Consider the following 124,532-nt stretch of genomic DNA (forward strand, 5'->3'; position numbering starts at 1 on the left):
AGACACACACACACACACATGAACACACAAACACACATAGATTCATGAAGGCTCCACAGGCAGCTAATTACCAAGCCTTCCACACTAACAAAGCAAAGAGACTCTCTTCATTCATATTAATCCTTCCATTTAGAGGCTGCAGCAGAGACGACTGCAGAGAGAATGAGCAGGAGTTTGTTTATGCTGCTGCAAGTACATGGAAGAGAGAGATTTAGAGAGAAAGTGTGGGGTTCTTGCTGATGTGAAGTGATGTGGGTTTAAGTATTTTAAATATATATATAAATATAATGATTCGAAATGTAATTATTTTTAGCTGGGTACAAATTCATACCCTGTTGCTATGTAGAGTAAAGATATGTGAATGTGAATATATAAGAATAAGTGAATGCTTCTCACTCGTTGAGAACGAAGTCTAATTGATGGTTTATTAAGTTTCATCCCTGTAAAGCATGTAGAATCTTTCAAAGTAGAGCTCAGACACAATTACAGCTGAGTTTATTAGCTGATATTGGCCTTTCATAGATGTACCACAGTAGCATTGTTTTTGGCCTATGTTTTTTTTTTTTTTGAAAAAAATACCAGATATGTTAAACATTTTGATTGGTGGCTATTATACATTCTGAATGTATATTTTACTGTCAATTAACATATAAACTCAGTTAAGTGACAATCTTTCTTTCTGAATACATCCAAATAGATTAACTTCTTTCCTAATCAATAAGCTTAAACTCTGTTTTCAATATATATATATATATATATCATAATATATATATCTGATGCGGGCCGGTGAACCTGTCAAGGACAGATCAGTCAAGTGAAACTGAGAAAGGAAAACCCCTATCTAGGTGCTGGAGGGTGCGGTCACATATTTTTTGCTTGATATAGCAATAATGAGAATAATGAGTGCACTGCTACACCCCTTGTAAGATGAAATCAACTTAACCATGACTGCACTAAAATATGGCTCCTGTTTCCATGTACATTCAGACCTTCAACCAGCGCATAGTAGCCAGCACACTCTTCTTTGGTATAATGTGCTGGTGGGGCGGTGCCAGGACTGCTGGAGATCAATCGGCTCAATAAGATGGTGAGGAAAGCCCGCTCGGTGGTGGGACTGAACCTGGACCATCTTCAATCGGTGGCAGTGGGGAGGTTGAAGGACAAACCGGGAGCTATCCTGGACAATCCTTTCCATCCCCTGCACGACGAGCTGAGGCTGATGTGCAGCTCCGTCAGCCAACGGTTCATCCCACCCCAGTGCAGAACTGAATGCTTCAGACGCTCCTTTGTGCCCACGGCCATCAGACTGTATAACAGCAGTCTAGACGCCACGCAACTCTGACCGGCCTGAGTGCACCTGTACTGCTTCCACAATTCCACAATCTCAAGTCACTACCCTGCCCCATTCACTATCTCAACCATTCACATGTTATGCCCTAACTCTGCTGTCTCTCCTATCCTTGTTTGCCCCAGCCCGCACACATCCTGCCCATTTTTGTTTATCTATTTTATTCATTGCTATTTATTTTTGTCACTGTTTATATTGTTGTATAGTTCTGGCTGTGTATTTTTACCCTCACTGTTCCTTGATGTTGCCCATTGTTAACCCTGATGTTGCTGTTGTTGTTGTTGTTGTCTGCTGTCTATTTATCTGCTGTCTTGGTATCTTCTGTCTTTCTATTTATATTTATATTTATTCTCTTTTATTTTTAACATTATAACTGTTATGCTGCTGTGACAAAGCAATTTCCCCTATGGTGATTGATAAAGTTTATCTTATCTTATCTTATCTTATCTTATAATCACTAATGTATATGATATTTTTAAAGCATCAAATTTCCTTAACAGTACTTGAAAGAAAAAATATCTGAAAATGACTGCATAATGATGATTCCATAATTGTGTTGAGGATATACTCATTTCACCTGCATATTGGAGTGTATATGTGCACGCAGTATATAACAATGCCTTTTTGTATATAAAGCATTTAGGAATATCTAAATTCCTGTAATTCTCCATTTGCAGTCATTGTTTATAGTGACCTTTACCAAAGGCTTGCCAACAGAATCACACCATGCTTATTCAACAGAGCTCCCCGTGCTTTCCCCTCTGCGCAGATTGAATCCTGTTCTTTTCACAACATTGTATCCCCTTGTCCCTGTTTGACATTTGGAGTAAGTGAATTGGCTAAAGTTATTTTTAGTGCCACCTACTGAAATGCGTAGCTGTAGTACAACAGAGCAGAAACAGGAATACAGTGCTGCACAAGTGTGGCATGTGTACACTCATATAACAGCTCTCTAGGTAGGTTAGCAGGATAAAAAGCCATTCACTCGACTCCCTCCACTCCCACTGAAAATGGAGAGAAAAGCTACAGAGCAGTACCTGTTTGAAGAGACGAGAGGGAGAGGAGGCATGTGTGTGCGTCCTGCTGGCGTCAGACTGCATGACGACCACAAAGAAATCTGTTTTGACTAGATTCCACAACCCTTAGTCCTTCAGACCTGTGACATTTAATCTCACTAAGACCTCATTTACTCTGTTCACTGGGCAACAACATTCCTCAGATTAACAACAATCCTGCTCCACAAACCCTGCGCAAACTAGACCAACATGTACCCATCCAAGCACACAAACAACTCAAAGGAGGTGAGAGCAAAGGAAGTCAGTGTTCTATTACTTTATGCTGTATTCTGATATTGTGCCCAGGTACAGCTGTGTAGTTGGTTGGTGGGATGGAGGGATGTCCATTGTTTGTGCGTGCAGTCAGGCCCTCCTCACCAGGACAGATTTCATTACAGTGATATTTGCCATGCAAATTTGATGGAACAGTGTGCGCACCTTCCTGCTAGCTAGTATTTTATTTCCTGGCATCAGGGCCAAACAAGTGTCAAATGTTTGCACTGTCCAGTGAGCATTTGTTTAGTCCACAATTTGACTGACCATTGAAATGCAAAAAAGAACGTCTGCAAGGAGTGTAAAATGAGCTCATATAGCCACAGGCTATCAAAGAATGTCTTTCTTTCTTGACATTGTGCTAATCTCTTTTTAGCAGCAGTTGTATACAACTGCTGGCTTCAATCGTTGAGCCTTTCATCGTTGGGATTGACAATCCTTAAAGATATCTGAAACCATGATGTGAGTCAAACAATTGATTTGAAAATGTATATATATATATATATATATATATATATATATAGGCACAACCAGGGTGTTGTGAAGATCAAGTTTAGTGGCCTCAGGATTGGCTCTCTGCCTTTTTGAAGATGATGTGGTTCTGTTTGCTACATCCGACCATGATCTTCTGCTCTTGCTGAAGCGGTTCTCATTCAAATGTGAATTGGCTGGAATGAGAATCAACATCTCCAAATCCAAGGCCTTGATCCTAAGCTGGAAAAAGGCGGACTTCCATCTCCAGCACGAGGATGAGATGCTGCCCCAAGTGGAAGAGTTCAAGCGGGAGATCGACAGGTGGACTGGTGTGGCGTTAGCAGTATTATGGGCTCTGTATTGGTCTGTCGGGTTAATAATGAGCTGAACTGAAAGGTGAAGCTTTTGATTTACCGGTCAATCTACGTTCCTAACCTCACCTATGATCACGGATGCAGGCGGCTGAAATTAAGAGTCCTCCGCGGGGTGCCTGGGCTCTCCTTTCTGATATAGGGGAAAAAGCTTGTTCATCCAGGGGGAGCTCAGAGTACAAACGCTGCTCTTCTGACACAGAGGAGCCAGATGAAATGGTTCTTGGTCGCTGGACACCTCCCCACCTGGAGGAGGCCTCGAGACACGTTGGGATTCCCCCAGAAGGGCTGGACAAAATGGCCAAAGAGAATGGCCGAGAAGTCATGGCCTCTACTTAAGTTACTATCCCCGTGTGGTGACCCAGGATAAGTGGAAGAAGATGGCTGGCTGGCTGGATGGATGGATGGATGGATGGATGGATGGATGGATGGATATATATTTATTCAGATACACATCAGTTTACAAAATTTTGAGACTGGTTTTACCGATCCTTGGTTTCCAACAAGGGGTCAGACAGAACATGTAGTATGGTTGTGATGATCCTGTGAAACCTAGAAAAAGTTGGAAAGCTTACATGACACCATTGATCAAGTTCAGACTCAGACGCTTACCACTGGGTCTGATCTGTTTGCTTTCAGGGGCACGAACTCGTCATTGGACAGGTACACAAGTCTATGCCCTGTTTTGATTGATTGTTTTTAAGTAATCTTTTAGTCGTGAAATTGAAAAAAAAACAACCTGCAACTAATCTATTCACATATATACCTATATATAGGGTTAATGTTTATGTATTTTGTTGTCCATATCAACTGTTGAAGTACGCAAACAGAAAGGAAATTCCATATGAAAGTTAACTTTGCTCAACCGCCTGTCATTGAATATTAAAGTCTCCCTGAAGTTATGTGTTTTTCCCTCTTCCTACGGTTAAACGTCTGAGCTCCTCCACGCACGGTGATATACGAGGGAGACGGCTTTCACATTCGGTGATGAGGTCAATCTTCTCTGAGCTCATTGAAAATATCGTTTTAAGAGGGCAGTCCTGGAGCTTGATTTGTGACATCATAAATATTTTGAAGCCAGGCCGGATCCAACATCTGTCAGACACACTAGTGTAGTGAGGAAACTTGAAACCTCCAGCACAAAATAAACTTTAAGAGAAGTCCTCCGGTTCAACTTGAAGGGGAAAACAAGACATTTATACTTTTTCCTTGGATGTTTAATGAGGAATATAATAGCTGCAGCCCGCCTGGTTTTAGTGGGGTGCAAAGGAGATAATGTAAACTTTTTTCCTCAACTTGTGTTCCCCATGCATGTGAGAATCCACGCCAGTGATAACGCTGTTTTTTTTTTTACGTCTTAACGCACTCTGGTGCGTAAAAGCCCCCCGTGTGTGTTTACCTTCCGCCGGACAAAGAGTACCCTCCGCAGACAGCTCCGGATCCGGTGCGTGGACCCGCATCTTCGGGATCCGCTCCGTGGTTTGCGGCGGACCATGTGCGGCCCAGCTGAGGGTGACTGGCAGGACTTGTTTACTGGCGGAGAGACTCGCAGAAAGAGAGAGACGGAAAGAGGGGGGAACCTGAGGGAGAGCAGTCGCTAAACGGAACGGGAAGTTTACACACTTGACCCGTTTTTTTGTGTTCGCTTATCGAATTATTTTCTATTTCGGACCGTCGGGGACGGGTCGACTACTTTTGTGAGCGAGCTGCCCCCCGACGTTCCCTCCGGTGTAACTTCCATCGCCGACGCCGAACCGGGTTTGTTTTGGACTAGCTAGCTAACGCTAGCTGCCCCCCTTCCCCCGTCGGCTAACGCTCGTCTGAGAAAAAGAAACGGGCGGCGTGGTGGAGACCCCCCACCGCCGACACGCACACTTCGGACCAACGTGCGGTCGAAAAGCGGCCGTTTTGTTTTTTAATTATCGAGAGAACTGGCCGCCTCACCTCAAGTTGACCGTCTTTGTTTCCTCTCTGCCGCTTCACCGTTTTATGGGTGTTCGTCCGCTAGCGGCGCGCTGGTGGTCGAAGGGGGTGAAGGAGTTCACGGGAAGGTCGTAGTGGGGAAAGCCGTGTAGCCGCACGTTTTTTCCGGCTTCGTAGGGGTTCCCTGTGATGCGCTCCGGTTCGTCTTGAAAAAAAAAAGGAGGGAGGGGTGAGCTTTTCGAGAAGATACGAACGAACCGGGGTGGGTGGTGGAGAATTGGAAAAAAAGACCTGTGGACTTGTGGAGAAGAGAGCGCAGACCCCTCGGCTCCGCATCGGGCGGCATCCACAACTTCAGCTCCAAGGAGACGCGATAACAAGCGATCTCGAATCTCTACGTCTTTACAGAGAAATGAACCCGGAGCCAGTGGATCCGAACTAGCCGGATATCAACAATTATGAAATTGTAATTACATTTTTTTTTCCTCGTCCTTGGGTTGAGAGAGAGACACCAAAATCTTAACGGATGAACATGAACTGTCGCCTGCGCTTATGGAAAATGAGGATTTTTACGCGCACATGTGTCGCCACAACCCAAGATCACGTTGTTTAGTGGTCTGCATCTTTCTCTAGCTCTCCCATCGATCACAAACTTGGCTGGGAATACGCGTCTATCTCTGCACCCCCTTCCCCTCCCAAGCGGACGGGGGCAAACCTTCCAAGTTTGAAGAACTTCTTCAATATTAACCCCCCCCCTTCAAGATTTGGATTTTTTCTTCATTATTACTGTTTAGAAAAGCTCGTCCTCAAGTCAAAATGAGGCGGTGGACGCTAAAATTGCGAGCACAGTTTGTGTTTTTCGTCGTTTGCTCCTGTGTTATCTGCCAGTGTGGGCTCATCAATGGAGAAAGTAAGTACTATTCGCTCTATTATTTTTATTCATGCTTGCTTATTATTAGTATGAACCGGTTTTTACCGTGCTGTGAACAATCTGGTGAACGCTTCATTTTAAATGTATGAAAGATTGCAATCACATTTTGTTAGGGTAAACTTCCCATGGAGTGTGAGAAATGACAAGAATTGATCGCAGAGCACGAAATGCTCTGAAATGTAGCATTCGTTCATTTTTCCTTGTCGGGATACCGTTATTTTTAGGGGATGTTGTCATTATTAAATAATTCAGGACGGTCATTTCACACAGAGGTCCCTTTTATTACCGCGCATGCGTATTGGTAGTACGGGTCTTATTGACGGTCTGGGGTTTTCGGGCTCGCGTCCGCGTAGCTGCGCACCCATAATTAATTCAAAGTTTAAAAAAAAAAAACGACCGGGAAAAAGTCCCGATCCCGTCGCGATGTGGTCGCGGCAGCCCCGGGGCTGGATTAGGCGGCGCGGCAAGGCGAAGGTGGACGAAGGTGGGCGAGGTTGGGCTGCTCCGGCGCGGCTAAACTGGGAGCAGCGGGATGGGCCCTGCGCGAGCGCAAGCTAGGCCTTACATGGCGCGCGAGCGAGAAACACGCGCCCCCACCCACCCACCCAACCAACCCCCCGCGCGCACACGCACGCACGCACTCCGCTGCAGCTCCAACGTAAACAAATTAGCCGCCAACGCTTAAGAAGCCTCTTTATAGGCGGTGGATTATCCTCTGTCGCTGTTCAGCGCCAGTTCAGACCAGAATGTGATCGTCTTTGTTGAGGGGGGGGGGGGGATTTCGTATTATCGAAATCATTGAATCAGGGTTCGGATCGCAGCGGAACGGCGTGCAATTCAAACCGTACACGCAGATAACGATCGCGCCGTAAACTGCCTAATGACCCCGTTTTAATAATAATGTGCATCGGGGATTTTTGTTACGCGATCGCTGCTACTGGTGCTGCTGTTGCACCAAACCACAAATGAACTGGCGTAGAAATCAAGCTGTATATGTCGATATGGAGCTTAGGATCACTACAGCCGCTCCGCTGTCATTGTGTATTTTATACTTAATCCACCACATATCCTTGGAAATTCTTACGGAGGGCTAAATAGACAGCCGTATTGAAACACAAAAATGCAAACTTAAATCGACCCCGTTGAGGAATGTCCTATGACCAGAACATCCCATACATTTTCTCCTGATGAATGGAGCACATTTAAGTTTAAACTTGAACTTTTGCATAGTTGTAATGTCTTTGGTCCACTTTCCCCGTACACTTACTAAAAGGCCCTTAATTAGATGCATAAAATCGATTGAGTGAGGTAAAACATGTTAATTCATAACAATAAAGCACATTCAGCCATTCTGTCAGCTTCTTATTCATCTTACATCTGTTTGAAGGAATTTATGGATAAAAGAAATAAGTCCTTGTGTAAACTAGCAGCAGTGCTGTTACATCATTTTCAGTGCTCTTGTAATTTATGTGCTTAATTTTCATCTATGTCTCCTTTTTTTTTACTAACTTAACCGTTGGTTAATGTCTGTCCCTGTGGATTTTGCACTGTAATGCCGTGTCGCACAAGTCTGGTATTCGGACATGAACACGAAAGGTATGGATTATGAACTGTTCGTGTTGATCAGTTGTCAAAAGAAATAAGATCAATAAAATTAAAGTTTAGCGTGGGTTCACTAGAGTAACATTGGCGCTCTTTTGACTGAGCTGCACTTCTTAAAATGGCTCCCAGGTTCAAAGGAAATGTTCTGGACACTTTACACAGGTCATGTATGCAGACAGAACAGAGGCCCCAGAAAGGGGTCTTACGAGACTGGGCTGCTTTTCCCCTGCTTCCTCCTCCTTTTTCTTTCTCTCTTTCCTTTTCTTTCTCTGTCTCTCTGGTGAATTGGGGTACATGCTATTGGCTTTTCTGGTCCTTTATTTACTGAAATCTTTGCTTAGGGACCATATTTGGCACTGTTGAGATGTTTACATTTGAGGGCGAGGGGGGTCAACAACCAAAATAGTTAGAATATTTCATCCACAATGCATGTTGCCTTATATCTTCACCTCCGTCATGGGAAAGGAGAATCGCGATTGATATGTATACCCAACTGTGTCCGTGATCTATCGGTGGTTCTATAAAGAATATCGAAAAATGTGTTTTACGGGCTGATGTTTCTTAATTTAAATGGGTCTGTTTGTCGTAGTTATCAGCAAATGGTTTTCTGGAGGAATCGCTGAGCTGTCTCCTGGTCTAACTTGTGAAAAACAAGTTGTGCAACTGGGAGCGTGGCCCCCTTCTTGTTCCTCTCAGGCTTGTAAGCACAGCTCTGTTGGAACGGGGATGTGTGTATGTGTACGGTTGCATGTGATGTTATGTATGCTCTCCCTATATCTAGTAAGCTTCTGTAAGCAGCTGTGATGATCAGGCTGCATCATAGCATTTTGCGGGCCAAATGCTAACATTCTATAAGTCCTCAATTTTGCGTCAATTCAGGACGAATAATCTAATTATTTCTTTCAGCCACCCGATCGAGTCATTTGGTGGGTACATAATTGAATTGGATTCCAAGGAGTGTTTAAGTCTTTAAAAAAAACTTAAACTAAAACTGGCCCATCTCGGTCGTGGAAAGGCACACATATTGTTAGAATTCCTGCTGCATGGTGACCAGAAAAAGAAAGAGGCATGGTGTTTCTTTTTGCTCAGAAGTAGACAACCTACAACATCCACAATGCAATGGGCTTGTTGCCTTCCAAGGCCACTCCCAGGCCCCTGTGATGTTGCCATGTTAGTAACAAAACACTGTTGTTATTGCATGTCCTCTAAACACAGATGTCCAAGGTGCCCCACTGGCTTACCATCATAGTAGACAGCCTGACTTTCGAAGGGACGATCAGACTATCCTTTGGGGGAATAATACAGAAAAAAAAACAAAATATTGACAGCCTGTAAGGTTGTTAAATTTGTGTCATGACTTAAGGCGGGTTGAAAGTCTGAAAGTCCATTTGGATATACTCTTGGTCCCATCACATAAGTGCATAGTTGCATTTTCTGAAAGCATATTGCGTGCCGTGGAATGTGTTTGAAGTGGTCCACCATGAAAGTGGCTGTGCCTGTGCCACTGTATTGTGTCCATGTACTGTATATCAGTATGCACCTCAGTCACCCGTGCTGTCTGCAGGCTTTCATCTCTGTTCTTCCAACTGGGCCTGCTTCTGAGCAATTTATGTTTTCTGCATCTGTTCACAGGAGATGCATGAGAACAGTGTGTACTAAAGCAGCCAGCTGAAGAAAAGGCTGCATGTTAGCACTAGCCCCGGTGCCCCAAGTGGCCCCTTGACCCCCACCCCCACTCCCTCAACTGGTGTGCAGTGTAAACACACTTCGTAATCAAATTGGTTAAACGTTAATGTGTATTGTCATGAAACAAGGATTGCATCATTTATTCATTACGCGTTGTCCTAATGGATGAAAACATTAGAGGCAATAGTTTTGTAATGCTGAGCAGTACAATATTTTTCCTTGGTTTTTCCCCTGCTTGTCTATCCACTCGGACCCAGGAAGGGACACACTAAACTACTGAATATATTATTTCATAGCAAGTCACTGCGAAGCATGGTGACATAGTGCCTGCAGCGTTTAAGGATGGATTCATTTAGAACTCTGATTTATTTGGTCAACTGTGGCATGCATCATTTTCTTCCATTAAATGTTTTACCTTTTTTGATATAAAATTAATTTAAGAATTAGTAAGATGCTAAGTACGCTGCAAACTAAATATGTGGTTATCGACAAATTACCTGTATCAGATCCATTACGGCCAACAAACATGTTGGGATAACACTGGAGGCAGTGAAGATATTTCTAAAAGATAAACTCCATAGGTCATTTCTTAGAAATAGGCTTAATGTGGCATCAATTGTTAATATTTGATAATTTAACTATCAGATCTGAGGACACTTAATACACCACGCCTCTCCTGTTTTTAAAATTGGCATCTTGGGCTTCATGTGACGGGAAATTGTCATTAGTTTTTTTCAGTGTTACAAATGATTTCTTTCCTACTGCATTGCTGTGGTTGGTCACTGCATATTTGTTTCAATTACAGCTTTTTTTTCTGCTGGTCTCCTGCCTTGCCATTAGAACAGTCAGTACTGTACGTTTAATGGGTTAAATGCATTCTTGTGGCTTTCACAATCCGGCCCCGCTGCTGATTGCAGATTGCCAATGTGTGTTTGGGTAGTCGATGTTCAGAGGCAGCAGACAATGGAGGTCATGAACTGAGGCTGCACCAGCTGTGTGTCACATTTTGACTGTTAGCCAGGAAGGCAATATGTACTGCAAAAGGAAATTAACTGTTGTGGAGTTTCCTCCTCCTCTCTTATCTTTCCAAGTATTCCTTTCAACTTCCACTTACTTACCAATGCGTTGTTTCTGTTGCGTGTGTGCGCGCATGCACGAGTGTCTGTGTCTGTATATGCGCCTGTGTGCGCATGCTTGGATTTGTGTTAAAATGTGCACTCGCAGACAGCGTTTTCCAACATAACTTGACCTTTGTCTCCCACAAGTCATACTTTAATGGCTGTCAAGTCAGTGCATTCCTTTTCTTGCGTGATCAGATTTGTTTGTTTTCTCTTGATACTTCCAGCAGTTGTTATTAGCAGTTGTAAAGCCCCAAAAACATTTTGAATGCATCCTTTAAAAAAAAATGAAACACCAGCATGGAAAATGAGTTTCTTCAGGTCCATCTGAATTGATGGAATAACATAATTTAATTGCTCATGTAATACATTTAATAAATGTATATGCTGTATATCTATACCCATAGTTTTTGTCATATTGCCCAAATAGGCTGTAAACTCAATATTGCAAGTGGACATCTGACTTTTTTAACTTTCAAGCTGTTTTCAGAAACTTCTGGCCTCTTGTGCAAGTTCTAGTCTGAAGCCAAGTTCATGGCAAAGTTATTAAAAAAGGTAAGCTGTGAGAATAATTCAGAACAAACTAACAATTCAACTATTTTACATTACCATCTACAACTGTTAGCTTTCATTTGGTTTTGGAGACAAATGGATAAAAATTCAAAGAAATTAATTGTACATTACCATTGAAAATCACTTAGTGTCACTGTAATCATTCATATTGAGACCCTTTTCTTAACTAATTCATAATCTCAAACAAGTGGGAATCCCTTTGATGTTTGTTCTTTCTTAGGATTGTAGTCAGGGTTGGAACCCATTTAAAAACTGCACACATGAAAAGATAGAAAAATGAAAAGTAGAATGGTGTGGTTGCTCAGAGAGAGTTTCTGGTTGTCTGTCACATATTAGGGGTAGCCATGCCTACTCAATTTTTACTGAGACAGTGACAACTCCAGTGCAAACCAGTTGTTTATGTCAGTGGTATTTGTTGAGAAAAGATTACCCTTGAAAACAGTGGCACCTTTTTGCATTTTTTTAAATGGTACATGGATGGATTACTAAATCAGTCAGATTGCCATTGAAAAGGACAATACTGCTTTGTTTTTTGTTCTCCTTTTTCATTTTTGAATGACAAATTCAGACAGTCCAATCTGCTGTTAAGCACTTTTTTTCCTCTCATGCAGGCTCACGGCTAGCACAGCCATCAACTTCAGGCTTTGCTGTGTATTCAAGTGCAACTTTGGCCTAGAAGTAGGCGCCTCAACAGTTGGGCTTGAGTGGTTCTAGTTCTGGATGTCATTTCGGTGTGTGTTTACCCTCAGGTCATTGGTCTCTTAAAGAAATATTGGGCCAGCACTGTTTGAAGTGCCCTCTCGCAACCATGCTTCAAACCATTGTCTGGCCACATTTTTTTCCACATCTTTCATGTAGAGTCTAGCTGATTCCACACCTGCTGTATAAAATCTGCCAAAAAAACTGCATTTATCATGTGCAACTGCTAAGTAAATTGGACCTTACTCTGCTGGGCTGTAAAAAGTTGACAAAGGGTCCCTAAAATTGAAAATAGAAATGCCATAAATCCAGTCTTAAGTTTTGAGCCTAGAATCTGAGTTTTGAATTTCTATGAAAGGTGTTTTCTCAACCAACACCATGATAGACAGAGAACTGAGTATTAAAAGACATCTGTCTGTCTTTACACTGCAGAGTTTATCTGATGCCGTCTTTTCTTACTCTCATTCCTAGATAGAGAACTCTGGCTGTTTATGTAAACTTTTGCTCACTGCACAGAAATGTGTTCTTGTTGGGAGGGGTTTTGGTACACACACATACACGCAGACAAACACACACTGCAATGTTACGCCATGCTACAACAATCTGATTTGATTGTCCTTGTTGCTGTTTTGAATTGCCCCTGCCCTATGTTAGCTGTTGGTGACTTTACACTGAGCCCACCCTGTTACATATGCATCTGTACAGGACTGTTTTGATACCCTTGTGGCGGACAAGACAATGTCCACGTTCTAATAAGAGAGTGAATTCAGAATTCCTTTATTCAGCCTTTTTTAAACACAACAAATACCAGCAGCATCAGGGTTTTTATGACCATCAACATGTACTCCATTTCTGACCGAGACCCTGACCACAGATGATCAAGTTGAAAATTGATGTCTTATGGCTCATTTAAGAGTGATGGGAAAATGATACATTTCGGAAATGTTACCATAAATATTGGTTCCCATAAATCCGGTTCAGTGCAGTGAACCAAAGGACCCGATTTGTCCGGCTTAGTGAAATAACCCGTGTTGACCTTTTCTTCTTTGACTTCCAGACTGTGGTTAGGGGATACTTTGGTTTTTTTATCTGGGGCCAAAGTTGGTGCTACCTCTGAGGTTAATGTAACCACCTTAACCTTGCTGTGCAGTTGGGAAAGGAAATGCAAAGACACAGCGTGGGCTGGGTGTCTTATTTATTTTCCTACAAGTACATGTGTAACTGTATGTTCAGTGTTACGTTTACCACCTCTTCGTTCCGAGTTTGTCCTTCTCCACAGACGAGCTATTGTGTGCAATTGTAACGCAAATCTGTAATTAATGTTAGTTGACATTTGCCTCTCTTTTGGATGTCATGTAAAATGTTGTTCAAAGTTTTGCTTCGAATAATGAGACGGCTCAGTGGTGCAGTGGTTAGCACTCCTGCCGCACTACGAGAAAGTTCCTGGTTCAGTTCCGACCGGGGCCTTTATGTGTGGAGATTGCGTGTTCTTCCCCCTGCCTGAACGGGTTTTCTTCAAGTTCCCCTGCTTCCCTCTACATACCAAAAACATGCACGTTATTAAATGAAAAATAAATGGTCTATCTTTGTGAATGAAAGAGTGACAATTTGCATGTCTACATGTGGCGACCCAGGTAGTACCTGGGCAGCACCACCATTGAAAGGGATTGGCAATGTTTCTCGTTTGTTTGAATAAGGACGTAATACTTTATATACTTTAGATTCTTTGTCTCATCACAACAGCATATTGTTGAAAAACATACCAGTCTTAATGAAACCCTGGCTTGGGGGGGCTTTTATTAAGGGCTGAATTAGAGCACATTATATTTTTGCAAATCCACTTAAATTTGATAAAGAGTGTGTTTTGGTGCTAGCGGTGGTGCCCTTGCAGCTTCCTGTGGAGTAATTTGATACAGATGGTCTAATACATTTAGTTTTTTTTCACATCACAACTCCTTCCTCTAAATGTGTTTTTCAGTCTTTTTCTCGCTGTCTATCTCTCATCTCACAACTGCTCATACTGTTGCTCTATCAATCACCTTGTTCTTGGATGAGTGGGTTCCCTCTGATATGTTTTTCTTTTGCTCTACAGATGCGTAGGGCCTGTAGACATATAAAGATGCATTGCCATTATCATTGCACTCCAGACCCACCCCTGTAGGTCTGGGGTCGTAAAGCCTGTCCTTTCAAATCTCTAAAAGGTGTGATCACCATCTATTTGAATGGTGGGTTGTCTCTATTTGTGATCCTGTGATCCACAGGTGACTGGTCTGGGTTAAACCTCCCTATCGCCCCAATACCAACCCCACCTCAACCCAAAATGTATGCAGGATAAGTATTATAGACAATTAAATGAATGAACGGATGAATGAGTTGTGTATCCAGTCTTGAAATATTGGCTAAAAAATTGTCATGAAAATGATATTGATTGTAAAAGAACATATTTTTTAATTTTTAAACCACAGAAAATGTCTTTTAATGTTTTTGAAATTTGCCTCAATCACATTTTAGGTTTTCATTTGTATTTCAGGTTAAACTGGTCAAATAGAACAAAAATATTTTTCGAAAGTCGCAGGGAAATGTTTGAGCAGAATAGTACATGGAGTTTTGTAGTATTTGAAAAACCCTCAAATAAATAGCTTGTCTGCAGATTATTGTCTTCAAACTTGACCTTGGTTTTATTTAAGCATCAGGACTCTTCTTCCTATTCTCTGTTACAAAAAAAAAACCCAACATGTGCCAGTTAGAAAAGATAAACACACTACTATATACCCCTACATTGTCTTCTCAGAGCAGAGAGCACTTTAAACCACACAAATTAAACATAATTTATAGCAAAGTATATATCTGCAAGGCATTCAGGTCAGCCCTATGGAGATTTTTTCCAACGTCACTGGATAGTTGTTGACGTGTGTTTGCTCGTCTGCATTTGTGTATCACATGCTCTTTGCTATTGCCTCTAGGCATGAGCCTCTTGACCTGCTTGAGTTAAAAAAAAAGAGCTATATCCAGTCAAGTACAGTAAAGAAGAAGTGTGGCAGAGTTGATACTGTAGGCCTGTCTGTGAGAAAGGAAGCAATGGATAAATGCCAAGACTAAGTGGTAGGGGGGAATGAAAAGTGTGCACCTAGTTTATGGGCTTGTATCAAGCATTTCTAATTCACTTAGAGTTTAGGGAGCCCAAATCGAATCACACTTTGCTGTTAAATGACAGCATAATGAATATAAGTCATTTTACAATACTGCTGTGGGCACAAACCGTCCACTCAAGGGACTAATCTGTCAGAAGCTAGGTAACAGCGGATGATTTGTGAGACGAGTGGCCTTTGAACGTGAGCATGATGTCAGCGTTCTGTCCATACCATACCTTCATGCTCATGGGTAGCCCAACAGGGGAGGCCTGCATGCAAAAGTCATTTTAAATATCTAATGGTCATTTTGGAGAAGAGCAGGAAATGTTATTTTGGCTACTCCGCCTCATAAAGTACAAATTAACAATAACTGATCTAAACACTTATGGATAACATTTTCAGTATACACTACGGTCGTGTATATAGTAATATACAGTTAAAAATGACAATGACACAAAAAGTCAAGTAGTCATAAAAATTGATTTCTGTGGAGATTTGTTACATGTTTGCACTTTTGTAAATGGAAGGAAGCACTGAAGCTGTGTGCACAGGCCTAGGCCTGAGCAATGGAAAAGGTAGAGGGAGGGAGAGATATGGAAAGAGCAGGAGAGTGTGTGTGTGTGTGTGTGTGTGTGTGTGTGTGTGTGTGTGTGTGTGTGTGTGTGTGTGTGTGTGTGTGTGTGTGTGTGTGTGTGTGTGTGTGTGTGTGTGTGTGTGTGTGTGTGTGTGTGTGTGTGAGGTTTTTCTGCTGTAGCCAGTGAGAGTTGGTGGTCTAACAGCACAGACAAACGGGCCATTAAACTGACCTGGCCCCTCTACTCTCCATCCCTCCACCCTCCCCTCTGCTGCTCCCTCTTTTCCGTCTTGGTTTGTCAACTCTCCCAGCATCACCCCCCCAATCTCTCTGTTTGCTCCTTCACCACTTTGCTTTCCCCCTCGCTCAAATTCTGTTTTTTTTCCCCTTCTGTCTTTTTCTGCGAGCTCTCATGCTTGTCAACTTGTCTCATCAGTCTTACAGTTGAACTTACCCACACTTGTATGCATACAATAGGAACCTTATTTGAGGTCAGTTTGAGTCATAGTGTTACCCACTCACTGTTTTTTTTTTTTTGTCTTGCATGCGACACATTTTGGATTCATTTGTAGCTCCAGGCTGGCAATGTTGCAGCAATCCAATCGAATCAATAGGATTTATAATGCATTGGATGACCTCACTTGTCCAATCACAGCATAGGGAATCCTTCTCCCAGACCGTCAAAGTTTGTAGCAGAAGGCCAAAACTATAAAGTGTCAAAATTTAATGTCGGCAACTTCAGTAAGTCTGGGAAACTGTCCTATCGCATTTGTAGATGTTTTTTCGATTTTTCGACGTATTCATGTCAGCGTCTGTCAGGTTTTTAATGCTAAGAAGATAAAGTACAATGGTCTTGCACAGGTTAGAAATAAGAAACAGTCCTAGACCATGATTTAAATGGTGAAGTAATAAGTAAGCAGACAGACAGGTTTAGGGACCATTAAAAGCCAAGAGGAATGGAAGAAGCTGATATGGCAAAGCCATCATGCAGGCGTAGCTCATCCAACCTAATGTGTTGCTCTGGTTTGTGGGCCGAAGCACTGGTGGTGCCTGACCCTGCAGCTGCAGCCATGTGGCTGAAAGTCAAGCAGGGCAACAGAGCCCCGACGGCCTCCCTCTCAGGCCGAGGCTCACCACACCAAGATTCTGCACCACGTTCCACTCGCTAACGTGGGAAGATGAAAAGGAACATCAGATGTTTTCTGCATTACTCACTCTGTGTGAGTAATACACACATGCGTGTCATTTTGTGTGTGTGTGCGCGTGTGTGTGTGTGTGTGTGTGTGTGTGTGTGCGTGCTCGCGCTGTCTGATCTTCACTGTAAGTTAAGCACAATCCCGTCTGCAGTTGATTACCTGCTCCTGTTTCATAGTCTTCTGTCTATGTGATGACTATGTCAGGAATGCTGCTCCCCCCAACATGCCCTTTTATTTGTTTGGAGCACCACCTGGTTTAGCTGTTTTGTATAGCCTAGCTAGATTTTTGAGATTTAATAATTGCATACAGTGTTTTTGGGGGTGGATATGTCACCCATGAGCACCAGATTCCAAATACGCTGTATGTTGCATGAATTACAAATTGTATATTGTTACATTTATCCAAGGACAGTCGGAGGATATTTTGCAATTTCAGACTTATTTTTATGATAGTTCCAAGTTATGCACTTGCATGCTGTAGGACATTCATATGTGGCAGGTGAAAGTTGAAAGAGGAAGGCCTGAAGATGAATAAGGACGTGGGCAGGGAGGAGAACACCTTGTGTATACACACACACACACACACACACACACACACACACACACACAGCAATCATCCCAGACATGCTGTACATAGCAAACCAGGACAACTTAGCTGATTCACAGTCTGATAACTACCTGTCATCCAAGTATGTAATGAAATGAACTGATCACTGTTTTGGACATTGTTTCCTTGAAGTGGTACATTGTCTTCTACTATGCAGTAGGACATTGTTTTATAGACTCAGCCTTGATTCTCAGTGAACTGGATATTTTATTCATTTAGTGAACATTGTAGGTCTGGGAAATGAGAAGAAATGAATATGCTAGCCTGCCTGCTAATACTCTGTGCATGTTCAAACAAATTAAGGAGGCTTACTTGATCATTGAAAGACCATTGCAGTTCTTTTTTATGTTGGTGAGCAAACCTCGTTATAGTTCTTTAGAGCCCAAACTGGGATGTCGTGTAAGCCATTTCTTTGTATTGTCTTGATCCGGTATTACTTTGTGAATACTCAGTCAGAAATTGAATGCAACAATTGTATTGTTTTCCTTGAGCTATAAGAACACAAACAAGCTGTAATTGTCAAATTCAGCTGTCTTTTACTATTCCAATTTTCACTTTTTTTTTCCTGCTCTTGAGCACATTAAAAATATAACTTTTTATGTGCAATTGTGTAACCCCATCCCTTATTTCTTGTCAAATGGGATGGGACTTACATATAAGGGTCAGACCCCTACTTTCCAATGGCTTCACTTTCTTCTGCATTGCCTGGGATTTCTGTACATTTTAAGATCAAAAGTCATGAAATCCACAGGTTACATGGGAAAGAACAGCTTTGGCTCTCAGTGTGCCCTTAATGAAAAACATTTTCTCTTAATTTGGATAAAAAATGTATAAGAAAACTTTGAAGTGTCCCCTACTGGGTTGTTTGTTTTGTGTTTTAAATGAGTTGACAATGATTTAGCCCCTAACCAACCACCTAACTTCTTATTTTCCTTAGAGATTTATTTTCTTTCGGGTCTCTTTGTCTCCCTCTGCCTGTACTGGTCATTCCCTTCTTTCCCCCCATTCAGTGCCAGAAGATGGAGAGAAAGCGAGCCAAAGTCACCAGTGTGATTTGATTTATTCCTCTTTCTTCTTTTGGCCAGCCATCTGACAGTGCAGGGCCTGCGTGTTGCTCTTTTCTACCCACTTCAATCTGCCACAGCCTGGCCCTTTGCCACAGCTGTAACGGGACCCAGTGTTGTATATAAATAGGCCAGGCTCGCTCCCCTTGCCATGCTTCTCAATAGGCGAGTGAGGCAAAGGAGGAACAGGTGCTCCAACCCAATCTCTTGCTGTCTCTTTCTCTATCGCTCTCCTTTCTGTCACTCTATCTGTCTCTCTCTCTCTTTCAAGCCCCCACCTTTATTTGATTTCCTCAAATGTGGAAGTGCAGATTCGGACATGATGCATATCAGCTACACTTGCTTGTTGTGGATTGGTTATTCTTTATTTTTAGTGAGGTTTTTTTCCCCTGCCCTGTGTGTTTTATGTAATAAACTTGAGCCCTTTCCTCTTTGCTGCCCCACTTTCTTTCACTGGCACGCGTTCTCTGTTTTTTTTTTTTAGTCCCTAACTCTCTTTGTTTTGGAAGTACAAGTTGGTGCGTGTTGCTCAAAATGCCGCTCAGCATCATTTTTCACTGTAGAAGCTGCAGCTTGGCAGTGGGCACATAGGGAGCTGGCTTTACGTCTCAGGACTTTCCACAGCTATATTAACAAACAAATGCATTTTTCCACTGGCAGTCCTCTTGGCACAGGGGCCACATATTCTCTCTCCTGGGGTTTGTTCAGCAACTGCGCTGTTGACAAATCTATAATCAGCAGATCACCTCATCAGGGGCAACATGTGCCTAAGCTGCCAGAGAGAGGAAACTTCTCACAGTCCAGAGTTAGCTGCCACCTGGTTTCATGCTATACAGGTCTGGTTTCACGCTAAGCTAACATGTGGGTGCCCTGCGCTACAGCAAGGGCCAGAGAGGCAGGCCAGTCCTTGGGCAACAGAGGGCTCCACTCTTACCCTATAAAACCCCAGAGCTATATTGTATCACTGGCTACTGGCACAAGGCGAGCCATACGGTTACAGGTTTGTTTGATGCATATTAAATTCTCTGCAGGGAGCACGACTCTAAAAATAAGAGAAGAATCTGTCTGAAACTGTAGCTACACTATAACGGAGGTTGCAGCTGTGAGTGCTCACTGAAAAGTAGAGATGCTTGGTTCTATCAGTCATATCTGTTACATTGCTATGACCTCAGTTCCACAGTTTGAGCTGTAAATACACAGAGAATATTCTCTGAGGTAAGACCACATTATAACCGATTTGCAGAGATGGCAGAGTAATGGATGGACATTCTGAAATTGCAGGCTTTCTTAAGTGAATGTTTTCAGAACGCTGTTAATAAGTTTGCTGTTTAAGAGGAGTCTGTGGAACCTCAAATTCCATAGTGTGGAAATCATACTCATAAAATCAAGACTAATGTTGAGGTGGCATCCTGGCAAATATTCATGGATCCAAACACATTATTTAAGGAAAAACAGGCTTTTTTTTTGCACACAGGTGCTTCGTGAACCTCTGTCTTCATGACCATAAATAAATAATTCTGTTAATAAGTCTATTCCTGTTGCTGGTTTGTCTACCACATCCCCTTTTCCTGTGTCAATATAAGAGTTGGCACACTGCTATTAAAAAGACCTATTAACGTCTGTATCTTTTGTTAGAGTATCAACTTAAAATCAAAATCTTTTCAGCAGCTAAATATGTTTCATGTGTTTAGTTTAGGATACACTTGATATATTGTATCCCCATCAGTATGTTAAAAAGCAGGAAACCATTGGGTTACAAAGACTGCATTTTTACATACATTAAATCATCAGTCCTCTCATAATTTCACATGAGGGAGTTTCTATAGATTTATAGAATATTTAGTTGTGATGCTTTTGCATGAACAAGTATTCTATTATCAAAACATTGCATGTAATTCAAACACAAAACTGGACATAATTTGAAACTTTGGTGCAGAAAAAACATGTTTTATCTGAAGACCTGACTCCTATTCTCCTCAGATTGAAATTAAAATTGGAAAAAAATGTTTAAAGAATTCAAAATGTTAACATTTTAAATGTAAAATATATAAGAAATACTTCAAGGTAAAAATCTCCAGGGTCATATAGTAAAATCAAGGGATTCAATGAAAATTGACCATAATAATATATTTTGTGTTTATATCCTTTTTTAAATGGGTTTAAGGGGAAATCCGAGCAAAATGAGATTGACTTAATTGATTATTTACTACTCTTATTTGAGGAAGATCAAAAGAGATTTATGGATGTAGTAAAAGAGGACATGAAGTTAGTTTGTGTGAGAGGATGCAGTGGAAAAGGTTAGATGGAGGCAGATTATTCACGGTGACAGCCGAAAGGAAAAGAATATTGACTTATTTGAACGCAACTATGTGAGTGATAATTGATGTAGGCAGCTGTCCTTTTGAAGTGATTCAATGTGTATTAATGGCCAATTTCTCATTCTGCTTATGGAAGGTGATGGCAAATTAATTATTCTCTTGTAATAATATGTTCTGTATGAAATAATGTCAGAATTTCTCTTGTGAACAACAAAAGCGACTGCCTTGTCTCGAGTAGCAATTGAATCGAAAGTTTAATGTGAAGATGTGTGAATACCTTATGATTATTAAGACAGCAAACTGTATCAGATGTCTCGACAGTGACATTTATTTCTCCTCACTTAGACAAAAACAAAAGTTTCATAGAAGCAGTTCCATGTCCACTTTATTCAGATATGAATATATATGTTAACATTTTAAAAGGGAGGCCCTAGTTTTTTAGTCTCACTTTGCAACTTAATATTTCTGTATTTCCAATCTTTTTACTTTGCTGTTTCTGTTTGTCTGACACCCCTTGTACCTCCCTCCTCCTCCTTTTCTCATTCCTGCTGCCAAATTAAGTGTCAAGCAGACCAGGGGGGCGGGTAGATGGCCCACATTTCTCCTATAGAGATCCTCAGTATGGTACAGTAAGTTCCAGGCTGTGCTCTGTTATTCCATTCTTTGCTCAGCTCCAATACCCCCCCACCCCCTGGCTCATTAGAGGATGATTGGGTTGTTATTGTAATTAAGAGCTCTTGTACAGCCAGTGCGAGAACCAAGCTGTCTGCTTATGGGTGGTCCTCAGTGGGGGTGGGGGGGTGGGGGTGGGGGGTCGTGGTCATTGTTCACCAACTCCCAATGAATATACACCTGCAGATAGTCAGCAGGGGGAAGTCAGATGAGGAATCCGAAAAAGAAGCTCATATTGCACCACTGACCTCCTGTAAACAAAATCCTTTCCCCCTTGTAAAAAAAAGTCCTTCCTTTCTTTGTATTTCACCTGTTTTTCTCATTTTATGCCCCTTGATTCGATTCATGCTTACACACATGTTTGAGTTTTGTTTGTATCGACTGCTTAGTTGTGAGGCAACAAACTCGTCCCCTCCTTTTGTGTCCCAGTGAGAGAGTTTCTGTTTGTGCATATTGCCTGTCATATAACTGGGGACTATAGTGGCCCTCCATTCATGCATGTGACCACCAACCGTCCTGTAGGTCCCTTACGTCACCCTGCGTTCCTGCCTGGGCTCAGGTTACACTTTCACCCCCCTTGCTCCCATCTTTGCTGCATCTTCCCCTCTTCTGCCAGTAGCCCCTTTCTCTAACTCTGCTTTGCTTACTCTTTGCTCCCTTGTTCACTCCCTTTGCCTCACCCATATCTGCTCTGTGCCTAAGCACTATGCTCAGTTTATGGACAGTAACTCTTCCTGCCAACCCATACCTAAATAACAATGCTTTTCCCCATCCACCGTCTCCTATCAACATCTGCAACACTGACCAACCCCCACCACCACTCACTTCTTCCTCTTTTCTTGTTCCTCGAAAACAAGACTCCATTTTGACGAGGGAGCTCCCAGCAGTATCCTCTACTCTTACCCCTAATGGCCCACTAGCATTTCTTTGTGTCAATAAAGCTCCCAAAACAAGAGGCATGATATATGTGCTGGATTGTTAGCAAGCTGTGTGAGAGGAAAGCTCTGATTTTCAGGAATCCATTTATCTGTTGAGGGGGGGGAAAAAAAGACATTTATGTTAAAAGGTCATGTTTGTCCTCTTGGTCTGTCTTGAACATTATTGTGAGCAGAGGTGAGTTACTCCCCGGCTCTGCTGATGTTGTGTAATGTACTCTGTTATGTTGTTGTGTTGCACAATAGGTATCCGGTTAGTGCTGCCGGCTGACAGCGAGTGGTTGCCCTGTTGACTTGTTTGATGTGTCCAGGAGATAAGACAGGAGGGGCAGAGAGGTGTAAGGTTGCTGTTATCGCTGGGAAGACCAGCAACTGCTGAATTGAAGACGAGTATTTTGTGTGGTTTCTGTTACAGTATGTGTCCAATAAAATGGGCGGGGCTAAGATAACCTGTTGGGTTTACGTAAACGAAGTACCTGATGTTTATCGGACGAGCTGTTAGGGAATACTGGGACTAGTTGGCTTTCTTTTAGTCGCCTTACACCTTGACTGTGACACATGCTGGCCTTGCACTCAGGCAAATCTGCGCTGCTTTCGGCAACCTAACTTTTTACGTTTTGAAATGTTTTCTATCCAAGTTGATTAGCTCATAAATATTTGACCGACATGGTCAATTACAGGGCCTTTGCCATAGCAACACTAATTCATAATAAAATATGTACTTGGACATAACCTTTTCCCAAGAACACCTTTTCTTTGACATAACCTATGTCCAAGAACACACTTTAACACCATTTGAAGGAATATACTTTTACTACAAAATATACTATGTATTCTATTACCATTCACATTCACTGGCTGTATGTGTCCACTTCTGAATTTTTTTTGTTAGTACCTAGTAACAAGAGATATTATATTCTGTGGACTGTTAGTAAAGGTGGAAAGAAAAAGTAAAGAGAATTTCATTTAGATTTTTGTACAGTGATTTTTGTACAGCATTGCCTAGATTGTGTTTGCCATAGAAGCTTTTAAATTTTCGAATAATGCCTTAAACAACCAGCCAGGTTGTTTCCAAAAGCAGTAGTGACTTGGCAGTGTAAATCATTATTGCTAAAGTGATACAACTTTTCTACTTCTAGTCACCCTGATTTATTTTTTTATCCTTTTTTCATCTTGTGGAAGTAGTATTTTTTGATATTGAACAGTGTTGATATTTCTATTCTTCTTGAGCAACAACGCTGTTGATAAAATTAATCCACCAGGGAGCTCATTTTCTCATCTAAATTCTGCGCTCTGCTTAAAAGCTGATAGCTCTGCTGAACATGGGAACAGTCTGCTTGAATAAGAAGCCACCTGTGCTTGTCTGCCGTAATTGGGTGTAAAATGTAGAATACTACTGCACAACCGCTACTAGCAAATGCAACAAGGTCAGCAGTGCTTGTAATTCATTACCCATGTTAAATTAACAACTGGTAGGCAAGGCAGATGTTGTTTGTTATTTCTGGAAAAGGGTCATATGACAGCTGTGTGATGAATCAGACAAGGACACGTCATGACCAATAAATAATGCCTCCACTGGTGCCCGTGTCATCCTTTTTCTCATTGGTTGCCCATTCAAATTTAATCACTTTTATTTTTTTGGACACAAGAATGGCAATGTTTCTGTTCCCTCTAAAGGCGTTTATAAATGCTGGATGGAAGGGTGTAATGTAGCAAAATAGTTTTATATTACAACTGGGTGGCTGTAGCCTTTTGACAGAGTTTTTTTTTACCTTATTTTGTGGGATTTATAGTTATGTCTGAAATAATTGACAAAAAATAAAGAGGAAAAACTTTAGCCCTCTGCTATAATGCTACGCGGAACAGTTAGTACTGCTGGCATGATTGTTAACTTCTCCAGATTCGGCAGTTTGAGATGTTATCAGATGTTATCAGATGCATGATTTGATTAGTTCGCATTTTTTTTCCCCCCAGTGTGCGTGTATTTCGAATTTACTGTCTGAAACAGCAGGCATCTCATAGGGTAATATTTCAAACAAGAAACATGCTTTTGGCATTTTTGATTTCTTCTTGCCCGAAACATTAAAGACCCACCTTTTTTAAAGTTTGTTTTTGAAATTCTTTACCTCTCGGTCTTGTTTTCACGCTAGCAAATACTGTTTATAGTGCCCTGCCCTTCATTAATTAGACAAAGCTAGGATTGAGTTTCAGTTAAAAATGATTTAATTATTAGGCAATGTACTTTTCTTTTTCAAACTTACAACTTTTCAAGTTTATCAAGAAAAATACAAATATGGCAATGATTTGAATGAGGATCATTGTTTTTGCAAATTGTTCTTTTCCCTCCAGTAATGGAATAGTGGGATTTACAAATCAAATTAAACATTTAATTTTTTCATGAATGATCTCCTTGGTATTTTCAATGGCTTGTGCCGACACTCCAAGTTAAGTTGTACAGCAATGTTTTACTTTTCATATAATGACTCTGGAGCTAACCCAACATTGGTTTCTTGTCATTGTAGAAAAAAAAAAAATTGAATTACCTTTGAAGAAGTTGCACTCACGTCTTCTTCCGTTTTTCCTTTTGTCAATAACCATCCATTTTAGGCCGTACGCGATTTAGTCAGTCAAACAAATTAGTACCTGTCTCACCGATTATGTGTATTGACAATAATGATTGTAACTGCATTCTTGTGCATTTTTCCAAATGCACATCTCTGTTAAACTCTGCTTGTCCAACATCAATTGTCAGATTGCTTTGTCAAGCAATGAATCATTCCTTTTTAGGCTTTGAACTCCCTGGTATTAATAACTGCTTGAATGAAAGAGGCAAGTTGACTAGATAACATTTGTTTTGAAGCATACAATTGTTTGTTTTCTACCTTTAAAAGATAAGCTCAAACTTTCTGACTTCATGCGTTGGAAATATAAATTTCACAGAATTTATAGCAGGCAAAAGTAGCATGCCATGTACGACTATCCATCTCCTTCAGTAACTGTCCCTTAATGAATTCTCCACTCCTTTAGTGTGTGTGTGTGTGTGTGTGTGTGTGTGTGTGTGTGTGTGTGTGTGTGTGTGTGTGTGTGTGTGTGTGTGTGTGTGTGTGTGTGTCAACTAGAGTATGAATGAGCATGGATAAGCATTTTGCTTCCAGGCTTCATTCCTGTTAACCCTTTCATGCCTGTATCATTCAGATCACCCAGTGTATACAATAATTTAATCCTTAGAGAAATACTGCAGCAGCAAAGGAAGTTGGAGACTTGTAAATGAGTGTATACGAGGCTGAGAGAAAGTGCTTGTGGCCTGCCATATTGTAGAGGGGACTTGACAGACGCTCCTCCATGAATGGTTTTGCCTCAGAAAACACTAATTATTTAACAGCTTTATTGGGAAAAAAGTTCTGGTAACGATTATAACTGGATGCTTCTGTGTAGCTACAAATTGAGGGCACTTCTCAAATAATACTGTTAACCGAAGTCAAGCTAATTCAATGATGCCTACTCAGTATTGTTCCATGCTATTTGCAGTTGTAGATTAAGTGTAAATTCTCCTGTCTTATGTTTTGTCTCTGTTTCCTTCTAGTTTGCCAGAGCAAGGATATCCGGAACAATGTGACCAACCTCCAGTCACTGGAGAACTGTACCATCATCGAGGGCCACTTGAAGATCCTGCTCATGTTTAAGACCAAGACTGAAGACTTTCGGGGCCTTACCTATCCGAAGTTACGAGTAGTGACAGACTATGTCCTTCTGTTCAGGGTCTATGGCCTTGAGACCCTCACTCAAATTTTCCCTAACCTGACTGTCATCCGTGGCAACAACCTGTTCTTCAATTATGCTCTTGTTATTTATGAGATGCTGCAACTGAAGGAGGTGGGCCTTTACAGTCTCATGAACATCACCAGGGGTGCTGTGAGGATAGAGAAAAATCCTGACCTCTGCTACCTGGCCACTCTGGACTGGTCCAAGATCCTGGATTCGATGGAGGACAACTACATTGTGGCCAATAAGAATGACAGGGAGTGCGGCGATGTGTGTCCTGGCACAGCCCAAGGTCAAACCACCTGCCTGCAGAACACAATCAACGGGCACTTCAGGGGACGCTGCTGGTCACAGAACCATTGTCAGAGAAGTAAGTGTATTTGGATGTGTATAGTGATCTTTATACGCAAGGAACTTGAAATACGCCCACTGTGGGACAATTAAAGGAATATTCTATTCTATTCTATTATATTATATTCTAAGAAGGTTATAAATTAGCTACCTTTGGGGATTTTTAAGACAATTAATCTATCCATACAACAATTTGAGAATTGATATTGCTCGAGAAATTGAATCACCATACAAAATACTAACAAAGAATATGATCCATCCCCATTGATAATTGAAGTATGCACTCACAATATCCATCATGCAGTCAATCGGCCCTCTACAAACCACTATATATCTACGCACTGTGGATATTTCCTCCTGGAAATTGATCGGCAATACTGATTATTTTAATTTCGATAATGATTCGTATGGTGCGCTGTCTCGCTAGCGATATCAGCAGTTAGTTGTCCTGGGCATGTCCTCTGATTAGTATTCCTTGACTGGAGCTTTGTGGGCAAGCTGCCTTTAATTACAGGCTCAGGAACTGCTTAGTGTATGGAGTAACTACTGTATTGTTGAGTAAAGAAACAAACACAAAGGAAGGCATCATGGAAACAGTCCAATGAAAGCATCGGGGCTTGAGTTTGTGGAAATGGGTAAGAAGTACGGTACACATTTTTGTATTTTCCCACCTTTTTTGAATCAAATTTGGAGTTCCTTGGTGCTGTAGCCAACTAGCTTTCCAGTGTGTCAGTCAGTCAGTCAGTCTTTCCTCCCTTACCATAAACATAGAGAATGGTGTCTATTGTAAGACACACAGAGAGAATGCTTATTATTTTTTTGAAGGTGATTATAGCTTTTGTTGTTTTTGCTCCTCTGCCTCTGTGTCTGACAGAAAGGAAAGCATTCAAAGAACAATAACCCTGGCAGTGTTTTTACTTAAACATTGACTGTTACAGCCTTCATATAATGTTGGCTCCTCATTTCTATGCCAGATCTTATTGTTGGGGAAAGTAATACAGGAAATAGCATCCATCCTTGCCTATTCCCCACACAGGCATGCACTCACAGTCACACATGCGCTCACAGAATAATTCAGACGTGTGTTCTTATGGGATTAAACGTCACTTTGTGTACAGGGTGTGGTTTTAAATACAAACAGGGTTGACCATTCGGGAACAAACCAGATGTCATCTGATAAACATAAATTAGTTGATGATTAAAAACATTCAATGTACAATTACAAATATTTATAAAACAATCACCCCCATAGTCATAAGTGACTGAGTCTTTGCTATGCAATTGAATGTAGACTTAGTTTTCTTGCTTTTGTGGACAAGCAGAATGAGATTAGGGGGTGGTTGTCTGTTTAATGCATAGTTATAACCTCAATAAAATTCAAGGCATCAACAGATATTTCAAAGCCTCCTAGTTTAATATATTGCAATTACAATTTATGGTGTTGCTCTGTGTGTCTGTTTGCCTGGAATAAGGCAGATTAAATATGTTTGAAGCAACTCCTTACCCAAGCCATTTTGCGTCTAAGCCTGCACACCCCCATGGAGAACCCGAAGTCAAAAGAATAATTTATTGTCCAAGGATCAGGAGTTTCATTTTGCAGCAGAACTTTAACAAGGCAGAAAGGTAGAAGTGTTAGATCTGAGAGCAAGATTTCTGGTATACTGTCACATGCATACAAGCCATAGGACATGTATGACTGTGGATGAATCTTGCCCATCCACAATACCGTGCATGATGTAACCAGCGTGATAAGAACTACCCAGATAGAGTTGATAGTTTTTTGTTGTGATTTAAATGTGATGAAGTAAAATACCCTGTCAATTGAAATTGTCATCTGATAGAATGAGGCAAGAGGACTAAATTTAAATGTGAACTTTCTCATATTTTCTTGAAACAGACGCATTGTATTGTATCATAACCTACAGTCAGACTTGAACTATGAATGATAATCATAGATGAAAAAACATCTTTGAGGTTGCTGTTTAGGTGTGTCTCCTCCTCATACATAGCACAAACCTCTCTACAGACCCCAGCCTGCACGATGCTTGCACAACCAGCACAAAGAAATACACACACGAGCAGAAGGAAAGAACACCTTGGAGGCCAGAGTTAACTTTGCCTGCACCTACATGCTCTGTTGTTTGCTGTGATTGTTTTCAGGCAAACACAAATAAACACTTATGACCCAGCTCCCAGCTGACAAAGGCCACATGTGATAGGTTACTTTGTGCATAACACAAACAGTTTTTAGTCTGTCACCTATGCTGGCAATTAGTTTTAAATGTGTCAACATCTGTCATATGAAATGGTTTTGCAACACAGATACTGAAGCGTGGAACATGGATTAGACAAGGAGGTTGTCCCTATTACTCAACTTGTGAGGGATATACTGACATGGAGCTGAAAGCTCATGTTCTGTTCATGGAGACAATAATTGGTTGATATAAAATTGAATCTAGACATGCTGACAAAATGTCAAATTTTTTAAATTTTTGCCTGTATTACTAATTAATGTATTACGTAATTGTTTTTGCCTGTATTACAATTTTATTTATTACTTAATTGTTTTTGTGCATGAGTTAAACATCATAACCCACTGCCATTGTTTCATATTACCTCATCTGGTAATCTTTACCGTACACATTATGGCTATTATATATTTTTTTTTAATCTTTGTCTTTTGCATTCAAATGCAATAGGTAGTCTTCTGGTGACGCTTAGGTCGAATGAAGAGGCCAATAGGTGACATGGAGGGGTTGGGCAAAGCAAAATAAATAGAGCAAAACAAACATGGCGGTGTTTTTCAAAGTTTGGCTCCCAGGTACACACACGGGCAAAGATTCAACAACTACGCACATATACACTTTTGCCAAAATGGCAAGCTGCCAAGCTCGAGGTGGCTAAAGAGTGGAAGAAAAGGACAGTAATAAGGATGGGAGTGCTCAATGAAGCGTGCAGTTGGCTTTTAACCACTAACAAACAAGAGCACTTAGCTGGCCCAGCATCTTATTTTTAAACATATCTTTGTTTAGGTGGCATCCAGTGTCCCTTTCTGTCTCTTCTCTTTTTCTTGTCCTGGCGGACTATAACAACAGGCTTGTCACCAAAACAAGAACTCTAAAGATGGACTGGGAGTTGACAGTTTATATTACACTTTCTGTAGTTGAAGCAAAAACTGCAACGTGTTTGTGGCATGTTTATGGTTTTCCTAGCTGACTGTGCGTGCATGTGTGTGAATTATTATATCAAAAACATGCGGTCACTGATGCGGTCCCCAGGAATGTATTTTGAGGACTAGCAATGAAAACTGCTCTTCTCATGTTTTTTTTTTCCTGACAAGCGCCAGTCACCTACATGAACAGCACATGCTGGTTTAAATATTTTGTTTTTGTTTGTGTTTCTTTGCACATCATGTATATCAGAGGCCAATGCCAAGGTGTCAGGTTTATCATTTCCAATTTGAGGGTGCTGTTTCTCAGTGGTTTGACTAACCATTTCGCAATCAAATGTTACAGGTCCAAACCTTGAATTTTGCATGCAAATGAACAGAAATTATGAATGAGCGAGGATGCACTGTAAATAGATCTGGGAACCACTCAGGCAGAGAGATTGTGATTACATAAAAAGTAGTCAATGACTTTCCTGCTGATATGTGAACTTCAACTCCTGCAGGGTTCACAGGGGCTCTATGCGGATTGTATGTTAGCAGAATGTTAAGCGGTAGGGATTAGAGTCATGACCTGCTTGTCAGAAACAATGGTTCCCTGCCCTGGTGAAGGAGCCCAGGTGTTTCCATGTATACTGTTCATGTGTTGAGATGGGAATGGACCCTAAGTTTGATCGGTTGATCACTGCAGCTTTAACAGTGTTGTGAGCGATCCACAGGGCTTATGCGATACCGAAGAAGCTAAGCAAGAAAAGAAAGCTTCCAGTTTACTCGTCTATTTATAGTCTATCCTTCACCTATGTTGTCAATCTCTAGGTAGTGCTGGGAAAAAGGAATGCTGTGGATAGAAACTGATATTTAGTTTCCTCTAAAGGATGGTTATACTTTTGAGGGTGAGGAGCACACACATTCACAGAGACCTTTGAGTTGAACTGTTACTCCTTTGCATTAAAAACATATGAGTAAAGTACTTTGTGTATCTGGTGAGAATACCTCCTGGATGCTTCCTGTTTGACACACAGACCGTAAGCGTGATACTGAGAGGTTCAATCTGAGCATGTTAGTTTTTCCTGTGGCTATATGTCCGGTAACAATCAAGGCCCACCTTTGGATAAAGCTCAAGTGCCACGATTTTTGTAAAATGATTTCCCCCCAATTCAGAAGAAATAATTTGTCAGAAAATGTAATACAAAACGACTACTCCTTCTTCTTCTTTCTGCTTTTCCCTTCAGGGGTCGCCACAGCTAATCAACCATCTCCATCAAACCCTATTCTCTGTAACCTCCTCTTTCACACCAACTACCTTCACCTTCTTATCTCACCATGTACATAAATCTTCTCTTTGGCCTTCCTCTAGACCTCCTGCCTGGCAGCACCATTCTAACCTGCTTGAACCCATCTCTTCACCTCTTTTCCTCACTCTCCGTTGCTCTGGACTGTTGACCCCAAGTACCTGAAATCCTCCAACTTCTTATTCCACTCCCTGTAGCCTCACCGTTCCACCCGGGTTCCTCTCATTCACACACATATACTCGGTCTTGCTGCGACTAACCTTCATTCCTCTCCTTTCCAGAGCATACCTCCACCTCTCTAGATTTTCTTCAACCTGTTCTCTGCTCTCACTACAGATCACAATGTCATCCACAAACATCATTGTCCATGGAGATTTCTGTCTAACCTAATCTGTCAACCTGTCCATCAACAGTGCAAACAAGAAGGGGTTCAGAGCTGATCCCTGATGTAGTCCCATCTCCACCTTGAACTTCTCTGTTACCCCTACAGCACGCCTATCACTGTCTCAAAGCTAGCATACATGTTCTGCACCAGTCTGACATACTTCTCTGCTACTCCAGACTTGCCCATACAATTCGAGAGTGCTTGGCACCCTGTTATATGCTTTTTCTAGGTCTACAAAAAAGCAGTGCAGCTCCCTCTGGCCTTCTCTGTACTTCTCTATTAGCATTCTCAAACCAAATACAGTATCTGTACTATTCTTTCTAGACATGAAGCCATACTGCTGTTCACAAATGCGGACTATCCCACCTGCCTCCCTGATCACATTCGCGGCAGTTGTTCTGTCATCTGGTCACTCTCCCTGACCACCCAGAGCCTCTCTCAACTCCTCCCTTTTCAGCTTCCACTACTTTGTCCTTTGTGCGGCCTTTGTCCTCTGGATTTTCCTTGTCACCAGTCATCTTACAAACCACCACCCTATGCTGTCTGGCTTCACTCTCACCTACAACTACTTTGCATTTACTGATCTCTTTCAGGTTACCTCGTCCATACAAGATGTAGTCTACCTGTCTACCTCTTACAAGTTACCCGATGTCCCATCCTTTTCTGTAAAAAAATGTTCACTTCAGCCATTTCCATTCACAAAGTCTACCACCATCTGTCCTATCGTGTATACCAAATCTGCCCATCACTTCTTCCATCCCCTCTATTGTCTGCACCAACATGCCCATTGAAATCTGCACCAATTACCACTCTCATATCTGGAGATATTCTGCATCACTTCATCTAACTCATACCAGAACTTCTCCTCCTCTAACCCACATCCCACCTACAGGGCATAGCCGCTAATAACACTGAGCATCACACCTTCAGTTTCTAGTTTCAGACTCATCCGTCTATCTGACATTCTTTTCAGCTCCAGAACATTCCTAACAAACTCCTCCTTAAAGATAAGTACTCCATTTCTCTTCCTGTCAGTGCCATTATGGTACAGTCAGCTCCTAAGCTTATAGCCTTACTACCTTTCCACCTGCTCTCCTGGACACACACACACCTTCCTTCTCTGCATCTTGTTGACCAACTCTCTACCTTTTCCTGTCATAGTACCAATATCCAAAGTCCCTACTCTCTCACAGACTCTTGCCTTTTTTCTTCTCACTCTGCTTCTGAACACACCTTCCTCCTCTCCTTCTTCGACCCACTGTTGCCCAATTTCCACTGGTACCATGTTGGTCATCGGTACCAGTGGCGGTTGTTAACCCGGGCCTCGACCGATTTGGTATGAGATTATTAGGTTTGATTCACATGTTTGACTTTGGCAACAGTTTTTTGCCGGATGGCCTTCCTGATGCAACCCTCTGCATTTATTTGGGCTTGGGACCAGCTCAGGAAGACTCTGGCTTGGCCATGCTGCCTGAGGCTGCATTAAAATGTAATACCAAACTAACTAATTGAATCATAAACGCTTTTCTTTTCTGTCTGCTGTTCATTTGGATGAAAAAAAATGTTGGTAACATGATGTCGTCTTTACAAGTTGTGTTAAGGAGACAGTTAGGGAGCTGCAATTGCTTTGAACCTGATAGTGCCACACTCCTAAAGTATAAATATACATGCTGGAGAGTCTACTTTAAAAAAATAATTAATTTGTCACTTGATTTATTGCCATAGAAACTGTTAAGCTCTTCTGTGGTGTTGTTTTATTCGTCATTATTAAATGTTTTCGGTGATGTCTTGTCTTACATTTGTACAGAGTCCCCAGTGTTAAAAAACTCTTGAATATCTTGTAGGGTAAGGAAAATCAAAACCTGTACGTGATGGGAAGACTAGAGAAAGAAGGAAAAATACTGAGACAGATGGAGTGCTAGTAATTGTACTCTTTTCCTTCTGGCAGCTTGTATCCTTGTTAATAAACCCAAATTAACTATGATTAGTAGATATCAGTTATGTGCATGTTACTTTGTGTGGTTATCTTAGCCAACTCCATTGGTGCCGGGACTGTAGTTGTAGGCGGTTTGTTCAAGCCGAGCACACCAGGGGATCTGGAAAGCTCTTTTCCAGCCAATCAATGGATTGACACTCCCACATCCTGCTCTACATGCGTGCATATGCAAGTGCAACAGTACACAGTTTGATACATGAACAACTAACACACATGGGCACACAGAGCCAAGTAGAGGATAAATGCACACAAGTAGAACTCATGGAAAGTGCTGTTCATTGTTCTACAAAAGGATGTTAGCGTGTTTTGTAAAGGTCTTCTGAGGATACCACTACGCTGGAACAAGTTGTGTACATACTCTTGTTGTATTGTGTATCCTGTTTTTGGGATTGATGGTCCAGCTGATCCATCGCTGATTTTGCATGTTGTATAATACCTTTTGCTGAAGTAATTTGTGTAAATACACTTGTGTTTAAAAAAACTGTGTGCAAGTTGTTCAGGAAACCATGTTGACAGGCAAGTGGCCTAAGCGGTCTGAAAGGACTTCCTTATTACTTCCTGCCTTTGTCCAAGGCTCTTCCTGCTGCTGAGCTCAACAACTTTACCCTGGGGGAAAACTAACAGGAAAAGAGAGGGCAGGGAATATTGCATTACCTGACAGACAATAAAAGGAAGGAAGGAAAGAAAGATCAGATGATTATATCCTTCGACCCTCAACGTCCGTCTGGCTCTTACTGAAATTTTCACTTTTTATCTTTTTATTTTTACCATTACATTGCTACCACATCTCACATCAGCTGTAGTGAAGTGGAAGTGGAAGAAAGTCTATATGTGCATAATAGCCAGCTGCTTGTGTTCAGTGACGCCAGGGCAAAGATGCTCACCTTACAATCCCAGACCTTTGATAGAGGCTTAACAAACCCTGCAACTACAGTTAATATGTACTTTATTTGGAGTATGTGATGCTAATGCTTTTTCACATTCTTGGAATTTCATGGGTGGCCTTTGAGGTGGTACAACACCTCAGCTGAAAGGTTTTGGTGGGATATTTGGATATTTAACATTCTCAAGAATTTTGTTGCATCACCTTCCTGGGAAAGCTGTGTTTCCCACAGGTTCAGATTTTTTTCAAGGTGGGTTGTGGAGTTCATACTCATCTGATATTTCATGTTTGAAACAGTACAACTCTGTGTTCCATTTGTTTATTTGAACAAAGAAAATTGGTCTGTACACAGTCTGCACATTTTATTCCCTCTTACAGAGTGGTAATAGTTTGATATTACATACAAGAACATGCTAGATCTTCCTTGGGCCATCTTTTGTACTTGGTTACTGCATCCACATTAGTTGTGTGTTTGGAGGAAGAAATGCCAATACTCTTTTGAATCTCAATACTCACTGCTGGAAATGGACTTTGTGTGTCTAATATTTGATTCTCCTGAGTTGAACTTGTTTATCCTTGTTTGACCTCCCCATCCTTGAAGTTGCTTCCAAGCCCGACTCTTTCCGTGCTGTTTTGTCCAGACTGAGCACACTTCACTGAATATCATGTCCTTGTCTTTTCCAGAAATATGTTTTCCTTGAACCGTTGAGTGGATTTCTGCGCTCAGGATATAGTGTTCACAGGGCAATATGTCGACTATCTGGGAAAGAAGCATCATTCTGTTTTATCAGGGAACTGCAAAGGTCCAGAATATTTAAAGCCATAATTGTGATATGATTCTCTCGGGTGAGAGGACTGATGCAGGGAAGCTTTCTCTGGAGAGCGTGACCTCTGGTTGACCCACCCAGGTCAAGGGTCAGGGAGAAGAAGAACAGTAGAGGCCAGACACCGTTGAGCCATTTGCTGGTCATAACTACAGATGCTCATGTGTTTGTTCACATGTTGAGTCACACATTCTATGGGAGCTGCAAGGGAGGATGTGCCAGTGTGAAGCATGGACAGGTGCGGTTGTTTGGGCACACCAAAGACATACAGGGAGACTTGTTTCTCCATCATTACCTGTGTAAGCTCTTCCGCTCATAACCACAGATCGCAAGTATTCCAGGTTAACTGTGTCTTGATATAATTTTAACCTGAGTTTCTGCAGAGGAGGTTAAACTCTCTTAATTCTTCTGATGTAAGAATCTGCAAGAGAGAATCTGGCATTTCATTAACAATGACACTTTTTGTGTATTTTATTAGTTACATTTGCATATCTGTATAATTTCTCCCAAAAAGTCACTTTCTGATAAATCCTTTCTGAACACAATTATACTCTGGAGTAGGACAAGGAAACTGAAGAATTTACGGTGAAACCAATCCAATAGTATCTATTTACACAGAAATGACACAGGAAATGATGTCCTGCATAAATTGCTGACAGGGCTTACATTCACACATGAGCAGGCTAATAGTATTTGGTACCAAAGGTTTATGTGAAAGTTAGTTTGGCTCATGAGTTGAGACAGAGAAGAAAAAGGGACAAACCCTGGTTTGGGTAAACGTGAGAGGCTAGAGGTCACAAAATGACCATATTGGTGAAACAGCTGATGGCTGAAGCTGTCTTCTTTCATTCACTTCCTCCAAAGTCTTGACTGCATAGATTGTGGACACTGGACTGACATGGATGTAAACTCAAACTTGACTGCATGCAACCGCAAAGTGGAAATTCTAGTTCTGCTGCTCCTGCTCTTTTTCTCTTGCCTTGATGATGACAGGTTCTGTATGTGTCAAGTTAAATTAAATGCAAAATCCTGCATGTCTCCCTGGCATTCAATAGTATTGTATACTCTAGTCATGAAGTTGCATGACAGCTATAGATGCGGAATTATACATATTTCTCACTAAACCCAAATTTGATATCAAAACAGTGACAGACTATATCTAATGGACCGGCTGCAGGATTGATAAAAGTAAAATTTTCCATTCATCTTGACCATCCTTTCTTGGCTATGTTTGGATGGAGCATTGCCCATATAAGGAATGAATGTGAATAGTTTATACCATGCGTTTGAGACATTAAGTCATCTGACTGTATACAAAATCCACAAATAGTATCCTACATAGCTGAAAGACTGATTTAATGAGACAAAATGAAAATGATGTTCTTGTTGTCTTTTTGTTGTCTCATTTCTCTTCCTCTTTTGGTTGCTCCACCTCAGTTAAGGGTCCTCCCTCAGTGATTCCTTGGTTTCTTTTTCCCCTTGTCTCCCTCTGCTCTTTAGCTTTGCTCTCTTTCTCTCTCTCTTTCATTCCCCCTTCCTTCCCCCAGCACATTGTGGTATGCAGACATGCAGGAATTTCTGGGCCTCAAAATGATAGACCAAACTTGTCAGCCCTGGCTCCTGTTACTAAAGATGGCCGTATTTGCAGTGTGTGTGTCTGTGATTGGCGCACATCTGAGTTACTCCCCACATGATTGGTCATAACATGTTTGTCCACAGATCCTGTGTTTTTGGCTAAAGTATGAATTTCAGTATTTTATTCGCGTAAGACAGTTTCTATTTGTGATGTGCGAGTGCACAGTGACTAACTCTGTGTTTCCTGCTTCTTGTTCTGCTCTGTTTTTGTGTTGCCCCAGAATTATGTATTGCATGCCTTTTGTGTGTCTTCACGGCATCTATCCCACATGTGCTGAAATTCTAAGCATATTGAGATGCTTCTCAGAGGAAATGTATGCGAGAATGCAAGTGTCCACTTAACAGATTAAGTCAGTCCCTCCCTGCCAGCCGCCCAGTTAAAAGTCTGTATAATGGCTGATTGAGTCCATGTGTAAATAGAATAGTTAATTGTCCACAGGGTACATGGCATAAGTATATGTGTGTTTGAGTGCATATTGAATTCTTGTGGAAATCTTCTTGTCGTGGCAACTGGACTAAGATTTCGTCACTTGAAGATGTTTCACCCCTTCTTCTTCGATTCTGTAACTGAAGGAAGAACTATCCTTTGACTGCCATTAAACAGCAAGTAAAAGGGACAATTAACATGAATTTGTTGTAGAGATACTTATTTAAAAAACATCTAATCCCACACTTAACATATTAGACAATATTGAGGACCAAGGGAATAATCTATTATTATCAATCAATTTTCTGCCCTCTGCATGCTTGACCAAACACAAAATGTTAACTATTGAAGTCAATGAGAAGAGGGAACAAATATACTTTGGCAAAGGCTATAAAAAATTAAAAAAAAAACAGCTTACTTAGCCTCTATTAGCTTTAACTTTGTTACCTTACACCCCAGCAAGACATATGTCATGATATCTGAAGCATCCCTGACTCCTTCCTTGACGTCAATGCATTGCTATGGAGGCTGCATGGCCGTTGGAATCTGGGCTTGTTGCTTATTCTCATTTAAGATTCAGGAGTTCTCTGGAACTTCTTAACACTCTCTGTCATTCCCCTCCCATGTGCCTACCAGATACTAAATCTCTTGTTCTCTTTCATTGTCTCGGCAACATGTACAGGGCCTTCTGCGACTTTTTTTTTTTTTTTTCTCTTGCCAAAACATGTTATCTTCACTGTACCGTGTGATTGGTAGACCAAACGTCGTCACAACAAGCTAAACATGTCATAGACAATCTAAGAGCCCTTGCCATTGTTGAATGTTTCTTCCTTCCCACATCCTCTGCTTCAGTATCGACATACAGCACATCTACAGTGATGAAGCCGAAAGTTAGTAACTTAAGGCATTTAGAACTGCTCATCCATGACATCTTACCAGAAGGAACACTTTATTTTCTCACCTCAAGACATGTGGAAAAAATCAATAGGACTTCATGACACACAACTTAGCCAAGCTAGATGTGCGTACGGAAGCATCCCTCCTTAATCCTGGCTGGAGAAGTAGTTCTTATTCATAAAGCTGAAAGTTCAAGAGCTTAAAAATACTCTGGCTGCATCTGGGGCCAAAAAATTTCCCCATAGACTTTCAGGAAGAAAACGTGGGTGTCAAAGAGTTTTGAGGAAAGCTATGAAACATCCCATTTAGCTACACTGACATTATTTTCATCATGCAGCACTGAGCAGCTTTTCATAGAAGTGAATGGAGGCCCCAATTCAAGCGCTACCAAGATTCCAAAATATATCTAAAAAAAAAATTCACCCAAATCAAAATATCTTCTTTTAAAGAAAATTCTGCAATTAATTGTGCCTCCCAATTTAGATTGAAGATGACACTGAATGGCACCACAGGTCAATCCAAAAATACCCTATGAGCTAGTAAGCTCCTCTCTTACAACGATGTGTTTGTGTGTGTATCACCAGGCAGAGTGACGTTCAACACAGCTAATATTTAGAATGCCTTGGCTGCCGCCTCTTCTCTCCGGGGTCTGCTGCCTTGTGATGGCATTGTTGCAACTAAAAAAGGGCCTGCTCTGGTTCCCTGCTCACAGCTCGTCAGCCAAACACATGGTGCTGCCCTGTCTTTTCTATACACAGTTTCATGCTTATAATGAGGATGATTTTCCAATCTACATTTCACTGGTATTCTGGATTGGGTTGCAGTGCACATGAGTTCAGAGCCACCCCTCATGAATCCTATCTTTGGAAAGCCGGAAGAGTGTATACTACCGAATAATTTGCTTAGGTCAAACAAATCAATATTTCTGGTGAACGGTCACAAAGCATGGGACCCAAAATAATTTATAGCAGTTGAGAGTGAGTACCACTGGTCACACTGTTAAAGGACACATAACTCAGTACAGAAAGTAAAATTCTGGAACTTCAATTAAGTCCCAGTCATCTGAGAAGACTTATTCAGAGAGAAAAATAAGTATGTAAAAAAAGAAATAAATGTGTGATAGCTTATGGCATTAAAGTTTAGACCCCCAGGGGGAATTCTGCTGTTTTCCCCTTTATCACTCACCTATCTGTTCTTGCTGCCTGCGTCAATCGGTACAGGCAGGAAATTTGAGGAGAGGGACCAGTTCATCTGAACAAATCAGGTGTAGTAGCTCATGGGCAAAAAGGGGTCCGGCGAGAGTGTGTGTGCGTATGTGCGTGCGTAAAGGTTGTATGACTTAAACCACTCTATGGGAACACAAACCAGACCTCAGCTGATATTATTTGAGTGGGAGATGATGGCTGCATTTGGGGACAAAGGTCATGGCTTGTTTGGGTGGAACACGGTAGAAAATTGTTAAAAGTGTATAAAGTCTGAAAGCTTGGTGGCAAAGTATGTTGAGACCAAAGTATTTTTTCATTGCTTTTTTTATTTTGTTTCCTCTTAGATCAAAAAATGGGAAGCTGTAGGAGGAATAGAGCAGGACTTCAATCAATGGCGGTTTGACTTGTGCTGGAGGGGTTAACGTGGCTGATTAACAGCAAGTGATAGAGCAACTTTATGGCAAGGAAAGTAACAAAATAAAAAATGTACAGGTCTGTTTGGCCAGAATAGGCGAAATAGACATAGATATGCATAGATATAGATAAATAGAGATGAATAAATAAATGAGTTTTTTTTTACAATTCTGTGACCGTTCTCAGGACTGCATATCTTTGATGTATACACAGAATAACTTGGATGACAAACCCTGCTCCCCCTTTTTATGACCCCATGTACTTATGCATGTACTAATGTGAAGAATTTGGTGGCCTGAGACAGGTGCTCGCCTCTCTTTGTCTAATCTGAACCCCAGACAGAGATGACACTTCTAACAGTCGCAAAATAGTTGGTGATTCAAGGGGACTCTTTCCCTGTCATAGATCATTGGCTCACTATTTTTTTAGCGGGCGCTCTTAGGTCATGTTGCCACATCTTCATCTGCAATCTCAGCCTGTAGCATGATTGGAAAAAATTACTATTTCATCAAGAGATTTTGTTCAACATTTTCACCTTGAATGAATGATGTAATTGACATAAAGATTGCATCCTTAAGATTTAGTATTTTGGAAGTTGGAATGCTGGAAACAAAGATATCCCTTGGCTCCCAAGTCTGCTTTCAGTATTTGCACCGGAGGCACCAATGACCAGATGGATTTCAAAATATTTCTTATTTCACAATTCCGACCCATTGAGATCTGTCAATTTACATCAGTGAGCACTGGGAAAAATGTACACTTTATGTGCAAGACTCCTTTACAAGGCTTAAAAAAGGTTGCAGTCTTGTATGATACTACTATTTGGTCCACTGGTCATTTTCAGCACGACATAAAATTTGATCGATCTCAAATAATTTAACTGAAAGATCTTACAACATGTAAGTCAGCCCCAGGCTAACAATGATCTGCATGGGAGAATTTTCTGTGGCCAAACTAATGCTGTTTTGGGAATTTTATGTGGCAACGAATAAAAGTGCCTAGAATTTCCATCAGTTTTCCATTAGCGATCCATTTGTATATTTCTAGTGAATGAAACTCCCTTTCATCTATTTCCAAGACAAAGATCTCTAATGTGAAAGCGAAAAACATGAAACAGAGTAGTAGCTTTCACAACTGTCAGCAAGGCTCTCAGTGAAGCCTTCCTTATTCCAGGAGTCAGCCATGGGTGCTGATATCATCCATCACCAATACCTGTTTACTGCGTCCTGTTAAGGTTTCTCCCTCTGCCCACCCATGAGTCTCTGTACACTGATTCAATCTAGCCCTCATTCGACTTTTTCAAATTGTATTACAAAGATACACACACGGCTGTTTACCTCTGCCTTTTCCAATGTTCTGTGGCAGAGAATCACATCTGTTATACAGCAGTGTGGTGTTAAATCAAGTGCTATATTTAGAAGTTGACCACAGTCTAGGGTTGGGCAGTTCACAGAAAATGAATTGAAAGTGGCATTTAGAACCTCTAACTGACTTAATCTTGTTCATGTAAATTAATAGTACTCCGTCTTGTACCTTCATCCTGTCCAACTAACCTTATTCTACTTTCTGGAAGCAAAAGCACCGTATGAATAAAAGACACTCAGTCAAGGAATAGGCGTTTACCCAGGCACCTGAAAAAGACTGCCACGTCTGTTGTTCAGACCGTTTGGTTTCAGTAATGACGACATAGGACAAAAACTAATCAGTGTAAATGTCACTTCCGAAAAACTAGTTAGAGATAATATTGGATTCATAATTGTCAATGAAATGCTATCCGGGTGAAAGTTAGATGCATTGCGGTGTTCATTTTGAACCCCGTCACCCAGATTTACCACAGGCGTGGGTTTACTGCATTCTCCCGACTCATTTCCTTATTCTTTTAATTCACTAATTTCAGCCAATTGTGAAATGATTTGTAGATGATTTAATTTAGTCATATCAGTTATGTATGCTGATTTAAATATGATTAAGAGGTCTGCACATTTTGCTTTATCTGGGTTGCTCATTTACAGTATCTAATTGGTTTACATCGGTTCTGTTTTGTGTTCGATTTGCCTTCATGGAGGGAGGAAAAAAAATAAGGCTCAGTTTCTTTGTCATATGACCCACCCTTCTTGCACAGGATACTGGATACATGATTCACATCTGAGGCTGTTTATTTTCACAAATTAAAAGAGCACTTCCTACTCATTTCGGTGACCATGGTGTTCATGAACTCCACCATACTTCAGTGCTATCATTTTATAAAACAGTTTATTTATTTTTTCGATCTTGTTTGTTTGTTTTCTTCTACCTGTTTTGGATTGCAGTTTATGCACATGGCTCTCTGTGGTAACAACATCGAGAGGTCCAGATTTATGAAAGCAGCACAGACACCGGTCACAAAAGCATAAACCAACTAAGCAACCTCATGTGATTATTGGGATGTCATGCAAGTGGAATAACAAATTAGAAAAAAAAATCTTCTATGGAGACTTGGACAATGGCAGTTACCCAAGGGTTGTCTAACCAGACATAAGCAGCTATGCCCAGAACCTCAGTGCTCCTGTGAAACAATTTGCAATGTATGGTTCTTTTCAAAGGTAAAGTAGAGGCACCCAGGTGGCTCATCACCATGGCAGTTACTCTTATCCAGGATGACTTCTTCAAGCAGTGGGCAGAATTTTAGAGATACATTTATTTGTTCTATTATGATCATCCATAGGACAATATTCAGTGAAATTATTCACCTACAAATTTGCCAATTCATTAGGACCATTAGGACTGCTTTGCATAGGACCTGCTACTCATGTTATGTGAGACTTTTTTTCTCTATTCATGACACAGACACAGACGCTCAGAGTAATAAACCATAGCAGTGCATCTTGGAATAAATCAGTCAAACAGTAGCTAGCTGAGTTGGATGCACCTTCCTTTTTTAGCTATTTTCATTGTGTTTCCTCTGGCACCATTAAGAGATAAAATTCCTGCTTTTTTTTGTCATTGCTTGCTGTTTTGTAAATCACATCTGAGCTCACCCTTGGATTAGGAACCTCAAATGTTTAATTAAAAATCATCCCTTTATTTTGAGTACATGATTAGTCTCACTGTTGTGTACAATTTGTTGCTAGATTGTGTAATCGGCTTCATTAGTGCTAAATAATCTAATTTTCTTTTTTCCTATATATATTTTATTTTAACATTTATTGACTGTTATTTGAAACAAGCAAAATTTCTAACTCCTGTCATTTCACACACCACGGTGATTTGCCTCTAACAAGCATGCCAACAACTGAGCTGTCTGTAATGAGGCGTCTACACAATACTAGTACACACAACAGTATCAATGAGCAGAAACAAACAAGCATTTCTGCTCTACATGCATCCTGGAGCAGTTTAAACCCCCCCCCCTTTCAGTTCAAACCTTTCTTTACAGTAGGTCAGTATAACAATGTATAATACTTGTAGCATGTCCAAATTAGAACCCAATCTGTTGCTATTTATTTAGCATTTATTTAACATTTGAATCAGACCTGAGTCTGACAATGCTGATAGGAGCTGTCAAACAATTGTTATATAACCTGTTGTATTGCATCGTAAAAGGTGACCAAGGCTCAACTCTGAGGTTGCCAGTGGTTCCAGGACTAAACCGGTTCGGGTAGGAGAAGCCATAGCCGCATACTTCATACATATTTTTTGATTTTTCGAAATTCATTTGAATCTCAATTTTTTTTGTTTGTTTTACTAAGAGAAAAAAATAAAGCTCTAGACTCAGGTGGTCCTTCCTCCCTGTTTACCTTTGGCCACTCTGTTTCAATGAAAAGCTTTTTCTTTGTGTGCCATCCACCCACCTACCCAGACTGCCTGCTAGAGGGCCTCTGTTGACTCAACTGCACCCCCAAGGATACGCAGGGCCTCCTCAGTCCCCTGACACCCTTTTCCTTCTTCTACTGCACGTGTTGTGTTCCTTAGCCTTTTGTCCCATACCCATGTGTAAATGTATTATGTATGTGCATACATGCATACATAGGATACAAACGGGTTTTCCTTTGTGGATGGACTCTTCTCATCCAGCAGTCACCCTGCTGTGTAAATCCCTCAGCTGGGGTTTGTTTTTTAGTCAGGCCCCTGTTGGGACGCCATGTGCCTGAGCTTGGCATGTAACTGAGGCTGGCCGAGGAGCTGGCCACTCCTTTCTGCCCCATAATGTCCACATTATCCCCTAGCTTTAGCCAGAGTAGTTTCTGAATGTTGTCAGTGAGAAAACAAGCCTCATCCATCGTAGTATCAACTGCCAGGGAGAATTAGACAACGATAGAAGTGATGTCAGTAGGCATCAAACGCAAGGAAATGTATGGCTTGACTGGTTTACTTTTTCACTGATTTGAAGGTTGAAAATACAGTGTGTGGTTGGAATCCGTTCACTTAAGCTTCAGAAGAAGGCTAGTGGCCTTTGACTCTTTGCTTCAGATAAGGGGTCAATAATTAAAGCGGTACCATGCTATGACGTCGAAACCAAAGTCAGTATGTATTGTTAGGTTTGCATTCCTGACAATTTTGGATTCTTGCAAAATAGCTCATATACCACATGCCCGGTTGTTCATTGGCTGACGTGGAAAAACATGTTTCTGTGCTTGAATGGCAAATTCAAGATTCAATAATCAAAGTGTTTATTGTCATAAGCACACTAAGGAAACAAGTTTCCATGTTCAATGGAATCCTTTCCTTGCTGTCAAGGTGAATGCCAAATAGTATAGCACAAATGTTAATAACATATTGGAATGCATGTACCACTATTAGGTTGTTAACAGGATGATATGTTATTTTGTTTTTTTGTGTAGTTGCTGGAAAGTTGAAAATGTGTTATTGATATGAAGAAAATATCCAGGTGTTTCTCCTCATCTTGCCTGAGACCACACAAAGTTACTGGCTGTACCATTTGTTTTTCAACTATTTGATAGTTCTGGTCCAATACAAGTTAATTTTTTCCAAGCAATGCTCATCTGGAAATGAATGTCACCTAATATATTGAATTGAGGTTTCTTCCTATTAATTTTGTTTCTAATTTCATTCATTCATGAATTATACGGCCAATCCTTCACCCAGGATACTGTAGCTGGTGGGTGCTGGATCCAATTCCAATTCCTGAAATGGAGCAGGGGAAGAAGTATACACAGAACGTTGTTGCTGTGAGGCGAGATTGCTAACTACTCCACCCCCCCCCCACCCCCAGTTTCCCTCTTTTGTGTGTAATCCATGATTAAAATTAAAATAAGACCCTTGTGTATGCATGACGGAGGTACTACTCTGATTCCCTCAGAGTCTCACACCCTTTTGCTTATGGGCCCGTAGAGCTGCCATGTGTGAAACTGGCAGTGAAAGATAGGTGGTTGTTACTTATATCAAGTTAAACCTACATTTTCAAATGCTGATAATCAATCACACTGTTAATTTCAAGTCATGTCATCTGTTAATAAGTGCAAGGTATCAGGAATGAATGGTGTGGTTTCACTGCTTATGGCATACATTTTTGCATTTGACCAAAAGATGCGAGTGTCAAAATTATATACAAAGCTCATGTCACGATATGAGTTTAGAAGACACCATGATTAGATGGCAATGAGTAAAAGCGGCAAGGGAACATTGTGTTGGTATTAACATTGGATTTTGAATATTTTTATCTTAAGCCACAACCTGTTCAGGACCATTTTGTTTTTCATCCGCATAGTCCTGCATTAATTTTCTCACTATCTGTCAACATTGTTGAGGAAATGGAGAGGAGAGACGGGATCAGTTAGGCGGTATTAGTGACAGAGGGAGAAAAAGCAGAGCTTAATTACAATCGTATAAGTTTATTGATCCTAAAAAATTAATTTAGTACATGCATATATCCACATTGATCGTGCACATGGAATTTAAACATAAGATTGAAATACAGGGCTCTCAACCTTTTGGTTGTATACAATTTGTTTTTACAGAAACACATCTCACTTCCAGCAGTTTCCATAGATAGGCTGTTTTAACTGATGTAGCTGCATCCAAATATCAAGCCCCAAGTACCTCAGTGCTGCAGTGAATCTTTACTACAGCTACACTGTATTTATTGTAATATTCACTGATAGGAACTTACAAAGATTCAAAGGCAAACACTTGATCATTCATTGCACTGTGGCGACGAACAAATCAGACCTTCCTCTTTTTTTTCTTTGCTCTGTCTTTAGAACTAGGTAAATGTCCTGCAGTTAATCTGGTTTTCAAGGAAATGCCTGATGAATTCCTGTGCTACGGGGAAAAACAAGCCTTGGGGGAGGGGATTGGCGGGAGTGAGAAAGAATAGACAACACACGGTTTTAGATGCGAAGATGCTGAAAACTCAATCTATGAAACCAACAATGCTTTGCTAATGGCTTTTTGTTTGTTTCCCAGGTAATGGTCTTCCTGTGACCTCTACAAATTCTATATATTTTATACGTAATGCACCTCTTTTACACTCCTCTGTCTTGGTACTCACCAATCAGTCTGCCTGCTTCTCTCACTTTCCCTGCACATCTTAATTACCGAATTCAGGTGCAAGTTTTACGCTGATTTCTCATGCTGCTTTATCATTGGCCTTCATTCTTTGCAAACATGGCCACTCAATCATCTCTGGCATGTCATGGTCAGCTCACTGCACATTCATTTACATTGGATCGTGTCAATGTATGTTGCTGTGTCAGTGGTCTACTTTCATACATCCCATATATTGTCATTGGTATTTTTAATGCGTGTGTTTGCACACACACATAATCTCCCTTCATTATCTGCTCAGCAGTTAATAGTGTGTGCTTATGGCAAATCTCTTTAGTCTGCCAGTTATTGGAACTAAGATTTTAATTAAGGGAGGTTTTAGCACGGCACACGCTGCATTAGCATTACAACAGGGGCATTTTACAGGGTGCACTGGTAGGCATTCACTCAGACACAATCTAGACTTATCAATCCTGTCAAATTAAGAACAAACATGACTTTGTAAACTCCATGGTGTGCAAAGACTTTCTGGAATGAATAGAGGGCAATGGAATATTCCTGCATTGTCATGCAGAATTGTTTGGTTGTTTTTTCCTGCCTATTTCGCTGGTTAGATATTTGAGCCTGACAATGCAGACAGATGCATTTGTGCACAGGTTGACATCAGAAGCCTGTTTTCACTTGGACAATGAATGTTTTGCCAATTTACTTGCTAGCTTGAATTGGGGCATCAAAAGCCAGGTAAACCTCTTAAATCATCCACCATATATCCAATATTTACATGTTCACAGATTCCTCATAAGAAAGGTAATGTGTCATTTGAGGGATTTTTTTCAAAGGTGACAAATCTGTCAAATGAACACATGCCCTATTTATATACAAAAACGTCTCAAGGAAATTATTGGTATCTGATAGTAACTTGTTCTTCTGAGGTGCTGGCAAATGGCAAATGGTTTTAAACCACTCAACTGAGATAACTTTGAAACCATCATGCCTACAAAGGAGTTTAGATTATATTTTCTCAACAATTCTTACCACAATGTATATGAATATTTGTTTTTTTAAAGCCGTTTTCAAGAACATATTTCTGCTCTGTATATTCAATATAGCAAAGCACACAGACAGTCTGTGGAGAGAATTTTACAACTCTGAGCAGCAGTAGAGGTTTAAGAGTGCCAAATGGACATCTGTGTAAAAGGGACAGTGGGAACAACGGAAGCGCTTAGTCTAGATGCCGACACTGTTGTATTAAGCTTGATTTATGCTGGCTATAGTCCAGCTGGTGTGCATGCGTGTGTGCCAGAAATTTATGTCAATGTCACGTTCATTTTTGTAAATGCAGATCTTAGCTTGGAAATAATTCCACACTTGATTTTCTGTGTTTGTTTCATAAATGAGGGTCAATAGCTCTATATTTCCTTTTTTGCACATGATTTATTACATTATTACATGCATATTATTTGTTTGAACCTGAGATTTCAAGACCTGTTCTCCTTAAAATTACCAGTACCCAATGTTGGTTCCAGATCTTGGCCTTCTACAATTTCCAGTCCACTGCAGTAGGAAAAGGGGCTGTAACTAAGTAGATGAATGACCAGAGTTGAGCAAACAGAAGCAATAGACCCACAGATCACCCAATTTTCCCTAAAAATCCTTTGACACATTTCAGCTCAGATGTGAGTTTACATTGTTTTTCTTGTGACTAACACTCTCCACAATCAGTCCATGCACACCAGCCCTGGAGACCCCTGGCCAGTCTGTTTGGCTGTTTTCCTTGGCCACTCTGCTGGTGGAAAGATGTGTCTCAGTGAGGTCAAACTGAGTCTTTGTCAACTAAAAGAGGGGTTATGAGGAATGATTCTCAATTGAAAATCACTTTCACAAATTCTATTTTGGACGCAGGTTTATTAATTCCACCGCGTTTGGGTTGTACAAGATACAGAACATTGAATATGCAGTTCATTGTCATTGTCTGTTAATGTCTTAGGAGTATTTCTATTCACAAGGATTGTGTCTGCCAGATCTCGTGGTAGATGCATTGTTTAGCAAATATAACTCTCTTCAGAACAAATGATGTTTTTCTGCCATGTAGATTAAGTCAGTGAAAATGACACCAAAAATATGCTGGATTCAAATAGAATAAATCCAGATTGTTTTAACGTTCAGCGCAATCCTAGACAGGTTTTCTCTAACTTTGGAGCTTGTTTGAAAATATGTAGCATCCCTGGCAATGAAGCACCTCAAAGCCTCTGAAATTGAAAGAGGGCAGGAAAACAGGAGGTAAACAATGCCGCTGAAGGGGTACAGAATATGACCATAAGGAGGGAAAGAGAAAAGGACAAAAAAATCTGAAACTTACAAGACATTTATTGCTAGCTCCATCCTTACCTTTGAAATTTAGAGGTTCAACAATGTATTAGTGATGACTAGACTCTCTCTTTTTTTTTTTAAGCAATGAAATGACTTCAGTATACTGGGGTTATTTTCTGTGACCAGGCACATTTACAATCTATAAGACTGCGCTTAAGGGTGTTCAGTTTGATATGTTATATCACTATCTGTGCTTATTTTTGTGTGCGGTTGAGAAGTTACCGACAAATAAAATGGTTTGCCACCGTTTGAATTATTCAAGCTTGACTTTAAACAGCAATTTAAAGATGGAACATTCTAAACTTCTTGCTTAATTTCCTTTCATAACTAACTTGCACATCAAAGGTCTAGGTGAATCCAGACAGATGAGACTGAAAACAAAGTTTCAGCCTGTCTTAGCTTAGGGTCAAAGATCATTTTTCGGTCTGTTATTGAAAGGTACCCTTCAAAGAGTTGCTGATCTCGGTGAAATGCTATCCCTGCAATAAAAAGACTACTGGGCCTTTAGTTTATTCATGTGACTTTTTTTTTAAATATTTCTCTGCATCGTCTTGCCCGCTAGATGGATGTTCATCTGCCTCAACTCGACACAAGAGTTTCAGTGTCACCAAACAGTCCAGTCAGCAGAATCTGCTGGACATCTGTCTCTGTAGGAGTGTGTCTGTCTGTGTGAATCAGCGTGCATGACAAAGCCACAATAGTAATTTTGACTCATCTATAAAATCTTGACTTTTGTTATCCATTTCTCTCTCTGTCTCTCACTCAAACTGTGTGTGTCTCTGCTTGCGTGTGTGCATGCGTGTGCAAACACTGCAGCTGCACAGAATACACAGAATACTGGATAAAAGATGGGCACAGTGGACAGTGAGCACAAATGTGGTGGAGGTTAACAAAGAAGGATGAGTGTCTGTGAAGGAAGAATGAGAAGTTTAGTTGTCAAGGATGTGTCTCAGGAGACTAGAAGATAGGAGTAATGAGGAGGACTGTCCTGAGCATCTGTAATAAGATTTCATCTCTTTCTGAAGGAGTAGATTTCTCATGAGCTATGAGTAAATGAGGTGTCTCATCAGGTCATAGCAGTATTGGCTGGTCAAGAGGAGTCTTGGAGGATCAGTGTGTTGGGATTGATAGCTGGTGCAGCTTCATCATTAACAGACAAAACATAAATGATGACTGGAGGGGAATCTTAGAAAATGCCTGTTGAGAGCATGCAGCTAATTACTGCAGGAGTCTATGTCTGGACTCATCTCCATGGTAACTAGATGGGCTAGGGCTGGCCAACACAGAGGAAGACAGAGACAAGGAGATCAATAAAAAGGCAGACAAAGAAGGGAGAAAACATTGTCATTAAGCCACATTCACTCATTTTGTTTATCTCCATGAACGCTCACTCGTTCCTTTGAGCCCATGCTGCCACAGGGTCTTCTGATTGAGACTGACTTTTTAATTGCTGGATCTGTGGTTGATAAAAACCTGAGCTTACATGAACACAGGGGCAGCGTCCTCAATTAACCTTAATCAGCTTAAACTAATAACCTACATTATCTGTGTTTCTGTCCAATATTGCCTCTCTTCGTGAAATTTGGTTTCACTTGTAATTAATGTTGTGGAATTATTTCCCAATGTGAAGATATTTATAAAAACACAAACTTCATTTTGGATGCACTCGTAACAGTGTTCCTATTTTAATGTTTATTTGAAGTTCATAAAAGAAAAGCAATATTCAGGTAAAAGGGCTCAACTTTGAGGTCTACATAATGAAACTTCCAGACTTTTTGTCGGTTTTATGTCACACATAGCATCTGTTTAGATGTTAGCAAAAAGCATTTTATTTTTCTCCTGAAATACTGATTACCATATACTCTTAAAAATTACAACAGTGTCTGTGTGTTGATGTCTTATCGTCCTGCGGTTATACAGTACATTTTGGCTGATAGGGTCATTGTGATATGAAAATGAATAAATAGATAAATAAACAAATAACGATTTTTGCTAAAATAATTTTGCTGTTATCTTTGCTGTTTATAGCCTGAGTTTGGTACCAATATTAAAATTTTGTTTTCAGGAAGGGGAAACCCTTTAGATCCTGTAACTGGCTAATTTACAGAGAGTTTCAGAATTGTATAACATTTTATTTTGACAAGTATGCATCAAATTCAACAGTTCCCTGTTGTACATACCTCAAGGGCTCACAAGTTGGTTTTGTTTATACTTGAGGTAACTTTAAGAATGGGATGGCTTTAGGATATTGGTTCATCATTTTACTTTGGATAAACACAGGGAGCTTATTACATTACTAATGCACATGGCATGGTTTCATACATTAAATCTGCCAAACATATCAAACTTTGACAAATCCTCTTACCTCTAGGTTTGTCCTTGTGCTTTGCAAGTGTCTCTTTATCAGTGTGCCAATAATTGGGAGGGAGTAGCTGTTGCATAGGAAAAGGAAACCTATCATGACTGTACTTTTAAATCAGATCCATGAAACCTATTGGTTATTGTGTTTTGTCCATCACTTGAAGACATAGATGTTGCTTGAGTAATATAAAGACTACATTTCTGACCTCCTGAGAAGTAGTAAATAGTTACAAACTTCTGTAATCACCTGATTTTGACCAAAAAATACACAGTTTTTCTATAATGGTTTTCGTTTTTTTTTTTGTCCTTAATACTTCTACTGCTCGGCTCCTCAGTTCACCTTCTTCCTTTTTCGTATTTGCGTCCTCCGTTACCCTGCGTCAGGACAAACACAAACAGACTCTCGCCTTAGTTTGTTTTGTCCCTGCATGTGCTTATTGCATATGTATTGATGCCTCTGATGACAGTATGGGTTTCTCCTTCCCCACTAGCATTCAGTATGGTTTCGTTTACACCCCCGTCTCGCTCCTCTACTCTCTCCAAGCAAATGTCTTACATCAGATCTTTCAAAACATTTATAGCAAAGCTTTTGTAGCTGAGGACTCCCACTGTGGCCAAATATAGTAAACCTGTATCCAGAAGGGGTGTGTATGTATGTGTGTATGCGTGTGTGCGTGTGTGCGTGCGTGCATGTGTGTATGTGTGTGACAGAGAAGTAGTCGGATGACTGTGTGCGTGCATGGCTCTGGGGTAAAAACGTGTTTGTTATTGTTCCCAGCACTTTGCCTGCAGACAACCCTGCCAATTAAAGGGGAGGTTTTATGTGTTAAGAGCAGGAAGTGTTGCTGTGTGTGGCTGTATGCTATTGGCTGCTCAGCTTTTCCCATGTTCCTTCCCTGGTGACTGAGCAGCCAGGGCTCTTTACTGCTTTGGCCAAATGATAGGTAAATACAACACACCTTTGATCATGCTCAGCATTTAAAAGCCTTACTGGAACTGTGTACGTGAGGATGAACACGCCAGGCAGATTTCTGAATGACACAGTGAGGTTTACATTCGCGTGTTCAGCTTTATCAGCGATAAAGTGCTTCACGATGATACACCTCCTCTTTCTCTCGCTGATGCATGAGTGAAATCATTCCTCTGTCATTGGCTTCCTCCCTACATCCCCCAATCCTTCCAGCATAAAAACAAAACAAGACGTTGTATGAATGAAAGTGGGAGGGGCAGAGTGGCCTAGAAAGGCAGGCAGATAGAGAGACAGATAGCTGTGCAAGGCAGGGTGAGGCTGTTGCAGGGAGGAGGAATAGAGAGGAGTACAATAGAGTGGGAGGAGGGGATGAATGAATGAGGGAGCTGAATGTTGTTCAATAGCAGTTAGCTTGAGTTGCCTGTTACTGAGCAGAATGTGGAATACTGTATTGCTGCAGCAGTAGTGGTGTAGTGCTTCCTGCTGACGTGTCGCCGGTACCAGATAGAAGTAGGTGAGGATAGGATAAATGTAAAAGAATAATTAAAAGCAGTGGCTTAGTGCGCTGATCGCATGTTTGTAATAATAAAAGGTGATGAAGGCAGCCAGTTTCCATGTATTTATATTGAATTGATGTCACGGAAAGCTGGCTTATTAGCTCTATTTCGCTGTTTTTGCTAATGCCGCTACCTTAAAGCCCATTTTAATTCGTTAAAGCTGCAGCAGTAGCTGGATCTTCCTGACATGTTGGCTCCTTTGGTACGTCTGCCCCCTGTCTGCCCCAGCAAGGCCAGGGTTAAACCCGTGAGGCTCTCCTCCCTGACATGGAAGAGGCCATTGAATAGCTGCCTTCCCCCATCCAGCAAGCACATTGGCTGAAGCCGAGGGTGGATCTAGGGCTGGAGCAACACTCTGGCATGGAGTTGCAGCCGGGGCTGGATTGACGAGCCGTGTCTGCCCTTGTTCTGCTATATGGTGGTCACAGCATGTACACATAGAACAGACAGACTAGAGGGGCTGGGCCAGAGAAAGCTATGCATTTTTCTCTGGGTCAGAGTGAGCTGTGTGCACTGGTTTGTCTTCTGGCTCACTAAACAACCTCCAGTGAATGACAATGCAAGGTTAGAAATACCCATTACATATTTTTCCACACAATACATCAGCCATTGCTGTAGTTTTAAAGGCGTGTTCGGTTAGACATTGTTCTTTACCCAAGAAGCTCCATTATAGCTGTCCTCTCCCCTGTACAGTCCCATCTGCTTTTTTTTTTTTTAACACAGGCAGCAGAATGGGCAGCCCTCCTGTATGCTGGGGCGGGTAACTGTAACTTTGGAAGCGAGCATTTATATGATCTACATAGAAGTACCATTCCCTCTTCAGGCAGCAGACAATTCTGTCATTTGAATTTTCAGCTCATCAACAGTGTTATGAAATAGAATACAATAAGGTTTTTATAGTTGTCAGATGCAGTGTATTCACTTTGCTGATATATTCAACCGTATAGTAAGTACATGTCAAATATCATGTCAGGTATTGCCTATATTGTTTGTCTTTTTCTTTTCTTGTTTTTTGAACATCTTATCGTGCAAAAGGGTGAAATTATGCTCAGTGTGTTTAGAGTATGATATTTGACAGAGATTAACTTTTGACTACTTTGTTCAATTTGTCCTGTTAATCATATTGCAGTGAGATAGACGTCTGCGACAGCCATTAATCTTGCTAGAGAAAAGTTATTTGTAATTTGATTAAGGCTTTTGGAGTTTGCTATTTCTTCTCATGGAAAAGAAGAATTATTACATATTTAAATCCCACTTAACGTATTTTTGTTGCTGCTACTAATTGGTGCTGCATGTGCTGCATGTGAGCAATCGTCTCTGGAACCGAACATTTGTGGTTTGATTCCTGTTGAAGTGTTGTTGAGCAAGACACTGAACCCCAAACTGCTCCCCTGGCGCTGGTGAATGGCAGCCTACTTCTCATGGTTCATCCATGATGGGTTAATTGCAGAGAATGAATTTCCCCACGGGGATTAATAAAGGATAACTTATAAATTATTATTATTTTGTACTTAAAAAGAAGGCACTATACTGAAATAATGGCTTGGCTATCTGATAATGATTTTGTGTTTTGGGAGACACCTTATCAAAGTGGCTTGATAAACAAATATAATAAAACCACAGTTAATGCTTCCCCACAACTTATCCCTATTTTGTTCACACCCCACTCGCATGTGCATTTAGTCGAAAGGTCAGTTCCTGATACAGAGTAAGATAATAAGTCTCCACTGGGTACCAGATAGGCAATAACAAGCCGTTTATTAGATCATTATAGGGCTTTAAATCAAACGTGGTGGCTAATACAATCACAATGAAAGTCCTTGTTCAAATGCTGTTTACCAATAGGTCAAATGAAACCTGACATGAGCCAGTGACATATAATGTGCGGGCCATTAGCAATCAAGGTTGTTTCCACAGTGCTGCAGACCGCTACTGCTGACAGTAATTGTGGTCACTCTCCTGGATGCAGGGTGGGCGACCCGTGGTTGTAAAAATTCATTTTTACATTCAAATTACAGCTAGGGCTTGTTTAAGTGTGTTTCTGAACTACATTACTGTTTGTTTAATCATGCCGATTTGTGCAAATTAAGTTAAAATGGTCACACAACCTCTTTGTGTGAGCTGTAATTTTTTGGATGCAACATGTAAGCAATAAATTCAAGATGATGTGATTTCAGTTACACTACCTCTGCTTTTGCAAGTAACTATACATTGCTGCCCTGAGTAATTTGGGAAGTTTCGTTCAAAATTAGTTTTATGAATCAAGAAGGGAAGTCACAAGTCTGACATTTATAAAAGATTTTTTTTAGCATTTTTATGTTTTTTATGTTGGTAAGGGAGAAATATTTTACATTTGCAGGACTGCATATTCTGGCTTCAGGCAGTGCAGGATATCGGTCTTTTTATCCAATAATTGTGGGTGCGGGTGGGCGTATATGGTTCCTTTGTTGCTCTCAGATCAATGCAAACACCACTTGGTGGCCATCTCGACAACAGGGTTTACCCCTTTTTGTTGAAATATCTGATTTATTAAACAAACAGAATCATTCCTACGTACAGCTCGAACCACCATTTAATTCGTTGTATCATATTTAGATTTGTTTTTTTATATCATTTTGTTTTTCATTATAGTTGTACATTTTTGCAGATACAGTATATGCCTTTCTATCCCTTGTGTGCTACCTTGATGAACGGATTGTATCAAAATTGTGATTTTAAAATAAAAAAACAAAAACATGACTGATTTTAGAGATTTCTATTACCTATAAAACCTGATCTCAAGCATTTTTAATTCTTGTTCTCCTTTCCCTCTACCTTTCTATAGTGTGCTTGGACAATTGTAAGCATGGAGCATGCAGCCTGGGGAATCAATGCTGCCATGACCAGTGCCTGGGAGGCTGTTCAGAACCAGGAAATGCTAGCAGCTGTGTGGCCTGCAGGAACCTCCTGCATGGGACCACCTGTGTGGAAAAGTGTCCTCCTGGATACTACATCTTCAGAGGCTGGCGATGTGTTAGTTTTTCATTCTGCCAGGTTGGTAAAAATTCTCATTTCAAGGTTATCGAGCACGCATTTGATGCAATCATTAATTCTTAATTGCATTTTTAACCTTTGCTTGTTCAATCAGGAACTCCACAATCAGTGTAAACAGATGAAAAAGATGAACCAAGACCGCGAGTCAGGCTGCTTCGAATACGTCATCCACAACGGAGCTTGTATTCCAGAGTGTCCTTCTGGATACACTACAATTAACTCAACAACGTACGTTCGACACCCACACACCACTGATGCTACCATCAACACAGCAGTCTTATTGATGGTGGCCATCATTACACGATCATAAATGTAGCAGCAAATTATCCCTCAACAGAACAAGTTGAATGTTGTCACTTAACACAGTCAATAACAAGTGTGCGACAGACATGATGGCACCCATTAACTACTGTATTGCAGATTTACTGTCATCATTTTCTCCTCAAGTTGGAAATATAATTGCGCCGACACAAGATAACACGACGAAATGAAAACCCCAACAATGAAGTTGAATGACATTGGTGGACCAGAGCCAAGGGCCCAGTTCAGATTCAGTATCACCACATATCCCGGCTTATCTGTACACAAATCTTACTAAATCCATACAAACTGGGCATTATAATGTTTCTCAACAAGATTAGGTTTACCCTTTAAGGATAAACTAACTAACTACATTTTGTGCAGAAATATTAAAGTAGGTAAATGAAATTGCATGAGAATGTCCTCACCCATAGGGATACCTATTTGTGACTGTTACAATATCAACAGTGCTCACAAAGTGCAACAGAAGCGAATAATATATTTGAAAAAAATGACCTCATTGGGATAATGTTTTGGATCTCTCAGTGAGCCTCCATCCTAATAGATGCTAAGTGAGTGAGGTGCTCCTGTTCTCTGTTTATGGGCTGGAAAAAGGCGCCGAGGAAGGTGAAACTCTTGACCCTGAATCCAAGCTAATACTGAGAACATGCACCTTAAAGTTCCAGTGTGAACAGAATGTCCCCCCCTGTGCCCTGATCAGACGGAAGACTTAATATATATTGTTTTGTCTTAAATAAGTTATAGCCGGTGGCACAGAGCTCGTAGCACTTTCGGAAAGTAATGGTAAGGCCATTTCAACCATAAAGTACATATGTCATGTTTAAGGTTGAAGGAGCAAGTGGCTTACTGACTCTTGCATGTTGTCAGCCCCTGGGGATTATCAGGTGCTTAAAGAGGGAAGAACATTGTATTAAGTGTCACTTTCCCAGGGGTGTAAAGCAGAGTGGCATTCTTTGTGTCTTGGAGATGGGCTTGAACGATGGTGCTGGTGTACATTGTGTAAAGATTAGATTTTTGTTGCAGTTGGAACATCATGGTGTCTGTGTGTATGTGTGCGTGTTCGCTTATGTGTGCGCGTAGGTGCGTTTTGCCGCAGTCACTTGGCTGTAGCTAGAGCAAGCATTGTCAGTCACATTGTTTTTACCCTTTAAAGAAATTGAATCCAAAAATGCACGCAAGTCCCTACACGGCCATGTAAATAACAAGTAATGCACTAATGTGAATCAACACCAGTGTGGAATGGTGAAGGGCAGAGGATATTCCAGAGGAGGGAAAAAAAAAATACATCCAAGGTGTCGGCATTATCGTTTTAAGTAACAATTAGGCAGATACTGTTTACAGTGCTTGTGTTTGCATTGTAGTCTTTGAACTTTTCGTCACGTCATCAGATAAGGATAAACACTAAGGCACGGGGTAACTTTTTCCTCAAACGTCTTTCACATTAACAGATAAACATCAGCTGCTGCCATTGGTAAATCACCTAATTTAATGATTGACAGCTCTCCCTGACCCTACAGCTCTTAACATCTACGGCTCCAACAAAGCTCCTAATTTGTGGTCAACCAATACTTAAAACAGCTCTCAATAAATCTTCTCCCTTTCAGAGACGTTAAGCTGTAGCAGCTAGCTGTGATATACTGTACTTCAGGCCATCAAGGACCTTGAGAATTTTTAACTGGATCATAAATATTGTGTAGGAAACTGATCTAAGGCACCAAGTTTGAACTCAAATAGTCTTGTTCCTTTGAATTTCTTTGGGCCCGAGTTCTGAACGAGTTGGAGTCGGGAGATTACATTGTGGCTGAGCCCTGAACAAAAAAAGAAAGAACTAAAAAAGAAAATCCAAGCATGCCAGAATTAAGACATTAATGAGTTTTCAAGGGGGGAAAAAAAGCAAAACCAACAAATGATTATTATCCGAAATGTCTTTTGTTGTCAAAAGCAATCCGCCAAAACTTCAGGCCTCTAAAACTGTTCTGGTTTGTCTTTCTGTAAAATTAGGTTCGATATGTATCGCACTGCGTTATTGCGAATGTTGCAGACAGGAATACAAACATTTGGTATCAAAACAGTCTTTGTGATTCTGCGCAGCTTAGCAATAACCGAGTAAAATATTCTCTTCAGATGTTTTTGAAGTCATGTTCAATCATGTTGTCTCTGGCTTTGCTCTCTTTCATAGCTCGCTCCGTCTACTTTATGAAGGAGCTTGCTCATCTGTCTTTGGATGGCATGACACCACAGTCGACTAGGTGTGCGTGGGTGCATGAGTGTTTGTGTCTGTGCGTTGTTTTTATAAATATGTGTGTGTGTGTTTGTATGTGTGTGTTCCGGTTCTGCCAGGCCTGGGACCTAGACCAAGCTCGCGTCAGCTACTGTCGCTGTTTTAGATGGTTCTTGCAGACCCGGGACTTAAGAGTCACAGAGTTCAGCTGGACAGATAAACACTGTCCCTTTAAGAGCTGCTCTTGGACCCAGCCTGTCTGGCTGTCTGTCTGTGTTTTTCAGTACAACTGACCAAAACATTCTCTTTCTACACTGCAACTAGAGCGTTGCTTTTGCAAAGCTCAATATATGATTTTCCATGCGGGAGAAAATGGATCTTCTCACTGTTGTTTAAAAGAGATGTTGCAATAACGTTTCCACGCGGTCCTAAGTCATATAGGGGAAATAACAGTTTAGCCGGTTTGATTTGAGTTATTACAAAAGGTGGAAACCGAGAGAATCATTGGTTGGAAAGGGGTCAAGTATCTCACACAGGGTGGCTGTGAAATGCAAACTAAACATCCAAAACAGCACCCCTGGGATGATATACTGTCACAAGTGGACGGGTGAATTGGTTCTACTGTGCGCACAAATGTCTGTTAAAGCCTCCTTGGATTGGGTGTTGTAATCGGGGTTGAATAAACATGAAATAGAAACCTGGTCATGTACTAATGGCGGTGGCTTGCCTGGTCCCCGTTGGGTTTTTCTTTTCCAGAAAATCGGAACAACCATCAAAATATGCAATGCCCTTGTTAGACAACACAGTCGTCAAAGAGGTTTTTGCACCTCACATTTGTAGATGTACATGTTATTCTCCACGACATAGAACATTGAACATGATCTAGTTTTATGTAGTTAACCTATCTAAATAACAAGAAAGTGGATAAAGAGAGATTCCATAATTTGTAGTTTCAAAGCTTTTCAGAGACTACAAAAATGCAGTATTTTAGTTTGCACCCCTGGCAGGACCATTGCGGTAAAGGATGTCAAGGCTGAGATTAAAATTAAGGAAGGATTATGTCCTTTTGAAGGAGTCTTTGGAAAAAGTGCTCATTTGTGAATGAAGCACTGGTTCCTTTTCTGTGTGCGGTGTATAGCCGGCTGCTCGCTAGACAAGGCCTGCCTTTTGTGAATGAATTTCCTGAAAGGCTGCACTATCAAGGCCTCAGAGCTCAGTGTACGTGTGTATGTGATTACGTGCAGAAGCACATGTTTGCAGTGAGAGGACACCACTCAGCGCTCAGAGGGAGGGGGGGAACAGAGGAGCGTCTGTTGGGAACTGCAGCTGGTGTTTCAGTCATATTGTTTTTGTTGTCTTTAATTATACTCTGTGTGCATTCATATGTGCATGAGGGTTGCAAATGCAACAGAACACTCTGAAGCAGGGATGAAAACCCGGTGTCCTCTATTCATAAGTGCTAAAATTAATGAAACCGACTGAGATTAGCGGAAGAGAGGGCACCTGTTATTTTTACACCTAAACTCCATCGTGGGCCTTTTTAAATTCATTGAGGAAACAACAATGATTTGGGAACAGGGAAGTCATCAGCCCGATTGTAAACTTTCAAAGTTATATCAAATATAACTACAAATACAAATGATATATTATATCATTTTGACTTATCTAGCTGGAATATTACCAAGGATATCTCAACAGAGTACGTTACCATAGTGGAAAATGCTTATTTGACCAAAAGTGTCCCTTTAAATGTCAAGTCCAGTTACATTTGTAGATGTATTTGTCATACATGTTTATATTATACATTGAAGTCAACACCACAGTTACCAAATCTACAAATGAAGCTTGAATGTTTAAGAAAAAAATGCTTGAAAAAGCAATAACTGACAGTGAATGTAACAGGTGTAAATCCATTAAATGCCCTTGAACAGATAGCCCTGTTTAAAAACGCTCTGTCATCCTTGTCCCGTGTCTGTCACACCACACCAGAATGTAACAAAACATTCCTCCTTTATGCCATTCAGTCCTGCTTCATTCCATCCTTGATATCAGCACATGTAAACATTTGTTGTTTGTTGTGCCTTTCCACTTTAGTCACGACTGCGCGACATATCTGTGACGTCTGAAAGTGTGCTGATACTATTATTGTAATTTGTTTACTTCTCATAAACATTGTAGTTTCTGTTTTTTTTCCTGCCTTGGAATGTATGCAGCACAGTGGTCCCATTTTGATTCAATGTGTCTTCTATTATGACTGGTACCATGTCTAATCTATTAGATTATTGAAGTTTGATTGACGGCCTTTGTCCCCATCTGTGTACCTATCTGTCCGTGCAGGCTGACCTGTTTGCCATGTTCGGGCCTTTGTCCTAAACTATGTGTGGGAAATAAGACGATTGATTCGGTCACATCAGCCCAGGCTCTGAGAGGGTGCACCGTTCTCCAAGGCAACATGTTAATCAAGATTCGAGGAGGGAGTGAGTACAAGTAGAATTCCTCTTTCTGACACCCCCTTCCTCAATAACATGTCTTCATCTCAACCTCGATTGATAAAGTTTCCACATACAATAGGCCTATATCCGGCCGTGATATGTATATCACAACTAGAACATATACATATATATATATATTCATCCGTCCAATTTTCTTACAGATAATATAGCAGCTGAATTGGAGGCTAGCTTGGGCCAAATTGAGGAGATCACAGGCTACCTCACAATTCGCAGAGCCTACGCCCTGGTCTCCCTCTCCTTCCTCCGGAAACTACGCCTCATCAGGGGGGAGCAGCTTGAGGGAGAGTAAGTCCTCTACTGTGTCACTCCTCTCCTCTCCTTCTATTTAAACACTCTACAGGTATATTCTCCACTGGTTCTCAAGTTCTCATCTTTTTCTCGTCTTTTCAGTATCTACGCCTTCTATGCACTGGACAACCAGAACCTTCGAGAGCTGTGGGATTGGTCCAAGCATAACCTGACCATCCAACGGGGGCGTACCTTCTTTCACTATAACGCCAAACTTTGCATGTCTGAAATCCGAAAGATGGAGGGAGTGACCGGTACCAAAGACCGCAACCAAAAGAACGACATTGCTGCACGCACCAATGGGGACCAAGCCTCCTGTAAGACACAACGCTTTTGATGGACATTTTATCTTTATTAGCCAAATTAGACATATGATAGCAATATGTTTTTGCATAAAATTTAGTAGCTCTACCTCAACTAGAACATTGTGCTTCTGGTTAAATGCCCATCTGTAATTGTGATTGTGATCACATAAAGAATGAAAAAGCAATTGCAAAAAAATAGAGGTAGTGTTGTGATGCAGTAAAATTATTTCAATATAGCACATTCCATACATGTACTAAGTTGATCTGTGCTTTGTGAGATGTTCTCTTAGCAGGGGATTTGATTAATATTCTACACTTCAGATATCCCACAATACATTTGCTTTTTTTTTTGCCAAAGTGAACTACTAATCTTTATGATTCTTCCATTGTTATGCATCTTAGGTGAGACCAAGTTGCTGAAATTCACACTTATCAAGACTACATCTAATAAGATCATGGTGAAATGGGAGTCCTTTTGGCCATCAGACTTCAGAGACTTGCTGGGCTTTATGGTTCTCTACAAAGAAGCGTAAGTATCCAACAGAAATTATGAGAAATTTTGGACCAGGCTATTAAGCATAGAGGTTATGCTTACTCAAATGTAGTGACTTGTTTGAGTGACTCCTCAGTGCTTTTACCAAGCTAATTTCCGTCCACCATCTTTAGTAAAATATATAATAAGTCCCTATTATATATAATTAGCCGCAGTGTTTATTCAGTCACACAGACAAACACACAAAGCAGCATATAAAGTTGAAAACATTCTTAGAGGTAAAGGTAAATGGCCATATCCTGTGGACATAACCATATTGCTAAATGCTATTGGCATAAACTTGATAAATATTCCTCATTGTTAGCTTATTCTTCACACATGTGGTGTCTGTCATCCCATATTCTCCAGGCCTTACAGGAATGTGACAGAGTTTGAGGGGCAAGATGCATGTGGCTCAAACAGCTGGGTGATTGCTGACGTTGACCCACCAGCCCGTGTCACAGATAGCAAGGAGCAGCATGAGCCAGGGCTTTTAATCCGACCACTGAAGCCCTGGACTCAGTACGCCATCATGGTGAAAACCCAATTGTCTGCCTCTGACGAGCACCAGGTCCACGGAGCCAAGAGTGAGATCATTTATGTCCGCACCGATGCCTCGAGTAAGTTACTTTGATTAATATGTGCATATAAACCCATTTCAGACATGCGCTGCAAGCCCTAATCTAAATCTTGGCCTTGCTGAGATGTGTTGTATGTGCAAGATGTATAACCCAGCTTGGATACCGAGGCCTCCAATCAACCAGCTCAGCAGTGCATAGTTTTTTATCACATATTGAGCAACCAATGTGTTTCTGTTTATCATGTGTCTGGAGCAAGACCTAAATACAGCTGCCCCAAGCAATGTAATATGTACAAGAGACGACAGTGAAGTGCTATGGAGATGCCAAAAATATGTAACTGAAGAAATGTTTGGAAAAGTTTGGGCCGGCTGTGTTTTGTAAACAAGACCCTGTGATACTGAAAGCGTACGCTTCGGATCGTCAGCTGGGAGGTATCGCCCAAATCCCCGCTGCATCTGACAATGAAAAAGCACACGTACAGTTTTTGTGTTTTTTCCAGTGGCAGTCATCTATTAGCCCCTAATTTCTTGATACAGCAAGGTATTGCCTCTCAGCCACTGTATACCAATGAAAGAGAGTGAAACCCTTGGAAGGAATGTTACTGGCGTTACCTGAACTTAAATGTGCAAACAGGCCAGGGAGTCATTCACGTTGTTGCTCCATACAGGCCACGGGTCTCATTCAGCCAGTGATAGATAGAGGCCCATGTGGTGACAGTAATCAGTTGGGAAACATATTGGACTTTCAGGCCTTCTGAAATTGATGGCACATTACAGAGGATTAAAAGTTTTGTATAAATAAAACTTTTTTCATAAAAAATGCTCGTTCAGTGGAGATTATTCTTACTGTTTACATTGTGTCATGATAGTGTAATACAGACTCTTGTCTCACCTGCATCCTCCATCCTCTGCAGAGCCCTCTGTGCCTCTGGACCCCATTTCCTCCTCTAACTCCTCATCTCAAATCATCCTGAAGTGGAAACCCCCCACCAGTCCAAATGGTAACATCACCCACTACCGGGTCATCTGTCGGAAGCAGCCTGAGGACAGTGACCTCTACAAGTTTGACTACTGCCTGCAAGGTTTGTGTCCCTGTCCCGGAGACCGTGTACCATTAGATCAGTTTATCTGAAGCGCACACCGGCTTGATCCCAAATCTCATCCTCCCTTACAGGAATGAAGCTTCCGTCTCGTACCCCGACCCACCTGGATATTGAAGATGAGCAAAAGTGGAACCACACGGATGAACCCGCCATTGGGAGCAAATGCTGTGCTTGCCCGAAGACAGATGTACAGCTCAAGAAGGAGCAGGAGGAGATAGAGTACCGAAAGACCTTTGAAAACTACCTCCATAATGAAGTTTTCGAGAGCAGGTACGTATGTTTTTACGTAATTATCAGTTTACTTGTATTACTCGGGGGATTTTTAATAACTGTCTTCACCTTAAATTGTTGTTGATTTCACCAGTTTTTATTGCAGGGCTACTACTTTCAGTCACATTCCAATTATTACCATAACTCTAATTAATGGAAAAAGTACATACTGTACCAGCGGGAAATATAATTAGTAGTTATCAGCTGTTAAGTCATGACACAAAAGCTTAGTTGTTGGACCATTTGGAGGAAGTTGTGTGTGTGTGTGTGTGGGGGGGGGGTCTAGCTTACGTCCACTTTGAGATATGGGTTCAGGGCTTGAGTTAAGATCCACTGTTTTACAGGCTGAGACATACAGGACACTGTATCTTGAAACAAACCAAAATAAGAGATAGTCAGGAAACATTTTTGAAAAACCAAGGAATGGACTTTCATCTCAACATTGGATTAGCTCGTGCATAAATCTTGTGTATATTTGGAATTCATGAAATGGAGTTTTATAGATAACACCAGAGGAACTTCTTACTTTGTAAGTTCCCTTTTGTGGCAGTGAAGCGAGAACGTTGGAGCCCCCCTCATCCTGCCAGACAAGATCAGTTCTCTTTTTTTTTTTCTCAGTCACAATGATTTGTGTGTTAAAACGGCTCCGTGCCAACTCTTGTCTCGTTCATCAATGTTTGTGTGTGTTGTTTATGTAGACCCTCCTTTTTTACTGGGGGGGGGCTCAGTGTGGGAGATGCTTATTGTCTGGGCCCTCATCCTCCAGCCCACCATCACACACAGACACACACACACAGCCAAAGTTTCTCCCCCCCCGCTTCCCCACGGGGGCGATTACTGTGCCCATTATCATTTATGCCAGTCATGTGTGCGATCATGCAAACTGCGATTTTTAGACACACAGACCCTCAAAGTCACACACACACACACACACACACACACACACCTCAGCTGGATTTTGATATCAGAATGTTGGAATCTGCCAAGGTCAGATACAAACACTGAAGTAAACAAGAAACTCCTAACGTCCTCCTTTTCCATCAGGCAAAAGGTATGCAGGGGGCGTCGTATTTTTGTACTACATGAGGAAGTATTGGATCAGCATGAAATCACTCAAGGGTACTTAGTCGTGGTAGTTTTTGAAGGAAGCCAGATTTTTCTATTAGAGAGTGGATCAATTTGATCTTACTGAGCGATGCACTGCAGGCTGCCTCTGATGTGGTTCAAGACCAAGGCCTCTGTGGTGGTTTATGTTCATTACTGTACAGAATGAAGTAGACTGGGTTCAATGGTTCCACCTAGTGGTCAATGTTGGTAGATTTGCCAGCATGGCAACGTGCACATTCAGTCACATCCTTTTTTGTTGCAGTTAATATGAACTAAGCGCTCTCTGCCTCATTCTTTGTTACTGCTCTGTTGGCAATCTGCCAGAGTTTAAATGACTTCATGTTAAAAAAAAACAACTTAAAATAGCTCTGCTCATAGAAGAAGACACACAATAGTTTGACTAATAATTGCAGTTTAATACAGCAATCAAATTAAATGTTATCGATTGACTTACATTTAAAAATTTTCAGAAGTTCACCTCATTTCAGTAGTGCTGAATTCAAGATGACTCCAATTCAAGTAAAGTCTATTCTTAGTGATGAAGAGTTGAAGACATTCAGCTTTGAAAGCTTGCGTGCGCTGAAAACAGGAAAGCTGTTGAATTGAATATGTTCACAACTGAATAGTCATGAATTTTGCTTATATGCCCACCTTTTCAAATTGAATATTCTGCAATGTCAGAGAAAATACATACTTTGAGTAAATAATCCAAACCTTTTCATGTAATTCCATTATTGTTCATGATTCCGCACATTAGAGATGGAATATTTTATCTGTGGCTAAAGTAGGAAAACATTTTTGACCCAATGGTTAGCTTTATAATAAACAGAATCTTCTTGTACACTGGTTTATCGACACCATTGATAAAGAAGAATAGCAGGCAGAAGGTAGAGGCCTTACTTTCCTGGTTGGCCAAGGGATGCTCTTCATTTCCTGATAAATACCGGAGTAGCTGAAGTCACCGAAACCACAACCCTGCCAGGTCGGACCTTAGGAGAAGCCATAGGTTAAGAAGACATAGGGGGGCGACTTCAAACAGGTTGTGAAAACTGTCTGGTCACTCAGGAAAGGGGAAGCAAGAGGTGGCCCAGGGCTTACCTCAGAGAAAGAAAACAAAGTTAACCATCTCGTCTAACTTATGGATTCTCAGTATCTGCATTCTCAGCATAATGTCATTTATGTCTGCTGTACGCTGTCACAGATGACATATGACAAAATCCCCAGGCTAAGTGAAAAGGAGGGGATTGTCCTTTAAGGGGTTCTCAGACTTTCTATAATGCCTTTGTGGATGATGTGGTCTTGTCGGACTCATCGATGAAGGCCCTCGGGTGGTTTATTGCGGAGTATGAAAACATTGGGGATAAGTGCCAGCTCCTTCATGTCACAGGTAATGGGTCTCTGCTAGAAAATGGTGGAATGATCCCTCTGAGTTGGAAGAGAAGGGCTCCTAAACTGCAGAGTTCAAGTACCTCAGTGTGTTGTTGACAAATGGAGGTAAGATGGCAGTTAAGTTAGATAAGCGGATTAGCATGACACCGGTAGCACTTCGGGTTCTACTTGGATCAATCATATTTAAAATGGTTCGGCGCTGGAAAGGAAAGCTGTCTGGCACACCTTGTTGAATCACAACCCTCATCTATTGTCACTGAGGTCCACTTAGGTGGCAAAGGCGTCTGATGAAGAGATGCCTCCTTGGAGAGGCGGTGCAGGGTATATGTCTGTGGCACAGGCCCAGTGGTAGACCCAGAACATTTTTCAGAGGCTACATCTCTTCTGGCTATGGTGTCTTTCAAGCAAACCCAGGGTTTGTCATTTGGGCCAGGGACACTTGGGTCAACGGGGTAAAAGTTCGCTGTGACTCAGCCCCCGATTAGCGGACAAAAACAGATGGTTTGCTTATCGGAGACTATATTGTTTGAGGAGGGTGTGAAGTGAATCACCGTTTTTCAAAATAAACCTTCTTCCTCCAGGTTTTCTTACTTTTGGCCCTTTGCCTGACTTTCACTTACTTTTGTATGTGCTGCTCTTTTCCTGAAGACCATCTCGCCGGCGACGCTCAGTGGGAGTTGCCAACGCCACCCAAATTCCGTTCTTCCTCACCACAGCCCCCAACCTGCCCTTTGGCGCTACCACAACCACATATGAAAAACAGGAGGAGGACGACAAGAGATCCAAGGTCTCCAACACTTAATTTCCTATACCACTGCATGTGTTATTGTATGTGCGGATAACTTAATTTATGTTTTATTTATTTTGGATTGATAGAGTCCTATGAAATTCAGACATTAATCTCGAAGTTCAAAAGAAGCAATATGGAGTCTGTATTCACATATTTTTGACTTTCTTTCTACTTTAACTTTATACATGGCATTTCATTCAGCTATGTAAGCCTCTAATTTGCATTCTTTTTTTTGAGAAGTCTGTATTTATTTTTGTCTGAAATCATAAGGACCCAAGAGGAGCTTTTGGTAATCCGCTTCACGAGCAGCTCACAATCACACACAAGGACACAAGAACACACAAGAACCTGATCAATACTGTGTTAATTCAAACCTGACTTTTGCTTTGTATTTAACAAGATAATGATGAACTGACTGGATCTCTCTGCTTTTCGGTGCAGGTTGAACTACTGGTAAATTCCAAAGAGTCGACGGTCATCTCCAACTTACACCACTTCAGCAGTTATAAGATAGAAATCATGGCCTGCAACCATCCGACAGATCCCAAGCGCTGCAGCATGGCAACTTATGTCAGTGCCCGAACAATGCCAGAGGGTGAGACAAATACCCATCCCACATTTCTATAAATACAAAGTATATTCATATGTTTTTTTTTTGTTTTTTTTTAAGAGTTAAACACATTGAAATTCTCCCTGGCATTAGCACAGGCCAGATGTAATCCTATTAAAGTCAGCAGGGTGTCAACAATCAATACAAAGTTAAATTTTGTGCTTAATGTCTATATACAGTATGTTTAGAGATCTTCTTTGTGTTCCACCTACAGAAAAAGCAGATGACATCCCAGGCGCTGTGATCCATGAGATAATGAACGGTGAACCTGCCTCTGTTTTCATTAAGTGGAACGCACCTCCCTCGCCTAACGGCCTTATCATTCTCTATGAGGTGTTCTACAAGAAGGTCGGAGACACAGAGGTCAGTGACCACTATTGCAGGTTGGGAGAGTCGGGGCATAGGGAAAAAAAACTGACAAAGGAGGGTGCAGGATAGTTTTTTTAAAAGAACATAGGTGGGCTAGAGGTCAAGGAGATGATAAAAAAATTATCTTTACTTGATCTGTAAGTCATGAACACATAGCTTACACTGGTACACAAATGGACACAACTTTAAGGAGACATTAAGAGAGGAAGAGGATTGGCTTGAAGTATAAGAGACAAATGAGAAGGGAATAAGAGACTGCTGTCTTATGTGGATTAGACTGTTGTCCTTTTTTGGGGGAAAGGAAGAAAGGAAATCTTCACTCTAAATCTCAAAATTTTCTAGAGTGTGCTGGATTTCCCTGCCAAGTTCCTCTATATAGTATTGGTATTTCTGTGCATTTTAATATTTGTCAGGCACAATCCTAATGTTGAGGTGTGTTGATGTTTCCCTGCTGAAAGAAATGTGTGACTTCCACACTCATTGCTATTCACTGCAGCATTGCCTAAACCTAGGAACTGGTAGCAGCTTCGTTACCATAGCGACAAAGGCAACAAGGAAGACTAGACTGCAGTGGCAGCCCAAACACTGTTTTTTTAAATGATACCTTGAGCATGTCAGAGGATCAAATGCATCAATTAGCAGTGTAACTCATTTAGTTAATGACCAATTGGTAACACAGTAACCAATTTGAGTGTGTTCAATGGATTTCTGTTCAGGCCTTTTTTGTCTTGAATCAGGACACTTGAGTCTCATACTACTTTTAAATTAACATACAGTGGCTGGTAAAGAATGGTGGGAGTAAATATATAAGGTCTATGTAACACCTGGACAATGGGTCTGTCTACCTTATTGCAGTCAGGTCTTGTTACAAGATGAAATGTGTTCGAATGTCTTAGGCAGACCTTATCACAACCATCCCTGTCTGCAACTGAGCTGGAACCCGAAACCGCAATATAACAACTTTTAAGTCTCCTGGTGTCTAACCTGAGCACTATGTACCCACACCAGACAAAATTATGGGCTTATCAGGCGGGAGACCATTCAGTAATAATCATACTTTGTATAGCAGAATCAATAACAGGTTATGCTCCGCCTCTTGTCACTGAATTGAAAGGTCAGGTGAATCCAAACATCTGTGATTGTAAATTAAAATTTGAGAGAAATAGGAATGGCAACACTTAATTTGCAAAATCAAGTGATGCTCAGAGACTTAGTGCAAACAATCGCAACAGGCTTTTCTAGTAACCAAAAGCTTTTGTACCGGATGCAAACACTAGCTGTCAGACCTGCTAATTGCTATTATCCTGGAGTGGGCATGGAAAATGGATAAGATTACTACATGGCTATTGTGTCTTTTTACAATTTCAAAATTGTTGACGATTATCATGAGGTTTTGTACACATCTGTCAGAAAGATGTTCTGCTAAATCCCTTCAGAAATCAACATACATACAAAGTCTTTGTAGTTTGTTTCAGGATCATCTTGGGACAGAGAAAATCCTAAAACACATTTCTCCTTGTGTCTTGGAAAAATTTGAGCATCTAAGTGTAGTAGCGGAATCACACATCAGACCTCAGAAATACTTGAATGCATCACAATTGAATACGCGTGTATTTACTTCAGTATGTTCATTTGCATGTGTCATAGCTGCTTAGAGCGCATGTAGAACCCCGTATGAAATATGTTTTCATAATTTGCCTCGGGGTACTGTAACACCTTTGCAACAAAGTTGAAATAAAGCAATATCTTTGACAGAAAATCATTTGGATCACGTGGATTAAGAGACCTTAATGACTTTTTGTCACACAGGTACATACAGCTTGCGTATCACGGCCGGCGTACCTCAAGTCTGGTGGCACCAAGCTCTCACTTGTGCACCCTGGAAACTACAGCGTGAAGGTCAGGGCCACGTCCTTGGCAGGAAATGGCTCTTTCACAGAAACCACTTACTTTTTCATGCCCAACAGTAAGGCTGCAGGCTTTATCACTCATTTCGCATAATTCACGTGTCATGTATTATTCACGTGGATGTGGGAGCACCACTGCCCACTGAACTAAGTGACACGCTAACATGTGTGTCTCTTGCAGAGGACCCTGGGATAATTGGGGTTGTGATTGGTCCGGTCATCTGCTTCATCCTTCTGCTGTTTGTGGGAGGAGGAGTCTTTTTCATTTTCAAGAAAAAGTAAGAGCTATCGGAATTATCCACCGTATTACCGAATACGCAACCGACTTTTAAAGAAAAAAGTGATGCTTAATTTCCTTGGCAGAAATGCATAAAAAATGTTAAGTAGTTCAATGTGATACGTATGAGTAGGTGACATGACAAATAAAATGACAGTTCTGAAATGTCAATGTTCTTAGAATGTTAGCATCTAAATCCAGATTTCAGTGTGTCACGGCACTTGTTGGGTTTGTGTCTCAGGCAAACCGAGGGGCCGACAGGACCTCTCATCGCTTCGTCAAACCCCGAGTATCTCAGCGCCAATGACGGTAAGTAATGCATCGTAATGTTTCCGGAGGAGAAGAATTTCTGTCTTCCTGTCACATCAGTTGTTGTTCAGTGTGATGGGCTGAAAATAATACATGAGAATTTCACTCGGTCCTATTGCTTGTTTGTGTTTAGTTTACGTTCCGGATGAGTGGGAGGTGCCTCGAGAGAAGATCACTGTGCTCAGAGAGCTGGGTCAGGGCTCGTTTGGCATGGTGTACGAAGGAATCGCCAAGGACATAGTCAAAGGAGACCCGGACACTCGTGTAGCAGTCAAGACCGTTAATGAATCGGCCAGCCTGAGAGAGAGAATTGAGTTCCTCAACGAGGCCTCCGTCATGAAGGCTTTCAGCTGCCACCATGTGGTGCGTCATGGCAGTGCACTTTAACGAATGTATTTCTGAAATGGAAAAAGGATTAACTAGCCGTACACTATAACCTAGTATTTACATGTAGTGTCAACCATCACACTTAATGCCGCTGCCACTGCCATATTGACACGATTAATCTCCCATCATACAGGTGCGTCTTCTAGGTGTGGTGTCCAGAGGTCAGCCCACTTTGGTAGTAATGGAACTGATGACACATGGGGACCTCAAGAGCTACTTGAGAAGTCTCAGGCCAGACTCTGAGGTACCTGCTCGTGATAAAATTCACATATGAACTACTGCTGAAGGAGGCCGGGTCCTAAGTTTGCACTTTGCTGGCAGAGTATATTAAAAGTTTCATTTGTGTGTTTCGTAGAACAACCCATCCGGTCGTCCTCCGCCTACTTTAAAGGAGATGATCCAGATGGCTGCAGAAATCGCAGACGGCATGGCCTACCTCAATGCCAAAAAGTTTGTCCACAGAGATCTGGCTGCCAGGAACTGCATGGTGGCAGAGGACTTCACCGTCAAGATCGGAGGTGTCCGAGCTCATTTCTGCTCTTCTTTCTTCATCATTCGTCTCTTACCTTCACATTATTTTGAAAGACTGTATCCTGAACATTGTCTTGTCAATCTTTTCATTAATTCTCTATTGCAGACTTCGGTATGACGAGAGACATCTATGAGACTGATTACTATCGGAAAGGAGGCAAGGGCCTACTTCCTGTCAGATGGATGGCTCCAGAATCTCTGAAGGATGGAGTGTTCACCGCCCACTCTGACTGCTGGTAAGACACCTCAAAGTTCATTAGCCGCTTTAGCTCCGACAGAATCGCCGTCGTGTTTGATAACATGTCCGTGCGTGCCCGCAGGTCATTTGGCGTTGTGCTGTGGGAGATCAGCACGCTAGCAGAACAGCCCTACCAAGGTTTATCAAACGAGCAGGTCCTGAAATTTGTCATGGACGGAGGATTCCTGGACCGACCTGAGAACTGCCCTGAGAGGATGTGAGTAGATACTGGCTAGAACCACAAGTGTGGCAACTGGTGGCTCAGTAATCTCATACATTATCTTGGATGGAATGCACACATCATCACATGGTGATAACTTCTATTTACTTCTTTGTGAATGAAACACAGGTGATTTAAACATTTTAAATGACATTAGAATCAATTTTATTCTCGTTACGCATGTACAAGTACAGGGTAACAAAATGCGGTTTATGCTGCAAAATGCAGCATCTAGCCAGAAGTGCAAAGAAGCAGCACGTGTTAATACAATAAATGCATTTATCAGAATGTCCATGGTATATTATGTCAATAATTTACAATGATCAGTTTGAACACTATAGAACTATGAATGTAATTTACAAGTAGAAGTGTGCAGATGGTAAGTTATTCTACCCCAAAATACAGTTTGAACAGATATTGAATAGTACATAAATATGGAGAGCAGCGGCCTGGAGTCACTAAACGAGCAACTAGTTTTGTTTATCTACCTGGTATTGTAAATCTCCGGAAAACCAACTAAATAATATAAATTTTCATCTGTGTTTCTAAACATTTACTGTTGTACATCTGGTGATATCCATCAAATTGACAAGTCTGGTTTCTGAGGGTAGACTAGATTTTTAAGGATTTTCGTCATTTTAAGTGCTGTTTCTATCTCCTCGCTGTTGTATCCCTTCTCCAGGCACAACTTAATGCAGATGTGCTGGCAGTATAACCCTAAGATGCGGCCAATGTTCCACGAGATCATTGAGATGCTGCGGGAGGACCTGCACCCTTCTTTCCAGGACGTCTCCTTCTTTTACAGCGAGGAGAACAAAATCCCAGAGACCGAGGAGTTTGACTTGGACCTGGACAACATGGAAAGCATACCCCTGGACCCATCTTCATATTCCCAGAGAGAGGAGAGCTTAAGCAGGGACAGCGGGCCCTCTGTGGCCTTAAGGGGGAACTATGAGGAGCACGTCCCCTACACACACATGAACGGGGGCAAGAAAAATGGACGAATCCTATCGTTGCCCAGATCCAGCCCTTCCTAACATTTCCTGTTTTCTGAAAAAACTTGTTTAGCTGCCCCATCCTCCCTTCTCTTCCAGCTCTTTTTTTTTTTTTTTTTTTGTCTGAATCCTTTATATTCATTTCATCAGTTGCTAATAGTTTTTCCTATTCTTGGAGAAGCCCTTCAGAAAAAAAAAAAAATCTCAGGACTTTTAATTTTCTTCCTCATGGCTGCCAAACACAGGCAAGCAAGGGATGCAAACATGGTGTAACATGTTCTTTTTGTTTTCATCTTCCTCCACAACACATTGGACTTTCTGTTATCATATTACCTATCTATTGTTTTTCACTATGTTTATGTTTCCAGGATTCATTGTGATGGAAACAGGAAAGGAAAAAACAAAAAACTGTGAACACAACAAACCTTAAACAACCACATGGCTGCTTTTGCTCAACCTCCCTTCCTCCCACAACCACCAATCTTCATTTCCATATTTGTTTGCATTGTTTATTTTTCTCCAAATGAAATCTTTTTTACTCAGATAGTGGCCTTTTTATACGTGGCCTATAAAGAAAGAGAAGTGTCTATCAGCACTTTTACTAATTTCCTTTTGATCAATGACTTTTTATCAGTTGGGAACTGTTTGGAATGGTGGGATGTCTCAATCCTAGAACAAACATCTATTCATAGAGGAATTTTGGATTTTTTTTTTTTTTCTTTGATGTTGTTTTGGGGGGGGTTCTGCAGAATTCCAAACTACACACAGATTCATCGGGTGTTTGGTAATAGTTCTAATTTATTTGCTTATATTGTTATGATCTCTCTCTTCATTCTCAGTTTTATTTCTCTCCTCACTCTATGGCTGAAGGATATTTAAACAGTTAAAAATTGGACAATGGAGTTCCTCAGACTGACCAATAGCTGCTGTTTTGATATATTTTAGTGGGTATAGAAAAATATAAATACATTTAAGATATATAGTATATATGGAATATTGGTATCACTATCAATATTTTATATATAATATATGATATATTGATGTTTGTGTAAATAATTCATATTTGTAATATTTTTCATCAAATGCTTTGCTTTGTTTAGTTTTTATTATTGCCAGTTTTTTTTTGTTTTGGAATTTTCTAAATTTTCTTATTTTTATAGCCCCTGAAATCACACTAATCTACCATCAGCGCTCTCTGTGTCTTATACCTCCAGCACCCTCACGAAATCTGACCACCTGGATGGGACAGGGTAAAGCCCCGAGATATTTTCTGCTCACTGCATATCTTTCTTTTTCAAACCTTGATCTCAATATTTGGAGGCTAACCCTACCACAACAATAAGGGGGAAAAAAAGGAATAACCAAAAAAAAAGCTTTATAAAAGGGGAATGAGGTCTTTCTAGGTCAAAGTGCACCTAATGTTTGTCTCTGTATTTGCTGTCCTTCTCTAATCGCATCACGCCTGGTCTTTTTAACAGGTTTTTGTGTCTTTCACACAACCGCTGAAGAACCTGTTATCTGTAAGGAGACAGACAGTGGCCCAAAGGTTGTGCATCATTCTGTGAGCTCCATAGACGTACCATGTTTTTGTTGTGGCGGTGCGAGTGCGCGTCAGGGGAGGCGGGCTTTCGGCACCGGCTCTAGGTCAGACACGGGCGAAGCAGTTGACCGGGCCCCACCAGCGGTAGCATGTTTTTTCCGTCGCACTTTAAGCGGCTGTAATTTCAAATCTGACTCAAGATTTTGTTGTTCTCTTCCGAGGCTTCCCCATTGGCTGATGAGCCCTCTGCTCGAAACGGCCGGGTGGAAATTTCCACTTTTTTTTTTTTTTTTTTTTTTTTTTCCTCTTCCTCCGATTGAGCATTGGAGAGAAACACGGAAAGTTCCAGCTACATTCAGAGTCCACAGCAGGTACTGGAGAGAGGCTGTCTCTATCTTCCAGTGTGTCTGAGAGAGCGAGCAAGAGAGAGAGAGAGAGAGAAAGGGAGTATGAAGGATTGCTAATCCTATTATTTTCCCTCCTATCACATGCAGTTATGCAGCCAGAACACATTGTGCAGCAGCGATTTCACTCAGGTCTGACATTCCAGGATTTAGTTGGAACTGCCGGTTCCCCTATCCCCTCGCTTTGCCGTCCTGATGGCAAAGCTTATACCATCAACCCATTGTGACTTGCATCTTAAACTTGACGTATTTATTAGCTGTCAGATACCGCGGAGGACACGTCCCTAGCTTTTACATTTGAAATTTCCCGAACCGAATGACCATTGTTGTCCTTCTTGCTGGAAAACCCTAAACATTCCTGTCATCTCTCCCCAACTAACAGACACAGGCTGCTTGAATACTCTCTGCCCTCTGACCCTCGGCCCGTCTTCTCACAATGGGTTTTTGCAACATCCTCAATCCGGAGCCCGAAGTCTAAACGCAGATCTCCAGCGAAGTCTGCCGTCTTGCTCTTTGAACACGCCGTTCGACGTGATCGGAGACTAAAGTCAGGAGCCAATCGGAGGGGGACGTATTTTTTTTTCCCTCCCCTGGGTACAGACCAGTGCGATTGCCAGTGTAGCCGAACAGCATTCAGCACTTGAAGTATAGCCAAAGTGTTGGCGGGTTTCTGTCAACAGTGAGAACCCACAGAATTGGAGAAGAGAAAGCAGAGAATCTGCCTCCACATTTACCAGTGCCTTCTTAAACCCAGAGCCATGTCCAGGCTAATTATACTGGCTAGTTCGCGCATGCGTACACACACACACACATACATACACACATAAACAAAGGCCTCTGTACTCTCCGTGTTTATTTGTCTTCTCTGCGTTAGTGCTTGTCGGTATCGTGGGCGCCCGTTAAACTCCGTCTCGTGTCACTCTCCCTTTTGGTAACTAGGTTCTTGCGTGCAAGAGAAGAGAAGCATCGTCTCGGCAGTTCTCGTATTTGTATCTCGGCGCGAGGTCCGATCACTGAGTTCACCCAGTGCTTCAGCAGTGACACCGTGGAGGCTTTTCTGTTGGCTTCCAGAGGCGTCTGAACTTCTGATTACATCTTGGGCTTTTATACTTTGTAAAATATCTGTCACACTGTTTGAAAAAAAGTATGCCAGGGAATTATATTTAGATACTAAAAACAAACATTAGATGCCCGTGGTGGACCTTATCTGTATCACAATTTGACAAAATATGCGATTACTCCACGGGGTAAAATCTATTTTGGCAGTTAGCATACAAGGGGTTAATGTATTTTACATCTTTATTTTTCCAGTATGAACACATTAGTTGCCCTGTTAGAATTAGTACGTAGTCTAAATGTGGGACACAGCCTGCCTTGACCCTAGGCTGCTTTTCTTGTGGTAGTGTTCGCACAATTATGCAATTTTAATTAAGATGGTGCCCATATCCTTGAAATACCAGATATTTATTTTATTAAAATCATTTTCAGTGTATAAGAAGAACACAAGTTTAAAAGTGGAGCATTTTTAAGGCGTTCCAGAGCGAAGCGATGTGAAACTTAGTTTGTTATTGTACAGGCGGTGTCTGGTGGTGAGCAAGAGGAATGCTAGTTAGAAAGTAAGTTATTGTTGTCTTTGTGTTTGGCCAGAGTCTACCTCAGTGCATATGGAGGAATCGGTCTAAAGACTCAGAATTGCCCCCATCACTCGCTCAAGAGATCACAATTTGAAACGTCACTTCTCAGTACATCACAAACACCAACGGCAAATTCTTGTAAATCCCTCTGCTTCGGTGTGTCGTCTCTGTTTTCGCTTCTTCTCGTGTCCCGACGGGGAAACTCTCATCGACCCTCTGCGAATATTTTTGTGAGCACTGCCTTTCCTATTTTATTTTTACAACAATAATCAGTACATTGTTTAAGAACAAGCTTTATCCCTCTCCTTTCACCCAAGTGTTTCAGAATATTAGAAGCGGGAGAATGTCATAGGTGGTCTGTCCCTTTTTATTGTTCCTACAGTTCATGAAAGAGGCTCCCTCAGGTCCCAGAGGAAGCGGCGTAGCTTTATGAGTGTCGTCCCCCCCCCCCCCCCCCCTTTTTTTTCACCGTACAGTAATCCTCTGAATTGTATGTCGTCGAGACACTACTGGTTTCCGGGGATGCAACAGTATCACGAGTCAAACAAATCTAAAGTCTTACGACTCAGCGCATATCTGTTATCACCTACATGCAGTGAAGCCCTGATAATCTCCACTAACCTGAAGCCTGACTCCTCTTCTTCAGTTTGTCAGTGTCTATCTCTGCGTGGTCAAAACAGTTAGTGTTCAAATCCAGTGTTTTCCCCAGTTGTCGTCGTCGTCGTTGCTGTTGTTCCTTCAGTCGTTTCATTCTCTGTTCTGATGCTTTTGTATGTATATTTTTTCTACTGTGAATATCAAGAGAGAACCTTTATTTACCGTCAATGCCATGGATTGGGTCTGTTCGCATGATCAGGACAGAGACGCCCGGACTAGTTCATTTGTAAAGAGGAGGACCGCACCTCTGCAAAGGAAAAAGCTGGACTGGGACAATCCTGTGTGCCATAAGAACTCTCTACAGACATGAAATCTAGATTGTAACTTTTCGTCTCAGGGAGGCGGCCTGATGCTTCGTGGTTGGAGGATGAGGGTGAAGAAGTGCTACCTTTTATCGACTCTGACTGAAAGTGCAAGTTCTTTACACCCTCGCGAGAAAAATGGAGATGATAAGCCCTAAGGATGATGTTTCAGCAACAACCCCCCCCCCCCCCCAGTATGAAATCTTCTCTGCCCCTTTCAAGATAATCAGGAATCCTCCACTCACTGATATGATGTGGTTTGGACCGGCCCCTGGTGGCCGGACGGGGGTGTCGCAGGTCGAGGATGGCAAAGCAAACAGGGCCCCCACCCACAGTGCCTTGCTCAGACTTAACAGCCAACCTGACTCCTCCCACTCTCCCTTTCCCTAGAACTGGTGTCTCCATGAATCACTAAAGAGGACCTCCAAATACGAAATGAAAACACAGTAATTATTGTTTGTATGATTTTTTTTTTTTTTTTTTTCCTTTTTTTAATTTAAGTTGTAACTGCAGAGAAAAAAAAAAAAAAAACATTCAAGCTTCTTGGTGAGAGAATACTGTAATTTGGGATTATATGACTGATTTTTATCAAAAGCAAAAAGAAAAAAAAGAAAAAAAAAAAACAAAAAAAAAAAACAACTTGTGTCTCTACTCTGCTAAGTGCTGGCTTGCTTTATGCATGAATTACCTATTTACCAGCTTGATAATTTAATGCTTTTTGATTTTGCCTCTCAGCAGCATTCATCGGTTTGTCTTTGACAGCGGTGACCCAAAGCACATGGGGGAAAAAAATGATTAGCAACAAGTGAATATATTACACATTAAGAGGAGTTTTCCATTTGAAGTACATCCAGAGTTATTTCCATGATTTTCAAGATAATAAGCTCTTAACTGTAAATAGCAGTGGAACCTTATGGCCCCTGAAAACGAAAGCACTCAATTTAGGGAAGCTGAGGGTTTTTTTTTTGTTTGTTTGTTTTTTTTTCTTTTTTTTTTTTTTGTGGATCTCTGAAGACCTAATAAGGGGTTGAACAGAGCATGCTTGTAACGCAGTGCAGGGTGAGAACAAAGCATTGTATGTATTGTCGTTTTATCTTAAAGAAAAGAAAAAAGTATTACATTTTAGAGATGATGATTTCTATTTTTTTTAGCCAAAGTAGGGAGGGCAAATACAATTACCTTTTCTGACTGTAAACTTTTACTACTCTTGTACATTATGAATTTAACATTGTTATCAATGTGTATATAACTTTTCTTATTCTAAATTTAAAGAAACAGATTTTTTTTTCTTTTTTTTTTTTTTTTTTCTTTTTTTTTTTACACAACCATTACATACAAGAAAGCAGAGTGGAGTCTGACCGTGCATTAAACATGAGCAGCAGAACTCCAGTCTGAGGGCTTAAACCCTGTGAAACAAGATAGACAGTTTGTGGCCTGAAACCTTTTTCTTTTTTCTTTTTTTTTTTTTTTTTGGCAATGAACCCTGCTCTTAATCCGATGCATGTTCTTGAATGTCGGCTGCGACGACACCGTGTCACCCGGCCACAGCGGCATGCCACCCATGAAGTCCTTTTTGTGTCACAAACACATCACCAATCACAGATGTCGTTTGAAAATTGCTTCTGGCAAGAGAGGTGTGTTGAGTTTGCAAACGTGTGTTTGTTTGTTTATTTTTTTTTTATTTTATTTTATTTTTTTATTGTGGAAACTGGACGAGACCACTGCACATCCTTTTTGAAGAAGAGGAAGACGATTGAGGAAATCCTGAATAAGCTAAAACAAACAAACAAACAAACAAACAAAAGGCAGAAACTTCTGTTCTGTTACCAATTTTTAAGTCGAGACTGTAAAGCCGAAGGCGTCCCAGGGCCCCTCAGCTCTGAGTGAATTAAGTACTGTTCATCAGAAGTGTGATGACGAATCCCCTCACAGTTGTACCGACTCGGGTTCGACACACACCACTGTTTCAAAGACAGACGGTGGGGGCGTTGCATGTTGGCAAACCCAAAGAAATGCATGCAACCTCTTCTTGAATATACATCTGTCTGTCCAGTGGTCTGCTCCAGTTTACACACCAGTACTTTATATTTGTCTCTATGCTGTCCCGTGTGCTGTATGTCGTTCAAATTGATGAATTTGTGTCTGTGTTGTCCTCGGTTGAAAACTTTGCCGAGGCTTTCTTCGTCTCTGTTCGCTGTTCCTCCTCTCTCTTTGTCCCCTCCCTCCTCGGTGCACATAGGTGGTCCCTAGAATGCTGTGTGTAGTGTCGCAGGATACCTCTTTATTAATGTCATTTATTGCCGATGGATATGCTGATGTATTAATTTTGGGATATGGTGTGTATACGTTATGTTGAGACGTCAGTGCGTATGCAGACAGCAGGTGTATATGTGTGTATCTACAGTCCAAACGCAGCCCGCAATCCACAAAGATCGCTTCATCCCTCACACTGGATCCAAATGTGCCATTATCTTTATGTATCACATATATCGACATGATGAACGCACACACTTGCACACACACACACACACAACCACACTTACATGCATACACACACACACACAGACACAGAAAAAAACATGCATATTTGTACAGGATCAAATATGTGCCATGACTAAATGAACGCTTGACAATTTATTTTTTGTATGTTTTCAAAGGAGAGCCAAGTAATGACATGTACAGAAAATGTTGCAATGATATGAAAATAAAAATCTTGCTGTGTGTAAATTATTCAACGATTAACTGTTTATATTAAAATTATGAATAAAATTATTGGAGAATACGTGTCATCTCATGCTTCTTCAACGCACAGCAAGTCCCGCAAGCCAGGTCTCAGATATACAACTGAGTTGTCGCCCCCCCTTTCTACATACATGTAGGAACCCCCTTAGACGTGTCACCAGTGTAGCACGCATGACGACAAAGGCTGAAATGTACTGAAAGCCTAGATAAGGTGAAGGTTGAAACTATTCAAGCATTGCACCTAGTTTGAGCCCCTCCAACTACATGACAGCGCTCATTTAGCAAGTACAGAAATAAAAAAAGGCTATTTGCACGCAGATGCATGTATCCATTTAGACGCCATTGTGCATTCTAGAAATGTACAGAAATGCTGCATTTAGCGGTATGCGCTACTTGTTTATTACAGAAAGGTCTAAAGCAGGGGTCAACAAACTTTTTCCTGCGAGGGCCAAATAACTTTTGTCCTGCTCTGACGGGGGGGCCGGGCCAGTTTGTAACAAAATGTGTGACGATTGCAGAGGTGTCTAAACATTTCTTAAATGTATATTCTATGTCCTTCCCAAAGACTCACAACATTAAAGATATCTTTCTTCTCGGGACTCACCTCCTCCGCGACAGCATTCGAACATTTCTTGACAAATTCTCCATCAGTGAAAGGTTGTTGGTAGTTTGGGGTCACTTATCTAAAGCTTGACATGATCAGACTTAAAGTGTCCAAATCCTTTTGTTAGCTACAAATAGCACAGGATGGAAATAACCTGCCACTAATAAACATGCATTAAAACGTGACTTAAATAACAATGTTACTATTGTATACTATTGTATACTATTGTATTCCAACTAATTCCGCGTTGGAAAACTACTGACCTTTTTAAAAGTTAAAAAATAGTCAGGGTTCACTAAGATTGTCCCTCAGGATGTTTTCAAATAATTTTACTGCTTCGTCTTTTGCCACTGTGATAGGACGTACTAGAAAATAATATCACATGTCACTAATTTACTTTTTAGACATTGGCTTTGGAGCATCAGAGAAATTTTTTCATGCATTGTGTTTCATGCGTTATGTAAGTTAAATGTACTTTTAAACCACTGAATTAAGTCAAGAGGTGTGAGGTTCCTACCACCTAAGAATACGTTTGTCTGGTGCAATTGAATGCAGCATCAACTGCAGTTTAGAATAAATAAAACCAAAACAAAAAACATGTTGTAAGAAATTATTGTATGACAATTTGGTCTAATTTCATGAGGATTTAGTTCATTTTAGTAATTCCATTAACTCATTCATCCATACTGGTCTGATTGGGTTTATTTCAGTGCAAAAGTGGAAACAGCAGAAGGAGGAGAAGCGCTTCCTCCGTCTACGGAGAGCTGGAAGGTGGACGGCTTCGTCTCCGTGCTCGGGTTTAAAAACGTGCATTTTAAAATTAATGTTTTGACCTTCGTGCACCCAAGTGCACTTTGAGAATAAGAATAAGAACAACTTTATTTATCTTGAAGGAAATTGTTGTGCCAGAGTTTCAAGTAAAACATAACAATAATAAATAATCGTAGGAAATTGAATAAACAGTATAAAAAAAGGGGGGGAGAATAAGAAATACAAATACAACTATAAAGTGTCTAAGTAACAAGTTGAAAATTGTTACTAAAGCAAGAAGAAGTAAATAGAATTAAAAAAAAAAGTAGAAAATTTAGGAAAAAGAGACACTAAGGTGAGGAGAAACTCTGGCAGGCAGCTGCCCGAGACAGCGCCGGAAGTATGCAAATCAAAATTATTATTATTTTTTAATTAAACTAAGCAAATGCATCTCACACACACACAAAAAAAAATGAACCGAGATAAATAACTCTTTGAAGATGAATTTTCCACAACAGTAAAGACACTCAAAAACCCTTTAGAGTGTGTGCCATGTAAAGCAGGGAGTACGACTGATCAAACTTGACTTAGCATGTTCCGTATGCGGTACTATTAGAGGAATAATATCTTGCATATCTTGCAAAGATAAAAATATCTTTTTTCATGTGAACTTTTTTTCCTGCGTGTGCAGTGATGTTTTTTTTTTCTGTCTCGGTGGCACTAAGGGTAAAGTGTTTTCATGCAAACTCACTGTCTCCTTTTGATGCATCTGCCGCCCCTCTGCTGTGACTGCAGCCACTCCAAGCCCTCTAAACCCTTTTCTTCACGCAGGTGTCGTGACCTTCCAGACCACAAACAACACATTTCCTTCGTCAGTGTGTCGGTCGCCACGATAATAAACTTCAAAAGTAAGGCTGCACTTGACTGGGATTTGTTTATGAGTCACCGCATCTCGTCTGTGTTGTACAACTGTCTCTTAACTGCAGAAAAAGGAAGCGATGTCAAGATCTTGCGGGTGGCGATTGCAGGGTGACTGAGAAGTTTATTTTTACACGGACCGTCAGACCTGCAGCCTCTCTGCTCTCTTTGGCTCCTTGTGAAGACGGAGGAATTTCTCCTGCCACCAACTAAACAGGTGAATATGAGTTTAAAATTGCCATTTTTATCACAAACCCACCTGAAAGGAAGGTTTTTGGGTTTATTCAAAAAGAAAAAAAAAAAAAAAAGCAGAAAAGACATTTTTGCCTTTTTCTTTTTCTCAGCCGGCGCTTTGCCTTCCTCGCCTGTGGGAAAGTTAGAAGACTTTTCCATTTGATGTGCAGTGAGCTGAACTTGACAGTTATCCATGCTTACACTTGTGCAAATTAAAAAGCGCTGCGGTCGTACCAATTGTCAGGGTGTGTTTTTAAGTTTGGCTCTCAGCAGTCGGGTTGGTGGTTTTTAAATGTGCATTTACTTCCTTTACTTTTCTCATTTCAAAACAAAAGGAAATAGAAGTCTCTCTCAGATCAAGAGTAAAAAAAAAAAAAAAACACTTCTTGACTTTCATGACATACACTTCCTTCTCTTTTTCTTTTTCGTTGCTTTGTTTCCTTTAAAACATTTTACTATTTTTAATTTATTCCTCCGTCGCCTTGGTTAATCGCTTATTTTTTTTAAGTGATGCACCAGATCTCCACTCCCTCTCCCTCTCTCTCTCTCCCTCGCTCTGATTTTGGGCCTCGTCTGAGACTTGGGACTTGACTGGTGTAAAAAGGAAAACAACAACTATTTATTTCTTAAGCGGCTCAACTCTCATTTGATAGCGATCGTCCTCTCCGCCACTTTTTATTTCCCTGCCCTCTTCTTTTTTGGACCGTAGTCTTTCGGGAGGTAATCCCCAACCAGCAGTCTCAGCCTCTCCCTCCTACAATTCAACCCCTCCCTCTCGGCTCTTGCCCCCACCTCTCGTCTTTTTTTCGCGAGCGAGCCGCAGCTTCATTATTCCATCTGGCCTCCCCAACGCGCTGCTCGTATGGCGGACTCTCCCCTCAACAATTCCTGGCCCTCCTTCTCCAAACTCTGGTTGAAGAGATGGTCCTTCAAGAGAGGTAGGGTGGTCCGACCGCCTCGCCAAAGGATGAGGTTTCGCATTTGTTGGGTCGCTGGGCGGCAGATAGATAGAACCAAGAGAGACGTTTCAACCGGTTGTGAATGTGAATGAGAAGTAACCTCAGGAAGTCCTGTCAACTTGTGGTTTTGGTTTGGTTTTTTTTCTTCTCTCTTGTTTTTAAAGTCAGTTCTTAACAAAGCCATCAACCGTTTTGACAGGCCGGGGGGGCTTTTTTATTACGTTCGGAGACGCTTGACACTCGGCTCTTATGAGCCATTTCACGATATTAAAATGAAGTAGTAAGAAGCGGGTTTAAATGTAGAAGTAATGCTTCGTGCGGATGTTGATGTAGAATAAATATGTAGACGGGGCAATAAAGTTTCTCCCTTGGATGGCACGCGGAAAACTGAAATGTGCATTTCCACACTCTCGGGGGAAATATCGAGTTAGACGACAACAGGATGTGTAGGGTGCAGCTCTCTTTTTTTTTATTTTCGTCGGTCTGAGTGTGTAGTTCTGCTTGTTGCAGCAGGAGTCGGATGAACTTCTGATCAAAAGAGGTCTGCGGGGTCACAGTTGTTTTGATATAAGCTTCTGTGCTCTCCTTTCACCTGTCACACACACACACACACACACACACACACACACCTGTTGATCAGTCAACTCACAAGAAATATGAGTCATCCGCAACACACAACAATACTTAAAACAAAATCGATTGGAATTTTTAATCAAGTGATTTAATCATATGATACTGAGGTCCCTCGTGTAGAAAAGCACCGGCTGAGTGGCGAACCCGTGCCCGTGTTTCCCTTTTCGTCATTTTGAAGAAGCATCCTCCAACGTTTCCTCAAAACCCACCGAACAATAGAATGATCTCAGACCTCAAGAGGGACGTGTAGAGAAAAATACAAAAAACTTTAATGGTCTAAAACCCAACCCGACATCAATGTCGTCTTTACACTGTTTGTGAATTTGATTTATAGTAACAATGGGATTTCTTTTCTTTCCTCCCGATGGCATTTTCTCATTATCGGCCAATTCTACTATCAATCTTTATTCCCCATTTTGATTGTTTGTCTTATTAATCGTCCCTTAATCATATTTTTCTGTTTGATATAACCGTCAGCTTGGTGTTACACCACTGGAGATCGTTTTACCAGGAGGAAATATGGCATGTTTTCAAAAATACTAATACCGTTTAAAACATTTCCTCGGGATTGTTTGAGGACTAGAAGCCCAAGGCTGTAACGTTATATTTATCGTCACGTAATGTAAGTCAAATCATTTTCAAGCAGCCTTTAGTTTTCTTCGAATGTTCAGTTTCTGTGAATATATCTATTTTTCACTGTTTATTTTCAGGTTGTTCCCACGATTGTGCTAGTTTTAAAATACCCATATCATCAAAGTTGCCTGAATTTTTTTGTAAAAAGATTAAAAATGTTTCTAATATTGGGAAACACTGATTGTAACATGGAGGGATAAAAAAATAAAAACAAATTCGCTTTAAATTTCAACATTATTTCCTGTAATTTCACAATATAGCATCTGTTTATTAAAAAAAAAAAAAAAGTATTTGCTAAAATTTTCTAATGCAGTCACAGTCACACAAAGGTCATGTGTAGGAAATCATAAGAAAGAAAAAAAACAGAAAAGGTGAGAGGAGAAAAGAGAAATTAGAAAATAAGAATATAAAGAAAGATTAAAAAAGATAATAGAGAGAAACTTAAAGTTCGTGTTTTTAAACACAGCGTAGACAAAATATATTCTGGGATGGTTCGGCAGCTGTCAGACTGCGGGGAACAGAGCTGTCAGCTGCAGCCTCGAAACTGATTGATTTCGAGCACACCTGCACCCTCACACACACACACACACACACACATAGACACACAGATGCTTCACACACACACTGACGCTCGTATGATGGATTTGCAAATATAAGAAACAGCCATAAAAGGTTATGGCAGCACCAAGAGACAGCATCAAGTGTCTGCACCGAACGTCTGAGTTTACACTTCGCACAAGTGGGATTTGGAAGCAAACACATTCTCTCTCCGGTGGGGACGCCGCCATTCCCTCCGCCTCAGCCGGTGATTTAGTGCAATAGAAAATAGATGTGCGTCTGTGTGTTTGTTTACACATGAGCATCTCTGGCTGTCGGGACGAGCAGGGGAGAAGATGCTCCCTGGGTCCGAAATCCGGACGAAGAGCAGGCCTGCGTTTTAATCTCGCGCGAAAACCCGTAAGCGACGTCCACCTTCACACGGATGCACGAGTCAACTCGATCTGTGGAAATGGATTAGTGGAGCTCCTCGACGCATTGGGGTGTTTGTGCCGATTCTCTGAAATGCAGTGTTCGGATTCCGTCAAACGAAAATAGCGTTCGAGCTCATTCGTCTTCTTCTTCTACTTTTTTTTTCCTTTCGGCTTTCCCCCCGAGGTGTCGCCACAGCAAATCAACCTCCTCCATCCAACCCTATTCCTTGTATCCTCTTGTCACACCAACTAACTTCATATCTTCTCTCACTACATCCATAAATCTTCTCTTTGGTCTTCATCTAGACCTCCTGCCTGGCAGCTCCAATTCCAGCATCCGTCTACCAATATATTCACTATCCTTCCTCTCTAGATGACCCAACCATCTCATTCTGGCTTCTCTGAGCTTCTCTCCAAAACATCTAACATGTGCTGTTTCCTAGATAGATTCATCTAGTAATAAGTAAAAAATATATACTTATTTTTGTAAGATTTCCACTGTCTTGTTGAATATTGATTTGAATCTGAAAGTAGTAATTTTTTTGGATGCTGTCTGCAAACTATGATTATTTTTTTTCACTTTATCGCCAAGATCGTCATGAAAAAAAAAAAAAGATATTTTCATGGATTTCAAGAATATTTTTCAAACAATTTTCATTTATCTTATATATCCTCACCTCCTTAAAATAATTGTCATTATTTATTATTTTGAAGTCATTTTTTTTGCCTAAATCAACTCCTCAATATATCGCATAACATATAGCTCAGTTTTTTGTGTTTTTTGAAAACAGATGTAAACATTTTTTTTCAGTATATTTTGACAATATACTGTGAACTTGAATGGTCTCTGCTATAAGTGCATTCATCACACACACACACACACACACACACACACTGAGGCGTTTTGCCCGAGGACAGTAGAAAGCGGGGATCGAACCAACCTCGAACTGGAGGAACGTCTACTCTACCAAATTATATGTATCTTATATTTTTACATCTTATATCAATATAAATCACTTCATGTCATTCAAACAGTAATATATTGCCCAATTATTTCTTTAGTGCAGACATAAATTACACATTTCCAACACGTTACCATCGATATATAATCGGGCTGACGACGTTTCGATTCATGAGGTCACACTTTCCAATATTTTCCAATTGACGACTGATCAAACGCCCGCTGGCTGCTGTGCAAAACCGTCACGTGTTGTGAAAAAAAAAAAAAAAAAAAAAAAAAAAAAGGAAAGACCCTTTTGTTAACCTTGGCTCAAGATCATGATTGCCTTTAAATATCTTTGAGCTCACTTTTTTTTTTTTTTTTGTTTTTAATACCAGAAAATGTACTTTATGCTCCCAATCAACCTCATCTACGCAGAAAGTTTGGGGAAAAAAAAAAAAAAGCGCAGAAAAACCCACAGCAGCCCAGCCTGGCCGACACCATGTGCCGGATGGAGAAAAGTTAATGACTCAGTGGGAAATTTGCTGGAGCTTTTAGCATCTGCAGAGCCCAGACACATTTCCAGAGGCAGCTGAGAGAACTTTGGAAATATGAGTGCTAACTTTGGATTTGCGTCCAAACAGCTGTAACTTGTCTGTCAATGTCGCCCCCCCCTCCGAAATCTGCCCCTGAATTTATTTCTTTGCACAAATCACATATTGGCAGGGTTCAAAACAGTGATGTCGTAGCCTTTTTTTTTTTTTTTTTTCCTCGTGCGGAGAAAGGAATCTGCTTTCCAGCAGAAGGTTGGCTTGGGAAACGTGTGAGGCTCAAGGGGGAGGGCGGGCTTTACAGAAATGATACTGATGTCAGATATCTGGGCTGTAGATCGCCTTACTTCGGTCTAATACGCTCACTGTGTCACTGCAAAACACGGTGGAGTTCACATTTCTACACCTTCAAGGAATTTCAATACTTTTATTGATTCTTTTCCAACCGGCTCCATTGTTGGACAGTTCAATACAGCCCCCGCAGTTACCATGCATTTACATGGTAATGGTATTTACAACTGCTCATTAGTTGTTTTATGAATGGACCGCTTCTGGAGGCGACGGAGAGACTGATCTATGGCCGCACGCCACTAACATGGAGCCCAAAGCCGCCTCGCCGAGCTGTTGCCAATAGCGACGGCGGTTTGTGGCAAATCGTGAATTGAGGAATCTGTTTATGCAATGGAAATGTGAATAGGGATTTTTTTTTTTTTTGGTGGGAGTCTTGTGAGGGAGCTGCAGGGAGCACAGTCACCCAAACTGACTTCTGTGTTTTCAGTCGTATTCAAAATGTAATTAAAAGCAGGGATAAATCATCACATTAATTGTGGTCTGGTTCTCTTTCGTGAGCCGCAGTGATTGAGAACGTAAAGAACCTTGTTGGCTTAAATCATAAATGTTATCATTCATATCAATTCACATCTGCTCACCTCGAAACGCATCTTTCTTCTCGGCTGTTACAGATGTTCAAAAATCTCTATGTTTGTCCATTTTTCAGCATCTGAGTGCAAACCTTATGGACGACCCTGTTCAGCTCCCGGTGCCAAACTCAGCGTCCAGCCTGGTTCCCGTGCAGAGTCGTCCTTCTCACCGGCGTCGATCGATAACTGCACCTGCTTCGGTGACGCCGGCGACGATCAAGTAAGAGGCTTCGTCCTCCGCTTTCCGTCACTTATCATTTCAACCGTTTTCTTGTGCTAAAACGTACTTACTTAACTGAAAAATGAATTAAAACCCCTCTGCCGCTGCTCCCAAATTGCCCCGCAGGGTTTAGGAGTCAGTGATTCCGGTGGCACCGGCGAGGAGGTGAGCAGCCTCGTGGAGGATCTGCTGGGCTTCGGCTCCGCGCTCAGAGACTCCGAGTATTTCCGAGACCTGCAAGGAGGGACCCCCGCTGACATCACGCTAACAGAAAAGGAAAGCGTCTCTTCCAGCCTGCAGGCGTCCCAAAACACAAACCATACTTTCAACGTGGAACCCGAACGCAAACGCCCGAGCCCGACAATCTCTCAGATCGATTCCCCGTCGGCCCCGTCCCGTAAACAGCCTGCAGAAGAACATCGCGGCAGGTTTGTGGTGACTCAGCTCGGCCCAAAGTCGCCATCCGACCGCGTCATCGACAGCGATGGCTCGGCATGCGTGACAGGAGGCCTCAGTTTGACAATTAATGTGACTGAGCTTTTGGAATCAATTGAAAGAGTGAAAACAACAACAGGGTCTCGAGGGGACGAAGAGCAACGCGCGATGGATATCGACGAAGAGTCGGACCTGGACAGCTTCCCCACTTTAGTTCGGTCGATGTCGACATCTCGAAGGCACAGCTGGGGCATACCCGTGTCCCCTCTAAACCTGGGGAGAAGGTGGGAGGAATACATGTTTATTTATCTATTTTCCACCTTCAACTAGTTTTCAGTTAAGCTAGGTACTTGCTTTGAACATCTTTATGGGAAGAAAAAATGTTTTTGGCATACTCATGTAGCATTTAGCATGTAGCTCCGGTTGTTTTGCTTGGATTTCTGACGATACGCGTTGCTTTGCTGTGCCGCCAGGCTGAGTCTGGACACCATGGCGACTGACAGCGATGGAGAGAAAGACGATCATGAGGAACCGCAAAGAACCGCGGCCTCCTTTGGGGAGGACACAGATGCTTCCAGGCAGAAGGTCTCCAGCGCCAGAGACTGGTCCACTAGCGATGTAATAAATCTTAATTTCATGTTAATGCTTCTAATCTTTCTGCATTTGTCCACTAACTCTGTGAGGAACAACTCACAATATCAAATGATAAATGCACTTTATGTGTTTTTTTATACATCTCTCAGAAAGTCATCATGACAATGCCAGTGTTTCATAGGATTTTATAACTGTTTTCATCATTTATTGCTGTGTTAATATTAATGTTGATATGTTTCAATCACAGTGTCATTCACGGAAGCTTAATTCACATTTAATAAAAGCAGCATTAGGCTGAGATGAGATTTGACCACAAATCAAATGGTAGACTTGAATTTTAAAGATTTTGATTAGGTTCAAACTGGTTGGAATGGGTGGAGAAAAGTGTCAGGTGTAATATGCGATAGGTGACTAATAGATAGAAGACTAGAAGTCAGCAAGAATGAAAGGAACGGTGTAAAAAACAGTGGTGAGACCAGCGATGATGTATGGTCTAGAAACAGTGACACTGGTGAAAAGACGTGAAGAAGAGCTAGAGGTCGCAGAGATGAAGATGTTGACATGTTAGATGTTTTGGAGAAAAGGTCAGCGAAAACAGACTGATAGTGAATATATTGGTAGACGGATGCTGGAATTGGAGCTGCCAGGCAGAGAAGAGAGAAGAGAAGATTTATGAAAGTAGTAAGAGATGAAGTTAGCTGCTGTGAGAGAAGAGGATACAGAGAATAGGGTTAGACGGAGAAGGTCGATTCACTTTGGTGACCCCTGAGGGGAAAAGCCGAAGGGAAAAGACGATTTTATTTTTTGTGGTATTGCAGCAACTGAAGGGACCAGATGATGGCTATGTGTGATTACTTCCTTATAACATGTTTGTGTTCATCTCCTATTGTTTTCAGACTACCAGTTGTCCTCAGAGATGTCTGTACCCGCGCTCACAGATCCTCGACACCACTGAATGCCCTCGAGCTGCACACGTCTCTCTTGTAGTGCAGACATCCAAACGGGCCGAGAGGGCGGCAAGAGGTGGGGTTGGTAGTTTATGTGCTTGACACTCAACAGAGAGTTGTACAGGGAGCTTTTTTTAAAATCACATTTGATCTTCCCTTCTTTTATTTTGGCAGCTGAGGAACTCGATCCAGAGGAAAACTTACATTCTACTGAAGGGCAAAGCCACATGTAAGTCGAGGCACACTACTGATGACGTGTCCCGAAATTTATATCTTTTCTGATAGTTTCTCTTTTTGCTCTCGATACATACCTCATGTAAGTGCAAACCATCTACTGGCACAATGGACAGTTTTACATCTTGTCCTGTGTTTCTCCGATTCTGACTATCTGGATTTATCCAATGACCGCTGTGAAAGAACAGCTGACAACACAGGAAAGTCTGTGTGACAGCTTGGGAAGACTTGCTGACTGGAGGTAATAGACCTCCATGGGGCTGTCTTGGGCTAGCTACCCATGGTTGCAGTCCCCGACACTAATTCAGGTTGTTGGGTACACCGCCAAAGGCTACCAAGAGTCAACAAAAGGAACATACCCCTAGAGCCTGTGAGAGCATGGGTGCAAAATGGCTAAGTGATTGACTACATGGCTACAGACCCAGGAACACGTATGACTATGAGCAAGAAGGCGGCACATGAGACAACTATAGCAGCAGAAGGTCACTCACTTCAAGTGTGTGCCGGCGGATGGTCGAAAATAACATCAGCAAGGGGACTGAAGATCCACCAAGGAAAGAGGGGGCGCTTGAGAGAGCAGAGAAAAGGGCCTCGCATCGACCAGTACTTCCTTCGAACCAATAGGTCAGATTTGTCGAATGAAGCACAGCGACCGGACCAAACCCAAAGTTCGCAGAGCATCTGAACCCTCATCTCTGAGGAAGATGATGCAAGCACAGTAATGCAGGTGGAGGAACGGCCCCGACCATGCAGACCTCCTGGGGAAAGGATCACAAGGCACAGACCGTGTGTGAGGTGGCCCAAAGCTGTTGAGAAGAGAGAGTGGGAAACTGTCAACAAAGATCTAACAAGAATCCAAGAACAACAAGAGAAGAAGCTGGAAAGCTGGAAAGAATCGGCGAAATAGTCTACCACGATGGAGAACAGCGCTTTGGAGTGAACGTAGAAAGAGGTGCCAAAACACCAACCTAATCAAACACATTCTGACCAGTTGCAAGACCAGCCTCACACAAGTACGTTATACGTGGAGGCACAACCAGGTGGTGAGGTGTCTGGCAGTAGTACTGGAGAACAAGAGGAATGTAGTTAACTACTTACCACTGAGAGCGACCAATACCACCATGCCAGCCTCGTTCATTCGAGAGGGTCAGAAAAAGCCCAACCATCCTCCAACCGTACTCAGGCCTGGACAGCTAGCCATGGCCCAAGATAGGAAAATGTTGGTTTACATTGGCCAGCAGCTAATTTTTCCCCCAGAAATTGCATCTACTACCCTTTGGCCAGATTTGGTACTTTGGTCCCCATCGCTAAAGTCTGTGTACATCATGAAACTTTATATTTTCTGGGAGGGCGCGGTTGAAGAGGCCTATAATCGCAAGAAACTGCAATACACCGAGCTGGCAATGGACGCTCGAGAGTAAGGATGGGATGCAAAAGTCTGTCCTGTCGAGGTGGGATGTAGAGGATTGTGGCTTCCTCCATCATCAGGCTGCTAAAAGACCGTGATATTCAAGAAAGTGCTCTTCGGCAGACAGTTAGATTCATCTCTGAAGCGGCTGAAAGAAGCAGCCAATGGATATGGATAAAACAGAAGGACCCGTGCCGGGCTCACAGAGCTGAACCATTCAGTAACTAGCATTGTAATGACATGGGACACAAGCTCAGGCCTGATCAACCTGTAGAAGGCCACCTTTGAGGAGGGTGTATGGTGTTAAAAATGACCGAAACCCCCTATGAATCCAAGGCGCACTACTGGTGATGTGTCCCAAAATCTATTTACTTTCTGATAGTTTCTCTCTTTGCTGTCAATACATACCTCATGTAAGTGCATACTGGCACAATGGATGGTTTTACATCTCGTCCCGTATTTCTATGATTCTTATTTTCTTCTTTGGGAAGAAGATGCTGCGGTCAGATCAACAGCAGAATTCTTATGTCAGAGGCGACGGTAACAGTACCTGCAGCCACCGCTTCCTAGCGCGCACACTGTTCTGAAGCTGTAAATCATTACAGTGCAGTAAAGCCATCAGACAGAGAGGCTTCCCCCATTCCTTCCTGACATTTCTGCTCCATGTCATGCGTCTGCAACCTCTTCCTCCCACCATCCTCTCTCCCAGCTCCTTAGATGGCCCCTCAGTGTGTGTGCCTGTGTACTGTATCAGATTGCGAGACCACATGTGTGTGTGTGTGTCTGATGGTTGTGTAAATGCGGTAGATGATTCTCCTTTTTAATTTAACATCTAGCAGCGCTAGCGGCCCCTCTCCTCTCCTCTCCTCTCCTCCCCTCCTCCCACTCAGCCTCTGTCTTGTTTGTCTTAGGCTGTTGGTACAGAAAGTTCTACAGGAGCTAAAGCTGTACCATGGGTGGGTAAACAGGAGAGATAGATATTTTCAGTCCTACCCTTCCTCAAACAGCATCCGTCACTGCAAAGCAGATCATGACAAGTGGATTTGGGGAACGGGGCATTGGCGCCAGGGTTGCTGCCGTGTATATGCACGGTTTTGGCATTTGTATGTTTGTGCGCTGCCAAAGGGTGACATTGTGCTCGGAAATACAAGACCGCCGATGAAATTGTTTTTTTTTTCCTTCCGGCATTAGTTGATGACAGTATATCCAAGTGAATCTTGCCTATATTCACACTCTTCAACCAGCATGTGATTATTTAACTTTTTCGTGACATCTGTTTTCACGGCGTTCTCCATACGATGAAAATGTGATTGTCATCCACAGAGAGAAGCAAAGAAACAAAATCAACCAACAACAATCAAATTCCAAGGATGTGGGAAATGTCACATGGTACGAGTTCCTTTCTAATGAGTAAGTTCTATATTTGTGGCCATTGTGTCTAGCTCAAACGTTTGGTTTTAACCCTTTATATTTATGTAAATATATATATATATATATTCAGATGGTCGGTCATATATATACAAAAGAGCGATAGTGAATATATTGGTCTACGGATTGGATGCTGGAATTGCAGATGCCAGGCACGAGGTCTAGAGGAAGACCAAAGGAAGATTTATATATATATATATATATATATATATTTATATTTGTGTGTGTGTGTGTGTGTGTGTGTGTGTGTGTGTATATACTGCTCAAAAGGGAACACTTAAACAACATAATGTAACTCCAAGTCAATCACACTTCTGTGAAATCAAACCGTCCACTTACGAAGCAACGCTGATTAATTTTGATTTGTTTTAAGGACATTACATCAATGTTGGACCAGCCTGTAGTGTGTTTATCCACGTTAATTGTGAGTGTGACTCTAAATCCAGACCTCCATGGGTTAATAAATTTGCTAACCATTGATCATTTTTGTTGGATTTTGTTTCATTCGTTCAGATCTAGGATGCGTTATTTTATTGTTCCCATTATTTATTTGGGCAGTGTATAATATGGGTTTTGTGTGTGCATATTTATATGTATGTGTGTCAATGTGTTTTTGTATACATATATATGGGAGATCATTGATTGTGTGTGACACTGTATTTTTTTGTGATTGTGTTGCGCTTCATGCTCCACCCATGTCCAGTGTACAGTTTCGGAGAGGGGATGTAGTGTTCCCTCCAAACTTTTTCACCCCTGATAATAGCAGGCCCAAACAAAAGTAAAATAAAATCCAACTAAACATTCGTAAAACCCGATAGGAGTGACTTGATGTCATTTATTTTTAATTTCTTTGAGGAATGAGGAGGAGGAGGATCGTGCAGAGAAGGTAGAGAAAGGTACGAAGGTAAAGAGGACTCTCAGCTCTCTGAGGAACAGGATGACCGGCTCCTTTAATAAAGACAAGGTAAACTCCAATGCATGTTTCTGCTGTAAACTAATAATGAGATATTCTTTGCTCCTTTAACCGCAGAACCCTTCATGATCATTACCTATAACGCCCAGGGCAAATCCTCAAGAGTAAACAGTTAACTAGCGTGCTTGTTGCCGTGCACACGCATCGTTAATCTCCTTACCCCTGTTACATATCCTCTCTCACACGGTAATATGGTGTCATACCATTTGGTAAGCGCTGAAGTGGAAATGAACATGAAGAGCGTGCGTGTAAACGTCCCTCTCTTTTTGCTTTTTCTTTGATCCTCTGCAGGGTAAGAACCGGGAGAAAGAGCAGCAGAAGGAGAAGGAGAGGGAGGTCAAAGAGAGAGAGAAAAAGTGTAACAATAGCAATGGGCATCATTTGGTGCCGGGTGCTTTCTCCAGCTGCGCCACCTGCTCACTGTGTAGCAAGACTTTGCAGAGAAAGCATGGCCTGCAGTGCATGAGTGAGTAACACCAAAGCCACGAGTGCACATGCACTCTCGTTTGTTGTCAAGCTGACACACATACACACACACACGCGCGCGCACACACATACACATGCGAACTTGAGCTTATTTACACTCATCCTACTGCCTGCTCACTAACACACTTATTAACACTCATCTAAACAAGCCAGGGCACACAAACAAATACACAGAGATGACTTTAGCCGTAAATACTGTATTTGGGTGTAACACTTGATGAATGCTCCGCTGGATCGACGATCGCTGTTGGAATACAAGCCATTCATAAAATGGCAAAATATCACTTAACGTTTGGAACAAAACCAACGGCATGTCAGAACAAGAAAAGATTAGTCCCATTAAGTCACCAATTTCTTAAACGAAAACAGTGTGCAATTTCAGTGCTGCTCATCCTTAAAAGCCTTTGGCTTTGTGAATTATTTACACTCACATTGTCTGCAACTCTTCACTGCATTTTTTTCTTATCATCACTGTGGTTCCTGGCATTGCACAACTCAGCTCTTTACACGGGCTTTCTAATGCATCGGCACCGTTCTCTGAAATGCGTGTGTAATTCTGTTTCTGTGCTCGTTGGATTTAGCGCATATCAATTGTCCTAAATTATTGTGTGCATTCAAGGAGTAGAACCGTGCAGGACATTTTCAACTGTGTTCGGCTCCTCTTTCCTTCATCTTTCGGCACACCCGTGAATCATTCGAGTCAGCTGATAAGCTCTGTAATAGCTAATGAAAAACATCCAGGACTGTAAGCATAGTGCAGGCAGTTGTAGGTGGAGCTCAGAGAAAGAGAGAGAGAAAAAAAAACAACCAAAAACTCCAGCATGAGAATACAGTTCAAGGGCTTTATAAATGGGTCACTAAGGTTTGAACTAATCCAATGTATAAATATTAGGGATGAAACAAGACTGGCAAACCAGAATCAAAGCAAGGAAATATGTAAAAAGTAAAAAGCAGTGTCAAATATATATACCACATATATACTATTATTACATTTGAATATTTGATAAAAGTGAGCTAGTATCAGTGAACTATTTGCAACGAAATCAATGAGTAAAATAAAAGTAAATGCAATTTATTACATCCAACTTAACGTTTTTCTTTCAAAACTCGAATCAAAGTGTGAAAAGTGGCAAGAACGCCATACAATCCCATTGCATTCCCACGTAAAGTTTCCGCAGTGTTTACCTGTCAGACCCACTCGTGTTCAGCCCAAAGTGATTTACCCATCTCCACTCACACGCACAAAAACCCACGCGCACGCGTGCGCCTGCGCAGACGCGAGAAAACAAGTGAGTGTCCCTTTAATTTGGAGCGAGCCCTGTGGGGATTCAGCCTGTGGAATGCGTCGTTTGTATGCCAGAGATTGTTCCCAGTGGAGAGTAGGACACAAAACTGGACAAAACCAAGAATGCGGGTTCCTTGTCGCCGCCGGTTTGAGCGGCCGAGCTGATTTTACCTGAGCCCACGGGAACGGTCTCTCCACCCGCGGACGCAGCTTATCCAACTTGAAGCGGCTCTCGGCGGAACGGTAAGAAACAGCCGCGGCGGCGATGGGCTCCAGCGGGATCAGGTGGATAACTCCCGTTGTTTCGCTCAATGGACTTTTCGGACCCTAGCTAGCCAGCTAAAGGCTCGCTGCTGTCACTCAGCCGCTGCATCTCGCTCCTCTCGGGGGTTATTTGATATAAACTAGCCCTCTTAAGTGACCTTGTGTAGTTTAATACCTCCCGGTCCTAATTCAACCCACTTCACCTTAATGCAACCGTTCTAGCTCGCTAACTAGCCACTTAAGGCTAGCGCGTTAGCTTCTGCTTTCAATTGCCTTTGGAAAACTGGATATTTGGTTACAGTTCGCTCAATGGGAGACTATTATTCAGAAATCCCGAGGAAACTCCACTCAGGTTTTGTTGTGCTCCCGTCTAAAATCTCACGACTTGCCTTTAATTTCACTTTTTTTTTTTTGTGGGGAATATCTGTCACGTCAGACATGAAGCTCAACAGGTGATCGCTAACGATGTTAGCCTGTGAGATGCTGCTTCCCCCATGAGATATTACACATTTATGGCGGGATCGGATGGTTGATCTCAATTTGAAAGGGAATATAAACGACCTAATTTTCCTCCTATTCATTTCCAGTTCTAAATGAGTCTTAACATCATCTAATGCGAAACTGTCTCATGGAAGTCACTCCTCTGGTGTTCCCAAAGAACTGACTTAGAGAGCTAACTAATGTCAACCGATAAAACCTGGCTTTCCCGGATTTGACTGAAATAAGTTTTTTTTTTCCCCCTCGAGTGTGAAATTCTTGTCGTTCCTGAGCCGAGCAGACGATGCCCTCTGATGCAGGCATCATGCAAGAGGGAAAGGGCCGGACCGGGCCGGGCAGAGGGCGACCCTTCAGCCTGCTCTTTACTCTCATCTGACTGAGTCACATGGTGCTAATTGTGTTTGGCAGGGCTGTGGGGCAGAACAGCAGCGGCTGGCTCTCACCCAGCTCACCTTGGTCTGCACAGTCGTCCACTGAGCACCGCTGCGTCTCCACAAATGCCTAATTCCTGATGTTACTTCTCCCTAGACTGACCGAGAAGTCAGTTTGGCCTCTGAGGGTCTCAGTGAGTGACCTGTGCAGGAGAGGAGACGAGACATGAGCAGAGCACCTGAGAGGCACTTCAGTTATTTACCCCAAACTCTAGTTCAGATGTTTTTCTAAGGTGTAAAAATATATCAAATTCCTAATGACTCCAGGTACTGATACGAGGCGGGATTTTTGTCAACTAACTATAGATTTAGTAAAGAATGAACAAAGACCCTTTTATTTCACTCAGTTTGAAACTAATGTATTTTCCGATTGTATTTTCCCCTCTTATACTGGAAACCAAATTCCACTGATGAATACAATAATAAGCTCTCACGTCTTGTAATTCAGACAAGTCGACCCGGGGTCAGCAGTAGGTCGGTTTTGTACTCTGGAAACTTCCAATTTATTTGACTTTATGAATTGAGCCGCTGCACATCGATACATTTTCTTTTTTTTATTTTGCAAATTTTGACCCACCAATTTGTTGAGAAATGTGCTGTTGGATCCGTTCCTAGTTCCGGCTGTTTCATGAGATGATGTCAGGAGTTATTTGTCTGATTCGCTCTAAGTATTGATGTTTTTTGATGCAGTCATGCACATTTAACCGATGATGTCAGGTTTTGGCTGTTGTGTAAGAAAATACACCTGCATCTGGAGCCCCTTTAACTCATTGTTGGTTTGTTCCATAAAACCACAAAAATAGCGTAACCTACGCATCAACTATGTTGGTTTAGACACATTTCTTATATTTCACTCGTAAAATATCCAGTGTTTTTGCAAATGATGGCTGCACTATAGATTAAGATATAATGGAATTTATGGTATTGGCAAGTGGCACATCCTTATTCTAGGGTTGTCAGTTTTTGAGTTGAAAATAGGTCATAACTTGGGTTGTAAATTCTAACAGTTGTAAGATTCATAAGATTCATTACCAAAGTTCCTGCACTGTAATTTAATTCGGGATTGAGATCTGCTATCGAAAAAAAGTTGATATCAAATTATAACCGTCAGTTCGGAAATCCAGACATAGTGAGCCAGTTGTACTTCCTTGAAGTCTTACAGGTATATCTGTTAAAGTTCAAAGTATATAATTAGTATGTATGTATGTGTAATTGTGAAACCTTTATTTTTGTCAGACGGTCATCATCCTGTGACAAAAGAATATTGTCTAAGAATAAGAATATTGACAAAAATATTGTCAATGATTATAACCATTTCACTGGAGGGAATTACTTGTGCGGGGTGTATACAACAAGAATGCTTGTGTGCTTAAGGCGAAGTTTTAGTACATGTTGTCTGTGGCAACAGTTTGAATAGTGGCTGAACCGTGAATCAACTGCTTACAAGTTAGGAAACTGAAACTTGTGATGCTGATCAGTCGGTTGAAAGTCACCTACATTGGCTTGCTGATAGAAACGCTTTATTTCTTGTGTGTCTGTTGTCCTGACTTGTTTCCTGCAATAGAAACATACTGGTATATTTTTGGTGTCACTAAAAACATGCTGTTAGTAGACACAGTGGTGGTCAGTCATTGACACAAATCAGAGATGATAAGGACTATGATATCAGTTGACTGCAAACATGGTGTACTTACTTATCTTGGTTTTTCTTTTACTTCAGCAGACCAAAAATTCTTTTGAATACAGTTTGTAAAATACCCTGCGCCCCTACAAACTCTGAAGAAAATAGCTTACTTAAGGGTTCTCTGATATCTGTCGAATGACATGGCTATCTTTCCTTCCAGATCTGCTTAGCTATGATGGTCCTGTAAATATTCCCTCGCCTTAGCAACTCTTGAAACTCAGTTTTGCATGGTCGGTCTGTTTGTTTGCTGTAGACCTATACATTCAAATATTGTTCTGCTTCAATTGCCTTTAGTTTTAAAGCCAGGTTGCCAGTTAGTGTTATTTAAAACATTAACTTCTTACAAACTTTTTTTAATCCAAGGATTGAAACAATAAAAAGTAAGTAATCTATGGGTGACCTCCCTCTGGCCTTTATTTTCAAAACTGAAGAGGACGATGTGAGCCAAAGCAACAGCGAGTGAAAAGGTTTGCTCATTGGTTGTGTTTGTATTTGCATTGTATAGCAGCTGTACACAGAAGGGAAATAAGCCAAAGAAGCCATTATTGTGGGTTGCACAGAAGTAAGTAGAAGTTGCTGGTATGGGTTGTGTTTACGCTGTGCACAGTAATGCTCCCTTTGACGCCAGACTAGCGCAACAGAACATTTGCCACTCCACAATCCGAAGTGGGTGAAGGGATACGAATAGGTTATATATTTATCACACGCTCACTTTTTAACTTATTGTATATTTTGATCCCTTTTAAAATATGATCATTTGAAACATTCATTCAACAATAAAATTGAAGATAAGAAAAATAAAAGCCATGGGAAATAAAAGCAGAAAAATCAAATTAAAATCTCTTTCTAATTTCCAAGATTTTCTCAGATTATGGATTCTTCAACACCACTGAGTAATCTCATAGACCTGCACAGTATTTGATACTTCTCCATTATTTCGCAGTTTTTATTTTCAATTGACTCCCATCTCTCAGGCATGCAAAGACTGCCCATCGCTGTGTTTCATTGAGAAGCCTCTGCCTTTGTTTTTCATCCATGCCTTTTTGGTACTTCTGTATATCTATGAATTTTTTGCATGTATTTCCTTTTTCAAATCAGCAAAGTAGTGACTGGGTTGGGACCTGGTTTTGCATAGCCAGCTGAGTTTTGTTGCTCAAATTATACAGTTTAAAGCCAAGCACCAGGCTTATGTGTGTTATGTTTTGGATGTTTTCATGTTCTCTAATGTAGAGCAACATGAACAGCAAAACTTAATAGCACTTACCACCCCCCCCCCCCACCACCCCCCAACCCCCGCCCAGTGTTGAAATGTATGTGTCAAGGCTTTTAGATGTGACTTTTCTTTCTGTTTTGACTATTGAGTTCAGGAGCCCTTGGGTCGGTTTTGAAATGTGTTTTTTTGGCTTGATTACCATATTACAGTGTTCAAGCTTACACCCAAAACTGCTCTATACTCCGTATACGAAGTGTAACTAGTCCGTAAGTGGTAACATGGTTCTTGTCTTGCTGATTTTCAGACTGTGCTGTGAACGTTCACAAGAGCTGCAAGTCTCTGCTGGGCGAGTGCACCAGCAGCAAGAATAAGGTACATGGAAAAAAAATGTTGGTGTGAGCCAATTTTTTGCACATATGTGCCGGTTAAGTGCAACAGTTCATTGTTAAGATTTTGCACAAAAAATCTCTTTTTCTTTTTTCGTGTTTTTATATCAACATATATGGTCCTTGTTGCATGTTTTTATGATGTGGTTAAAATGTATGATCTGTCTCTATTGATTCCTAATAGAAAGATTCTTTACAGAGGACGGCCACATCTGGATCTCCCATCCTCGGTAGGTGTTTGTGGTTTTATGATTGATGCCACTGGCCACAATATAAATGAATATAGTTTTAAGAGTTGAATAACATGAAGGTGGTTCAATCAGATGTAAAATACTTCATGTCTTATGGTCTGTAGAGGATTGAAAAGATGAACCAGATCACATCTTACCTTTGAATCTTTTACTGAGTTTGGAAATCTTTCCCTATGTGCTGTGTAATTTTGGGATGGAGAACATATAAGGGTGCAGATGAAGACAAATGCTCAATGTCCCTCAGAGATGCGGCTCCAGCTGGCTCTGGCCAAAGGTGACGTTTAAGAGTAGTCAAAAATCAAACCACTCGACAAATGGTCAAGAAGGGGAGGTCAAGGTGAATAGCGTAAAGGTGAAGAACCAAAGGTTGAAAAGCAGGAAGGTTTGCTGATTTTCCTGAAGTTGACATGACTGATTGATTGAATATCAAACATCTCTGCTGGCTGTATGTCATAGCTTATTGAAGTTAATTTTTTTTGTCGCAGTAATTACTGCTGATACCATGGCAGTTACCAATGAATTGTATCTTTTTTTTTTTTTTTTTTTTTTTTTGCTACCCTTGTCTTTCTGCCAACCCTCCTATTTAGAGACAAAAACAATCAGTGTGCTAAGCCAGGGGGATCAAAAACTTGCTTCACAGTTATTAAACTAACCACATGTTCCTCATCTTCTTAGCATGCCGTCTGACTGCACGTGTCGGCATGCAAGTGCTGATGCACTATAGCTTGATCCTTTGCCTTTTCTTCTGATCCCTGCCCGTCTCCTGACAGAAATCATATATGGGTTGACTCTAGACTATATTCCTGTTTCTTCTGCATTCCTCTGTGAATCTTCTTACCCTTTATTCCCTCTTCTCCAACTTTCTTTTCTCCTTTCCCCCCACTCATCTGTCTCTCATCCCTTTTCAACAGTGCTAAAAGACAAGGACAGAGAGCCTGAGCCGTCAGGCACAGCCTCATCACAGACATCGAATGGCTACCCAGGCTTTCCCAGCACCCCAGGCATGACCATTAGTCTGCGGGGACCAAGCACTCAGCCAGCAACAGCCCATAACAGCAACTCTACTGCTGCCTCTGCTTCCGTCCTCCATCATCACAACAGCTCAGGGTCGGTATTTCTACTCTGCAATCGAAATTCCTCCAATGATGACCCCAAATTGCAGGGTTATGTAAACCAGTAAGATTGTTCTCAAATCTCAATTGCTGCAGATGTTTGAAGGAAGTCTTGTTTTTCTGTGATTTTCAGAGACGTGTATTTGTAGTTAACATATAAAGAAAAGCCACTTTCTCTAATAGCCTTTTTGAACCGAATGTAAGGGAAATTTGATGCCCCCCCCAGCTTTTTGCCACTGTCAGTGTGGACCGGTATCACAGAATGCTCACTTTTGTTAAAATTGCTACCAACGACTATGATTTAATTACACTGGAATCAGCATGCATCCTACCTTGGACCGGTGGTTGTCTTCCTTCAGATCCCTCCCTGAGGAGATGGATGAGACTGATGCTCTCCGCTTCAAACGCTGCAACGAAGATGCCATTTCTCTTGCTCCCTCTACCGCCGAGTCTGTCATCGTGGAAGGTAAGTTGACTAAATGAGTTGGCTTCCGTTCATTGTCAAGTGGTTTCATTCTTTATTTTGGAGGCGTTAACGATGGTTCTGTTTTTGCTACTTTATTCTAATGCTGTTAAGAGCTCTCTATAGTCTGTCTTCAGGGAGTTTTCTTCAATACAGGGAGGAGATTTGAAGCGTTTTTTTGCTCATTCACTCTCATTAAGCTGGCCTGTGTTGAAGAGACACGGGCTAACTGGGCACCAGCTCACCACAAACATCTTTTTTCCTAGCTGCTAGACACACCCTGACAATGATAGATCTGCCATGCCAGTGCTCACTCCAAAGGAGCCGCGCTAGCGCTTATCTCCACTGCTGACAAGTATTTGCAAAAGATTGACAGCGTCAGTCAGTCCAACTTAACCTTGTACTTTTCTTTTATGTCACGCATTTAAGTGAATGTCTTCAACACTATTTTTCACAAATAATTTAAAGGATGTTTCTCACACAACTTAGCCTGGATCTCAGCAAGCTGTCTTATTGAGAGTGGGTTCTACTATTAAGCAGCAGCTAGACAGTTGGCCTCATCCCTGAAAGCTTTTATCAAGTTTTGAATTATTTTACAGGATTAAAGTTTGTCTTCCATATAAATCTCCAGATATTACCTGTTTATACTGGCATAATGGTGTGACGATTCCAGTGTATTCCCGCATTTACCAAAAAATATGGGCTTATTTATTAATCTAACTTGAAAATATGACCCGATAAATTTCTGAAATTGCATGTGATTCATGAAATAACCGTATTTCCCCTTTTCCAAATCTCTGAATTTTTTTTGTCAGTTTTAGCATGGTTGAGAGATAATCCCACCTGATCTTGAACAAAAAACTAAATTCGAGCTGTTTTCAGTGTTGATGGGAATTGGTCAAATCCTTTGCATGAAATGTTTTCTTCCATGGTTGCTGTCCTGCTGACCTTTTACTCTGACCCTCTCGGGGCAATCGAACTTTCCCTTTTTAATGCTCTCATTTGTGTTACCATCATGTTATTTTTAATTTCAAATGCTTTTTATCCATTTGCACCTTTTCTTAGATGCTTACTATGCAGCAATACGCGCTGATCTGGAGTCTGATGCCCAGGATCTGGAGGTGGAGTCCTGGAGTTTGGCGGTTGACTCGCAGTATGTTAAGAAACTCTCTAAAGAGACAGTGAAGAGACAGGATGTGATATATGGTAAGGGTTCTTAGTCCGTGAAACTGTTAAATGGTGTAGGAAAAAAATAAGGGGCACTACCGTTGAGCAATTTTAGAATGACAGAAAAAATAAACGGTAATTCATGTCACAGTGTACATTGTACATGAGTGTGTTTGAACTTTAACCTGCTGCATTATGTACCCGCAGAGCTGATGCAGACTGAAATGCATCATGTGCGAACACTGAAGATAATGCTGCATGTGTACGTGCGAGAGCTGAGGGAGAACCTCCAGATGGACTTGAGCAGGCTGGACTGTCTTTTTCCCCGCCTGGAAAACCTCCTGGAGCTTCACACATGTTTCCTGTCTCGGCTCAAAGACCGACGGCGAGAAAACTTTGTTTCTCACAGTGAAAGAAATTACACAATCAACCGAGTAGCAGACCTTTTGATCTCCCAGGTAAGACGGAGACCGTCATCGACGCTTTAATTGCTTAAATGGCACACCTTTTTATATTTGCGCTTAATGTCGTATGTAACAATCACAAATGTGCCTCTGACAGTTCTCAGGTGAAATTGGAGAGCGAATGAAGGATAGCTACGGTGAATTCTGTAGTCGTCATACAGAGGCCGTCAACTACTACAAAGAACAGCTGCAAAACAACAAACGGTTCCAAAATATCATCCGGGTAAAACATTTCTATTCAACTTTTCTAATGTCACTTAATATCCATCGAGCCTTTGTGGCATTGTACCTGAACATATTTTCCTTTTTTTCTGTTTTGGTAGAAAATCAACAACCTTTCAATTGTGCGGAGGCTGGGTGTGACTGAGTGTATTCTACTGGTCACGCAGCGGATTACCAAGTATCCAGTCCTCGTGGAGCGCATACTGCACAACACGGAAGGTCTTATCTAAAGCAATTTTACTATATGACTCATATCCTTATTTAATGCTTCAATGTATCAAGTAAAGGACAGTATTTCATTGGTGTTTTATATTGAGCATTTTGGTTTGTTTTGTTTTCAGTGGGTTCAGAAGAACATGAGGAGCTGATTCGCGCCTTGGGTTTAATCAAAGACACAATTGTCCAGGTGGACACGCTGGTCAGTCTCCATGAGAAGAACTCTCGCCTTCGAGACATACACACTAGGATGGAGCCAAAGGCTCTGGGAAAAATCAAAGATGGCAGAGTTTTTCGCCGTGAAGATTTGGCACAAGGGAGGAGGCGCCTGTTGCATGAGGGCACAGTTTACTGGAAAGCTGCCTCTGGCAGGCTCAAAGGTGTGATGCTACAAGGCAGTGTACTCTACCATGAAAAAATACGCTTTAAAAATAATTACATTTACAATCATTACTCCAAATTGTTTTTCACCTCTAATCTTTTCTTTCAGCATGAAATTCTAAACAGTTATTTGTGTCCTCAGATATTCTCGCGGTGCTTCTATCAGATGTCTTACTTTTGCTTCAAGACAAGGATCAGAGATATATATTTGCTACAGTCGTAAGTAGATCACTGTAATCTCATCAAATACATCCATACAAGGAGATAAATTAGAGTAATGAGTATAGTGTATATTTAATGTAATTTTTATTGTTCTATTTCCAGTATACATTACGTTTTTGTCTCCTCACATTCTTCATGATTTTTTTTTTTTTTGTTTGTTTTTCCCCCTCAGGATAACAAGCCCCCAGTGATCTCACTCCAGAAGCTGATTGTGAGAGAAGTCGCCCACGAGGAAAAAGCCATGTTTCTTATTTGCGCTTCTTCCATTGAGCCAGAGATGTACGAGATCCACACCACCTCCAAGGAGGAAAGAAACACCTGGATGACGCACGTTCGGCAAGCTGTTGAAAGGTAGTTCTAGTTCCTCAGAGGGGGCACCCTTTGTCTATGGTTCAGCACACTTTTTAAAAAAACCTTGAAAGTTTCCAGGGGGAACAAAAAACATCTAAAACTATGCCAATGATAAAAGTGGCAGTGTGCAACATTGCATGTGTTTGTATGTTTTAATGTGATATAACAGTCAAAGCTCTGCAGTATTTTTACATCCAGGTTTGTTACCCTTGTAATAAATTCTGCTTTGACCCTCTTAGCTGTCCTGATACTGAAGAGAGCCTGTTCAGTGAGGAGGAAGAGGCACAAGTTTCCAGGTTCAAAGAGTTTCAAGGTAACACCAGAGACGTACGTTGGCCCACCACTAGAGTGTGCTCACATATCTGTTTTAGCCGAACAACTCCCAAGACCGTTCCGTTACAGTCGGTTGATGATCTATTTACATTCAGGATATTAATTGATTAAATTATTAATTTTGGAACGTCAAGTAATGTATCAAACAATGACTCATCGAATTTTTAGATATTGATCCTTTTGAAACTGATCAGGGTTACAAACCATATCTTTTTTTTTTCTGGTTTTAACAGTACACATAAACAGTGATTTTGCACAGGGATTTTTAAAAAACCTTTTAAAAATTCCTGGGTTTATTATTGTGTGGAGGGCAGAGAGAGAAGTAAGGCCATGACTAACTAAGCTCTTACTGATATCGAAAAGAATTTTACATTTTCTCAAAATGGTTTGTTTTCCAAAATAGAGCAGCTGAGCCAAAAGGACGCAGTGATCACCCAGGCTCTTACCGAGAAGCTTCAGCTCTTTGCAGACATGACCGAGTCTGTGGCAGGTCTTGAGGACGCGATGTCTCGCTCCAGACTGCTACTCCGAGGAGAAGCCTCAGACCTCCAGCAGGGGGAGACCCTGCTTAAAGGAGCCATCAAAGAGGGTAGAAAAGCACCACTCTGTTCTTGCATCTAGAGACACAAACAAAACAACTAGACACGAGTGCTGCATGTTATCATGATGGCTTGTAGTGAATATGAAATTGATAGAATTGTGCTTTTGTTGACTGTCTCTCTGTTCAAGTCATGCTACAAACTCTTATCCTCACTGTTTCTGTCAATTAAGTGGAGAACCTCCAGAATTTGCTGCAGCCTGGAGTGTGGGAAGAAACCTCACCATCACGGATAGATGAGGGCAGCAGCTCCGGGGTTCTGCCACGCCGAGCAGACACCTTTGGGGGCTATGACAGCAGCCCTACGATCCTCAGTAAGAGTGAGTGCAGCACTACTGTGCCTTGAGGAAGCCTTCTATCCAATTGTTTGCAGTTGTACATCAGTGGACATTTTGTAAAGAATAACATGAATAAAATTTCAAAAATTTCAAAGCCATTTGATTATCTTGACTTGATTTATTGCTTGACAATAACCATGGAGAAGAAAACATAAATGAAAGTTTTATACATTTGTATTTCTGTGTCATGTGTTATTGTTAATGTATTTGTTTTCCTAGTTGGTTTGATTTAATTGTTTTTAATTTTGTGTTACTGTTTGTGTCTGTCCATATTGATGTGCCTCTGCCAGATGGCAGTGTGAAGAAAAACTATTCTGGTGAGTCTAGAAACAGAGACCGAAGCCAGAGAGCCAGCTCTGACCCTCAGCTCAAAGATCTTTGTGGCAGCCACACGCTGGAACAGATGGTATGGGAAGCAAGTGTGCGTGCATGTGCGCGCGAGCACACACACACACACACACACACACAAGCTGTAGATAAAGCCTGGAAAATATTGGGATCATCAATTTACTTTTTGAAATCCTGAACCTTCAGAATAGCCGGGCAGAAAACACATGATTACGCATGGACGCTTGGTGTTTTACTTGAAAGTTGTGTTTCTTGGATGTAAGGAGAATATCTTTCAGCACAAACTATTGTCTCTGCTGAGTCAAAAAGACATAAAGAAATGAAATCAAACAACTGTCTGTCGAAAAAGACATGATGCATGACTTCTTGTTTCTCAGGTGGATGAGGGCAACTTCCCTCCTGCGAAGTGGAACCGCATCTGGTCAAACTCTTTTCCTGAGGCTGAGGTTTGTTCATTATGATATTCATAGACTCCCCTGATGAGCTGCAATAAGATAACATATCATTAGTTTGCAGAATCTTGCAAATTAATATACAGATGCCACCGGTGTTTATTAAATCATCATATCGTTGTTTGTGTTTGTATTCCAGTTCTTTGATGGTGTGCTTAGACTTTCCCAGAGGCTCTACAGTTTGCAGGTACAGTTGCCCTGTGCCTGTTTTTTAATTTTTTTTTTTTGTCTTTTGGAATTGCTTGGCCTATATAGATTCACATTTGGATGATCCTTTAGTCAAACAGTACTTAAAACATTTGTATGTAACTTTATGCAATAATAAAATGAACAAACCCTCCAAGGTGGTTTGCAAAAGTAACATGATTTGTCAATTGACATTCACTCATGTCACAATATCAGATTCATGCGAATATTTAATTCACAAATCATGTGGCAATGCTTAAAGCTGTAAAAAAAATCCAAAGGCATAATTGAGGAGTTCAGCTGTTGTTTGGCCAAAATATCAGAACAGAAATGGGATTTGTGATATAATGACATTTATTGATGATCGATAAATAATGTCCCGACCCACAGTTCTGTTAACCAATGCACACCTTGGACTGAAGAGTTCAGAAAACAGTGACCACTAATTATAAAAACGTTGTTTACCAGCTATCACAGCAAAACATCCACCTGTTTTGCAGTATGTACATAATAAACAAGCATTGGCTAAATATATATCTATTTGGAGTATATTCTGGCTGCATGCTATTACCACTTTTCTACTTCAGAAATATCTGAAGTAAAAATAGTAGTTTATTTTCCAAGGGATTATTTACCATACTTTTTAGGTGGCCCAAGACAAATATTTGCCAATGTGTTAGACAAAATTTTCACACAAGTTTGCCGCCTTTCTGCTTTGTATTTATACTAAATCTCTTAAAATTCAAATTGCGTCTTCATTTTCATCTTATCTCTGCTCCTTCAGGCCATCATATCCCAGCAGGACAGTCAAATTGAGCTGCAGCGAGTGTTGCTCACAGAGCGAGCATCTCTGCCTGGACGTCACAGGGGCAACGTGCTCCTGGAGCAGGAGAAACAGCGGACTCTGGCCCTGCAGAGAGAGGAGCTGGCCAGCTTCCACAAGCGACAGTCTCAGCATCGGCAGGAGCAGCAGAGGTGGGAAAAAGAGCGGGAGAGGCACCGCCAGCAAGTGGAGGCCACAGAGGCCCGGCTCCGTCAGAGGGAGGAGGAATGCAGGAAGCTTGAGGTGAAGACCCTGATTCTACTCAAGTTCTGCGGATGATGTGCCCTAACCCAGCTCATTTGTAATAAAACAGAATACTGCAGTTTACTCTTGAAAGTCTTTTAGGATTTGAAGGTAGTTGGTGGAAGAGAGGAAAAGCCGAAAGGAGAAGAAGACTCTTTTAAAATCTTTTCATCGCACCTATTTTCCTTTTTTTTGACGCAGGACCGTCTGGCAGAAGAGAGGGTGGAGCTTGAGAGGCAAAGGGAGACGTATCAGCAGGGCTTGGAGCGGCTGCGAGAGTCAACAAGAGCTGTGGAGAAAGAGAAGGAACGCCTAGAACACCAGAAGAAGATCAAGAGGAAAACCATTGAGGTGGGGACTGTGGTCAAGATGATGTTATTAAAGAGGCCTACAGCCGCTTCCTAAAATATAGTATTTAATACTACAGAAATACAATGCAGGCTTGCATCAGACAGCAGCCTCATTTAATGACTTCTATGCCAAGTCCTTCCACAAAGAAACAACATACGTTTTTCCAAACTTGTTAAAGTATTCAAACTATAAATCCTTTAATAAGTTTTGTGTAAGGCGGAGGATAATAAGGATGTGTGTGAAAAGGAGGTGAAGTTAAAATCAGCATTAATGATGCTAGTGAAAAGCCCATGCGAGATAAAGAATAAGTAGGGGTTTTCCCATTTTCCCTGTTTCACCCTCCTTTGGTGCTAGTTTTCCATCATCCCATCCCCAGGGCATGAATCCACACACCCAAACAAATTCATCTCTGTCCTCTCAAACTCAACCCAGGAATCCACCTTAACAGCAAGTTGGCTTCCCCTACTTCTCTCTCTGCCCTTCTTTGTGTGTCCTTACTTCAATTCTTCTATTACTCCTAGCAGCACAATGGGGTGCATTGTTTGTGAGTTTCATAGGCGAGGAACTGTTAGGACGATCCACTGACTGTAATTTCATGCCTGGCACCAAAGATCTGTCAAGGAGCTGCAAAAAAACTTAGTTAATCTTTTTTTTTTTTTTACTGTCTCTATTTCCATCCAAGCTTGATAATTTGGCATTCTCATTGACCAGACTTTTGATAAGCCAAGATGATGCAGATAAACTAAAGACAAAGGTAAAATAAGATATATTCAACAATGCCATTGTCCTCCGGTTTGTCTGTATTACCTTTTGTCTAATCAGACTATTGAATTTACTTCACAAAACGCAAAATTTTAGAAGAGCGGCAGCTAATTTTACAGAATTTTGTACCTTGAGCGGCAGAGAAATTTCAACTGTTCATGGAGCTAAAGGGCCTAAGTCCCTCTGATGTTTTTGTTTTTTTTCTTTGAAAGGAGGCCATTTAGAAGGTCAGTGAGTCACTGTCAATGTTAGCTTCTTCAGATGAAGTCTCGTGTGCCGACTTGATAGCATTACATGGGAACAGCTTTATTTGTGTCCTGGCCTATTTTTGGTACCAGAATCTTACTTTTCTGCTCTACTGTCCCTGGGAGTCAGTTTGTCCCATTTTTAAGATCAATCTGTATTAAAAAGAAAGTTTTGTGATGTGATGGAAAAAAAAGAAAGTCTTCTTGATAGTTATTGCTGTCGTAGAAGATATGTTTTTGCAGATTGCTATTAAAAAGCGAAGTCCAGTGAGTGAAAAAAGGGGACATCATCACAATTATCTAATTCCTGCAAAAAAATAAAAATAATTGTAACATATGCATACAAACATCCAGGGACTCTTTGAATAAAGAGCCTCTTAATCGATTAGACCTAAATGTCAGGGAGTCTGGTAATAAGAAGCAATGTTACCAGAGCAATGTTTTTTGAATGAGATTGCACTTGAGCTTTGTTATTTTTTGTGACATGATTGACAACAGAGACCTGGACCAAGAAAAACATAGACCCTGACAGCATTTAACCACATAAATCAGGCCCACAATATTTGTTTAAGATTGGTTTGGTAGGACCTCTGTGTGTTTTGTGCACATGCTGCTCCGGGGTTGCATGTGTGATATATTGGGATATGAAAGTGGTTAGTTGCGCCTTTTCGTCAAAAACATCAAGGAGCCTTTTCATCTTCTTTGACTTCATGATGTCTTTCAGGCACCAGGCCAGTCTGATATCATCAGCCATCTAATCACTACCACACCAACATTAGGACTCATCAGCAAACCCATAGCTCTATAATTAGACTTCATTAAATAGATATGCCTCTCTGCATGTTTGTGTGCATCTTGGAACGCACGTGAGCAAGACTGCATGAGTAGCAGCTTGCCCTGACTGCAGAGGAACGTCCTTCCTTCAAGAAAGCATTGGAATCAGGCTTCTTGTGGGCTCTATTCCAAGACATAGGCTCAAGTCTGACAGCATGATAATTCAATGAAGTTTAAAAATACTGTATGTACATGGTCAAGGTTCAACCTGAATAATGGTCAGTGGATAAGATTTCCCAGCGTCTCATATCTTATTCGACAGCCAGCACACTGAAGGACAATACTGACTCATTGCAGAAAAATCTAGGGTTCAGTTTTCAGATGTTCTGAGAAATTATATCTCTTTTATTATGTTGCCCTTCAGCGATAATTGTCTGCTGTAAAATGATGACCTCTATCTCCTGCTCTGATTTACAACTTTTACCAAACAATATGATCCTACCCATCCACAACATGACCATCTTGCAAATGTAGACTAGTTTAATCAGCTGGAAGCAGCTTCTGAGCAGCATATTTTTTAATGCTTTTACTTTATTCAAATGTTTTAGCATTTTCAGTTCAAAACTCTAGTATGTCAAAATTTTGTCTGAACATTTTCATTGGCATTTGACTTTCTCCTTTTTTTAGTTCTTGTTTTTTGATTAGTGAGGGAAAATCCAAAATGTATAAATGTTTTTTTTTTTCATTAATCACGGTCATGCAATTTCAGGGGACTCGACAGGTCATTTTTTCAAGACAGCCATTGCACATGAGACCTGAATTGAAGCATACAAGTAGCTAACTGTTTGAATACTTTTCAAAGACAAGGTTACCTTGCTTTCTTTATTTGTCACTTCTTTAAAAAGCCAATGACCCGCAGTCGGGAGGAACATGGTCAAACCATTTAAGGGGAATAATGTCACCCATGTGTGTGTAGATGTAGCCCTCTGGTGCAGCTGCGCCTCCTTTATCCAGTAGAAGCCCTATGTCACCTCCTAAGAAAACATGTTAGCAAAACAGCTTTACCATGTTAAGGGTGAAATTATCTCCTTATAAATTATCCCTTCTGGCATCATCATCTCTGAAACAATCCATATGGGAATGAGTTATATTTCTGTGTGGGTGTGCGTGTGTCTAAGTGTATTGTGAGATTTAGGCAACATTTTCTGTGTGACAAGGGCCAATTGTGATTATGATGAATTGGGTTATTTTCCATAGTACTTTTATTGTATAGTCAGTTGAATGTCGAAAAACAGAGGAAATGATTTTCCTTAATCTCCTAAACATTTGGCCTCCAAAAAAACAAATCTCATTCGATAAAGCACGCTTGAACATCTTTCAACCGAATAAAAACACATTATTTCAGTAATGTTGATGAATAATCTTTCGATCCAATACGCAACTATTCATGAGATTTCTTTGTTTTCGAGGAAGCATTTGACTGACTAATAAATGTCGGTCTCATCTGAAAACTCGCATTAACTCCGAGTTACATTTATAAATAAGTGTAGAAGATTCACATTAATCTTGGCCTGACGTCAAGAAGTTGCGTGTATCGAAGAGACATGACCCAAAGAAACTCCTCAAGACATCATTCACGTCAGATTTGTCAGTCACTGCTCCAGGTCAGACACGTTGGCCGGTACCTCCGTCCGTTGTGTACAAAGCAACACATTGTACAGTATTTGCTTAGACGCTTGGCCGGTTCTGTGTGATATGGGAGTATCCAGGCAGTTTTCTAGATGAGAGAAACCCGCCTGTATAATTAGCTACTCCAAGCCTATCATTAGCAAATGCTTCTGGAAGGCAGCCAGTGTTAATTGTTTATGTGCTGTCACTCAGGGCTGTTTGTACTCGGCAGCTTCCACACAGTTAACCGTCCCAAAAACCTGCTGCGTGATGCAGATCACCTTGTCGTGGGAACAATGGAACATCTGTGTGCTAAGATGAATTGAGTGCTGAAAAAGGGAAAAACGATGTTATGGGGGGTGGGGGAGGGAGGTGTGACTTTCCCCACTGTTGGGCCCCTTGCTAGCCTAGCTCGTCCTGGTATTCTTCGCTGTTTCAGCAGGGGCAAGCTGCCGACTTGTTAAAATATCATCATACTGTAGTCAGCGATGCCACACGAAGTATTTTGCGTCAGTCAAGGTTTGTTAGCACTACATTTAAAAACTGAATGTTCATGGAAGTTGAAATTTTAGGTCAAATTTGTGCCACTTTCAGTTCTTTGGAAAGTGTTTGCATGTTCATTTGGATGGAAAATTTGACATCAAAACCTTAGTTTTTGAATTATCGTGATTATAGTTATTATATTATTGGATTTGCGGTTTTGTTTTGTATTTCTTTCACCGTGTCACGTTTCGAAGGCTTGTCGACACTGCTGCGATTCAAATTTGGACACAAAAAACATCTCAACAAGATGGTGAAATAAGTGGTGAAACCTGTCTAAACAAATTACTTGCTTTTATATATTAGCTTCTTTAGGTAGAAAAATAATAATGATTGAAAAGTACTTGTACTGAATAGTCCAAGCTGACACTGAGAGATTCTTAGTATGAAATCTATTAGCATCATGGGTATAACTTTGCATCATAGTGGCCACAAGATCACTAATAATTTGGCTAATCACAGAATGGCTCCTGGTTGTTGAGCGGCAGCAGGTAGTTCTCCTCTCTACCCCCTCCACCTTACCTAGTGGCGCAAAATGTTTCTCCAGTTTGTGTTCCTCTGTCTCAAATGAAGCCAAAGAGATTCTTCTCAGACCCATAAGCCAGATCTTCTCAGGCCTTCAGTGCTCTGCTTATTCCCCTCTGAAGGCAGGACAGCAGATGTATAAACAAAGCTGTCGCATCTTCATCCTGATGTGGAGAAGACGCCTTCATCTTTGCCTTCCGCCGCAAGGTCTGGAGTGGACCAGGTCACAGTCAAGGTGTTGCTGAACCAAGCCACCATATCTAGGCAGGGCTGGTTTTCTCCACTTGTGTATTGCACAATTCTAAAGCCTGAAAGCTGAAGCTGAGTCAGGCATTTCCATCGGCACTCCCATAGAATTGGGCTGTGTTGGTCTTGGCTAAATCATACCAGCAGGTTCATTGGGGAAAGGAAAGCATCATAAATTACTCTGATGAGGGAACTAGGCCTTACCTGTCGGATCCTCCGTTGGCCTGCCAAGATGGTATCCCTGCCTGAAACGCTTCTTGGTCTGAGAATACCTTTTCTCCATACTTATTACCAGGGACACCACTAGGGCCCTCCTCATTTCCTGTCGTCCTCTGAAGATATCGAAAGAAATCCAAATTACATTTGTTTCCTTTCTCGTTCAGATAATCACAGATGCAGCTCATGTTTTTTTTTTTTTGCGGGGGGGGGGGGGGCAACACTAAGAATAGTCGAAACACACCTGATGCCCACCTCGCAAACTCTTGATACGAGGTATTTTTACAGAAACTTTCAGGTCAATGCAGATTAAAGGATGACGATTTCCTTATGACTAAATCATCTGTAACTCTAGTTGCTTAGTGGACAGTGTCTGTTTGGCTTGCCATAACAAAGTGTTACTCATTCCTCTGCTCCTCTCTGCATGTTTAACACAACCCTGTTTTCTTTGACGCGGCTTCATTTTCATGGAACCTATTAAGGGGTGTGTATGTGTGTGTCTATGTGTGTGTGCATATGCATTGTCATTTACCCTCTTGGAACACATCAAACGCTTGCAGCAAACTCACTAAACTGTTTGCTCAGCAGAAAGTGCAGCATGTGTTTCTGATTCCCTCTTTAGCCCATAAATATACTTCTTCCCAACAGATTGTGTTTCTGCAACGGCATGGCGTCACACAGACGCTTTTGAGTGTATGTGCGTGTGTCTTCTCCCCTTAAGAAGCACACTCAACATGCAAGGGTGATGTTCCACTGCTCTGATTCCAAACTGCATTTGACCACAGATATGAATAATTATAGGTTGGGGTTGGAAAGCTGCCTTTTGTGAACTTGAAAACAGAATCTGAAGTCTTATAATGCCATTCGCAACAAATGAAAGAAGCCGTCCGCCACCACAACCGCTAACATGTAGTCCTTCCTCCTCTAGGTGGCTCCTTTGTCAGGCGGTCTAAATGGGGAGCTCCTCATGTCCCCTACCATTATCAGCTCCAACAGCTCCTCTGACTTGCCGCCGCCCCAGAAGCCCCTGGTGCGGGCCAGCCTGTCCGTCGCGCCAGCTGACTACCCAGAACGCCCCGAAGTCATTTTGCGGCGGGAGACGAGCTCCTCCACCTTGCCGCTAAAGACCGAGGTGCCGCTCCATCTTTTTAGCACCACCAATCAACAACACAAAGTGGCCGGGGTGCAGCAGCAGATCCCCACCAAGCTGGCAGCCCTCAGCAGTGGAAAAGGCAAAGGTGGCAAGAGCGGCAAGGCCTCCCATCGCACTGACAGCACGGGTAAGGAGCTGGAAGACAGTTAGTTTCACAGAGTACGTGGGTGGCCATGGGCTCCACTGGTGCTAAAATCTCCTGATATACTGGCTATTTGCCATGCCTAATCACAAACATGAGTTCTAACTGCTTGTCAAGCCTAAGCTGATTTGTGCTTTACAACAGAGTTAAAAGGCAGCTAATCAATTGGCTTCCATTTTTCGTGTTAGTAGTCCACTTTGGATCCTCTACACTACGACATGCTCTGTGGTCTGGTTTTTAAGTTTTATCTTCACCTGCCCGTTGCTCTTCCCTCCACTGCTCCCCCGTGGCTCTCAGCCTCAGTGGACACGAAGCAGATTCTGCCTCTGAAGCTGTCTGCCCGAGACGACAACACGCACAAGGCCAAGCGGTCCGTCAGCCCCCACCAGCAGCCGGCCGCCTCACAGCCTTCCGCCCTCCCTCACCCCACAGGTACCTTCTTCCAAACAGTTTTCACGGTTTCTCTGTCAAGGAACATACAGTCCCACTTCCTTCCTCTTTACCGACCACATTATTGTTTGTCTTGGACACACACGTCCTCTCGACAAACCCGACCCCGCCCATTCCTCTCTAAAGATAGTCTTCATTCACTGTCTCGCCTTGTGCACACACCTACCAGGTTCCCGTTGTTATCAAAGGCTGGCGGGACTGCAGACAAACATTTCAGCACTTTAATCCTGCTCTGTATTCTCGACAAAATAGATTTACGTGTTAAAGCGACCAAATAAGTATTTTTGATTATGATTTTTTTTTTTTTGCAAAAATCCTCAATGATATGTGTTCAACAGATCAGCTAAGTCCTCCAGACAATGTCGGACCAGACGCCCTGTCCTCCTCCACCACCGTCAGCTCCAACTCTCCAAACGTTCTGAAGCCCCCGGCACCTTCCACCCAACCGAGCATGCAGCTTCCTGCCTTCCCACCCCACGCTCAGAGCGCTGGGCCACCACAGTTCCAGCCCCCTCTGCAGCCCCAGGCCGTGAGCCATGTACTCAGCCATAGCCACAGCATGCCACCACCCTATAAGATCAACACGGAGGACCCCAACAAGGAGGATGTCATCTTCTTCTAAACACCAGTCTGCCGTCATCACACCAGCTGCCAGCAGTTGAAACAAGTCATCAGCTTTTGCGTTCGGAGAGCCTTGGCGAGAAGAGCGACGCGCCACCGCTGACGTCTGATGCGCGTCTGGGGAAGAACGGCATTTGAAAATCTTGTCATTGTTGAAGTGGTCCATTCCAAAGCAGTCACAGCGAGAGCAAACTTTAACCACCGCTGCCACCACCTTGCTTCTGAATTGTCATTTTATTTGTTTTCTTAATTTTTTTTTTTTTTTTTTTTAATCGAGAGGACAGCACATGTGAAGAGAGGGACCATTTGGTGAGCAAAGGCTTCTTATAACCTGAGCATTAAAAGTTACATGAAGTTCTGTCAAGCCAAAGACAGCAGCCATGAGAGCGGAGGGGACGGGAGAAAGACTCCCGGCTCGGTGACACGAGAGGTGCAGCGACGGTGACCTGGCCTTTCTTCTACTTGTAGATTTAACAGTGATTGAACACTTTATGAACACTCTTGACGTTTCACTTGCACAGAATAATACACCATTCCAGACGACTGAATGAACATTTATAGACTAAAGTGCTTGGCTGTACAGTTTGTCGATCTTGTGATGGTCTGATTCACTTTGTGACTTTTTGTTCTTAATTATGCTACTTACAGACGGCCGCTGGACATAAAGTTTAACTTTAGTCAGCAGATTAGAAAACAGGTTTTGTGGTGGTTGGGGGGCAGGGGGCTTAATCACAGTTAATGAAGTGTTAATATTTTTTTCAGTCGCCCCGACTCTCCGGCTAACGCAGGCAAATGCAGGAACATCATTTTCGTGTCTGTAGTTTTTTGAAATGACGTCAACCCGGTTCCTATGTTACAGGAATTCCTCTTAAAAACTGGTGCTGCACCCTCCCGGTCCCTGAAAACGCTTTCTATGGACACAGCAGGTGGATATTACACTGTTGAATCAAGAATTCAAAGACCAGTAAATTGCAGTGTGAATTTTCTGTAAACAATCCAACATCTTATTCTTAACATTCTTAACAAGTTTTATGGTTTACTTCCAAAATACACTATTCCACCTGAACTAGACATGGCAACATCTGGATCATGATCACATGGACATGGAGAAGGGAGTGCGGGTTGGCATACATGTCATTCTAAAGGTGAAATCCTTTTTCTCCTTCGGGTTTTCCTGACGTGTGATCCCCAAGAAATAGACGGTTTGTTCAAATAGGAGTCACTGGGTAAAATTTTCTTTTGTGAACATGACTAGTTCCTTCCTTCTGCATCAATTGGTCAAGAAACTTCATCTCAAGTTCAGCAGGAAATAGACAAAGGCTACCTCAGGTGACACACTGTATGAACCTGTACAAACCTGTAGGTCTGGGTTTTGCGGAACACTGAAGAAGTTTGAGGTTTATCTGAAACCGGTTCCAACCACATCTGTAACTCTTCATGTTTTAGGCGTGAGATGTTCAAAACCTCGTCCTTATTTGCTGATGATCTTTCTTCTCCATGCAAACGGTACTGTGAAGGGTTGTGTAGCGTAAACGGCTATGAGCTGTTGTCTTAAGACGTCACTCTTCTTCGCTGAAGAAATATAGAAACGGCCATCCCACCTTTGCTGGTGTATGTAGAGCTGAAATACCTTTTAAAATATGCGGTACAAGGAGGAATAATGTTTCGTAGCGTGTCCGAAGTGCTTTTTGTCTTCACCCAAATAAGATTTTCTGAACCTGTGATCACACACAGGAGATTTTTGTGTTGACTTTATGTACATCATGGAGATCTTGTATGTGATCTTATTACAATTGCCCTTATTTTCACACCTACAGTATTCTGTAGTATTCTGTTAACAGTTATCTCACATTAATTGGGATCCAAAAGACAAGGTCTGTCTGTTTATATTTACATGGATCAGACCTGTAAAGTTTCACAAACGTCGACCTTTTTTGAGTGGACTAATACTGATTAGGGAAACTCTAATCATTGAATGCAGATGTTTAATGGAAGGTGTTAATATTTAATCTGAAGATGATGGAGTTTTTGCTGTAGCATTGAAGTCAAGTGCCTCCCCTGCCCGCCCTCTCCCCCTGTGACACCCTCCTGTTGAATTTCGTGAATCGTCAGGATTAGAGCATTAAACTGCTTTGTTCAATCGGTAAAACCAAAGAGACATTCATCTACCACCCTTACTACACTTGTATGCAACCAGGAAATCGGCCGGTGTGTACGCCAACTTTCTTCAGTTTTGATTGGACAACCGTGGATTTCCTTGTGTCCTCAAATAAGGGTCAGAGTTACTCTGAAAACCAGATCTGCTCCACCTACCACTCGATGGGACAGAAAGCATTAGTTAATCTGGAGACGGGCAATTTAGACCTAGAATATCTATCTGATCTGGTATCGCTTTTGTTTTTTTCTCTACACATTAAACTGTGACTCACAAGTTTACTGCATAAAACCAGGTCACATTTTTCCTCAACAAATCAATTTTGTTGTTTTCAAAATTGCGAGGAAATTGACAATTAGTCACTTCAGCAAACTACTTGACATACCAAGAGACCGCAAAATTGTGACCTGAGAAAAGACATGATCAAAAAAAGGAAAGCGCCTCAAGACATCTGAACCAAAACTCCCCAAAATACAGATAAATAAATTAATAAAGTCCTAAAATTTTACTTATGTCACATTTGTCACGAAATATCACATTTGACAAATGGGAGAAAGCGCTTATAAATATAATGAAACAATTTAAATGAGACAGTTGTATCATTGGGTGCACAAGTCATTTCTATTGAGTCCAACCTCTGCTTCCCCATCAAGACATGATTTATTTGACAAAAAGAAATTTTATTCTGAGTATCATTTTAAAGTAATCTGAGTATTCCTGTCCCCTCGTTTTCACCTACTCATTTCAGATTTTCCGACAGCAAATTCAATCTCATTTTACCATAGCAGTAAGCATCCCAACCGGCCCTGCGTGATCTTTGCTCTTCTCCGGTCACCTTGTACCTCCAACCCAACACAGCCGGCTGTGTACGAGGCTCAGCGGCCTTTTAGTCAGTCAAACTAGACGCCCCTCAAGCCGGCTGAGACAAAAATTCAACATCACAAACATAGTCTTAAACATTGTCACCATCAATGGTAGATGCGATGCGTCGCCACGAGGTTGCAGGAAGGCACAAATCACAAGTCCGCATGACGACCACTTAGCTTTTGTGCCACAACAACATTAGAAACTAAATACAACTGCAGAGACTGTACGATACGGTTCAGAAGGAGTTGGGATTGTTTGGTTTAAATTTTTGCCTCTGAAGCTGAAATAGATTTTCACGGTCGGCTGTGTGTCAGTTTTCCTGTAATTGTGATTGATGGACATTTGAGAGCTGGGAAAGTGGAGCACTTGGCTGCTTTTAGGGAAGCTCAACCACTGTTTGGTTCAAGTCTTACATTTTTTTATTAATTTTTTTTAACTAGCTGACTTTTTTTTTTTCCTCAAGTTTTTGGAGCCAGTGTGTCACATCACTGTATGTGTGTGTGTGTCTGTCATATGTGTATTTGCTCACCACCAAAACACAACAAAATGTATAGCCGCTATCCAGGTGTGTTTGATTTTTATTTTTTTTTCCTCAATACAAATGTCATGGACATGTTGGACCTTTAATTTGTAAAAAAAAAATAACCATGAAGATATTTTACACTAGTCACTTTGGATAGCTGCATACTTGAAGGGGAAACTGAATGTTCATAATACTTCTCTTTTGTGAACGTGTATTTACCAAGAACTGTCTTGACATTTGTAGCACACAACAAAACTGATTTTTGTACTATATTATTTTATTCACTGCAAGATGTTAGAATAACCTGTGGACACAAACCTGTTGATCTAGAGGATTAGAAGATGTTAGCAATAAAACCCCCTCTGAATAGTTGTGTGGACGAATGTGTTTGCGTTCAGTCGTTCTGCGAGAACAGTTTGTGTCAGCTTTGTTAGCCATCCTGAAAATACCGTTCATACTCTCAACTTGCAAATGTTTTTTGTGCAGAAAGTTCAGAATCAAGCAGTTTTTTGAATTAGCAGACAAAGCATTACCATTCACAAGTAAATTTTTCCAAAGAATTAATACTGGCTACATAGTTGCTTGGGTTGAGCTTTTGCGACAACTATTTTTCCATTAAAAAAAAAAAAAATGTAAAAAACAAAACAAAAAAAAAACATAGCTGCAAACAGTTTTCAATTTTTAAAACAATCCATTGTGTTTCAGTCGCCATAGTTTTTTTTCTCAAATATATTTTTGTTCCTTTAATTGCAAAGTTATTTAAATCCAACAGGAAGTAAGTGCCTACGTAATTATCATTTGGTGCAATGCACATTTCAGAAACTTTAGTTCAGCCAAGTTTGTCTCCAAACTGACTCATTCTTTTTTATTTGTTTTGTTTTTCTGTATTTTGTCTCAGCGCATCCTATAATTCTCTGTCATTGTTTAGCTTTCTGTCCACTGCTCATCAAAATAATCCCGACCACCCAATTAGCTCGTGGCGCGGCCGCTTTTCCACGTCTCAGAGGTGCAGTGACGGTGTTAATGACCGTGCGGTCCGACGACCTAATAACAGTACATTCCCACACAAAGCTCTATTTTCAGGTGCCGCGGTTTTTGACTGCTGATTCCCTCTGTAGTTGCGTCTGACAGCGGGGCGGCTGGTTCCTGTGTTATTGTCTTTGTAGCTGAGAAGACACCGCGCACGCGCCCAGTTTTTATTGTCTCCGGTCATTAGTGGCTTTCCTCTGTCTCCTCTCAACGATTATTTTTCCATGCCGTTTCCCCTCTGCAGCGCGCCCCGTGTTTTTGTCTGTCTTCGTCTCATTCCATCTGCCGCTCTGCTCATTTTGCGTTTTTTTTTTTTTTTTTTTTTTTTTTTTTAAGCGTCTGCTGGGTAGATAGGTATTTGTCAACCAGGTGCTTTGCATCTTATGTTACGAAAGGAATGTTCTTGATGGATTCTTATCTCTGGGAGTCGTGGCGTAGCTCCCGAGGGACACGGAGATCTCGCTGAGGGCAAAACAACACAAAGCCGGCTCTGTCCTCTTCCACCTGAGGTGGTCGCATGCAGTAAAACGCATCTCTCATTTCCCCCTACAGATTCTGCCTGCAAAACCTTCATCATGAGATGAGTTTGTCCAGAAAAAGGCCTTGCCTTTTTAGCTTTGCAGGTTGTGTGTGTGTGTGTGTGTGTGTGTGTGTGTGGTGTGTGTGTGTGTGTCCTCGGACAGCAGATGCTTCTCATCAGCTGCAAAGCCTGTTGAGTGATATCATCCGTCTGTTTTAGAGATGTGCCTGTGGATGAATAAGCCTCTTTGTTCCTCCATCCTGCCCGACCGATCTTCCGTCTTGCATCAAACAAAAGGGAGCGGCTGAAAATCTCCCCACCGACAAAAGCTCCGGCAGTTTGGCACCCGCTTTAGACCGTAAAGAGAAGGTTAAGAAGAAAACAGAGGTGTGATGATGGTAATCAATCCCATCTCCACCGCCTCCGGAAGAACTTCAGCTCTTGGTTTGTAGCGTGTAAAGAGTCTCCAGTGGCTCCTCTGTTCCATGCTGACTCGCCCTTGGAGCCTCTCTGCTCAGGCTGCTGACCGTTCATTTTGTTCCCATCGGGAGTTGTTTTTCCACTCAGAGGGGAAAGGAAGAGGGCTGAATGCCACCACTGTGACTGATCAAATGTAAACACGTTGGATCTCATGTAGCTGTGTCCTTCTCACTCTTATGAAAGGGGTTTTTTTTTCCTAAACCTTCCATATCGGTCGGTCGAGGTCAAAGCAGGATCCCCTGCTTAGACCGAGCAATCTTAACGATTACAAGGATTCTCTTTTTCAACTATAACTACCACTTTTACAGTTTCATGCAACTTGTTGATAAGTGAGCCTTCCATGCAGCGGTAAATGGGTTGTATCTTTGCAAACTAAAATCATGATGATTTCCTATATGAAGATTTGTCGCCTATATCTACAGTATCAGCTTCTAAGGACAGCCCTCCCTCATACCCGCCTCCTCGTCTCCTAAAACCTGGACACAAACACAACCACGGACAACCGCCCACCGGAAGCTTCCACAGACAGCCCCCCCCCCCAGCCCCGACTACATCCACGGGAGCATTAACAAACACAGCAGCCTCTCCCCTGTCCCCCTGCCCATCAGCAGTTCCCCCGGTCAGTACCCTCGCTCCCCAACCACGGCCTCACCCTCACCTCCAGCCAGGTGCAGAGGGAGTTCTCCAGGTTGAGGCAGAGCAAAGCTGGACAAAATCTGCCCCAGGATCCTTAAGATGTGTGCTTGGGTCTTCCAGCACCTCTTCAACCTCTCTCTGAGGTTACTGAAGGTGCCCGATCTCCGGAAAACCTCCTGCATTGTCCCGGTACCCAAGAAGGGATGATCCCAATGACTCCAGGCCGGTGGCGCTAACATCACACGTCATGAAGTTGTTCAAGAGGCTTGTACTCCAGCACCTGAAAGACCGGCTATCTGCTTCCCTGAACCCTCTACAGTTTGCGTACAGGCAGCACATGGGTGTGGAGGATGCAATCATCTTCCTCAACTATCCCACCTTGAGGGTGCAGGAAGCACTCTGAGAGTCACCTTCTTTGACTTCTCCAGTGCCCTCAACGGGATGTAACCCATCCTCCTCAAGGACGAGCTGCTGAGTACGCAACTTGACCCCGACCCCGCAATATGTCAGGGTGGAAGGCTGTGTTTCCGAGGGCGTGGCGTGCAGCGCAGAAGTGCCTCAAGGTACCGTCCTGACTCCATTCCTCTTCACCCTCCTCACCTCCGACTTCTGGTACAACCCCAGAAGTTCTCCGATGACTCTTCCATCGTCGGATGCATCAACGATGACAACAAAGAGGAGTAAAGAGGTCTGATCACCAACATCAACATCTCCAAGACCAAGAGGGTGGTTGTGGACTTACGGAAGAATCAAAGGAGACCGGTACCGATCGCCATCCAGGGTGAAGAAGTGGAGATAGTGGACTCCTACAAGTACCTTGGGGTCCACATTGTCAAACTGGACTGGTCACACAACGCTGATGCACTCTACCGGAATGGTCAGAGCAGGATGTTCTTCCTGAGGAGACTGAGATGTTTGGTGTCTGTAGCGAGCTCCTCAAGACCTTCTACCAGTCTATGGCAGCCAGCGCGCTCTTCTCTGGTATAGTGTGCTGGTGGGGCGGTGCCACGACTGGTGGGGTCAGTAGGTTCAACAAGATAGTGAGGAAAGCCCGTTCTTTGGTGGGACTGAACCTCAGCCAACGGTTCATCCCACCCCCGTGCAGAACTGAACATTTCAGACGTTCCTTTGCGCCCAAAGCCATCAGACTGTACAATAACTCTGACCGTCCTGAGGTGCAACCGTGCTACCACAACCTCCCTACCTCACCCATTCACATGTCATGCCCTGACTCTGCTGTCTTTCTCATACTTGTTGGTCCCAGCTTGCACGCATCCTGCCTATTTTTGTCTATTTTATTCTCGTCATTGCTATTGTCACTTTATTTATATTGCCGTTTAGTTTTGGTTGTGTATTTTTCGCCCATACTGTTCCTTTATGTTGCCCATTGTTATCCCTGATATTGTTGCTGTTGTTGCTGTCTGTTTATTCATGGATGTCTTCTGTCTCTCTATTTATATTCATATTTATTTTACTTTTTTATTTTTTGACATAACTGTTACGCTGCCGTGACAAAGGAATTTCCCCTATGGGGATCAACAAAGTTTATCTTACCAGGTAAATCATTCATCACCTATGGTGCTTATCCTTCACTCAGAGCGTGTGTGTCCCCCCACCACCACCACACACACTCGAGTAATCGATTTTCTAAAATCGAATGAAATTTTCCACATGTAGTGGGAGCGAGAGACACGTATCAGCAGCGAGAATTTCATACTTCGCAGCTGCTCCCTCCTGCCGCTGTGTAACCTGATG

At 41.6% G+C, this 124,532-nt stretch overlaps 2 protein-coding genes across 2 annotated transcripts; both read left to right on the forward strand.

Annotated features, from left to right (window-relative positions):
• Positions 1 to 5,004: 5,004 nt before the first annotated feature.
• Positions 5,005 to 80,145, forward strand: insrb (insulin receptor b). Its single transcript, XM_086162276.1, has 23 exons — positions 5,005 to 6,354; positions 26,134 to 26,682; positions 55,356 to 55,564; positions 55,659 to 55,792; positions 60,444 to 60,583; positions 60,760 to 60,904; positions 61,010 to 61,224; positions 61,615 to 61,741; positions 62,114 to 62,364; positions 63,239 to 63,406; positions 63,499 to 63,697; positions 66,842 to 66,980; positions 67,425 to 67,578; positions 67,808 to 67,956; positions 69,772 to 69,928; positions 70,051 to 70,147; positions 70,388 to 70,455; positions 70,589 to 70,818; positions 70,976 to 71,086; positions 71,198 to 71,360; positions 71,480 to 71,609; positions 71,694 to 71,828; positions 72,514 to 80,145. The coding sequence occupies exons 1-23, from the start codon at positions 6,261 to 6,263 to the stop codon at positions 72,866 to 72,868; spliced, it is 4,119 nt and encodes a 1,372-aa protein (XP_086018402.1). The 5' UTR covers positions 5,005 to 6,260; the 3' UTR covers positions 72,869 to 80,145.
• Positions 80,146 to 83,461: 3,316 nt separating this feature from the next.
• arhgef18b (rho/rac guanine nucleotide exchange factor (GEF) 18b) lies at positions 83,462 to 120,479 on the forward strand. The gene is made up of 31 exons (XM_086162235.1): positions 83,462 to 83,549; positions 88,296 to 88,438; positions 88,565 to 89,157; positions 89,347 to 89,491; positions 90,364 to 90,490; positions 90,589 to 90,643; positions 93,380 to 93,466; positions 94,340 to 94,448; positions 94,749 to 94,923; positions 100,623 to 100,690; positions 100,889 to 100,934; positions 101,867 to 102,062; positions 102,427 to 102,533; positions 103,596 to 103,736; positions 103,905 to 104,155; positions 104,259 to 104,384; positions 104,485 to 104,602; positions 104,725 to 104,979; positions 105,123 to 105,199; positions 105,375 to 105,553; positions 105,793 to 105,866; positions 106,290 to 106,475; positions 106,658 to 106,804; positions 107,113 to 107,228; positions 107,548 to 107,616; positions 107,762 to 107,809; positions 108,593 to 108,874; positions 109,076 to 109,225; positions 115,130 to 115,481; positions 115,794 to 115,928; positions 116,285 to 120,479. The coding sequence occupies exons 1-31, from the start codon at positions 83,474 to 83,476 to the stop codon at positions 116,566 to 116,568; spliced, it is 4,917 nt and encodes a 1,638-aa protein (XP_086018361.1). The 5' UTR covers positions 83,462 to 83,473; the 3' UTR covers positions 116,569 to 120,479.
• The last annotated feature ends 4,053 nt before the right edge of the window (positions 120,480 to 124,532 follow it).

The sequence above is a fragment of the Fistularia commersonii genome, chromosome 16, assembly GCF_037954325.1.
Source record: "Fistularia commersonii isolate RoL2024-O1a breed Wild chromosome 16, RoL_Fcom_v1.0, whole genome shotgun sequence".
NCBI classification, from domain to species: domain Eukaryota; kingdom Metazoa; phylum Chordata; class Actinopteri; order Syngnathiformes; family Fistulariidae; genus Fistularia; species Fistularia commersonii.

Excerpts from the sequence above, each read along its gene's own strand:
- insrb (XM_086162276.1), top strand. The coding sequence starts at position 6,261 with ATGAGGCGGTGGACGCTAAAATTGCGAGCACAGTTTGTGTTTTTCGTC. Across the intron at positions 26,683-55,355 it reads ACAGAACCATTGTCAGAGAA|TGTGCTTGGACAATTGTAAG; the intron begins GTAAGTGTATTT and ends ACCTTTCTATAG. Across the intron at positions 60,905-61,009 it reads GGGGAGCAGCTTGAGGGAGA|TATCTACGCCTTCTATGCAC; the intron begins GTAAGTCCTCTA and ends TCGTCTTTTCAG.
- arhgef18b (XM_086162235.1), top strand. The coding sequence starts at position 83,474 with ATGGCGGACTCTCCCCTCAACAATTCCTGGCCCTCCTTCTCCAAACTC. Across the intron at positions 107,617-107,761 it reads ACTCTTTTCCTGAGGCTGAG|TTCTTTGATGGTGTGCTTAG; the intron begins GTTTGTTCATTA and ends TTTGTATTCCAG. Across the intron at positions 115,929-116,284 it reads CGCCCTCCCTCACCCCACAG|ATCAGCTAAGTCCTCCAGAC; the intron begins GTACCTTCTTCC and ends TGTGTTCAACAG.